Genomic DNA, 121,896 nt, shown 5'->3' on the forward strand with positions numbered 1-121,896 from the left:
TTACCTATTGCAGATTCAGTCTTCCCAGCCTGGTGCAGGTCTACAATTTTGTTTCTGGTGTCCTTTGACAGCTCTTTGGTCTTGGCCATAGTGGAGTTTGGAGTGTGACTGTTTGAGGTTGTGGACAGGTGTCTTTTATACTGATAACAAGTTCAAACAGGTGCCATTAATACAGGTGGAGAACAGAGGGGCCTCTTAAAGAAGAAGTTAAAGGTCTGTGAGAGACAGAAATCTTGCTTGTTTGTAGGTGATCAAATAATTATTTTCCACCATAATTTGCAAATAAATTCATTTAAAAATCCTACAATGTGATTTTCTGGATTTTTTTCTCTCTAATTTTGTCTGTCATAGTTGAAGTGTACCTACGATGAAAATTACAGGCCTCTCTCATCTTTTTAAGTGGGAGAACTTGCACAATTGGTGGCTGACTAAATACTTTTTTGCCCCACTGTATATGGTTGCTGAGTTCCCATGGAACATGGGGAAGAGATGCTCCCGCACAAAGTTGTCTGGATTTGTTGAGGTGCGAACGGGAACCTTCTTTGCTGAGCTAACAGTGTGTCATACCATGCATAGGAGACACTGTGCTTTAGTGACCTCCTCCAAGCTGGCACATTTACACTCCACCAGCTTAACATAAACGTTAAAAAATGACAAGCATTTCTGACACTGCATGTTGATGCCGTGTTCACCATGGGGCTGCTTTAGCTGTGTGGCTGCTGCCTGAACTTGATGACAGGTTGGTTTAGCTTTGAGGCACTTGTGCAAAAGGCTCCCCAATGGAACATTGGCCCCTTCCGTACAGACAGGAAACGTCGGTGGCTTCAAGCCAGATAAAAGTGTCTGCAATATCAAACCACAATGATTTCCCATGTTGAACAATCTGTTGAACAGTCAGATAAGAAAACGTTTCATTAAACGTTTGATTCAGTGGGGTTAAAATCAAATCAAACTTTATTTAAAGTGCATGTAAAATCGCAGCACAGTTTACATTAAAACAATAAAATGAACAAAGTAAAAGCAAACAGGAAGCAGTTAAAATAGTGAATAAAATAACATAAAACACACAGGGTGCCTTAAACAATCACTGAATAAAGGCCAGGCTAAAAAGGTGAGTTTTCAAACTTTATTTAAAAGCCGCAATGATGTTTGCGCCTCTTCCCTAACAGGGTTGTCAACAGTTACCACAGCCACAAAGTTAAAATTGTCTATATTGTAAAAATGAGCTTTAAGGTTAGACATGTAGTGAAGGTTAGGGTTAGGTTTAAAATCTAAAGAGAAATTGTAGAAATAGGATTTAGCAATAATTATGACTTTGTGACCACATAGTTATGGAACAGACTGAGGGGGTTTGACAGAGAACGCTCTGCCCCCCTGCCTCAAGGTACAGTAAGCAGACTGGCTCCTTGGCACCCTCACTGGGTTGTATAGAATGAGCATGTCTGTCAGATTAGAGGGGGCAAGGCCATGCAGTGCTTTAAAAGTTAGGAGTAAGATCTTAAAATCAGACCGATACTTTACCGGCAGCCAGTGTAGTGTAGGCTTTTGCTGTTTGGGACTTTGAGCATTCTGTAACCATTCACAGTCCTGTCAAGATGGATAAATGCAGGTTAAAATTACTGAAAAAAATATGTTTTAGCTAAATGTAATTACGGGTCTGATCAATCAGCATAGTCATATTCATATGATCAGATCATTGATCATACTTCCACTGTTCTCTACTGACACAATGGAGCAGAGCACATTGTGTCCTTAGACCCACCCTTATCTCAGACCACTTCATGAAAACATGTTGATTTCACATTCAGTGTATGTTTTAGGGAGGACCCTAAAGAACACAATGTGCTCTGCTCCGCTGTGGTTACATGACACCTGACACCCACCAGCCTCCGCCCTTCAGAAGGAGGGACATGGGCTCATGGAGAGACTGCATTTTGTTGAGTGTTTTCCTGTATTGTATCAAACTTTAACGTAAGGACTACAGCCTGGCGGACAGTATTAGATGCACTAATCAGTAACCTAACTGGTTGATGACTTAAACACACATGTAAGATCCCAAATGTGCCCCACTTTTCAAGTCTTCATCATGTTCTACTCTTGTTCACCCCCACCTAGAATGTCCAATGGCTGTACTGTAAATTAAAATGAGTCAAAGACTCCTATACAACCTCTGACTTCAACAGTTTCACTGCATTAGTGACACCCATCACTGAACTCTAATCTCGAGTTGTAACCAGACAATTCTCTATAATAACATTACAGTATGCCATTTAGCAGACACTTTCATCCAAACCAACTTACAAATGACGAAAGAAGTGATGGATAAGAGTTTAAGTGTTGTAACTACAATGCAAATACAAAAGTTTCAGTTCACTTTACACAAAGTGAAATGGAAGCTTTTGACCATGGAATGAATTCCTGACTCTGATGAAGTGGGCTGTCACTGACAGTTTCAGGAATCCACATTGACCTGGTTGTTTTTTTTCTTTGTGAATGCATTTTTACATATGGGTGGTCCTGGGAATTGAACCAACAATCATGGCGTTGCAAGCGCCATGCTCTACCAACTGAGCCAAACAGGACCACACAGTTTTTGAGGAGATTACATGATGGGTCTTGTGGATTGGACAGAACTGTGTCAAGATAGAAAGAGATGCAGTAACTTGATCACTATCTGTATTACCATATGTAGGCCTTTAATTCATTCACCTGGTGTTTTCATCATCTCTTCTTAAGGTCTTTTAAAAGTAAAGATGTTGTAATCCAGATTGTTTATTTTAAAAAATTGACTTTGAGCGGTTCTGGACAGGTTCTGATCGACATTTTTGTGTACAGAACACTCTGTGGACAGCGCAACCTCAATTGCTGTACACTCCGTGAAATTGCTGGTTGTCCCCTTCAGATGCTTCCTCCACTCTCAATGGTCTCACTAGTTAATACAGCCACTAAGTCACAAGTCCAGTTATTTCCATCATTTCAAGCCCTATTCCCCCACTTTTGTAGAATAGGGAAAACAAATCGGTAACACTTCATTTTAAGTGGTCCTTATTACAGTGTAATTAAATATGCTATTACACTAACAAGTATTGTAATTAATTGTAATAACTCGTAGTTACACTGTAATAACAACATGTAACTAACTGATGGTAATTGCAGTCTAATTGCCCATTTGTAACAAGCATGGTAACAAGCATTTCTTGTTGCACCTCTGTAATTAGACTGCAATTACCACCAAGATACATGTTGTTATTACTGTGTAACTATGAGTTATTACAATTAACTACAATACTTGTTACAGTGTAATTACATATGCACACTGTAATAAGGACCCTTTAAAAGGAAGTGTTACCAAAAAAATCAAACATCAAATTTTTCACATATTTGTACTGTGTACTTGACCTTGTATCCTCAATGGTGATTACACCTCAGCAATGTATAACTCAGAAACAACAATAAATACCAGAAAGGTGATAATATAATCTTTCTGGCAGTATAAGCATTGCTAGGTATACTCTGTATACTTCCGGCCCTTCTTTGGACACTGTGTTAACAACCCTCCAGGCAAGCTTCAATGCCATACAACTCTCCTTCCGTGGCCTCCAATTGCTCTTAAATACAAGTAAAACTAAATGCATGCTCTTCAACCGATCGCTACCTGCACCTACCCGCCTGTCCAACATCACTACTCTGGACGGCTCTGACTTAGAATACGTGGACAACTACAAATTCTTAGGTGTCTGGTTAGACTGTAAACTCTCCTTCCAGACCCATATCAAACATCTCCAATGCAAAGTTAAATCTAGAATTGGCTTCCTATTTCGCAACAAAGCATCCTTCACTCATGCTGCCAAACATACCCTTGTAAAACTGACCATCCTACCAATCCTCGACTTTGGCGATGTCATTTACAAAACAGCCTCCAATACCCTACTCAACAAATTGGATGCAGTCTATCACAGTGCAATCCGTTTTGTCACCAAATCCCCATATACTACCCACCATTGCGACCTGTACGCTCTCGTTGGCTGGCCCTCGCTTCATACTCGTCGCCAAACCCACTGGCTCCATGTCATCTACAAGACCCTGCTAGGTAAAGTCCCCCCTTATCTCAGCTCGCTGGTCACCATAGCATCTCCCACCTGTAGCACACGCTCCAGCAGTTATATCTCTCTAGTCACCCCCAAAACCAATTCTTTCTTTGGCCGCCTCTCTTTCCAGTTCTCTGCTGCCAATGACTGGAACGAACTACAAAAATCTCTGAAACTGGAAACACTTATCTCCCTCACTAGCTTTAAGCACCAACTGTCAGAGCAGCTCACAGATTACTGCACCTGTACATAGCCCACCTATAATTTAGCCCAAACAACTACCTCTTTCCCAACTGTATTTAATTAATTTATTTATTTTGCTCCTTTGCACCCCATTATTTTTATTTCTACTTTGCACATTCTTCCATTGCAAAACTACCATTCCAGTGTTTTACTTGCTATATTGTATTTACCTTGCCACCATGGCCTTTTTTGCCTTTACCTCCCTTCTCACCTCATTTGCTCACATTGTATATAGACTTGTTTATACTGTATTATTGACTGTATGTTTGTTTTACTCCATGTGTAACTCTGTGTCGTTGTATCTGTCGAACTGCTTTGCTTTATCTTGGCCAGGTCGCAATTGTAAATGAGAACTTGTTCTTAACTTGCCTACCTGGTTAAATAAAGGTGAAATAAATAAAATAAACAAAGTTGTTACTTTTGTGTGTGTCTATATAGGCAGAAATCTACATTATGACTTTACATTTAACAGGCTTAGTTATTCTACTCATTGCTTTGACTTGAGAATGTGAATCAATATAAATAAATAGCCTAGAACCAGAATGTTCTTGAAAATAACACAAACAAGTCCAAGGAGACTGGAGTTGGAAAAAAAACGGAAAAAAACGGATTATGAACACAGGAGATTTTTGCAGCAATTTAGGAAATGGCTTTTTCTAGGTCAAAGGTTGAGAGCTTTATTTGCCTGGATGTTTTAGACTATTGGTACAGTAGCCTACTGCCCTCAATCATTCACTCATTTCAGTATATCAAAGTGCCACTATCTAAATTTGAACACAATCGTATATTTTCCATAAACTACAATTTCTGTCTTTTGCAGATGTTTTCTAGCAGGATGGATGGACGGAAATTATAACCAGACAATATCACAGAAATATAATTAGTTTGATTAAAGAGGAGATCACTGTAATATTATTCACAATCTATTCTCCGAGGTTATTCCAAATATAGAGCACAGAGATCTATTTCCCACTAGTTGTTTGTGTCATTTCTTGTCAACTCATGAAAACATGATGGGGGACGCACGTCTGGCCAATGGCGGACCGCTTAAGGTGGACTTTTTCAAACGCAAACATCCGAATTGCCAAACCATGAAATGCATATCAATTTGTCTCAAATGGTCCACTGTCCAATTTATCAAATGTTTGTTATGTCAGCATGTGCTGAAGTTAAAGATTACATTGATCACACTCATAATGGATCAATCTGCAATTTGTGATGTCGGCACTTCCTTAAAACTGGGCGGTCGTAAAACTACTGCGGGTACGCTGCTATATAAAGAGCCCTTCACGGATGCTGTAGATCAACAATTTTCTTCAGCACGAGGTAAATCTGAGCTCGCACTGAAAAATCCACGACCAGTTTTCTTGACCAGGTAATGATGGATTGCTTATTACGTTCATGTGAATGTAGACTGGGTTAAATAAAGGTTAAATAAAAAATGTATCCTAAAGTGAGGGTTGTTTTCCTGAGGCCTCCTTTGACTGTTTGTCGCATCGCCTGCCCTACATAGATATGACATCATTGGTTTGTCCAGTGACAGAAAATTATTTGGATTTTATGCAGGCATATTTCATCTGTTCGTACCCCACTATATACTTTAAATATGGTGTTAAGTTTTTACTTTATGTAGTGACACTAAAAAAAAAAGTATATATTTTATGGCACCTTGCCTGTTCTGTTTTCTGCTTGGTGCATGTGTGTCTCATGCCTTCACTAGAATTAAACTAGACCAATCCGGTTTAACGCACGCTAGACGACAAGCCCGCTATATCCTTATGTTTCAAAGGATGTTGTTTACTGTAACCATTTTACCGATGAACCATTGAATGAGGATGTTGGGCTACATTTTATCTCGAATTTGTGAAAATTGCTTAAATAATTGTCGACGATCAAGCCAACAATTAGCCTATTGCGCGATGGGAATGTAAACCCCTTTTGCCTCCCTGGCTCAGAGCCGATATATTAGCCTTTAAATTATGTCACAATATTAAACACAGTTATACTGTAATTACTATATTTGCCTCCCGTGTTTTGTTGTAAGATGATGCAATGTTTCATACTATTGCCATTCTATAAGACCATCGTTTGTGCTTGATACATGGTTTATTTCCTCTGCTCGGACGTTGCATGCATTAAACAATGGTTGAATGCCACGTAATCGACTGACCGATCGCTACTGACCCGTTTCCAGTACACGACACGCTGACGTCAGGGACAGATGCGCGTGACTCTAGGCTGCAGTAACAAAGCTATCTGCGCCCATTCAACAGCCTATATTTACGTTATTAATTTTAACAAAATATTTTGGGGGGCTTCTAATACCCTTACAATTATGTTTTGATTCTTGCTTTTATTAACATACGCCTTTTTTGTTGGCTTTCCACAATAAAAATTCCTCGTGTTCTGCCACTAACTTGTGCGCATCGCCCTCGTGTTTGCAAATACAAAGGGGTCTATAACATGTGGTTCGCAGACACTTAAAATAAAATACCTATCCAGGCGGTGTAAGATCTGGCAACGCCTGGGCAGAGGAACACGCTCAATGTGACACAACTGTTCCCGGCAGCAATTATACTGTTATCTTTCTTTTTCTGAAGAAAATCTCACCTTTACCAACGTCACAATGACTAAGGACACCGAGGTGGACATGAAGGACGTCGAGTTGAATGAGATGGACCAGGAGAAGCGGCCAATAACTGGCGGGGCAGGGAACGGAGATGCCGGTTCTCCCACCAGCACGGAGAAGAACGGCAGCATTAAAGTGAAAATCCCTGACGAGATTGAGACTAAATTTACCGGTCTATCCAAAGAGGAACTCCTCAGAGTTGCTGGAACACCTGCGTAAGAAACATGAAGACCTGGAATAGACTGTAGCTCAATAGAAAATATAGGTTAATGGGTGTTTTGCTATGCAACATTTAAGGTATAATATTGCAATACTAATAATCTCTCTCCTAAAGGTGGGTCCGTACGCGATGGGCCCTTCTGATTCTGTTCTGGCTGGGCTGGCTGGGGATGCTGGCTGGCGCTGTGGCCATCATTGTTCAAGCACCTCGCTGCAAAGACCTTCCTGCCATGAACTGGTGGAATTATGGACCTCTGTACCAAATTGGAGATGTGCAAGCTTTCAGCGAGTCCCAGAATCTGAAGGGTAAGAGTCACTGAAAGGGGTGACGTTGAATAACCGATTTGTGGTGAAACCCACTAGGCCACAGACAGCTTATATTAAGTAGTACTTTGAGTATATTGAACCACAGACTGGGTGGGATTACTGAGTGAAGTTCTGGGGACACTGAAATTGGGTCCGTTCGCAGTGTTGACAGGGAGTAGCAGTTCATGTGACTAGACATGATATTTTAAAATACATATGCTTTAGCACTTCCAAGTGTGTGCCATAGGAGTATTGAAGTCAGATTTATTGCAAATGAACAAGTTTCCCACTTCCGTGACTCCACTCTGGGGGATATGGTTCTACTGAACCAGCAGAATCCAGTTTCTTCCCCTGTTCCTTCGCTACACCCTCAATGACTGGTTTGGCAGGTTTCTTGTTCGAGGGTATTAGTCACGCTCTCCCTAATTCAGTAGCATGTTAATTATACATGAATAGACACTTAGTAAGCCGTTTTCTAATGTGTAACAGGTGTGGAGGAGAAGCTTGACAGTCTGAGCCAGCTGAAGGTGAAGGGACTTGTTGTTGGGCCCATCCATGTTGCCCCCGCAGACGACCCTGTCAGCCTGAACTTTGAGGAGATCTCATCTGATGCTGGCAATCTGGAACAGTTCAAAGGCCTCATTATAGCTGCGCACAAGAAGAGTGAGTATAGTGGCTACATTTATACCGCCATATAATTTGTTGCCCGCTGAAACTGATGATTTGGTTGGTCAGTTGAATTTCAGATGGACTAATTCTCTCACTCCTCCCTCTCTGACAGGCATCCATGTGATCCTGGATCTGACTCCCAACTATCTGGGAAGCGGACCATGGTTCTCTAACGTCAGTGTCACCAACGTTGCTGAGAGACTCAAGGTAAGCGTTCGGAGCATCTCGGTGAACTCATTAAATCCACTCACTCAGTCCCAACAATGTATTTGAGTGTATCTATCTAATAATATGTGAACCATCTCTTTCCAGTCTGCCCTGGTGTTCTGGCTGAACCAAGGTGTGGATGGGATCCAGCTATCTGGTGTAGAGCGCGTGGCCAGCGTGGTTCCGTCTCTTTGGGCTGACATTCGAGCCATTGTTCAGAATGGGACTGCGGAAGGAAAGAGAAGGTAAGTACATGTCCACGATTATGTACATCACTCAACTGGGCCTCTGAGTAGATTGTTATGCATGTGAGCCCCCTGGTGGTTTAGTGAAGGTATTGTTTAGGAACTTGGGCCCTCTGGTGGCGTAAACTGCACTGACTGCTGCCGAGTTGAAAGCTGATACTGGATCTTAATTGTATTACAATGGGTACATTGTGTGACTTGTGTAGATAACATTCATTGAGTAAAGGAATGCATTTTTTTTGTTTTCTTGCTCAGGATTCTGATTGGAGTGACTGCGAAGACCTCTGCTGTTGACATCTCTGAACTGCTGAACTCCACTGGGGTGGACCTACTCCTATCCGGGGCCCTCCGGTCTAAGAGCATGACCGCTACGGATCGTGCTCAGACTGTCCAACAACTGCTTTCCACCCACAACCAGACCCAGCTAGCCTGGAACATTGGGGACAGGAAGGAGGGTCACCTGGCCACACTGGTGGGCCCAGACATGGTCAACTTCAACCAGATGCTCTTGCTCACGCTGCCCGGAACGCCAGTGTTCAACTATGGGGATGAGATTGCCCTGGCTGATGAGGTGAGCGGGGGGTTTCCGTAACTAATGTATCACAAACCAAATAACAGCTTTAGCCTTGGAGAAATGAGTCCCGCTTTTTAAAAGGATATCTTGTCTTGATTTTTTATTGGTGTTAATTGTTCTATAGCAGTTTACAAAGTCCCCTAAGATGCTGTGGGATTCCCTGGAGGATGAGGAGACAAATGGAACTGCCACGGTATGTGGGATGCTAATGCATACACATTCTGTTTGTGAAAATACTTATACACTAATGCACATTACATTCCTTTGGATAAAAAAAAAACAACTGTTGGTAATGCAAGGAAATTAATGTTTAATTCTTACCACCCACAGAAGGAGAAAGAACAGAGGCTCGCCTGCCGTTCCTTCTTCAAGACACTGAGTGACCTGCGTGGGAAAGAGCGTTCCCTGCAGCATGGGGACTACATTCCCCTTTTCAATTCCACCTCTGCCCTGGCCTACCTCCGCCAGTGGGACCAGAGTGGACGCTACATCGCTGCCTTCAATTGGGGCAGTGACGTGGTGACCCTTCAGCTGGCCCACCCTGACCGGCCTGCTCAGGCTGTGGTCCAGGTGAGCACAGACGGGGTCAACCTGGCCCCTGACAGTGCTGTGGGGCTCTCTGCACTGGAGTTGGGCCCGGGACAGGCTGTCCTGCTACAGTTCCCCTACGTAGCCTAGAGAGGGGGGAGATCCCAGCACCATCTGTACGTGGGCATTGATGTTAAAGTAGTTGTCTCTCTGTGGTGAACATTTTTAAAATCACTCATGATTTTTTTTTTTAGGGCATTCTGTTACTTTTTTATTTCTGAAAAATAGTTACTGTCACACTGGTACTGGTCAAATGGTCAGAATTTTAGCTTAGAAAATAGTAACTGCTGTGAATTATGTATTCTACAATATGGTGTTGGTCTGACATACAAACTCAAATGTCCTCACCAGTCAAGCCTCAACAACAATCGGTCTATCTTGCTATTACTGAATATACATTCCAGATTGAATTGAGCATTTTAAACTGTTGTATTTTATTGGCCATTTTTTAAAGTTTATTTTGGGGGCAGCTTGGTTCGTCCCTTATTGAAATGTTGTAATTGTGTTCAAAAGTAATGCCCCGCTCTCCTTTCTCACATTTCAAGAATTATCTGATCGCTTTTGCAGCTGAGGGAAGTGTAAAACACATCAAATGTGGAGGATCTGAAACGCTTTCCTCATAATAAATTGGCATGATAAACAGGGAAATAAATACAACTGAATAAAACCTTTACGAATCTGTTTTATTTAGGCTAACAATGTTGTGTGAAAATTAGACCTTAAAGCTAACCCTCGATCCATTCTACAAAATTCAGACTTTCATCCAGGACCAGGTGCACTTGAACATCTCTAGGCATCTTTATTTATAGATACGCATGGGGAGAGCTCTGCCTCACGTGACTATTTTAACACTTATTGAGCATTTATATGGCAACCTTTGTACACTTTCAGTGTAATGGTTCTAAATTTAGCTGATTGACACAATGTGCACAAGGTCACAAAATCCTACACTACACTAGTGATGTATGGTTGCTTTTCTTAGTTTATGAACCACTTCACCTCTTGTATCACAAACCCTCATTCAGAGTTTCTAAAACACTAGCAAACTACCCCTTACTATAAATGTGGGTTCACAATGGCCTCCGAGAGACTATCCTGGATTTAAATGTTTTTATATGTACAGTATCAGTCAAGTTTGGACACATCTAGTCATTCCAGGGTTTTCCTTTATTTTCATTATTTTCTACCTTGTAGAATAATAGTGAAGACATAATGGTATCATGTGGTAACCAAAGTGTTAAATAAAAAAAGATCTGAGATTCTTCAAACTAGTCACCCTTTGCCTTGACAGCTTTGCACACTCTGCATTCTCTCAACCAGCTACACGAGGTAGTTGCATGGAATGCATTTTAATTAACGGGTGTGCTTTGTTAAGTTAATTTGTGGAATTTCTTTAATGCGTTTGAGACAATCGGTTGTGTTGTGACAAGGTAGGGGTTGTATACAGACGATAGCCTTATTTGGCAAAAGAACATGTCCATATTATGGCAAGAACAGCTCAAATAAGCAAAGAGAAACGACAGTCCATTACTTTAAGACATGAAGTTCAGTCAAACCGGGAAAATGTCAGGGACTTTGAAAGTTCCTTCAAGTGCAGTCGCAAAAACCAAGCGCTATGATGAAACTTGCTCTCATGAGGACCGCCACAGGAAAGGAAGACCCAGTATTACCTCTGCTGCAGAGGATAAGTTCATTAGTTACCAGTCTCAGAAATTGCAGCCCAAATAAATGCTTCACAGAGTTCAAGTAACAGACACATCTCAACATCAACTGTTCAGAGGAGACTGTGTGAATCAGGCCTTCATGGTTGAATTGCTGCAAAGAGAACTACTAGGACACCAATAAGAAGAGACTTGCTTGGGCCAAGAAACACGAGCAATGGACATTAGAATGGTGGAAATAAGTCCTTTGGTCTGATGAGTCCAAATTTAAAATGTTTGATTCCAACCACCGTGTCTTTGAGACACAGAGTAGGTGAACGGATGATCTCCGCATGTGTGGTTCCCACTGTAAAGCATGGAGGGGGAGGTGTTATGGTGTTGGGGTGCTTTGCTGGTGACAATGATTTATTTAGAATTAAAGGCACACTTAATCAGCATGACTACCACAGCATTTTGCAGCGATACGACATCCCATCTGGTTTGCGCTTAGTGGGATTATCATTTGTTTTTCAACAGGACAATGACCCACAACACACCTCCAGGGTTTGTAAGGGCTATTTGACTAAGAAGAAGAGTGATGGAGTGCTGCATCAGATGACCTGACCTCCACAATCACCCGACCTCAACCCAATTGAGATGGTTGGGGATGAGTTGGACCGCAGAGTGAAGGAAAAGCACCAACAAATGCCCAGCATATGTGGGAACTCCTTCAAGACTGTTGGAAAAGCATTCCAGATGAAGCTGGTTGAGAGAATACCAAGATTGTGCAAAGCTGTCATCAAGGCAAAAGGTGGCTACTTTGAATAATTTCAAATATAAACAATATTTTGATTTGTTTAACACTTTTTTGGTTACTACATGATTCCATGTGTTATTTCATAGTTTTGATGTCTTCACTATTATTCTACAATGTAGAAAATAGTCAAAATAAAGAAAAACCCTTTAGGTGTTTCCAAACTTTTGACTGCTACTGTATATATATATTCTTTTGAAGGAATGTATTATATAAGCACAACACAGATCTCATAATGGTTGTAGTTGTCATGTATGGATGAGTGATGGAAATGGGGGGTGTTTAAGGGAGAATGCTTCAGAGCCTCTGTGATGACTGATGGGGATGAAAACCGAGAGCCTCGTCACTGACACCAGATCTGCTGCACACAATTTCGGCAGAGCGATGGGGACACCTTGACACTGACAGCAACAATGAGATCTTAAAAAGGGGATTATATTTCTGAGAAGGTGTCTTCGTGTCTTCTTTTTCTGCCTGTCTGATTTTCTGTGTCAGGTAGTCCTGAGGGTGCTAACTGTCAACATTCCTTCCAGGAAATCCAAAGGGGTTTCTAGCTCTGCATTTGTCTACCTCAAACTCTTCGTTTTTTCTTAATTGGGGTCAAATTAGCTCTAAATTAAGCTGGTATCGTGTGTTAATGAGTTGGACTTCAAAACCTACAAGAACAGCACGATCTTAGAATTTCTCAAATTGTTCTCTCGACATGCAATACAGGTATTCCATCTCTAAACAGGGCCCTTCTACTATAGAACAAATAATGGGCATACTGTTTGCAACATTGTTCACTTCAAAATGTGCAATTATTTGAATTCACCCAGTCCAGATGATTGCTCTGAAGAAACATTGGAACTCTGTGCAAACTACAGTCAGGTTGCGCTAAAAATAGGTTTCCAAATAGCCATGTTTGGCTTACTATGCAATATGACTAGGCTATACAGAATCGTATATGCTTCTTGAACATTATGCTGCTGATCCTAATTTGTAAATTTAGCCAAGTGTTTCTGTGGTTTTAAGATAGGAACAGCCTCTCCACTCCCTGCGAGAACTCCCTGACGCATTGCAGGTGGCTGAAACCCAATCTAGTCCCGTTTACTGGGTCAGCTGATGTGCGCCATTGCTCAGTGCGGCCCGTATAAAGTCGCTGGGTTTCTCATTCAAACATAGACATGAGCAAGTTTATGTTTCCAAAGAAAAGGGAAACAGAGATTTAGCATTATTGTGTAGTTAAAGTTTTAAAATACGAACATTGACCACGATTGGATCATTTAAACCGCCACGACTAGAAGGATAGTCCAGGTTACAGATAAATCACATTTCTGCCGCTCTGTTTTTTTTTTATTCTATTCGGCGCACGGACACCATAGTGACAGCCGAGTTGCTAGGGAGTGCAGTGTCCGGCTTGAAATCTAAACTAACGCGGAGTGATACTTACCTTGAAGCGGCAAAGAGCGCAAGGCGCGGATGACTGTGTGGAAAATTTGATTATCATATCTCCAACGCGAAATTGTTAGCAATATCAAATCAACATAGCAACATGGTAAGTTCTATTTCTGTAAATGTCCGATTAAATTAATATGTTGGATTCATAGAATTGGCTTATATGCATATGTAGCCATATCTCTAGACTAGCTAACGTTAGCTCGCAATGAGTGTTGGCTAGCTAGTTAGCTAGCACGGCAGACTTGTTGGTTACACACATGATGGCTAACGAGACATCTTCGACATCTTCGTCAATCACTCATTTAGCTAACGTTAACTAGTTTACGTCAGTTGTGTCCGACATAGGCAGCCAGTTAGCTAGCCGAGGAAACAAGCTGGTTAGCTAACCTTAATAGTCAGCTATGGCTGTTTGTCAACACTACACTTTGTTTTGTCACTGTCGTCTTTGCTCGACATTTACCTTCGATAGTAAGCTAAATATCGAATTACATGTAGTTAGTCACTAACTACCTAGTTTTGTGTAGCTAACTAGCCCAGGCCTATCCTTAAGATATTGCGCTAGCAGGACGAGGTGGCATGGCATATGCCGTTTATGGCTAGTAGTGTCTAGCTACAGTAGTTGGTGCCTTCAAAGTCAGTGTTGTGACTTTAGACCGCTAACTAACATTTACTTGTATGGTGTGGCTAATTTCAGACCGGATATCCCCAGAATCAATGTGTTGCTTTCTACCTAAGGCACTGTGCTGTCGCCTGGTCTAATATTGCACCAAATATGGACCATGGCGGTCTAATTTGACAAAACATAACGTGCTAACAAACCAGTGATACAATAATACAACTTAACCCTCCTGTTGTGTTCGTTTCATGTAAATTAATTGTGTGTTCCCGGTCCAAAATGACTGCCCCACTATAGCTGATTTATAAATACATATATTATCACCTAATGTTGTTAGATCTTTTTATCAACTTAAGGTATTGTGAACATTTACAAGTTTTGAACTTCTATTTGCTATTTATGACCTGTAGGCCTCATTTGACCTGAGCTCATACAACTTGTTTTTGAGAAAAACAATGATTATGTATTGTTTTGACTATAACAAATACTCAGATGAAACATTGTGCTATTTATCAGACTACTTTGTCAGTTTAACAAGGACTTTCTTCCTCACCAGTGTCGTGAGCAAGGCCTCAAAAGTTTATATACCAGAGCTGTGAGAAAAGTACTATATATTATTGAAAAAATGTTGCGATTTGTTTTTGAGAATGCCAACCGGTGTGGTTCCTGTGGGGGAAATACTCTATTGGGTTAATTAAGGTTCCCATGGGGGTTGCCATGGAAGCCTAGAAGGGGAGTGAGTTGTGTGTGTGCTCAAACACACATGCATGTAGGAGTTTGGGAGAGGAAGTGTCTGTCTGATGAATGAGAATGTGCCCAAACTCAATTTTATACACTAATTGTAGTCTCACCCATTCATTTCTAATGACTGGTCATTTTTGACAGGGAGCACCACAGCTGTTCAAAAGTTAAATAAAACATCCAAGATGTAATGATAATCATAAATGTGTTTTGTGTCTTCAGATGCCCTGTGTGGACAAAGTCATGGAACCTTAAGACAATCCGATTAAATTAACTACATTTTTCAGAGTTAACTTGTAAAGTGGTAGTTAGATTATTTTTGTATCCTATGACAAAATATGGGAATAAACTCTTGGGTTAGAATGTTTTGGGTGGCATTTGAAAGAAATTAGAAGATTCTTCAAGTGCAAGAAAGGGGGAATCAAATCAAGTGGTGTCATTCACAATGTGTTACTTTCAGGCAGATCAACTGACAGAGGAACAAATCGCTGGTAAGATGGCCATTTTTGCTCAAACATGACCACGGTCTTTTAAATGTTTAAGTCAATATTACACTGTTTTATTGTCACATATGTTAGATGGGTGTAGTGAAATGTTGTATTTTGGAAATGTAGACTGGAGAGTAACAATCTACATTTTCCATCCAGAGTTCAAAGAGGCGTTCTCGCTGTTTGATAAGGATGGAGATGGCACCATCACCACCAAAGAGCTGGGCACCGTGATGCGCTCACTGGGACAGAACCCCACAGAGGCAGAGCTGCAGGACATGATCAATGAGGTGGATGCTGATGGTGAGACACACTAACACAAATGCTCTCCATTTCTCTCCCACCAAATGAACACACAGGCTATACACACAATGGAGCGTTTTTTGTTAACGTTCTGATGCAATATCTGATGATTGGGATGAAAGGCCTACATTGTAAGGATCATTGTTTTCCTCCTGTGAGAATTTTGCTTTGTGATCCACAGGAAATGGAACCATTGACTTCCCCGAGTTCCTGACCATGATGGCGAGGAAGATGAAGGACACCGACAGTGAGGAGGAGATCAGAGAAGCTTTCAGAGTCTTTGACAAGGTCAGCCAAACCGGGGAATGTCAGATTTGAGACTGTTCAAATGTCTTACACTGGCCAGTCATAGCACTTAAAATATTAACCAATGCGTCCCATCAATCCCATTGGATGTCTCAAACCTCTCTGGAGTTGACCAAATTCATGATTATTTGACATTCAATATTAAGGAAATACTCAGTAATACGATCTGCATGTTAGTTAACACTAAACTAAAACTGTCTCTATTGTGTTGCAGGATGGTAACGGCTATATCAGTGCTGCAGAGCTGCGTCATGTTATGACAAACCTCGGTGAGAAACTGACAGACGAGGAGGTGGACGAGATGATCCGGGAGGCTGATATCGATGGAGATGGACAGGTCAACTACGAAGGTCGGTTTCCGCATCTTCTCTATCTAGTCTCAAACTTGTGTTAGCCAGAAAATTGCGAATCAGACAGTTGGCCATACACAAGGCATGAATTGTACAAAATGAATGCTGTCAAACCAGATTTAATCTATTCAAGAACATGCATTTTAACTTGCCTTGTTTTGTTGTCATAGCAATATTTCTGAACAGGTTGTTTCAGGTTTTATTTCTTCAGTTGGACAATGTTCTTCACACCTTTGTTATGTCAAAATGGAAGAGTGGCTGAGTCATTTGTTACAGTAAAAAGGACAATTATTTTAACCATATCCCCTTTGATCATACAGTGGGGCAAAAAAGTATTTAGTCAGCCACCAATTGTGCAAGTTCTCCCACTTAAAAAATGAGGTATGTAATGTTCATCATAGGTACACTTCAACTATGACAGAGAAAAAAATCCAGGAAATCACATTGTAGGATTTTTAATGAATTTATTTGCAAATTATGGTGGAAAATAAGTATTTTTAACAAAAAAAAAAATTAACAAAAGTTTCTCAATACTTTGTTATATACCTTTTGTTGGCAATGACAGAGGTCAAACGTTTTCTGTCTTCACAAAGTTTTCACACACTGTTGCTGGTATTTTGGCCCATTCCTCCATGCAGATCTCCTCTAGAGCAGTGATGTTTTGGGGCTGTTGCTGGGCAACACGGACTTTCAACTCCCTCCAAAGATTTTCTATGAGGTTGAGATCTGGAGACTGGCTAGGCCACTCCAGGACCTTGAAATGCTTCTTACGAAGCCACTCCTTCGTTGCCCGGGCGGTGTGTTTGGGATCATTGTCATGCTGAAAGACCCAGCCACGTTTCATCTTCAATGCCCTTGCTGATGGAAGGAGGTTTTCACTCAAAATCTCACGATACATGGCCCCATTCATTCTTTCCTTTACACGGATCAGTCGTCCTGGTCCCTTTGCAGAAAAACAGGACATGTGTCCCCTGCTTAAGCCGGTACGTCTGGCACTGCAGGATTTGAGTCCCTGGCGGCATAGTGTGTTACTGATGGTAGGCTTTGTTACTTTGGTCCCAGCTCTCTGCAGGTCATTCACTAGGTCCCCCCGTGTGGTTCTGGGATTTTTGCTCACCGTACTTGTGATCATTTTGACCCCACGGGGTGAGATCTTGCGTGGAGCCCCAGACCGAGGGAGATTATCAGTGGTCTTGTATGTCTTCCATTTCCTAATAATTGCTCCCACAGTTGATTTCTTCAAACCAAGCTGCTTACCTATTGCAGATCTACAATTTTGTTTCTGGTGTCCTTTGACAGCTCTTTGGTCTTGGCCATAGTGGAGTTTGGAGTGTGACTGTTTGAGGTTGTGGACAGGTGTCTTTTTATACTGATAACAAGTTCAAACCGGTGCCATTAATACAGGTAACGAGTGGAGGACAGAGGAGCCTCTTAAAGAAGTTGTTACAGGTCTGTGATAGCCAGAAACCTTGCTTGTTTTGTAGGTGACCAAATACTTATTTTCCACCATAAATTCAAGTGGGAGAACTTGCACAATTGGTGGCTGACTAAATACTTTTTTGCCCCACTGTATGTGTTGATCATCCTTCTGTTAGATAGGCTTTGCTCTGCCATTTCCTAGTATCAGTTTTCTGTAATTGATAACGGTTGATTTATTTTTAAGGCAACAATTGACAAATGTCAGTGCCCATGATATTGCCGTAATCAAATGTAAATGTGGAAAAGTGGCTCTGTGTGCAGACAGGGTGAACTGTTGGGACATCCTATGTTCATGAAATGTTTTAACCTTGAAAAGCATAATGAATGATACGCAGCTGGGTGCGGAAATACATTTGATCGTCACATCAAGAGATCCAAGTGTCTTACTCAGTCATGCTCTCCACCATCATTAGAGGTGTGGATAATTGAGCTGAATAACAGCACACAGCTCTGTTTTAAAAACATGGCGTTATACCACAATTCTGTGATACAAATATACAGCCCCTGAGATGGCTCCCAAATGTTTTTTTTGTTTTTTTGGTAACTTTACTGTCTCCATATGGTCAGGCCCAATCCCAGAATTCCACACATTTGGCCAAACCCAGCTGTTTGTGTTCTTGTGTCGATCACTTGTCAGCTTAGACATGTAGTATCCTACAGAATGGACAACCAATTGTAATATTTCCAATCTTATCTTTCAGAATTTGTGCAAATGATGACTGCAAAATAAAATGTGAAACCCAAAGGACCCCTTCACCAAACAAGACCAAACAGTGGGCAGCACTCTGTCAACACTCAACAAGCATTCACAACCATCCTCTTTGTTTTGCTTTGCTTTTGGTTGTTTTTCCTCCCGTCCATTTTTCTTGATACAGGCTCACCTGTTTAAGCTGTTTTCTTTGATTATTCCTCTTACACTGCTTTTTAAATGTTATGGTTTTCACCCATTTTTTTGTTGCATATACAGGTAAATCTACATATACTAATGGTATCTGAACAAGTGAACGTGATTTTTAAGCTAAAATGTATATGGAAAGAGAAGTGCATGCTTTATTTCTTTGTCACTGTTTTTGTGCTTCTCTGCTTGCATCCCTTTTATTATATGGCCTATTCTCCTGCAACTTAAGGTTGTAGATATTTATCTTTTAGAAGTGCGCAGAATAACCAGGATGGCAGTTGACAGGATTTTAACAAAACAAACCCTAATGTATTTCCATGCACATGTTTGGTGTATGTGTGTTTAACAATATTATGTTTCTTTGAAATTGTGACATTATGTAAATGTATATTTTAACATATGACCTGACTTAAATGCATGCTTACAAACTCATGATTAGTTGGCTGCAAATATGACTGTTTGGGTGTAGTAAACATAGTTGTACAAAGACCCCACTGTGCTGTATGTGTTTTGTCCAGGCATTATAAAATTGATTCAATGGTTCTTTAACATGTTTCTTTTACTAGAGCAGGTTTTTTTGTTTAGCACCACCAGTCTTGTTTGAAATGACAAACTATGCCGTTTTTATTAATCAATTAATTTGATATGTACTTTTTACTTATGGGTAAAGATTTAAGGCATAACTGTTTCAACAAGTACGGAGTGGGTCAAAAGTGACCATGGACTTGAACCCTGCTCTCAATGTCATGTACTATTAGGATATTCATTCCCCAAGCAAATGCCTGTTTAAGAAAAGACATTTCCCCCACCTGTCCTGTTTTTCAATGTCACTTGTGGAAGGGTGAATCCAAGTTTTTTGAGAGTCTGCTGGTTGTGGTTTTGTACCGAACTTGTGTGTATGTGATTGAAGTCACTGTCTGTCTTGGAGCTGCACTATGCGTCCGACCACAACATATTCAGCTCTACCACCTTTCATGTTTGCATCCATTTTCAGTTTCCCCCCCATACTTTTTTACTGTCATGAATGTTATTTTCTTTCTGTTCATGATCTTTGTTTCATTTTTGAATGCTTTGCCAGTTTAGCTGTCATGTTCTCTTTCCCCTGCCCTTTAAATTTATAAGTTGTTTTGGGAGAATGAGATTATGCATTCCATTGCTGAACTCATGTCAGTTTTTCTTGCTAATTAAACTCTTTGACCAGTGTTTCTATACAAAGACTCCAGTCTTTCATTATCCTCATATTGTGCAATGAAAGCAAGTATTTGACAATGCTATCAAGAATATGATCAGGCAGTATTTTTACCTTTTGTCGCTGTATTCTTTCAAGTTGTAACAACAATGTTTGTTTAATTACACATTTGTAGAACTTATTGTCCATGGTTACTGTACAATAAAGGGGACAATCCAACTGTCTTCCACATTTTAACCCATCTGAATCAGAGGTGCGGGTGTATCTTGTGTTATGGTCTGTACCTAGTTGAACTCTGTGTGGTTGCTGAATATCAGAAGTTGACAATGAAGACCAAACACTAGATTGCTGATGCTATGTATTGGACAATGAGAGGCTTTAAAGCCACCGGTCAGCCATATTGGCACGTAAACCTAAACTTAAGACTTACATTTAAACTTCAAATAGGGTAGGGGTGTCAAGGATCCCAGATATCAGATACTCCCTAAAATAAGCAGTCCTCCATAGATTGGTTTGTTTAGCAACAAAACCGACGTGCGCAATTATGGGGCAAAACAGCCCGGGTTGGCTTAGACTTGACAACATGTAAACTATTGTATCAATGTTTATCGTACACATACAGTTGAAGTCAGTTTGCATACACTTAGGTTGGAGTCATTAAAATGTGTTTTTCAACCACTCCACATGTCTAACAAACTATAGTTTTGGCAAGTTGGTTAGGACATCTACTTTGTGCATGACAAGTAATTTTTCCAACAATTGTTTAGTCAGATTATTTCACTTATAATTCACTGTATCACAACTCCAGTGGGTCAGAAGTGTAGATACACTAAATTGACAGTGCCTTTAAACAGCTCGGAAAATTCCAGAAAATGTCATGGCGTTAGAAGCTACTGAGAGGCTAATTGCCATAATTTGAGTCAATTGGAAGTGTACCTGTGGATGTATTTCAAGGCCTACCTTCAAATTCAGTGCCTCATTACTTGACATCATGTGAAAATCAAAAAAAATCAGCCAAGACATCAGGAAAAAAAATTGTAGACCACAAGTCTGGTTCATCCTTGGGAGCATTTTCCAAACGCCTGAAGGTACCACGTTCATCTGTAATGATGTTCACCAAATACTAATTGAGTGTACGTATACTTCTGACCCACTGGGAATGTGATGAAAGAAATAAAAGCTGAAATAAATCACTAACATTTCACATTCTTAAAATAAAGTGGTGATCCTAATTGACCTAAAACAGGGAATTTTTACTAGGATTCAATGTCAGGAATTGTGAAAAACTGAGTTTAAATGTATTTGGCTATGGTGTATGTACACTTCCGACTTCAACTGTTAATACATTGTCACAGTGAACGCTTGTCTCATACATTGTTACAGTTGATGGTTAGCAAGCTAGTGAATTTGAGCCATATTAGCATAGACATGATGTTCAAAACAAGACGGTATCAAGAACAAGATAAAACTATCTGAAATGAGCCTCGTACGATTCCCCACACGGCAGCTTCTTGTCATTGTTGCTAGCTAACTGACCATTCAGAAAAAATAATGCACGCCATCCGGCCACATTGATGTGCAGGCATAATTTGTCAGCCAACCACTCCTAGGAATTATTGGAATTCTACAGTTTTTCAATTAAATGTTTCAAGGAGAAAATGTTATATATTTTTGTATTTTTGTTGGACAGTAACAAAACTTAAAATTATACTTCAAGGAAAATGTTTACATTCTATTTTGTATGTTTAACTCACACAATGTAAAAGTATGTATTAAGGTGTCCGTCTTTAATAGAACAAATGTAGACATTAATAACTGCATTTCTTTAGCAATGGTGGGGGAATGCCAAGATGGATCTGCGGTGGCATTAAAACAGCACCCCTTGTCAGTCATCTAGTGTATATATGTAACCGATGTGAAATGGCTAGCTAGTTAGCGGTGGTGCGCGCTAATAGCGTTTCAATCGTGTGACGTCACTCGCTCTGAGACCTGAAGTAGTAGTTCCCCTTGCTCTGCAAGGGCCATGGCTTTTATGGCACGATGGGTAACGATGCTTCGTGGGTATGCTTCGTGGGTAAAAACCCAGCAGCGTTGTAGTTCTTGACACAAACCGGTGCGCTTGGCACCTACTACCACATCCAGTTCAAATGCACTTAAATATTTTGTCTTGCCCATTCACCGTCTGAATGGCAAACATACACAATCCATGCCTCAATTGCCTCAAGGCTTAAAAATCTTTCTTTAACCTGTATCCTCCCCTTCATCTACACTGTTTGAAGTGGATTAAACAAGTGACATCAATAAGGGATCATAGCCTTCACCTGGTCAGTCTGTCATGGAAAGAGCAGGTGTCCTTAATGTTTTGTACACTCAGTGTATAAATCTTCGCTGTGCACATTGATTGATGTTGGGTATGGCGAAAAGCACACAGTAAATTCCAAACATTAACCAGAAGCATATACTACAAAGCAGAATCAATAAGTTAGCCAGCTAACTTAATATATTGTGCAAAAACGTTTTATTTTTTTAGAAAGATGAGTTGAATGGGCATGGTCTAATTGACTCAACAACCAGAAACAAAGTTTAGGCAAAGACAGTCAGTGGTGGAAAAAGTATCACATTTTCATACTTGAGTAAAAGTAAAGATACCTTAATAGAAAATGACTAAAGTAAAAGTCACCCAATAAAATACTACTTGAGTAAAGGTATTTGGTTTTAAACTTACTTAAGTATCAAAAGTAAAAGTATAAATAATTTAAAATTCCTTATTTTAAGCAAACCAGATGGCACCATTTTCTTGTTTTTTACATTTAGGGGTAGCCAGGGGCTATTCTCCAACACTTGGACATCATTAACAAACGAAGCATGTGTGTTTAGTGAGTCTGCCAGATCAGAGGCAGTAGGGATAACCAGGGACGTTCAATTGATAAGTGCGTGAATTGGATCATTTGGTCCTGCTAAGCATTCAAAACGTATCAAGTACTTTTGGGTGTCAGGGAAAATGTATTGAGTAAAACGTACATTATTTTCATTAGTAATGTAGTTAAGTAAAAGTAAAAGTTGTGGACATTTTAAATAGTAAAGCAAAGTACAGATACCGAAAAAACGACTTAAGTAGTACTTTAAAGTATTTTTACCTAAGTACTTTACACCCCTGAAGACTACAGTATGAAGATAGGCAGTGTTTGCCTTGGACTGAAATAGGTGCCGGTGTTGTGCCGAAAATCTCCCCCCTGCCAGAATCCCCCCTTTGTGTTCTTCATTGCTGCGACTTGCTTGCTAGTTGAGATTTCTGCTCTTCATTCCGTTTTCAGTTTAGCCTACATTTCACTGATCTTAGTAGCAGAAATAATTTTTGTCTGAGTTTTCGGATTGGCTATTTGTTTCAAGTGTATGTGTCGGTTCTATCTTGTATGGCGCCCTGGGCGAACCCCCCCTTCAGCGTCCGCGCCCGCCCCCGTGCCGCTCCCTGCAAGATGCCGCCCTAGGCGGCTGCCCATGTCGCCCGTACCTAAATCCGCTACTGATTTTGTATTAGTAGATAAATAAATCAATTTGGCAAAATTCATCTCTCACATGTCTTATTCGACGAATATTTAGTCTTTGCGTGTCAAAAAAAAGATACACGTCAAATAAGCTTGTTGCGTTCATATTTTCTTACATAGTTGTTACACATTGATTACACTAATCACTAGTATTTCATATGTCACAACATTCATCGATACGTATGCTATGATGCTGGTGAAGTTGTCTCACGCACCCACAGTGCTGTTCATTAAAAAAAAGCTAGCTAGCTCACGGATGCAAACAATGTTCTTCCCCCAAAAGATAGCAAAACGACAATTTGTTTCAGTAGTAGCTAACTATATAGCTAGGTGTCATCATCTAAAATAACCCCCTTTTATAAAACAGCTCTCATTTGATTAATGGTTGTCGGACCCATATATGTGAAACTAGCCACAGTAGTGGACGTTGCAGTTAGCCTTCAAAATAAAGGTATGTCATTGACAGTGATGCAAATTACACTCTGGTACTCCGGATTGAATTTACGAACCTCGCCCTAAATCAAACACTGTGACGATAGGGGATTTTTATTGGAGAAGCAGTTTTATCCTATCACACTTGTAGGCGATGTTGGCTAGTTTAACTCACGTCATTGGGTCTAACGATTCTCGCGCCACACGGCGCATGTGCACGCCGTCAGGCACTCCTTCGATATAAAGTTGTTTTTGACGAAAATGAAAACGTGTCAGTTTGTCACTTTCACGAGGTTTGAGTAATAACATGGCCGACTACTTAAGACACGGCCTCGGATCTAGGTTGTGCCTTTAGATTTAGAGAAAATGAACAAATATGGAAGAACATTTCACTCTTATTGACTTCTCAAACCCAGGACTGGTCTGTTTCGCAAGCGTTCCCGGATGTCTCGCGATGTTGCGTCTATGGGTTTAGAAACTCTGGGGTTTATCTTCCGAATCAATAGCTATTTCTAGTTGTTTTATCAAAGTTAGCTGGCTAACTCATTGATAGTATACACCAAAATACATGGATATATAGATCAGGCCCACTGGATTCTCTATGGCCCCGGGTACGAGCGTATTAATAGGCGTAATCAAGATAACCAATAGCAAGGGGTGGGTGGGCGAGTAGTCTGAGTGAATCAGACGTCTCAGGTAAATAGACAGCTAGCTTGTCTTTCAAACCCCAGACTTTTTTCTGTCATCAACCGTGACTGCAAGCTAGGGTGCACAGAAAACAAACACGATCGGAGGGGGACTGTCATCTCACAGTACCCAGCTAGCTAATTACGTTGATTGAAGAAGAAAGTTATCTGCCAGCAACAGTCAATAGCGACACCCGACACTCCTGCTAACGTCAGATAGACACAGATAGTTAGCTGGGAGACTTTCAAGCCTATTCAAGCGTGCTAACGTTAGGTTTGAAGCGGTAAGGTAAGTTTGCATTAACGTTACAAGTCTTAGATAATATTTTTTTTTGAGGGGGGTTGTCACCCTTGCTTATCCCGAGGTAGTTGGTCAATATCCATCAAATCATATTACTGCAATGTCTTTGCGTGCAGGTACAGAGCAGTTAGCTATCAAACAGTTGTTTAGCTAGCTATGCCAGCTAGCTGATTTGGAGAGTTGGTTAGTGAGGTGGCTGCATCAGGAGTAAAAATGGGTATTGCAGCTGCATCTCTCCAAAATGATGGTGACATTTCAACATTTAGAATTCTCTACCACCTTTAAACGTTTGGACTCAAGCAAATAGTTACATCGATTCTCTATGTTCTGACTCTGACATAATACGTCGAACATGAGAACACTGAGATTGATTTGTTTGCTCTTTCTATCAGTGAAGAACCTTGACTTTGTTGCACTAGGTAAAGTTGCTGGAAGATTCCGTCCCTACAGTTGTGCTTGATTACAATAAGCTGCACTGGGGTCGGACAGCAATGACAGTGTAGCGTAAGACACCATGAAGCACTTGAAAGATATGGCTTGAAAAAACATACCTTAATTCAGGGATGAGAAATTAGTTGTACTCCGAATTGTCCCATTATCCCAACTGTTACACTGGGAAGATTGAACAGAAAGACTGAAATGGCACTAAATAATAAAGTGAATGACATGTCCACCTAATGCCGGACAGGACTGATTAATGACTGCTTGGTGGCTGGCAAGCTTGGTGGTAGGTAGGTTGATGTCATGGTACAGTGGACTGCACCCACTGTGATTAGTGACACATTAAAGCCATCCAAGTACCAAAATACATCTTCTTGGAGGATACAAGGTACTCCTTGAAATGAAGTAACATAGTAGTAATCTCTTGGAAATGAGAGCATAAAAGATATGGCCTATCTTAAATAAAATCACTTTAGGGCCCTCAGCAAAGCTCACCTCCGGCACCTTGATCTGAACTACTCCCCGTATGGGTGCAGGTACAGGGCACCTGCTTACTGCAAAAACAGGACTCAGACTGGTCTTCATACTGTACTGTAGGACTGGGCGATATGACAATATGTTGTGTGACGATAGAAAAACGTCTATCGTTTCATATTGTGCTCGTTTATTTCTTTGTGTCGCAAATCACACTCTTTATGGCAATATTTTTTTGTCAATTGGACAACGCTTTGCATTCTTTCACATGTACCGTGTGGAAGGAAATCTGCAACACAAACAACCATGGAAGAGAGTGATCGTGGCACGGAGACACTGAGCTCGTACCTAAAACAGGGGCAACTTCGGTTGCATGGACGTGGTTTGGATAGGAAAAGTCTGACACGGACCAGAAAACTCTCCCGCAAAATATGCCGCAGGCCGGACCCGACAACCGGCTCAAACAACACTAACCTTTTTTACCACCTACGCAAGAATCATGTGAAACAGTATGGAGAGAGTCTACGGATGATATCCAAAAAAGTACAGTTGAGTGCTCAAAACAAACCCCCCCCCCCAAACTCAGACGTTGCAAGAGGCTTTTGCCTGCGGCACACCATTTATGGCAAAGAATCACGAAGATGGAAGGAGATAACAGCTGCCGTTACAACTTACATCTGCAAAGACATGGCCCAAATTTACACGGTCGAGAAAGGAGGGTTTCAAGTTGGCACTAACATTCGACCCAAGGTACCAAATGCAAACTGATGTGTGACACGTATTAATGCCAAAATAACATGCAAAACGGCCAAGCCCCCAAATAAATAAATATATATATATATATATATATATATATATATATAGCTAAAAAAAATGTAGGCCTATATTTTGTTTGCAACTATAGTTGAAAGTGTTTTCTATTTACATTTGTAGATTTTATACATTCATATTTTATATTTTGTTACATGCTTAATTGAAAATGTGCACAGGTTCTACATAAATAAATAATCAAATATGAGAAAATACCTTTATTTGTTGAGTGTAATTCAAAATGTAATGTAAAGGCCTATTTCTTATGTGGTATTTTATATAAACTTTCTATTCATTGAATTTACAGAAAATGTGCTATATCGTGATCAGGATATGAAATGGCCTATATCGGTATATGAGATTTTGGCCATATCGCCCAGCCCTACTGTACTGTATAGCAATGTTAGGAATGTCACTGTGAATTAATTTACTGTTGTACAGTTTAAGTCGAAGTTTACGAACACCTCAGTCAAATACATTTAAACTCAGTTTTTCACAATTCCTGACATTTAATCTGAGTAAAAATTCCCTGTTTTAGGTCAGTTAGGATCACCACTTTATTTTAGGAATGTGAAATGTCAGAATAATAGTAGAGAGAATAATTTATTTCAGCTTTTATTTCTTTCATTACATTCCCAGTGGGTCAGAAGTTTACATACACTCAATTAGTGTTTGGTAGTATTGCCTTTTAAATTGTTTAACTTGGGTCAAATGTTTCAGGTAGCCTTCCACAAGCTTCCCACAATAAGTTGGGGGAATTTTGGCCCATTCCTCCTGACAGAGCGGAGTCAGGTTTGTAGGCCTCTTTGCTCATACACGCTTTTTCAGTTCTGACCACAAATTTTCTATAGGATTGAGGTCAGGGCTTTGTGATGGCCACTCCAGTACCTTGACTTTGTTGTCCTTAAGCCATTCTGCCACAACTTTGGAAGTATGCTTGGGGTTATTGTCCATTTGGAAGACCCATTTGCAACCAAACTTTAACTTCCTGAGTGATGTCTTGAGATGTTGCTCAATATATCCACATAATTGTCCTCCCTCATGATGCCATCTATTTTGTTTAGTGCACCAGTCCTTCCTGCAGCAAAGCATCCCCAAAACATGATGCTGCCACCCCAATGCTTCACAGTTGGGATGGTGTTCTTCAGCTTGCAAGCATCCCCCTTTTTCCTCCAAACATAACAATGGTCATTATGGCCAAACGGTTCTATTTTTTGTTTCATCAGACCAGAGGACATTTCTCCAAAAAGTACAATCTTTCTCCCCATGTGCAGTTGCATACCGTGGTCTGGCTTTTTTTCTGGCGGTTGTGGAGCAGTGGCTTCTTCCTTGCTTAGCGGCCTTTCAGGTTATGTCGATATAGGCCTTGTTTTACTGTGGATATAGATACTTTTGTACCTGTTTCCTCCAGCATCTTCACAAGGTCATTTGCTGCTGTTCTGGGATTGATTTGCATTTTTCACATCAATGTACGTTCATCTCTAGGAGACAGAATGCGTCTTCTTCCTGAGCGGTATGACGGCTGCGTTGTCCCATGGTGTTTATACTTGCGTACTATTGTTTGTACAGATGAACGTGGTACCTTCAAGCGTTTGGAAATTGCTCCCAAGGATGAACCAGACTTGTGGAGGTCTACAATTTTCCCATGATGTCAAGGAAAGAGGCACTGAGTTTGAAAGTAGGCCTTGAAATACATCCACAGGTACTCCAATTGACTCAAATTATGTCAATTAGCCTATCAGAAGCTTCAACAGCCATTACATCATTGTCTGGAATTTTCCAAGCTGTTTAAAGACACAGTCAACTTAGTGTATGCAAACTTCTGACCCACTGGAATTGTGATACAGTGAAATAATCTGTCTGTAAACAATTGTTGGAAAAATTACTTGTCATGCACAAAGATGTCCTAACCGACTGGCCAAAACTATAGTTTGTTAACAAGATTTGTGGAGTGGTTGAAAAACAAACAAGTTTTAATGACTCCAACCTAAGTGTATGTAAACTTCTGACTTCAACTGTGTGTGTATATATTTTTTTTGACAACTGCAAACTTCAAGGATTTGGTTTTATGGAAGTCTGTGACATCATCGGCCTCCCCCTTGCTTGAAGAACAATAGAGAACAAAATAGGAAAAGCCCAATCCCTTTTATTCTATATCATTACATACCTGGACCACCTATTGAGATGGTCCTTTTGTGAAATTAATTGGGTGTTTAAATTAGGTGAAAAGGAGATTGGAGTGCCACTTCAACAAGGCATTCTGCCTTATCAAATCAAAGTTTATTTGTCACGTGCGCCGAATACAACACTACAATACTTTAAAGTTTAATGCTTTCTTACAGGCTCTAACCAATAGTGCGGAGGAAAAAACTGTGTCGGTAAGTGAAGAAATAAAACAACAGTAAAAAGACATTTGAAAAATGAGTAGCAAGGCTATATTCAGACACCTGTTAGTCAGGCTTATTGAGGTAGTATGTACATGTAGGTATGGTTAAAGTGACTGCATGTATGATGAACAGAGTAGCAGTAGCGTAAAAAGAGGGGTTGGTGGGTGGTGGGACCCAATGCAGATAGCCTGGTTAGCCAATGTGCGGGAGCACTGGTTGGTCGGGACAATTGAGGTAGTATGTACATGAACGTATAGTTAAAGTGACTATGCATATAAGATAAACAGAGAGTAGCAGCAGCGTAAAAGAGGGGTTGGGTTGGGGGGAGGCACACAATGCAAATAGTCCGGGTAACCATTTGGTCTTATGGCTTGGGGGTAAAAACTGTTGAAGCCTTTTTGTCCTAGACTTGGCACTCCGGTACCACTTGCCATGCGGTAGTACAGAGAACAGTCTATGACTGGGGTGGCTGAGGTCTTTGACCATTTTTAGGGCCTTCCTCTGACACCGCCTGGTGTAGAGGTCCTGGATGGCAGGCAGCTTTGCTCCAGTGATGTACTGGGCCGTACGCACTACCCTCTGAAGTGCCTTGCGGTCGGAGGCCAAGCAATTGCCGTACCAGGCAGTGATGCAACCGGTCAGGATGCTCTTGATGTTGCAGCTGTAGAACCTTCTGCCTTATCCCAAGGGTTCTCAGCCATAAGCACCACTTACCGTTGGGACCATGTGAACTACAATCCCAACGCACTGTTTTAACGCTTATGAACTTCAATCATCGCTTGCGATTACGGTTTTCGAAAGTTCCATATGTTATCTTTCATATCAGCGGAGAAAATCTTTCAAATAAAAAGGATACTCTCCTTGTAGTAGATTTGCACAGACCCATACGGCTGTGTGCTTCCAGCCGACAAACTACACTTCCGCTACACTTCCTCCCCAGTTACGCTTACACACAGGTCTTCGAGCACACTAGGTGGCTAATTTGCACGGGTGGTCACTTCTGTTTTCGATAAACAAGCACTAACATGGCGGTAAGGCCGTGTGGGATCCTCATTTTATTATTTCTTGCTGAAATGAAGAAGAAAAAACGTTCCTTATGTTAACAATATTGTACTGCAATCGATGTGTTAATGTTCAGACAGTGTCGGTGCTCTTAACAACTCCCCTGGCCAGAAAATGAATAGACGCTAAAGGTAGTGTCTATTACTAAGCAAGGCCGTCACTAGCTTCTATACCCAGAAAGTCTTAAACCCCACCCATTTCTACATTTTCTCTTCTTAAAATGTGATTTGAACCTTTAGGCACAAGTTTAGCAGTGTGGTTAACTTTACATTAAGACCAAAAACACCATTTTTGTAGTCATTTTTGACTTTGTGGCTGTGGAATCTGACTTTGTGGATATTAGAAGCCAGTAGAAGACTCCTGTTGATTCGTTCTCATATAGGCCTAGCAGTGTTCTTCGATCACTATCCTTGGATCCAATAGTGTCCAGTGCCTGGTTTCCCGATAGCCCTGGGTCTTAGGGTTATGAGTGTTTTTTTTAAACGATGCATCTTTCCTACAATTTGAAGCATCTTTTTAAAACCTTGCTTGTTTGTATCAATTGCAAAGACATTGGTAACTTTATTTGTAGTCAACTTTGTTGTGAGGTTATCGGCAGTCACCGAGACAATCTCATGGTTTATCCATGTTTAGTGTAGATGTTCCGTATATAAAGTGACATGGGAGGGCAAAAAAGCAACTAATGACGCACTTAGCTGTTCTACGAGTGGTCTGAGGCAGGCATAAGATTACTTGTGTTTTTTAAATTCTACGTTAATAAACTATGGTTTTGGGAAACGGCGCAGATTTAAAGATGCTCTTACGAAGGTTCTAACGGTGAACCTAGCCTTAAGTTTCTTTAGGGAAACTGGGCCCTGGCCAGTCCAAAGTGCAGACCAGACCCTTGGCGTGGGTCTGCAGGACCTATCTAAAGAACACTGCCGTAGTAGCCTATATTGTGCATTAGTAACCCAACCATCTATCGTGAGAATTTCTAATGGTTTCTACTTTTTTTCACCTCTTACTAACCAACTGTTGTCCCTACATTTTCAGTCTGCAAATTTGCTACATTCATGGTTACAAAAGGCATTTAGGCCTAGGTTCAAGTTACCCTTGCCAGGCTTACAGCGATACTGAGTACATGGCTGGGAAAGAGATGCTGGGTTCAAATATGGGAATCTTTACATAGCCTGTATTTGTTTCACCCTGCAGTGTATTTGCATGTACTGTCTTAAAGGAAATGATCAGCAGGAATCAGACTTAATCAGATGTTTTTCTCATTTTAGGTTGTACCATTAATTGAGGCCTATTCATATAGCTGGATCTATACAATATCTATTCACGTTTATACCATTTCAAACCACAAAGTGATCTGTCTAGTAGATGGTATCTTAATTGAACGGGAATAATTGGTCACATACACATGGTTAGCAGATGTGAGTGTGGCGGAATGCTTCTAGTTCCGACAGTGCAGTAATATCTAACAAGTAATCTAACAAATTCCCCAACAACTACCTAATATACACAAATCTAAAGGGGTGAATGAGAATATGTACATATACAGTGGGGCAAAAAAGTATTTAGTCAGCCACCAATTGTGCAAGTTCTCCCACTTAAAGTAGAGGCCTGTAATTTTCCTCATAGGTACACTTCAACTATGACTGAAAAAATGAGTTGGCATGAATTGTACAAAATGAATGCTGTCAAACCAGATTTAATCTATTCAAGAACATGCATTTTAACTTGCCTTGTTTTGTTGTCATAGCAATATTTCTGAACAGGTTGTTTCAGGTATTATTTCTTCAGTTGGACAACGTTCTTCACACCTTTGCTATGTCAAAATGGAAGAGTGGCTGAGTCATTTGTTACAGTAAAAAGGACAATTATTTTAACCATCATATCCCCTTTGATCATACAGTGGGGCAAAAAAGTATTTAGTCAGCCACCAATTGTGCAAGTTCTCCCACTTAAAAAGATGAAGCCTGTCATTTTCATCATAGATACACTTCAACTATGACAGACAAAATGAGGAGAAAAAATCCAGAAAATCACATTGTAGGATTTTTAATGAATTTATTTGCAAATGATGGTGGAAAATAAGTATTTGGTCAATAACAAAAGTTTCTCAATACTTTGTTATATACCTTTTGTTGGTAATGACAGAGGTCAAACGTTTTCTGTAAGCCTTCACAACACACTGTTGCTGGTATTTTGGCCCATTCCTCCATGCAGATCTCCTCTAGAGCAGTGATGTTTTGGGGCTGTTGCTGGGCAACACGGACTTTCAACTCCCTCCAAAGATTTTCTATGGGGTTGAGATCTGGAGACTGGCTAGGCCACTCCAGGACCTTGAAATGCTTCTTACGAAGCCACTCCTTCGTTGCCCGGGCGGTGTGTTTGGGATCATTGTCATGCTGAAAGACCCAGCCACTTTTCATCTTCAGTAGGTATGGTGTTCTTTGGATGCAACTCAAAATCTCACGATACATGGCCCCATTCATTCTTTCCTTTACACGGATCAGTCGTCCTGGTCCCTTTGCAGAAAAACAGCCCCAAAGCATGATGTTTTCACCCCCATGCTTCACAGTAGGTATGGTGTTCTTTGGATGCAACTCAGCCTTCTTTGTCCTCCAAACACGACGAGATGAGTTTTTACCAAAAAGTTATATTTTGGTTTCATCTGACCATATGACATTGTCCCAATCTTCTTCTGGGTCATCCAAATGCTCTCTAGCAAACTTCAGACGGGCCTGGACATGTACTGGCTTAAGCAGGGGGACACGTCTGGCACTGCAGGATTTGAGTCCCTGGCGGCGTAGTGTGTTACTGATGGTAGGCTTTGTTACTTTGGTCCCAGCTCTCTGCAGGTCATTCACTAGGTCCCCCCGTGTGGTTCTGTGATTTTTGCTCACCACCTTGTGATCATTTTGACCCCACGGGGTGAGATCTTGCGTGGAGCCCCAGAACGAGAATTACAGGCCTCTCATCTTTTTAAGTGGGAGAACTTGCACAATTGGTGGCTGACTAAATACTTTTTTGCCCCACTGTAAATATATGGATGAGTGATAGCCGGGACAGACAAGGTGCAGTAGATGTGATATGAGTAATGTAAGATATGTAAACATTATTAAGGTGGCATTGTTTAAAGTGACTAGTGATCCATTTATTAAAGTGTCCAGTGATTGGGTCTCAATGTGGGCAGCAGCCTTTCTGAACTGGTGATTGCTGTTTAGCAGTCTGATGACCTTAAGATAGCTGTTTCTCGGTCCCAGCTTTGATGCACCTGTGGTGACCTCGCTTTCTGGATGTGGCGGCAGGTAGCCTAGTGGTTAGAACGTTGGACTAGTAACCAAAAGATTGTAAGATGAAATCCCCGAGCTGACAAGGTAAAAATCTGTCGTTCTGCCCCTGAACAAGGCAGTTAACCAACTGTTCCTAGGCCGTCATTGAAAATAATAATTTGTTTTTAACTGACTTGCCTCGTTAAATAAATGTACAAAATAAATAGCGGGGTGAACAGGCAGTGGCTCGGGTGGTCACCCCACTATCATCCAGAAGGCGAGGTCAGCACAGGTGCATCAAAGCTGGGACCGAGAGATTGAGAAACGGCTTCAGCTACCTTGTCAAATGTCGACTTCCCGCAGCACTCTTCTCAGTAAGTCAGAGGTCATTCTTATCTGTTTAATGGTTGTCTACAACATCAACTCCTTGCACTACAATTGTCATTTTATATAACTCACCAAGTTTCCACAAGAAAAAAAGTTGTCGAACGAAGGTGTTGAGTGATTGTCAAGAGCATGTCGTATCTGGAGTAATCTGTGCCAGATGAGTTGATAAAGTTTGAGGCTTTGTGTTACTTCAATAGCGCTTCCATACCTGTATGTTTATACCTGCATGGGGGGGGGGGGGGGGGGGGGGGGGGGGTGTTTAGCCAACAACCTTGTCTTGTTACTATTGCACTCTGGTTACAGTCAGTACTTTCAACAAAAGTATCTCTTGGGTACTGCATTCCAGAATGGTTAGGATTTAGCCTAGTCTCGATGTAATAAAACTACTTTTGTGAAGATAAACATGAACAGGCTACAACTTTGTTGTTTTGTTAGTGGGCTATAGGCCTAGTAATGGATGCCACATCACTTTGTTGTTTTGTTAGTGGGCTATAGGCCTAGTAATGGATGCCTCATCACTTTGTTGTTTTGTTAGTGGGCTATAGGCCTAGTAATGGATGCCTCATCACTTTGTTGTTTTGTTAGTGGGCTATAGGCCTAGTAATGGATGCCTCATCACTTTGTTGTTTTGTTAGTGGGCTATAGGCCTAGTAATTGATGCCTCATCACTTTGTTGTTTTGTTAGTGGGCTATAGGCCTAGTAATTGATGCCACATCACTGTTGTTTTGTTAGTGGGCTATAGGCCTAGTAATTGATGCCACATCACTGTTGTTTTGTTAGTGGGCTATAGGCCTAGTAATGGATGCCTCATCACTTTGTTGTTTTGTTAGTGGGCTATAGGCCTAGTAATTGATGCCACATCACTGTTGTTTTGTTAGTGGGCTATAGGCCTAGTAATGGATGCCTCATCACTTTGTTGTTTTGTTAGTGGGCTATAGGCCTAGTAATGGATGCCTCATCACTTTGTTGTTTTGTTAGTGGGCTATAGGCCTAGTAATGGATGCCTCATCACTTTGTTGTTTTGTTAGTGGGCTATAGGCCTAGTAATTGATGCCACATCACTGTTGTTTTGTTAGTGGGCTATAGGCCTAGTAATGGATGCCTCATCACTTTGTTGTTTTGTTAGTGGGCTATAGGCCTAGTAATGGATGCCTCATCACTTTGTTGAACTGGGTTGGTGTTTATATGCATGTTAAATCTGGTTTTAAGACAATTGCCCTAACATGTTCAGTCATGTTGACTCCCCACTCTCGTATTTATTTTCTGTTGTGGAGTGGAAAAGACCAGCACAGAGATAAATGTAGGCACATTTTATTGAAAATGTAAACCAACCTTGTTCTGCCTGTTGTAGCCCATTTTCATAGTTGTCAGCAGACTGACCTTGTTGAACTATTTCTCTAATAGTGTCTTCTTTCCAGATGAGAAATGGCCTAGCCTAGTTGTCACAATGTTGACTACTCTAACTGGCACCTTGTCCAACCCTTGACTGTACACGTTTGACTCTCCAATGAGGTAATACTACATCATTGTAAATACATTTTAATTAGGTTTGACAAACCAACCTTTTTAGTTCTCTCTCTGTGTAGTATTAATAACTCATTGGTGAGTCAACCTTGTCTGGAAAGAAGACACTGTAGGTGAGAATGGAGAGACTGTTCAACAAGGTCAGTCTGCTGACGGGTGCTCCTTGGTGCCAGACTTTCTCTCCAGAGCCCTCATTAAGCCATAAAGCAAACACACCCTGTCAGCTTGAATCCAGAACACATTGAAATACATTTGCAGCCTATTCTTGCCGGGGGAAAAACTGCGCAGGAATGGTTGACAGGTGACATTAGTTGTAGGCAAAAATGTGCAAGGCTGTATTACAGTAGGCTGCCCTTTACCATGTTGCACAAGTGAGTGGACAAGAGGAATGTCATCAAGAATATAGTCTTTCATTTGGCCCACTTTCATTTGGCCCACAGACTTTATTTAGGATCACAAGTGCTGAGCTTGTTATGACTGATCAATGACAATCTTTAGCTCCTGTTAAAGCATTTGCTGTTTAGACCTGGCGTTTGGTGTTTGTATGGACTGTTATGATCCAGGACCCGGCTTTCAGATAGTGATGGAATTTAGGCTTAACAAGGGTTTTAACGATGCAATGTTCTCGCAACGGCTGAAGATGTAACATTTGTTTCCAAAGGCAACGGCCGAAGATGTAACATGTTTCTTCCCAGAACACCACGCAGAGAGAACGGTCACTAAGTGTATCGTCGGAGCATGTCGATACTGATAGGACCGAAAGAAAGGAGGTGCTGCTCTCAGATCAGCTTTCTCCGTTCAAATCTTACCGTTTACCATGAATTATTTCACAATACTGACGATGGATCCGCTCCTAAAGGGAGATTACCACCTTATGGCTGCAAATATTGAGGCAGCTTATTATACTGAGCAAAAATATAAATGCAACGTGTAAAGTGTTGGTCTCATGTTTCATGAGCTGAAATGAAAGATCCCAGATGTTTTCCATGTGCACAAAATGCTTTTCTCTAATTTTCTGCACACATTTGTTTACATCCCTGTTAGTGAGCATGCCAAGACTATTCACCTGCGGGATCATCTGAGACCAGCCACCTGAACAGCTGATGAAACTGTGGGTTTGCATAACCATAGAATTTCTTATACAAACTGTCAGAAACCGTCTCAGGGAAGCTCATCTGCGTGCTCGTCGTCCTCACCAGCGTCTTAACCTGACTGCAGTTCTGTGTCGTAACTGACTTCAGTGGGCAAATGCTCACCTACGATGACCACTGGCGCGCTGGAGAAGTGTGCTCTTAACGGATGAATCCCGGTTTCAACTGTACCTGTCATATGGCAGATGGTTTGCTGATGTCAACGTTGTCAACACAGTGCCCCGTGGTCGAGTTGGAGTTATTACACTCAGCTATGGGCAGGCATAAACTACAGACAACGAACACAATTGCATTTTATTGATGGCAATTTGAATGCACAGAGATACCGTGATGAGATCCTGAGGCCCATTGTCGTGTCATTTATCTGCCGCCATCACCTCACGTTTCAGCATCATAATGCATGACCCCCCCCCCCCCCCCCCCCCCCCCCCCCATGTCGCAAGGATCTGTACACAATTCATGGTAGATGAAAATGTTCCATGTCCTCCGTAGTCACCAGATAGATATGTCACCCATTTGAGCATGTTTGTTTTGAATGCTCTGGATCAACGTGTATGACAGCGTCTTCCATTTCCTGCCAGTATCCAGCAACTTCACACAGCCATTGAAGAGGAGTGGGACAACATTCAACATGCCACAATCAACAGCCTGATCGACTCTATGCGAAGGAGATGTGGTGCTGCTTGAGGCAAAAGGTGGTCACCGGATACTGACTGGTTTTCTGATCCACGTCCCCTACTTTTTAATTTATTTTGTAATAAAAAAAAATGAAAAGGTGTCTGTGACCAGCCAATGTATATGTGTATTCCCAGTCATGTGAACTCCATAGACTAGGGCCTAATTTATTTTAATTTCCTAATATGAACTGCAACTTTTTATATTGTTTTATTTTTGTTCAGTCTACAATGCTGACCCAATAAAAATTCATAAAATCACAGCTTTTTGGCACATCATTGCGCACGTTTTAGGCTACACATACAGTATATTGAGTCAAATTAGACCACGGTAGCCTGCACGTAGCAAAACAGAACTCAATTGTTTGAACATGAAATGTAACTTAAAATCTGTTTGAAATTGGCCTATAGCCTACGGTTTATATTTGAATGCCGCCATCTCGGTGTTCATTTGAAGCATATTATATACGTCGCTTGTTTGTATCAATTGCAAATACATTGGCAACTTTTGTGTTTGTCTTCAACTTTTGTTCAGAAGTAATCGTCGGTCACAGAGATGGATAAACCATGTGATTATCTGTTTAGCAGAAAATCTTCAGTGTATAAAGTGACGCGTGGTGGGCAAAAAAGGGTCTGACGCACTTAGCTGTTCTGAGTAGTTTAATATGGATGCGTTTGGGAAACAGCTCAGAGATTTAACGATGCTCCTACGAAGGTTCTAACGTTTTAACTTAAGCCTTAAGATGCGTTTCGGGAAACCGGGCCCTGTTGTATCGACCCTGATCAACCTCTTAGTGTTGATCAGTTGGCATGTTCATGGGAATACTTACGCAGATTTTGTATATCCTTGAATTGGATCTGTAGAACTGCTGGTCGGACCATGTAGTCTGAACTCTGTTACTGCTACTGGAGTTAAATGCGGCTTCTGTGTCAGAGGACCAGTCTCATGGTGGTTACAACAACAGGCCAACAGTTTTTGGATACTCCGAAGGGTTTTGATTGATTTGTGAGCTAGGGTCGTACGTTAGCACAGTTGGACCATTCAACAATTTTATATTTAACTTTTTAAGTTCAAGTTCAAACCTGTTCATTTCCCCTTGGCCTTTTTCTTAAGGAATCAGCTATTGCCACATTGAGCTTCTAACTACACGCTAATCAATTTCTTAGGCAAATTTTCTCTGGCTATTGCAGTCTTCCTGTGAATAATGGGAATGTTGAACGTTTCTACTTCTCTCCAGAGGTCTGTGGTCAGAGTGTTATAAATTGAGGCTGTCTCTGTCCACTCCCCACTACTCTCCTTACTGTTACTTGCACTCCTTCCAAGGCAATTCTGTCTTTTGGTGTCTTGTGCTGATTATTTTTAATCACTGTACTTTCCTGATGCCAGTGGAATGTAAACAGCTGACTAAACTGTAGAAATGGCCATCTACTCTTCCCAAATTCTTTCCAAGGTAAAGGAAGCGTTAGCTATAAATCGCTCATGATTTAGATAGTCCTGTCTGCGTCTTTTAATGCAACATTTGTTTGCTTTTACAGCCATAGGCGATCTCCTTGACAAGGTTGACATTTTTAGTGTCTTAAGTTAGACTACATACTACTGTGTATATAGGTCAGGACCTGTGTTGCATCATGCATGAGCTGTCAGTTGTTTACTCGTTCCTTCCTGTTCTGTCCACCCCCCGTCCTCGACCTGTGTAGATGCTGCTGCAGGTTGGAGGCATGCGTTCGGCCCTGGGGCTGCTGGCTGTCAGGAGGGCATGCTGCCTGTCCCGCTCCAACCACACCTCCCCTCGTACTCTGGAGTACAAGCCCATCAAAAAGGTTATGGTGGCCAACAGAGGTACAGTAACCATTCTCCCACCCTGGCCATTCTGTAGACACTGAAATCTCAGCCAAAGTCTTAGAGAGAGTTTCCTCTCACCACATAATTCAATCCCCAGCTGACTAATTCAACCGCTTGTAGGTGAGATTGCTATCCGTGTGTTTCGGGCCTGCACTGAGCTGGGGATCCGGACGGTGGCTGTCTACTCTGAACAGGACACAGGCCAGATGCACAGGCAGAAGGCAGATGAGGCTTACCTCATAGGGAAGGGCCTGCCGCCCGTGGCTGCCTACCTGGACATCCCTGACATCATCAAAGTGGCCAAGGTCTGAGATTTTAATATGCGTCTTTTCAAACTTTTCTGAACCAATTCTCACTACGTTTTGAGATCACACCTTTACGCTGTCTTGCCACAACTTTGTCGTATCATATATTTTATTCTCAGGAGAATGATGTGGATGCCATCCACCCTGGGTACGGCTTCCTGTCTGAGCGATCAGACTTTGCCCAGGCGTGTGCCGATGCTGGGGTACGCTTCATTGGCCCTTCCCCTGAAGTGGTGCGCAAGATGGGAGACAAAGTGGAGGCTCGAGCCATCGCTATCCGTGCAGGTAGGCTGGACACACTGCCATTCTCAGGACTGTCTGATGGAAGTTTGTTTCATCTGAGTTTTTTTAGGTTTTAAATCAGCAGCATCCTCAAACACAGTCTTGCTGACATTGCGTACAGTTAAGTAAAAGTTTATTTACACTCAGCTAACCTCATGATGTTTGATTTTTTTCATTTTTTTCTTCCAGGGGTCCCAGTGGTACCAGGGACAGACGGCCCCGTCACTTGCCTGTCAGAAGCCCAGGAGTTTTCCAACACCTATGGCTTTCCCATCATCTTCAAGGCTGCCTACGGCGGTGGGGGCAGGGGGATGAGGGTGGTCAAAGAGTACGAGGTGAGTAGAGATATCTGCGAGTAAGTAGGGGCTCCAATCGGAGTGTTTTTGTCTTTGTGCTGTTTGACTTGTTGATCCCCCGTCGGTCGCCGTGTGTAGGAGCTGGAGGAGAACTATCAGCGTGCGTACTCTGAGGCCCTGGCTGCGTTTGGGAACGGTGCTCTGTTCGTGGAGAAGTTTGTTGAGAGACCCAGACACATTGAAGTGCAGATCCTGGGTGAGTTTGTTCGCTCAACTGTTTTTGGGGGACATTATGATTCTGTATTTTATTAGGATTCCCACTAGCTACTACTAAAGCATCAGCTGCTCTTCCTAAGGCCCACACAAAACATGACATAATATAGAACATCCATGGACAAGAACAGCGCAAGGACAGAACTGCATACATTTGGAATAAGAATACGCGCTTGAATACATGTATGCCTTAGTTTTCCATGCGTCAAGCATTCATTATAACGGCTGTGCTGCAGCCATTCATTTTCCCATATTGTGATCCTTTACTCCTGTCACAATTGCTTTGTCCTGAGCAGGTCCTGCCATCCTAATCTCACAGCACCAGTTGTTCTGCAAACACCAGAGAGAATCTCACATCAGGAACCAGCCAAGTCCTTGATTCTTCCGTTTTGACGTCAATGCTATGCATAATCATGTGATTCATGAATGCTACTGAATGCAAGTGGAACACACGAAAATGGAAATGCAATAATCATGTTGAGTTTCACCCCCCGTTAACTCCTGCTCAGTTTCCCTGGTGTGGACAGAGCCTCATTGTATGGAGCTGCAACAGAGTTTCAGCCCAGTTATGTTCCCCTGATGTGAATGCAGCAACCCTGACCCGGATGGAGTTGCACCGCGCTCAGCCAAATCCCCCTGAAGTGAATAAAGCTGCGTTGTCATCTACAGTTACCGCCGTCAATTGGTTTCTTGGGGTAACATGTAATCTCTTGAATCATATGGAGTTGTGCCAAAGTTTCACTCCCGCTAGGTTCCATTACATGAATGCAGCAAATTTGAATTGTGTGGAGTTTCCTCCTGCTAAAGGTTCAACTTAATGGTTTCCACCTCAGCAACTTGTTTTACATTTCCATTTTCATTCCCCAGCAGCATCCAACAATATACAGGGCATTCAGAAAGTATTCAGACCCCTTGACTTTTTCCACATTTTGTCTTATTCTAAAATTGATTAAATACCCCATAATGACAATGCAAAAACAGGTTTTTAAAAATGTTTTCTAATGTATGAAATATTACATTTACATTAATATTCAGACCCTTTACTAGGTACTTTGTTGAAGAACCTTTGGCAGCGATTACATCCTCGAGTCTTCTTGGGTATGGCGCTACAAGCTTGGCACACCTGTATTTGGGGAGTTTCTCCCCTTCTCTGCAGATCCTCTCAAGCTCTGTCAGGTTGGACGGGGAGCGTCTCTGCACAGCTATTTAAGTTTCTCCAGAGATGTTTAGGTCCGGGGTCTGGCTAAGCCACTCAAGGACATTCAGAGACCTGTCCCTGAAGCCACTCCTGTGTTGTCTTGGCTTTGTGCTTAGGGTCGTTGTTCTGTTGGAAGGTGAACCTTCGCTCCAGTCTGAGGTCCTGAGCGCTCTAGAGCAGGTTTTCTGATGCTGTCACCACCATGCTTTACCATAGGGATGGTGCCAGGTTTCTCCAGACATGACACTTGGCATTCAGGCCAATGAGTTCAATCTTGGTTTCATCAGACCAGAGAATCTTGTTTCTCATGGTCTGTGAGTCCTTTTAGGTGCATTTTGGCAAACTCCAAGCGGAGTGGTTTCCGTCTGGCCACTCTACCATAAAGGCCTGATTTGGTGGAGTGCTGCAGAGATGGTTATCCTTTTGGAAGGTTCTCCCATCTCCACAGAGGAACTCTGGAGCTCTGTCAGAGTGACCTTCAGGTTCTTGGTCACCTCCCTGACCAAGGCCCTTCTCCCCTGATTGATCAGTTTGGCCGAGTCTTGGTGATTCCAAACTTCTTCCATTCAAAAATGATGGAGGCCACTGTGTTCTTGGGGACCTTCAATGCTGCAGAAATGTTTTGCTACCCTTCCTCGGATCTGTGCCTCGACACAATCCTGTCCCAGAGCTCTACAGACTATTCCTTTGACCTCATGGCTTGGTTTTTGCTCTGACATGCACTGTCAGCTGTGGGACCTTTTATATAGACAGGTGTGTGCCTTTTCAAAATCATGTCCAATCAATTCAATTTACCACAGGTGGATTCCAATCAAGTTGTAGAAACATCTCAAGGATGATCAATGGAAACAGGATGCACCTGAGCTAAATTTTGAGTCTCATAGCAAAGTGTCTGAATACTTATGTAAATAAGGTATTTCTGTTTTTTTTATTAATACATTTGTCAAAATTTCTGAACATGTTTTTACTTTGTCATAATGTGGTGTTGTGTGTAGATTGATGGGGCGGGGGGGGGGTGTATGATTTTATCCATTTTAGAATAAGGCTGTAACAACAAAGTGGGAAAAGGGAATGGGTCTGTATACTTTCCGAATGCACTGTGTGTGTGTACACACACGCGCGCACACACATACCAGTAAATTTACTTTGATCTTACTGGCCTAAATAACTTGTAGACCTACTGTCATTCCCAGGTGACAAGTATGGTAATATTATCCACCTGTATGAGAGGGACTGCTCCATCCAGAGGAGGCACCAGAAGGTGGTAGAGATGGCCCCGGCTGTACAACTGGACCCACACCTCCGGGACAGACTCACAGCTGACTCTGTCAACCTGGCCAGACAGGTACAAGATGCAACACGCCCACACACTTTGATGCATTCTTTTAATAGGTAGTATCTAGCTGAAACTTCTTCTATTCCATTAGGCAGGCTTCTTTTCAGTACTTAAAGAAACAAATAATTGAATGTTTCGAATTTTGTTACTACTGCCTTTTTGAAATGGTAGAGCTGTGTGTATTTGCAGTTTTGAATGGCATAAAAGACCATTGTTATCTGAAAGGAGTGTGGTTTTAGTTTGCAACAACACGTCTAACACCATAGGCATGACTAATTACAGTTGAGAAACTCTGAACTTGTGTTATTTTTATTCAAACATACAGTGGGTAGAACAAGTATTTGATACACTGCCGATTTTGCAGGTTTTCCTACTTACAAAGCATGTAGAGGTCTGTAATGTTTATCATAGGTACACTTCAACTGTGAGAGACATATTCTAAAACAAAAATCTAGAAAATCATGTATGATTTTTAAGTAAATAATTTGCATGACATAAGTATTTGATCACCTACCAACCAGTAAGAATTCCAGCTCTCACAGACCTGTTAGTTTTTCTTTAAGATGCCCTCCTGTTCTCCACTCATTACCTGTATAAAAGACACCTGTCCACACACTCAATCAAACAGACTCCAACCTCTCCACAATGGCCAAGACCAGAGGGCTGTGTAAGGACATCAGGGATAAAATTGTAGACCTGCACAAGGCTGGGATGGGCTACAGGACAATAGGCAAGCAGCTTGGTGAGAAGGCAACAACTGTTGGCTCAATTATTAGAAAATGGAAGAAGTTCAAGATGACGGTCAATCACCCTCGGTCTGGGGCTCCACGCAAGATCTCACCTCGTGGGGCATCAATGATCATGAGGAAGGTGAGGGATCAGCCCAGAACTACACAGCAGGACCTGGTCAATGACCTGAAGAGAGCTGGGATCACAGTCTCAAAGAAAACCATTAGTAACACACTACGCCGTCATGGATTAAAATCCTGCAAGCCAGCCTATGTCCAGGCCCGTCTGAAGTTTGCCAATGACCATCTGGATGATCCAGAGGAGGAATGGGAGAAGGTCATGTGGTCCGATGAGACAAAAATAGAGCTTTTCGGTCTAAACTCTACTCGCCGTGTTTGGATGAAGAAGGATGAGTACAACCCCAACAACACCATCCCAACCGTGAAGCATGGAGGTGGAAACATTCTTTGGGGATGCTTTTCTGCAAAGGGGACAGGACGACTGCATCGTATTGAGGGGAGGATGGATGGGGCCATGTATCGTGAGATCTTGGCCAACAACCTCCTTCCCTCAGTAAGAACATTGAAGTTGGGTCGTGGCTGGGTCTTCCAGCATGACAATGATCCGAAACACACAGCCAGGGAAACTAAGGAGTGAGAAGCACTCAAGGTCCTGAAGTGGCCTAGCCAGTCTTCAGACCTGAACCCAATAGAAAATCTTTTGAGGGAGCTTGAAGTCCATATTGCACAGCGACAGCCCCGAAACCTAAAGGATCTGGAGAAGGTCTGTATGGAGGAGTGGGCCAAAATCCCTGCTGCAGTGTGTGCAAACCTGGTCAATAACTACAGGAAACGTATGATCTCTGTAATTGCAAACAAAGGTTTCTGTACCAAATATTAAGTTCTGCTTTTCTGATGTATCAAATACTCATGTCATGCAATAAAATGCAAATGTATTACTTAAAAATCATACAATGTGATTTTCTGGATTTTTGTTTTAGATTCCTTCTCTCACAGTTGAAGTGTACCTGTGATAAAAATTACAGACCTCTGCATGCTTTGTAAGTAGGACAACCTGCAAAGTCGTCAGTATATCAAATACTTGTTCTCCCCACTGTATCTGCTCATAGGGAAACATTCTCTCTACCTCATCCTCGTCTTTATCCCACCGGCTGTTGGGCCGATTAGGTTTGAAAAAAATGTTTGTTCTTTTGTTTTTTAGAAGAAATTAAAAAAAGCCAGGGCCTTCAAAGCACAATGCGTTTTGAAGTCACTTATAAGAAACTCTGAGCCTTACCAAATAGGTGTCCTCATTCAGTGTTGTTGTTGTGCTCAGAGGGCCAGCGGAAAAGTGTGGGAGAAGGATGAAAAACCTTGAGGAAAATATTGCAGTGTAAGAACAGGATTTAGAGAGAGGAGAGAGGGAGCCGTTTAGATAAAGAAAGGTGATTAAGGCAGTGGGAATTTCACCTGCAGGTTACCAATAGGTACACTAGATGGCAGCATTTATCAACAGCCTCGAAGGGACGCCATGAGCAAGCTTGTGGGACTCCCACACTCAAAGAATATGCAGTTGCATAATTTCCTGATTGCAATCAAGCTGGCTTTTTTTTGTTTGTTATTGTGAGGTGGAAGCAATTACTTTGACATGAGAACAATTACTAGTGACTGTTGTATCCCGCTGATTCCCCATCCTGTGTGTGATAAGCTTATTAGGCGTTGTGTACACAGTAGCTGGTGTGCCTGTCATGTGTACCCTTGAGCTAGCTGTCCTGCTAGTGCTAATCTCTGCCTTGTGTACTGCTTTGTTTGCCGTCTGTTTTGGGAATGGAGAAGGGGAGGGGGGTAATTTTGGTAGTGTTTTGAGGGAGAGATCTTTTGAATGTGCTTTGTTGCCTGCAATGTTGAGCGCGTTAGTCTCTGTGTGAGGGGAAGGAGTTAGAGCACGAGAGAAAGAAATTGGGTGTGAGTGAGGGACAGAATTCATCTCCATCTGTTCAATCATATGGCAGTGAGGAATGAAGGGCTGAGATGATGAGAACATTTTGGTTTCTACTTTTAGAAAGCTGCTCTCCTAACAAAAACAACCCTGCCAGTGGTGGTTCACTGTCAGTCTGCTCCCAGACGAGCACAAGCGTTTTTGCCGCACCTGCGATAACATCTGCTAAATATGTGTATGCAACCAATAACATTTTGATTTGATTGGATTTCAGATGCGTTTTGTCCTTTTCGTATGGGTTTTCACTGGCGTCTCGCTTTTCGTGTCAAAGGGATTTGAAGTTTTAACGTTTTATTTTTATACAGATTAGTGTGCTGGAGGATATATTCTCTTCTCTCTAAAAGATGAGAACAGTACATTTTAAAGTCCAATGTTTCTCCTCCTATGTTTATCTATGGATCCCACATCTGTCAAGTCGATGACCTCTCCTGCTGTATTTGAGGAGGATAATGTTCACCCTAAAGGTGTCTGCATGCTTCAGTTCGGCTAGCGCCTAACCCGAACGAGTGCTCACAGACTCATTTTAGACCTTTTTAACTTTAAAATCAAGAAAAAAGTGACAATAGTACTGTCAATTTTGAGATGCTGTTGCCAGTATCGTTTCCTTAATTTATTTTCATTGAACTAAGATGTTTGGTGCAGTGTTTGTTTTTGAATGGAAAAAATGTGAATGAAGATTAGTCGTCTCTCGTCGAATGACAACGGACCTTATTTAAGAATCCTTACTGTTGACCATAACTGACAAAAGGGGCGTAGACTTCGGCCGAACTTCGGTGTGCCCGAACAGACTCTTCCGTTTCTTCTGGGAAGCATGCGGCCGGCCGCCTTTTATACTTTCACTAAATATCACCTTACTAATTATCAACTTCCCCAGACTCCCAAGTCTTTCATGAGAGGAAATCAGTTCCGAGAGAGAAATTGGCCAATTTTTATCCATTAACATTTAAAGCATTACCCAATTTTAATCATCTGCAGTTATTTTAGGAAACGGCAAAGAACTACTTGATTAAAAGAGGGTGGGCCAGCCTTTTATCTCCGGAGTAAGCTGTGTACCAAAATATCTGAGTGAAGCATGCTTTAAGTAGACTTAGTAAGGATTTGAGTTGGGAGAGAATTATCACTAGAATACTAAAATAAAATAAAAAATGATTACTTTATATTACAATATTGATACCCACGTGTCGGTGTGGTTCTAGTTCTCTCTTGTACATTAAATACAGACACGTATCACTTCATAGTGGTTATACAGATGTAGGCCTGTTACAGCCGCACCCCTTTAATGGACGACATCAGCAGGTTTTATGTTCTACTTAATGGACGACGACATCGGCAGGTTTTATGTTCTACTTAATGGACGACGACATCGGCAGGTTTTATGTTCTACTTAATGGACGACGACATCGGCAGGTTTTATGTTCTACTTAATGGACGACGACATCGGCAGGTTTTATGTTCTACTTAATGGACGACGACATCGGCAGGTTTTATGTTCTACTTAATGGACGACGACATCGGCAGGTTTTATGTTCTACTTAATGGACGACGACATCGGCAGGTTTTATGTTCTACTTAATGGACGACGACATCGGCAGGTTTTATGTTCTACTTAATGGACGACGACATCGGCAGGTTTTATGTTCTACTTAATGGACGACGACATCGGCAGGTTTTATGTTCTACTTTATTCCTTTTTGGTTTTGCCTTTGCTGCAATCATAAGATGAATCTCAGCATATTTTGATAAATTGGTGGACAAAAGTACTTTTACTCCAACCCCAGAAATGGGTGTCTCTCTTGTTGTGATTGTTTGTTTAGTCCTATATTTTGAATCCCAGCCCCCCGTCCCAGCAGGACGCCTTGTGTCTTTTCCTTTTTCATTGTAGATAAGAATTTGTTCTTAACTGCCTTGCCTAGTTAAATAAAGGTTCAATAAATTAAATCAGTGATGGAAATCTCTGGTCAAGGGAAGCTAGCACAGGGAGTTTTGAAAAGGTCACAAAGTAGAACAAGAATAGCTGCTAGAGAAATAAACCATTGGTGCGAAAACTATTTTATGTCTGTGGTTTCCATGGTGACAGATGCTTTACCCCAAAACCTCTTACAGGTCAGCTAGGGGGGGGTTCACAGCTTCCCTACTTCTTTGCTCTTCTTGCCAACATGCTCCTTGAATTTGATATTTTGCTTCAGCCCCCCCCCCCCCCCCCCCCCCCCCCCAACCATACACACACTCTATACAAACGACAGGCCTGTATTTTTCTTCTCAACTCGTATGTTACACACAGCAGATTGCTTAAGTTTCTGGATTATAGTGGTTGCGGGTACAGTACCTATCCTTGGTGACGGCAGCAGTGTTTCGCTCGCCCCCTCTCCGACTCCCTCCATCTTGCCGCCTCTACACCTCTGCGGAATGACATCTGTTTCCCTCCCGTTCTAATCAAACCTCTCTATCCACATGCCAGTCTCTGTAGTGATGCTGTACTGTTTAACTCCCAATACCCTGTGGTTTTCAGCAACACCTGCTTGTCCATACCTTTTCCTTATGTTTGCTGTAACAGTAGGCAGTAGATATGGGACCGTTTAAGTATACAAAGCCCATTATGAAATACAGCCTGTTCTATGCAAATTTCTGAAATTCACAGGATATTGTTTTACAGTGGAATATGGTTGCCAGCAGGTCTCCCGCTAGCAGGGTGTTTAATTGGACTGAAATTACTATGACTATTTCCTGTGGCACTCTTAACACTTATTTCCAGACATTGTTGTAATGCATACAGTGCTTGTCCCTTTTTGTCTGTTTGTGTGGTCTATGCAGTGTGTGATATAAGCTGTCTAGTTGTGAGCCTGCACCTTAACATGGGGTACTGTCTGAATGGATGAAAGGGGTGCCTGCCCTGGTTGGCAGAGATTAGTTTTTTTGGAGCGCGGGATGAATTACAAAGATAAATTGGATCAGATTTCAGTGAATTTTGGCCGTCGCAATCTCAAGCCCCCGCAGCGATGTGGAGGGAGAAATGGTCTGATAAATGATTTCCTGGGGCCTCCGTGCCTGAGCTGTAGTAGGGCTGTCATTCTTACAGACAGCTCGGACGTTCATAACTATAATCACAGCCTGGGATATCACACGCTATCTTCCTTTTGTAGCTATTAGCTGTCAGTCTTGTCGCTTCCCCATTTTATAAGATTTAGTTGTGTTCTGTAAGATATTCAGATCTACAATTTTGGTTTGTGAGTGGTTAATTCGTTATGCATCTTTTTATCAAGATCATTTAAACTTTTTGAAACCAGAACTTATAATCTCCTCAAATAGAATTCAGAATATGAGAATGTGCCTTCTACAAATAACTTACTTTGTATAGGGCTGCCCATGGAGGAAATCTGACTGTACACACTATATTGGACTATAGTGGGTTTCCGAGTGGCGCAGCGGTCTAAGGCACTCCATCTCAGTGCAAGAGGCGTCACTACAGACCCTGGTTTGATCCCGGGATGGATCACAACAAGCCGTGATCGGGAGTCCCATAGGTCGGCGCATAATTGTCCCAGTGTCGTCCGTGTTCGGGGAGGGTTTGGCAGGGTAGGCTGTTATTGTAAAATAAGAATTTGTTCTGACTTTCCTAGTTAAATAAAGGTTCATTTAAAAAAAGTAATGGAATGTGAGCAATAAAGCTCTTAAGAAAAATGGAGTACTTGAATACCCCCCTTGTATAACTGTGCCTTATTAACTGTGACATTCTTGATGTCCTCAAGTAAGTTTGAAGTAGCCTATTGTAGGTTTAAAGTAGCCTAGTAAAGGTATGTATCTATTTGGATCTGTCTGTGTGTACAGGTGGGCTATGAGAACGCTGGCACGGTGGAGTTCCTGGTGGATAAACATGGAAGGCACTACTTCATCGAGGTCAACTCCCGCCTGCAGGTGGAGCACACCGTTACCGAGCAGATCACAGAGTGAGTCACAGCTGTTACCGGGCAGATCACGGAGTCAGTCTTACAGCCGTTACCTGGCAGATCACGGAGTGAGTCACGACCGTTACCTGGCAGATCACGGGGTGAGTCACGACCGTTGCCTGGCAGATCACGGAGTGAGTCACGACCGTTACCTGGCAGATCACGGAGTGGGTCACGACCGTTACCTGGCATTACCATGTCACCTCTGACAACCTATAAGACTGTGTTCCCTGTCAAATCAAATCAGACTTTATTTGCCACATGCGCCGAGTACGACAAGTGTAGACGTAACTGTGAAAGGCTTACTTACAAGCCCTTGACCTAAAGTGCTGTTCAAGAAGAAGAAAATATTTACCAAGTAGGCTAAAATAAAAAGTAACACAATAAGAATAACAATAGCGAGGCTATATACAGGGGTCACCGGTACTGAGTCAGTGTGCAGGGGTACAGGCTATTTGAGGTAATCTGTACAGACACCTAGGTATTTGTAGTTGTTCACATATTCTTAGTCAGAACCGTCCAGAGTAGTGATGCTGGACGGGCGGGCGGGTGTGGGCCGCGATCGGGTTGAAGAGCACACATTTAGTTTTCCTTGCATTTAAGAGCAGTTGGAGGCCACGGAAGGAGAGTTGTATGGCATTGAAGCTCTTCTGGAGGTTAGTTAACACAATGTCCAAAGAAGGGCCAGAAGTATACAGAATGGTGTCTTCTGCGTAAAGGTGAATCAGAGAATCGCCAGCAGCGAGAGCGACGTCATTGATGTATACAGAGAAAAAAGTCGGACCGAGAATTTAACCCTGTGGCACCCCCATAGAGACTGCCAGATTTCCCGACAACAGGCCCTCCGATTAGACACACTGAACTCTGTCTGAGAAGTAGTTGGTGAACCAGGCGAGGCAGTCATTTTGAGAAACCAAGGCTGTTGAGTCTGCCGATAAGAATGTGGTGATTGACAGAGTCCAGCCTTGGCCAGGTCGATGAATACGGCTGCACAGTATTGTCTTTTATCGATGGCGGTTATGATACTGTTTAGGACCTTGAGCGTGGCTGAGGTGCACCAATGACCAGCTCGGAAACCAGATTGCATAGGGGAGAAGGCATGGTGGGTTTCGAGATGGTCGGTGATCTGACAAAGGCAGGGTAGGATAGATATAGGTCTGTAACAGTTTGGGTCTAGAGTGTCTCCCCCTTTTGAAAAGGGGGATGACCACGGCAGCTTTCCAGTCTTTCGGGATCTCAGGCGATATGGAAGAGAGGTTGAACAGGCTAGTAAGAGGGGTTGCAACAATTGCAGCAGATAATTTTAGAAAGAGTCCAGATTTTGCAGCTCTTTCAGAACATCAGCTATCTGGATTTGGGTGAAGGAGAAATGGGGGAGGCTTGGGCAAGTTTCTGTGGGGGGTGCAGCGCTATTGACCGGGGTAGGGGTAGCCAAGTGGAAAGCATGACCAGCCGTAGAAAAATGCTTCTTGAAATTCTCAATTATCGTGGATTTATTGGTGGTGACAGTGTTTCCTAGCCTCAGTGCAGTGGGCAGCTGGGAGGAGGTGCTCTTATTCTCCATGGACTTTACAGTGTCCCAGAACTTTTTGGAGTTTGTGTTACAGGATGCAAATTTCTGTTTGAAAAAGCTAGCCTTTGCTTTCCTAACTGCCGGTGTATATTGGTTCCTAACTTCTCTGAAAAGTGGGGGGCTATTCGATGCTAATGCAGTACGCCACAGGATGTTTTTGTGCTGGTCAAGGGCAGTTAGGTCTGGAGTGAATTAAGGGCTATATCTGTTCCAGGTTCAAAAAAAAAATGAATGGGGCATGCTTACTCTAAGATGGTGAGGAAAGCACTTTTAAAGAATAACCAGGCATCCTCTACTGATGGAATGAGGTCAATATCCTTCCAGGATACCCGGGCCAGGTTGACTAGAAAGGCCTGCTCGCTGAAGTGTTATAGGGAGCGTTTGACTGCATACCCATTACAGACGCAGGCAATGAGGCAGTGATCTCTGTGATCCTGGTTGTAAACAGCAGAGGTGTATTTAGAGGGCAGGTTGGTCAGGATAATATCTATGAGGGTGCCCGTGTTTACGGATTTGGGGTTGTACCTGGTATGTTCATTGATAATTTGTGTGAGATTGAGGGCATCTAGTTTAGATGTTAGGATGGCCAGGGTGTTACGCATGTCCCAGATTAGGTCACCTAACAGTACAGGTTCTGAAGATAGATGGGGAGGCAATCAATTCACATATGGTGTCCAGGGCACAGCTGGTGGCTGAAGGTAGTCCATAACAAGCGGCAACAGTGAGAGACTTATTTCTGGAAAGGTGGATTGTAAAAAAAAAAAAGTAGAAGATCGAATTGTTTGGGCACAGACCTGGATATGACAGTAGTATGACAGAACTCTGCAGTCTATCTTTGCAGTAGATTGCAACTCTGCCCCCTTTGGAAGTTCTATCTTGCCGGAAAATGTTATAGTTAGGGATGGAAATTTCAGGATTTTTGGTGGCCTTCCTAAGCCAGGATTCAGACACGGCTGGGACATCCGGGTTTATGGTTACAGAAATCAACAAATGAGAGCGCCTGGGGAGTGGGAGTGGAGCTAGGCGCTGCAGGGCCTGGATTAACCTCTACATCACCAGAGGAACAGAGGAGGAGTAGGATAAAGGCTATAATAACTGGTTGTCTAGTACGTTTGTAGCAGAGAGTAAGAAGAGCACGTTTCTGGCCGCGGAAGAATCGATTCAAGGTGTAATGTACAGACAAGGGTATGGTAGGATGTGAATACAGTGGAGGTAAGCCTAGGCATTGAGTGACGATGAGAGGTTTTGTCTCTAGAGACACCCTTTAAACCAGGTGAGGTCACTACATTTTTATATTATAATATATATATATATATATATATATATATACAGTGCCTTGCGAAAGTATTCGGCCCCCTTGAACTTTGTGACCTTTTGCCACATTTCAGGCTTCAAACATAAAGATATAAAACTGTATTTTTTTTGTGAAGAATCAACAACAAGTGGGACACAATCATGAAGTGGAATGACATTTATTGGATATTTCAAACTTTTTTAACAAATCAAAAACTGAAAAATTGGGCGTGCAAAATTATTCAGCCCCCTTAAGTTAATACTTTGTAGCGCCACCTTTTGCTGCGATTACAGCTGTAAGTCGCTTGGGGTATGTCTCTATCAGTTTTGCACATCGAGAGACTGACATTTTTTCCCATTCCTCCTTGCAAAACAGCTTGAGCTCAGTGAGGTTGGATGGAGAGCATTTGTGAACAGCAGTTTTCAGTTCTTTCCACAGATTCTCGATTGGATTCAGGTCTGGACTTTGACTTGGCCATTCTAACACCTGGATATGTTTATTTTTGAACCATTCCATTGTAGATTTTGCTTTATGTTTTGGATCATTGATTATCGCTTGCACAGTGCTCCTTGGGATGTTTAAAGCTTGGGAAATCTTTTTGTATCCAAATCCGGCTTTAAACTTCTTCACAACAGTATCTCGGACCTGCCTGGTGTGTTCCTTGTTCTTCATGATGCTCTCTGCGCTTTTAACGGACCTCTGAGACTATCACAGTGCAGGTGCATTTATACGGAGACTTGATTACACACAGGTGGATTGTATTTATCATCATTAGTCATTTAGGTCAACATTGGATCATTCAGAGATCCTCACTGAACTTCTGGAGAGAGTTTGCTGCACTGAAAGTAAAGGGGCTGAATAATTTTGCACGCCCAATTTTTCAGTTTTTGATTTGTTAAAAAAGTTTGAAATATCCAATAAATGTCGTTCCACTTCATGATTGTGTCCCACTTGTTGTTGATTCTTCACAAAAAAATACAGTTTTATATCTTTATGTTTGAAGCCTGAAATGTGGCAAAAGGTCGCAAAGTTCAAGGGGGCCGAATACTTTCGCAAGGCACTGTGTGTGTGTATATATATGTATATATATCTCAAATCAAATTTTATTTGTCATATATGGTAGCTGATATGGGCTAGTTGATCTGGACATTTCTGAGTTAAAAATAGCTCTAGGGTATGAAATGACTAACAAGAGGAACTGATGATGCACTACCCAATTTTGACATTGCACCTTGTGCATTGTACGATTACAACTTTCAAGAGTAAGTTTAAAGCCGGACTGCCAAAATAATGGAAACTCTTGAGGAAATGAGTGTTCCGGCGGCGCTGATGGCGTGGGGTGCATTTCCCTGGCATGGTTCAGGTCCACTGAACCCCTTAGAGGGCAAGGTAAACGGCAGTAAATACACAGCCCTTCTGATACACAGCCCATCACCTTCAACCTATGGTGACGCATTTCTATCCTGTTGGGAGTGGATGACAGTGCCCCAATCCACAGGGCACAAGTGGTCGCTGAATGGTTTGAGGAGCATGAAAACAACGTAAACCATGTGCCATGGCCGTCTCAGTCACCAGATCTCAACCCAATTGAACACTTCTGGAGATTCTGGGGCGGTGCAAGAGACGGCGTTTTTGTAGTTATTTCCGTTTTCTAGAAGCTCCGTCTGCTTGATCGTCATGGTTGACGTGGCTTTCTTCTGCTTGGGAGCTTGATTGAAGAGTTGACGAACAAAGCTTTAGCCTTGAGGATGAACAGGAACAGGAACAGGGGAGAACACTACGTCGTCAATATTATTATTCCTTATTCGATGTTGTCAGTGAGTACAAGTATCTGGGACTGATTGTCTGTTAGGTACATACATAGCTAACCACACAAATCGTGTCCTCGGTGCAATCATTGCAAAGAGTAACGCTACCCTTTTTTAGATGTTATGCTAAACTGTTTGATTCGTTGGTGCTACCTGGTATTATTTATGCTTCAGCAGTATGGGGGCACAAATTATACCTGGGTTAATGCAGTTTTTAACCATACCTGCAGATTTTACCTCGGTGTGGGTAAATGCATGCCCTATTGAAGACGATATTGTCTGGAAAACTCTATGAATCACCAGAGGCTATGCTTCTTTTTTTAAATGGAAGTGATTTTTGCAGCATGCCAAATGAATGTCAATGTAAACATGTTTTTAATGGACTTGTGGTGTTACAACTGCAAAGGAAAATGTTATATCGTGTCTAAGCTTTTTTTCAACATTGGCATGACTCAGCTCACTGATACAGGCAGTGTGTGTACTGGAAATGGCCGTGGTGCTTTTGAGTCAGCACTTTTGGAGAGCAAAACTAAAGTGGTACCAAACGGATAAACAAACCTGAAAGTAACAAGCTGCACACCCTACAGGCTTTTTGTAAATGCACTTTTGGGACAGAACCCTAGCTGTACTGTTTTATCCAAGCAATATTGAAGGTGTTTTGTAAAATGTTGATGTGGACTGGCCAGTCTTGCTATTGAGACTGGTCGATACACAAACACTCCCCTAGATAAACGTTTATGTACCCGCATGCCTTGCTTTACTGTGGGTTATACAATAAAATTAGGGATAAACATTTTTTTGTCAGAATTCCAGCCCTGATGAAAAATAATACATTGTGGAAAATGTTTTAAAGTAACAATAATGTAAATGCTTGCGCCAAATCCTGCCACAGAGACTTTTTCTTTTAGAAGTGCCCGATTGTCCTTTTATCCACTCAACTTAATTTATTTTAGTTTATGCGTGCGTACATGTGTATAGATGTAATGCATTATAGATGACTCCTTGTACTATGATTGTTTTGTGTCCATTTGAGTGGTTTTAAGACAAATAGTTGACACTTAAATACGTGTTTCTAATTGACCAGTGAAGGACTATAGGATTCCTATGCTGTGCCAACGCAAAAGGAACCCTCTAGAAGTCCTGGAATTATGACGTAAATGGACTGATGTAGCAGATCGTTTAGGACGTGATGTTCTTACCAAGTTTTCCTTCCCATATGAATCAGTCTATACTGTCTGAGTTCTACTTTCAGAGCCAGAATCCTAGTCCACGAATCATGTCGCGCAGTGCTATGTCGTTTGGAGTTCCTACATGAGACTAGAGATGATTAAAGTGCCTAATCTCACCCATCTCATGCATTCAGAGTTCAAACACTGACAATAGCCATGGGTTGTGCACTTATCAGATGCAGCCAAAGTAATCATTCAGGAGGGATGAATGCAATGCTGCGTCTTTTTTTTAAGTCTTATTTTGTGTGTGTGCACGTACACATTGACTCACGCACAGATTGATATGTATGACTTTTCTTCTGTGCACCTGGCAGAGACTTCTGTAGTCATGTGGAAGGAATGTAGGTTCATTCGTTCTAAATGTCCATCTTGTCGTATTAAATTGAATCTGTCAGACTGCAATTGGCATTCTGCTGGCGCACTGCTCTGAGTGATTGGCTCTGGATAGGCACATGACTGTAATGCGATTGAGTCTTACTCGCCAAAGGGGCATTCATGCCCTAGCCACTGGCTATGTTCTCCTCCGACTACGTGTTGAATTCTCTGATCTGTATATAGTTCTCCGGTTGGTAGGCTATTACGCCTCTGTTTTTGGCTGTCTGCCTCTGCCTGTATCATGACTTGTCATTGGTCCCAGTGATTAAGACCAATTAAGGACCCCTTCTGCCTACTGCGTGGTATTGGGAATCACTGGAAATGGCCCATGTCATCGTAATGGGTTCACTCCTTGGACTCTGCAACCTCCCGTCTCACAACATCCCTTTTTCCTCCTTTCACATGAAGACTAATGCATTTCAGTCAGTGTAGATCAAATCATTTTTGGTGCATTCACAATATCTTCTTACATTACTGTGATATAATGCCTCCTCTTGAAACGGGCTTTAGGAACAGTATCCTGCGGTATGGAGCCCACATACTTTGGGTGGAGGTCATTGTTGTGTTGTGCTTTCCCTTCTATAAATTCAGTTAAGACAGGCTTATGGCAGACCTCAATTCTCTCAGCATTTGCGCCACTCCAATTCTTCTTCCCACTCCTCTCCCTTAATTCAATTGTGTGTGTGTGTGTGTGTGTGTGTGTGTTTACAGCTCAGTGTAGGCTCTGTCACTGACCCTGTAATGGGTTTCTAATCACTGAGTTGTGGCTAGATTGCAGCTGCATATTTGTTTGTCTATTCTGCAAGAAATTAAGAATGTGAGACGGGTAGACGAGGGTAGAGAAGACTACTAAACTGGCACACAAGGATGAGGAAAGCTTGTCAATGGATTGGTGTGTTTGGGGGCTGTTTCAAAGACCTGGATCTTATTCAAATAAAAATGGGTTAAAGTGGAGAGGCTTTCAGTGGAAGGATTTTGGTTTGTTAGGAGGGAGAGGTGCAGAATTTTCCAGCACATCCACACCAGCGCTACATACACTGCCTGGCATCAGCAATTAAAGTGGAATAAGAAATCACACTGAATATATTAATCCCCCCTCATGTCTCCCTCCTCCTTCACTCCCTCTGCTTCCAGCTCATATCACATCTTTGGTTTTGTGCAATGCAGTCTCCTCTCCCTCTCCTCTGTCTCCCTCTCCCCTGTCTCCCTCTCCCCTGTCTCCCTCTTCTCTGTCCTCCTCCTCTGGTATTTTCCACCCCTTTTCTTTCATCCTGCCACCCCAAGAGAGTTTGGGACTGAAATCTAGAGTTTCAGTCTAGTGTTCTCTGGGTATAGGAGTTACATAAGAGATCAATAAAAAAAAAGCATGGATTGTCATGGATTGTGTGTGTGTGTGTATAATTATTACTATAAATTATGAAATCTAGGTGCCAGTCCTTTATTGGAAAACATTTTATCTTCAGAGAAGACCTGACTTAGCAATTATTTTTTTAATAACTTTACCAGAATAACAAGAACATAATTATTTTATACCATCAACATTTTAATGTCAATAATCAAATTATGTACAAAACATAATGATGATGAAATAGAATGAAAGATGAGATTTAAAGACCTTGACATTATGAACATTAAATGTCATACTCAATCTGCTCAAAGTGGCCGTGTGTCCTTTGGTCCGAAGTTGTTGTGCTTGTGGCGTTCTCCTTTCCTCTCCTCGGATTGTGTTCCTGGTTGCTTTGTCTTTTGACCCTTGAGTTGCAGAGGCTGTGCTCTGAAGTGACTTCTCCTTGAATGTTAGCTCTTTAAGTCTTCACCTAAACAGCTTGTACTTAGGTTCTTCAGCCCCAATTAGAAATGCAAGTAGGAGCCTGCTCTTTCCCTAACTTATCAGTTACTAGTTCTTGTCATGAAAAGCCAAGGCCCTTGCTAGGTGTGCTAAGATGGAGGTTCTTTACCTCCTTTTGAGAAGTAGCTGAGCTGCTGGGCCCAGGGCAGAGACAGATCCAGGAGAATAATTATTGAGAGGGAGAGAAACTGCGCTTCGCTTACTAAACTCGTGCAAAATGTATGACTACATTAGAGATGCATATTTCCCACAGATAACACAAAGAATTTGAAAACAAATCAAACATTGATAAATTCCCATATCTGTTAGGCAAAAGACTGCAGTGTGCTGTTAGGTTCTGAGAAAAACAGAGTAAAAACTCAAACGGATGACTAGGAAAAAGCTCAAACAGAGTTTATTCACCCACTGGGTGATACAGCTGGAAAGACAACATACAAGTCCCACAAGCACATTTTCTTTATACCTTTGAACTAGGCGGAGTCATCTTCTTGCGCGTTTAAGATGCACTGTCCTCTGTTAGGCAGAAACACACTATGTTCCTCTTATTGTCATGGCCCTGCCTAAGTCCAGGACCCGCATGGAATTTGTGTGTGTGTGAGAGGACTGTAAATCAGATTGGTCTTCGGGGTGCCCCGCTCCCAGCAGTGTCTTCTCACTTCAACAGTTGACCTTATCTCCAGTTGAGTTCCACATCCCTCATGGTTGTGGTTCCTCAGCAACTGGTCTGCCACATCAAGAACTGACACTAGACTTGCCCTTTTGCCTCCCTCCTTAAGAACATTTCATATTCCACAATAACATATTTGAACAGAATATAACTTTCCAGGTCACTCAGTAACATACATACATACATACATACATACATACATACATACATACATACATACATACATACATACATACATACATACATACAGTGTGACAAAAAAGTATTTAGTCAGCCACCAATTGTGCAAGGTCTCCCACTTAAAAAGATGAGGCCTGTAATTTTCACCATAGGTACACTTCAACTATGACAGATAAAATAAGAGAGAAATCCATAAAATCACATTGTAGGATTTTTAATGAATTTATTTGCAAATTATGGTGGAAAATAAGTATTTGGTCAATAACAAAAGTTTATCTCAATACTTTGTTACATACCCTTTGTTGGCAATGACAGAGGTCAAACGTTTTCTGTAAGTCTTCACAAGGGTTTTACACACTTGCTGGTATTTTGGCCGATTCCTCCATGCAGATCTCCTCTAGAGCAGTGATGTTTTGGGGCTGTTGCTGGGCAACACGGACTTTCAACTCCCTCCAAAGATTTTCTATGGGGTTGAGATCTGGAGACTGGCTAGGCCACTCCAGGACCTTGAAATGCTTCTTACGAAGCCACTCCTTCATTGCCCGGGCGGTGTGTTTGGGATCATTGTCATGCTGAAAGACCCAGCCACGTTTCATCTTCAATGCCCTTGCTGATGGAAGGAGGTTTTCACTCAAAATCTCACGATACATGGCCCCATTCAGTCTTTCCTTTACACGGATCAGTCGTCCTGGTCCCTTTGCAGAAAAACAGCCCCAAAGCATGATGTTTCCACCCCCATGCTTCACAGTAGGTATGGTGTTCTTTGGATGCAACTCAGAATTCTTTGTCCTCCAAACACGACGAGTTGAGTTTTTACCAAAAAGTTATATTTTGGTTTCATCTGACCATATGACATTGTCCCAATCTTCTTCTGGATCATCTAAATGCTCTCTAGCAAACTTCAGACGGGCCTGGACATGTACTGGCTTAAGCAGGGGGACACGTCTGGCATTGCAGGATTTGAGTCCCTGGCGGCGTAGTGTGTTACTGATGGTAGGCTTTGTTACTTTGGTCCCAGCTCTCTGCAGGTCATTCACTAGGTCCCCCCGTGTGGTTCTGGGAATTTTGCTCACCGTTCTTGTGATCATTTTGACCCCACGGGGTGAGATCTTGTGTGGAGCCCCAGATCGAGGATAGATTATCAGTGGTCTTGTATGTCTTCCATTTCCTAATAATTGCTCCCACAGTTGATTTCTTCAAACCAAGCTGCTTACCTATTGCAGATTCAGTCTTCCCAGCCTGGTGCAGGTCTATACTTTTGTTTCTGGTGTCCTTTGACAGCTCTTTGGTCTTGGCCATAGTGGAGTTTGGAGTGTGACTGTTTGAGGTTGTGGACAGGTGTCTTTTATACTGATAACAAGTTCAAACAGGTGCCATTAATACAGGTAACGAGTGGAGGACCTGTAACTTCTTAAAGAAAAGTTACAGGTCTGTGAGAGACAAATCTTGCTTGTTTGTAGGTGACCAAATACTTATTTTCCACCATAATTTGCAAATAAATTCACTAAAAATCCTACAATGTGATTATGTATCACAATTCCAGTGGGTCAGAAGTTTACATACACTAAGTTGACTGTGCCTTTAAACAGCGTGGGAAATTCCAGAAAATGTTATGGCTTTAGTAGCTTCTGGCTAATTGACATCATTTGAGTCAATTGGTGGTGTACCTGTGGATGTGTTTTAAGGCATACCTTCAAACTTAGTGCCTCTTTGCTTGACATCATGGGAAAATCAAAAGAAATCAGCCAAGACATCAGAAAACAAATTGTAGACCACCACAAGTCTGGTTCATCCTTGGGAGCAATTTCCAAACACCTGAAGGTACCACGCATACTATTGTTTGTACAGATAAACAAGTATAAACACCATGGAACCACGGTTTCCTAGAGATGAGCGTAGTTTGGTGTGAAAAGTGTAAATCGATCCCAGAACAACAGCCAAGGACCTTGTGAAGATGCTGGAGGAAACAGGTACAAAAGTATCTATATCCACAGTAAAACGAGTCCTATATCGACATAACCTGAAAGGCCGCTCAGCCAGGAAGAAGCCACTGCTCCATAACCACCATTTAAAAAAAGCCTGACTGCTGTTTTCAAATACACATGGGGACAAAGATCGTACTTTATGGAGAAATGTCCTCTGGTCTGATGAAACAAAAAATAGAACTGTTTGGCCGTAATGACCATCGTTATGTTTGGAGGGAAAAGGGGGAGTCTTGCAAGCCTAAGAACACCGTCCCAACTGTGAAGCACGGGGATCACAGCATCGTGTTGTGGAGGTGCTTTGCTGCAGGAGGGACTGGTGCACTTCACAAAATAGATGGCATCATGAGGGAGGACAATTATGTGGATATATTGAAACAACATCTCAAGACATCAGTCAGGAAGTTAAAGCTTGGTTGCAAATGGGTCTTCCAAATGGGCAATGACCCCAAGCATACTTCCAAAGTTGTGGCAGAATGGCTTAAGGACGACAACAGTCAAGGTATTGGAGTGGCCATCACAAAATCCTATAGAACATTTGTGGGCAGAATTGAAAAAGCGTGGAGGCCTACAAACCTGACTCAGTTACAGCAGCTCTGGCAGGAGGAGTGGGCCAAAGGTCACCCAATTTATTGTGGGAAGCTTGTGGAAGGCTACCCGAAACGTTTGACCCAAGTTAAGCTATTTAAAGGCATTGCTACTAAATACTAATACTTCAACTGTATTGATCTATCTACATACACATGCTTTGAAGATGTTAAGTAATCAGTAAGCTCTGTCTGCTAACATGAATATGTATATTTCAATCTGTACTCCAACAGTGCAATCACAGCATCAAGATGTGTGGCCCGTTGCCATGAGAAAAGGGCATCCAGTGGAGTACAAACAAACATTTGTAAATTCAACTTATTTATTTCTTCTCCTACTAGTCATACTACAACTATTTGCATATTGCTTAAACACTGTATATAGCTGATAATATAACACTTGATGTCTCTTTTTGAAACCTTTTTTGAGCGCAATATTTACTGTCAAATTCTACATTTCTTGTTTTTTTTTTTGTTTCTCACTTTTGTTTAGTTTATTTCACTTGCTTTGGCAATGTAAACATGTTCCCCATGGCAATAAAGCCTCTTTGTATTTAATTGAGAGAGGGGGAGCGCTTTTCTATTCCTGTGAGATCACATGGTTTCGCACCTAGGTGTGAAGGGCCCTTCTTTGTTTATTTACGACTAATTGTCTTGGAGGTAGAGAAAGTGGGGAGAACAGTTGGGTTAATCCAATATGACAAAACGACCCGTTGCTTCAGTTGGAAGGGATTACTGCCTCGATTTGTCATTATGTCTTACTGAGACCTTGGTAACACTGTCTAAGTCCGTGTAAATACCAAATGACAAAACAAGTCAAGAATTAAAATAAGAGGCAGAAGCTGTCCCCCCCCCCCCCCAGTGATTTTCACCAGATGATCCTGTGCCTCTTGATATCTTTGTTTTCTGTTAATCAAGTTTGAAATGCAGCCACTTACTTTTAATTTCATGTAGTAGTAAATATCTTCTTAAAATTTAAATTCTTGACTGGGCACACACGTTTAAAGCGCACTATAGAGAACGTGAACACGGCTACAAGAATGTCAGCTATTATATCAAATATGTAATGTTCCACCCACTAAATGATAGAATTTCACAATTACATGCAATTTTCTTACAATGAACACTTCCGTTTGACCTTACTTGTAGAAAAGCCCTTTAAACATATTTTTCAAAGTGCATTTTCAACATCAAATGTATTGTTTGGTGGCGAGCAATCCTGTTTTGGATCGACCGTTAACAATCGAAAGAGGTCAAGGAGTAGGTCGTTTTTGTTATGGGCTCAGTAGGCTGAGAGTGAATGAGGAACGCATGTCGTCAACCTTTTTTTTTTTCCCCGAAGTGGTTGACAAAGTCGTCTGCCGAGCGGGAGACGGTGGAGAAGTAATGGTATACATTAAGGGAAGGAAGTATGAAATGAATGTCGGTTTTCAAGCTACACAGTCGCTTATTCTCGGCCTGCCCAGTTGTTTCTGCAATTGTTTCTGTCAGTTTAGACGATATTCCGTCTCTCAAACATAAGCAGCGTCCAACCTACTCCATGGCCTGAGATTCTGTGTTTCATCGCAAAACATTTTGCCTTTGTGTGTGACTCTTCATCAAGTACTTGTCACCACCAGCCAAAATGTTTCAATCCATTGATGCAACAAAAAACTCCTGCCCAGACACTTTGTTCCTTAAAGAACATCTCTGTCCCTTCCTTTTATTGGTAAGAAAAAGTGTTCCCTCAGCCTCGAGGCACAGACATGCACACGTATATTTTAGTCATTCAGTGAGCGGTAGACAAAAGTGATATCATTGACTTGGATTTGTTGAGATTTGCCTACGAGCCATTACAAAAACATTCCTTCATGTGGCGTGGAGCTTTGAGTTTGAATTACCATTACATAGATTTTCTACCAACCTTTTTCATAATTAGAATTGCTAAATGGACAGATACTTCTGTTAACTTTAACAGCAATAGGGTTTTTAGTTTTTTGCTCTCATAGTATCGTGACGCATCAGATTTAAATTCCTCTCCATCCGTGACTGAACAGAAACCAGTTCCAGCTCCTTCTGGATTGTTGGCTGTGGTCACAGTGGAGCAAAGTGTCAGTTATCTTTCCTTACCCTGAATACCTTTTATGCGCTCTGTTCCCCTCTGAACTGAAGTCCCCGCCCCCCGCCCCCCCCTTTTCCCTCCCCATCTCTCAGGTCTATTTTTCAAGTGCACTGAAGGCGTGTCATCAACCTAACATCACATTTTAAAATGGGAATAGATATTGCTTTGTGAACTCTCATCTTCACATCAGTTGTGAATGTCACCACACTGCTTGTGTATCGTGTAGGGGAATTTCACACAAGGTATCTGAAGTTTGTCATGGGTATCAAGATAAAAAAAGATTCTGAACTGGTAACTCCTGTAGACATACCAGAGTGGGAACTTTATGCAAAACCGAGCGCATTTTCTTGTGTTTTCCTTGTCAATTCAGACAGTAAAATTCTCTCTTTCTACTCTCCCCGACCTCTTCCTGTCAGTGTGGACCTGGTTCATGCTCAGCTGCACGTGTGTGAGGGGCGTAGCCTGCCAGAGCTGGGCCTGAAGCAGGATAAGATCCGGATCAATGGCTTCGCCATCCAATGCCGGGTGACCACAGAGGACCCTGCCCGTGGCTTCCAGCCTGACACTGGACGACTTGAGGTAAGCAACAGCCCCTCCCTGCAGACTGCCACTCAGTTATAATGAGGCGCAGTCTCTCCCTCCATGTAGGGCCAGAAGGTTTTCTGACCCATGAGCCCTGACAGAACTATTTCCCAGGAAATAACCCTCCTAGCTCTACTTGTGCATGTCCATTTAGGGTTCTGTAGTTGAGTGTTTATTTAGTTAATGCTGTAGAGTTGGCGTACCGACCCTGTTCCCACAGGAGCCCTCTGGTCTGAATGATTGTTGGGGATGAGTTGCGTTTTGAAATAAATAATGGAACAAATATTGATATCTCCCGGTTGTTTGACATGTAGGCCTTGAATCAGCCCAAAATCCCTGTCTGTTCCAGCTGTAGATTGTCTGTCTAGTCTGGTCGTCTACCTGGTCTCTCTGATTCACATTAAGGAGCTGGGTTTTTTCCTAATGCATTAAGAGTTCAGCCTCAGATCTGCTCGGACTGCCCTCAGGGATCTATCTGAGCACATATATCCAGTAAATTGCCAAGCTTAAAGGAAGATACGGAAATACCGCTCCAAAACTGTCTTTTGGTATTTGATAACCACGTGCCCTTAATTCCTGAGACGATTTGCAAATTCTTAGCTCTTTCCTCAGAAAATTGGGAACGCTTGATGGTTTTTCCTTCCATGAGAAGGCAATTCTCCATAATACATATTTAAAAAAATAAAATAATAATAATAATATTATGCCATTTAGCAGACACTTTTATCCAAAGCAACTTAGACATGCGTGCATACATTTTAAGTATGGGTGCTCCGGGGAATCGAACCCACTCTTGGTGTTGCACGCCCAAGGCTCTACCAACTGAGCTACAGAGGACTATGACATCAAGTACCCAGTACAGGCAGTCTGTGTAAACAAGTTCTGCATCAAGGTGCTGAGAAATTGATACTAAGTTCTCATTCCACAGTTCTGAGAGTTAAGGATGTATCAAAAGTCATAGTCTTTGAAGTTATGAAAGTTTTCTACTTTTTCTCAACGCACCCTGTGGGATTTGGAACGGTCTCTGTCTCTGTGTCGGTCTTTTTCCTTACCTCTAATTGAAAGGCGATGTAATGCGTCCGTTGTTATTGTCCATGAGAGATGCAGCAGGTGATGGGTAGAGCATCAATATTGACAACTTGATGCATTATGGATGTGAGTAAATAGGTGTAGAGTGGAGCCAGAAGGGTGAAATGCAGAAGGAATGTTTCGGTGTTGTCCAGGGACAGGATAGTAGATGAGGTACACACTACAGATGGGTTCTCTTTCCTTCCCCCCCCTCCTCTCTCCTCCGGGTTTGTCTGAATGACAAGTGTCAACTTATTTTTTTATTCTTCTCTGCTTTCCCAGACATTACAAGAGAAGGAGAATGTTTGTGCAAAAAAAATAATGACCCCCCCCCCCCCCCCCCCCCCTCACTTGTAAGCAACGTGTGAATGTGACATCTAGTAAAGACTGGGGAAGAGGGAGGGGCGCAGGTTTAGCTCCGGACTTTCTCCTCCCGTGTTTCTTCAGAAGCTAATTTGAAGACACAATGATGAATGAGGACGCAACTCCTAATGGATGGGATTCAGATATGCAGGGCGAGTAGGAGCACCGTAATTTAGTAGGTAGGGAAAAGAAGCGTTAATACTTGTCATCGGTTCAATAGGTAATCACTGGCATTGGATCAGTTTACTTTGTTAGCTTGTCATCGGTTCAATAGGTAATCACTGGCATTGGATCAGTTTACTTTGTTAGCTTGTCAACGGTTCCTTTGAATTGTTTTGACATCAGTCGATATGTTTTTGTATTCTGTTCACTAACTGGGCAGGTGGTAAATGAGAACTGCACATGAAAACAACAGAATTACCTCTGCCTACTTTAAGCAGTCTGTCAAGGAAATGTTCAGTATCAGTGTGCCAAGAAATTGACCAGCGTCGTTATTGTGATCACTGCGCTGTCGTTGCCATCATCCTCATCATTATGGTCCTGAACAACAACCGTAGCATGATGAATGTTGAGCTGAGACATTCCAGATTGTTTGGAATGGGCGATTCCCATTCTACTGGAGAGGTGCCGGGTGGCACCAATAAACTACCTTTATATATCCGATTAGCCATTATCTAAACTCCATGCATATTCGACTCTTCGTGCAGGTATTCCCAAGGGCATGGCCAATATCATTAAGACATTTTGAATTCAGTCGGGCTTGCATCTGAGAATGCTAAACAAAAGTCAAGGTTGTACACGTTGAGTAGGAGTTTTGCTGAATTGGTCCATGAAGACTTCCATGTTTTGTTATTTGTTGGCTTTCACAGCTCTAACGGCAAATCTTTGAACCAGTGGTGCCATTTTGTTTTTATGTGGTTTTCAGATGGCCCAGGGAATAAAGGCAAAGCTGAAGATTACATTAGTATTCTGTATTAAGCTCTGTGTTGCCCCCATGTTAACAAAACTATCATTTGTGAAAGTGCCCGGATATTCCCAAGGCGAGACGACGTGAAATGGAACACATACTTGTGAATTCCGAGCAGGGAACAGGAGAACTTGCAGGCATCCTATAAACAGGCAAAGGATGTTTGTGGTGGCTAGCTTTCTAGGCTCTCTGGCGGTGTGATCTGTCTTATTGGGTAGTCTGGTTATTGTTCTCCTAGGTTTTTGTGCCAGAAAATGGCATGGTCTGCAGACTAGCTTCCACATGAAGTGACCCACTGTGGAATAAAGAATACTACTACTTTCATGTATTGTATTGTGGACTGACTAGACTAGGATGATTCATATGCTTCATGTATTCATTTAGATGCATGTTTTACGTATGCAGTTCATTTAGGACTGCGTCCCATCCCAGCCACACCCCACTCTCAGCACAGTGAGACGTCCCCAGCTCCCTCCACTGCTAAATATGTATTAGTACCTGTCCTGTTCTCTTTATCCATTAGGGGGATGAATACTTGAGCAACTGTACTGAGCAGGGCAGTTTCCAGGGAACCATTCTATATCGGTTCTGATGAGTCCTGCTCAGACTAACTTATACAGGCAGACAAATTATATTCATATTTTTAAATTCAGAAATGACCCCTGAATGACCCCCAGACAATCCTTGTCCACAGACAGGTTTTTAACTTTTCAAATGACTACCTCATCAAATTCTTGGAATAGCAGAATTGTTCTTTTAAAGGTTCACAAAGTGAGTATATTTTCTGTGCTCAAGTAACTAGTCACCACCCCCCCCCCCCAAAAAAATTGGTCAAACGAGGAAAATAAGCCATTTCAAACACTTGAATCTTGCTCAGCGTTTCTCTTCCCTGTGGTTAGTTGGGCAATCTCACCTGTAACCAAAGTATAGCCATGCTGGCTTTAATGACATGGCGACCTGGCATTAGATAGAGAAGGCAGCTCTGGACTGCAAATCTCAGCCACGTTCAATATTCCCAGAGGGGTTTCACCTATCCCGTTGTACAGTCCGTCTCTCTATTGTTCTACTGCCTCTGTTGTTCCCCACTCAGAAATGTGGGAACAGCTGACCTCAAACTACTGCATTGGGGTGAGATTTGAAATGGATGTATTTGAACATTTATGGATTTGAAAAAGGCATGTCCTCCAAGTTTGTTTGGCTGTTTCTACTGCAATATTGATACTGTCACTGAGCGAGGAGATGGATGTTTCTTGTCCCTGCTTTCTCAGTTGCCATTTGTGGCCTTCCAACCCAGTGCGTGCAAGGACTATCGTGGTGTAGGTTGGAAGGTAGGGGGAGGAGGAATTGAATCAGTCCACGACTACATTTATACAGTGTTAATGAAAGCTGAAGGGGAGGGGGGGGGGGGGGTTGAATAATTTGTATTTATAGCACTGGAGGTTGAGGGCACCTTTAATTGGGGAGGACGGGCTCTTGGTAACGGTTGGAGCGGAAATATATGGAATGGTGTCAAATACATCAAACACATGGTTTCCATGTGTTTGATGCCGTTCCATTCGCTCTGTTCCAGACATTTATTATGAGCCGTCCTCCCATCAGCAGCCTCCTGTGATTATAAAGTTTTTTATTATAGCTCATTTTAAAGAGCCGTTCACTCTCTTCTATACTGATTTGAGTTCACTTCTTCTTCATCCATTGACTTGCGGTTCATGGCCAATGGAATGAAATGTAAGGGTTTGAAATAATGCCTTACACTCACCCACTGAATTCCTGAACCCACTAAATTCCTGAATCCACTCAATTCATGCCTCTTCACGCTTGCCTCTTTTCAGTCTCTTGCTGGGGCTGACGCTTACCAAGATCTCCCATGTTTACCTTCCATTCTTTCACACTCTAGCATTTTTATTTATTATTCTACTTGATGTCGGTTTACTATTCTGTGTTGTCCTTCATCACTACTAAGTATTTCATTTTTTGCGTTGTGATGTGTTAACATGAACAAACCAGACTAGCTTGATTTTAAAAGCATGTTTAACAGACCTGTCCAATGTAATACCCTGGTTCATATTTCCTTTGAATTTAGAACCCGCTGTAGAGTAGTACCCTTTTCTGTTTCTTATGAGGTACTGTAGTACATATTAAGCCTGTATAGGCTTCCCTATTCAGACAGGCACTCGTACCAATGTTGTTCATCGATGGAGAGCCCCATCTGTTGCAGACCCTGTAAAATAACCTCTCAGAAACTAAATCTGTCCCTGCTGCCCCAAATGAAATTGAAAATGTCCCATTTGCTGATAGTTTGAAATGAATGTCATTGCGCAGCCCCCCCCCCCCCCCCCCCTCGCCCCTTGTCCTACGCCTAATAGAAACCAATTCACTGTAATTATGATGGACATTCTATTCCTCATGAAAAATGTGCCTCTGCACCACTGTATTTTATAGGTAATAAAAGTCTCCTCTTTTCATCCTCTGTTTACCCACGTTCTCCCCATTTTCGGGTGGTTTCCATTATTCATCCCTCCCCCTATCCTTGTCTACTCCGGTTTGCGTTTTCTAATTTTCAATTTTGTTTTGGTCTCCTGAAATAATTTGGTTTTCTTCCCTTATCTCCGTCCACTCTCACTTCATTTCCCTCTTTCCTTTTTTTTCACCTCCACCTCCTTCGCTCTCTCCCTCTTTCACCATCTTCCTCCTCTCTGATGCATTTTTAGTTTTAAACAAGTTTTATTTTTTTATTTTTAGGTTTCCCTCACTGCACACTTCTCCCTCTGCTTGACATTTTCTTTTCTCATGCAATTCAATTCCATCCCACTCCGCCTTTCTCTCTTCCCACCTTGGTTTGTTTTCAGACAATTGTTTTGCGCTCTCGTCTCTTCATGGTGTAATCCCTTCTGCTGTTTCTGTCCTTCTCTCTCCTGTTCAATTTGTCTTCTATCCTGATCTCCCTTATTCCCCTCTCCGAACAGTGCTTGTTGGCTCTTGATGAGTCTCTCCTACGCGTTGCCTCCCCCTAACCTTGCCCCCATCCACAACCCTGACCCCCAAACCACAGCACTACACCACCTCTGAGTGTCTCTAATGTCCAGCCTAATGTGATTGTGTGTCATATTTGCAGTGTTTCTGGATGACCCCTGACCCCGTACTGCTGCGTGTTCCAGGGATCAATGGTTCCTAACCGCCTTCCTCTCCCTGCTTCGCCACCATGTTTCCTCTGAGATCCAATCTAATTAATGGCTCATATTTGATACTGCGCTAGTCTCCCAGGCGCGCATCCCAGACTCATTAGTCTTCCTGTGTGTGTGTGTGTGTGTGTGTGTGTGTGTGTGTGTGTGTGTGTGCATTTGTTCTGTCTACTTGTTGTCTCCAACTGGGGAATGTCAGGTTGTGTATGTTTTTGCAGCATCTAGAGAGCTGCTGTCTGCGGTTTCTTTCCTGCCTAAACCTTGAATTATTAATAATGTCACTTTCAACTGCCATGTAGGTTACAAGTCTCATAAGGGGTGTCCATGGAGTGAATAGGTCTTTGTGTCTCTGTGTGTCTCTGAGCAGGACGGGGCAGGAGAGTCCTTTTCCTGATGTCTTAATTGCCTGACCGCAGCTGTGGTGCATTGCTGCAATGTCACTGGGATTTGTTGGATCCGTTAAAGTGCGTGGTGGGAGAGCAGGCTTTCCGATAGGCTTTCCGATAGGCTTTCCGATAGGAAAATGTGGCCCCGGACATTTGACTGGCAGCATTTTCATTTACCAGACATTTTGAGAAATGTACCTGACCCATGTGCACCGGGTGCGAAACCGGATTTGAGCGTCCACCCCACGGTGCTCTGAATGACAGCAATCACGTTTGGATTATGGCGTCCTTCTTACCGAATTCTGATGCGCATTTCGAAGATGTTAAAACATTCCACATTACTACAATTGTTTCTCAGCCCACAAGACGAGTAATCAACAGCAAAATCCCTAGCACTAGCACTAGCATGAATCTATTCTGTTGGTCAGCTTATTCCAAACAGACTCTGGGACAGTTGTTGGACAGTAGATCCCAAATTCATACAACCAGTAGGCCGAGGATGCATGAAAAGATGTGGCTGATGCAACAGATCAGAATGTCTAGCTTTTTAAAATATTGATCAACTATTATTTCTTCACGTTTTATAGGCACAGCAATGGAGGTCTTTATAAAAGAATTGCCTCCACATTTGGTTGTGTTTTGGCTACTTTGGAGCCAGGTTAACATGTTACATAATATGGAGTAAAATGTGCAGGTGTCTAGCAATTTAAGTAGGCCTATATGTTTTCAAAATGCCAACTCATTGCAAAGTGGTGTGATGCGCGGAAGCCTGCCTGCCGTTGCACGCAATTTGAATGGGAAGTGCGCTTCGATTACCAGTTGAGAAATAAGAGTATAAGCTCATTTAAATTATCGTTTTTTTTTAAACACGAGATTTCATTTAGAATTGTTGCGTGATGACTTGGCTTCTGAAAGCATGTTTCACTCCAGCAGCAACAGGAGCAGTAGCAGCAGCTTTTGCTCTGGCTGACAGATTTTCAGCTTAAACCAGGCTCTGTTGTCTGTATGCTGTGAGTGTGTGATAGTCGTTATGAGTCTTATTTAGGCCTAACGAAAATGCACACCCAAGTTACATTTGCACTAAATGGTGCAAATGAACCCATAAACCGATAAGCGTGACCAGTCAAATGTATTTTCATCATTGAAAGGGCTAATAAAAAAACATTATTCATGCTATTTGATAAAACAATATTCTCCCAGACAGTTGGCCGGCGTTAATTTTATTTATCAACTTTTAATGATTATTTTTGTCAAAAGCCGGCCAAAAGGACACCCTGTGTGAGAGATTTGATAAGTGTCCACATTGTATCAGCAGTTCAACTAGCCGCACTGGACATACACATTCTCAGGCAGAAGTTTAATATATTTACATTAATATTATTATTATTTTTTTTAAAGAATAATTAAAAAGCAGAAATGTCTATCAGCAAAAAACTTGTTCCCCCTAGCTTGACCGTAAAGACAGTTGTCTGGTCATATTGGGCTTCGTAGTGCAGCTGATCTTATTCCACTCCTGTGTGACGTTGGCCAGGTCGACATGTAGACATGCTGAACAAGTATACCGCGTTCCTCCGGAGGACCCTGCCTCTGTTGTAGATGTGCTCTACACAGCTGGGTAAGCTTGGGCAAACCTTCTGTTCAACTTGTCAAACTGACAACACTTTCGAAGTCATCTCTAAGTGAGGGAGGCAGTGAAGGAGGGGAGATGCTAAACACAGGTGGTGTGAAGCCTTTGTTGGACTGACAGTTGTTGTTTTTTTTTGGTCGGGTTGGATGGGTCCTAGAGGGTGTGGTGTTAGAGGCTGCAGCGTGGTACGGGTACGTGCTTGTCAACGAGGTTTTAGGCTGTGTGAATTAGTGTAGGTGTTGTGACCTACTTTTGAACGGAGGGTTGCTGTGTCTAACGATGGTGGGGGGGGGGGGGGGGGGGAGCTGGATTGGCAGGCCGCCATCTTAAGTTGTCCTGTTGCCTTGACGACAGAGGTTGAAGCGTCGCACAAGCATCCTGACTGAAACGAGCACGTTTAGACCCCCTCAAACCTCCCTCCCATGATGCCGCATGTGCTCCATGACCAGAGCGCATTAAACCTCGGATCAGTTTATTCTCCCAGACAGAGAGCGAGAGATGCAGGACATACACACTGAGTCTGGCCCGAAAGGTTTTAGTCACTGTGCTGTGGCAGCGTGATTGGACATCAACCAGTGTTACCTTGGAGCCATGAGGTGATCTCCTCTTTCTGCCATAAATACTGAATGTTGTTGTTTTTTCTGACATTGTCCATTGCTGTGTTGCTGTGGGCTTCATCCCTCCGGGTATATTTCAGTTAATAAACAGTGGTAATGACGTTTATCAGAAAATTCTCTATTCTTCAATTAGCCTACTGTTTGGAAAACAATCAAACACAATCGTAGTTCTAACTTGCTCATTTGGTTACTTTTCTATATATTAAAACCACTGGCATACAATCTATCCCGAAGTGCAAATTTGTACTAAAAAACATTATTCGGCTAAGATTGCGATATCCTATTCATATCTAATTGAGAGAATTGAAATGTGAGCGCTCCAAGATACACAGCAGCGCCAAGGGTGTGAGCAGCACACCGCGGAACACATCATCTCTCCCAGTCCTCCTCACAACACGAGGGCTGGGGCTCCAACGCTGGCAACGCAGGTGGACATGTTTAATTGTGTTGGGAGGCTGTTTGGCTGCAATTGTTCTGATTTGTGTAAGGGTCCTCCCTGCAGTGCCTCTCACACAGTGAGAATGAGGTTAACAGTGCTTTAATCCCTACGCTGGGAGGCACACGAAGGCAGAGGGATGGGAGCTTGGAGGATGAGGGGGTGACTCTTATGGAGCTAAACACGATTTTTCAGTTGCATTTTCAGTATGCCATTTTCAACCAATAAAGATATCAGCACAGCACGGTATTACCAAGCTTGAATAATTCAGTGGTTCAGTGCCAACACTATGTGTCACCCATTTAAGGGCAATATCTGCTGTTTGGAAGGCTAGCTTTTTTATCCTTGGTCTGTTCTGATATTGCACAGAGCCTAGCCCAAGACTTTAGGAACGTCCTCTCTTTTTTTTTGTGTATTTTCAATCAAACCTTTTTCATTTGGAATGTTAACTTGACTGACATTCTGTGAGCTTCTTTTTGATGAATAAAAAAAAAATAATAATCCAAAGTCTTAGACTTTTAATTGGCCCATGAAATGCAGCTTGTTTAAAGGATATCAGCTAATTTAAACATATCGCAGAGCTACAGCTGAGACTACCACTGACTAATTGAGTGAATTGACGAGCATGAAACTTGGAAAAAGGTTGAGTGTTATCAAAGGATATGAATTGCCACATTTGTAAATGTGCATGTACTTGGCACGTACTGCGTATCAACAGGGTTGCTCTTTTCCTGTCGCCTGTCCTATCTGTTGCATTGCTGCCTGCATACCCTGTAATTATCCTGTCCCCGTTCTTCAGGTGTTCCGGACTGGAGAGGGCATGGGCATCCGTCTGGACAGTGCCTCTGCGTTCCAGGGGGCCGTCATCTCCCCCCACTACGACTCCCTCCTGGTCAAAGTCATCGCCAGCGGGAATGACCTGCCTGCCGCCGCTGCCAAGATGAACCGGGCGCTGGCAGAGTTCCGTGTCCGCGGGGTCAAGGTAGGGTCATTACCCACAGCACGTCGTGTGTCCACATTAGCCTTTTTTCATTCTCCCAACTGCTCTACTCAAGTAGTAAAGCCGTGTGATGTATGAGGTGGATGGCTTCAAATCGAAATGTATCCAGTCATCAAGAATTTGCAACTTGTCATAGAACCCGAAATTGCATCTTTTGAAAGTACCCCGTTTTACCCTCACCTGAAACTGTCTGCACGTGTCATTACTGTGTTATGGTCAGGGATGCTTTTGACAGGAGATCCTTAGTAAGGGAAAAGCTACATAGTGAAAAGTGCTGAAAGTGGCAACTCTGGAGAGGAGAGTCGTGGAAAGCAGGAGCTCCATGAAAAGGATGTCAGAAGGCTAAGTGAGCAGGGAGAAGTGAACTGTGTTGAGGCCATTACGGGCCATTAAGGCCAGTCAGGTCATCTATGCCTTGATTTATGAATCTGGTTCTGATCAAAGGCATTTTAATCACTACGCTACTGCACTGCAAGGTCAAGGGAGCTCTGTTCTTTCGCTCTTCCTAGTTCCATCTAATCCAATCCACGGGCCACAGATAAAGTCAACGATGAAACATTTTCTCCACAACCTAGATTTGTTTTCTTGCAAGAAGCGCATCTTTTAAATGGCACCATTTTAAGTGGCCAATTATTTAGTAGCAAGGGGAAGTAGAAGCTAATTATACAGGGGATGGGATGGCTCATGTGTAAGCATGTGACAGAGGATGAAAGGCTAGCATATTAGAAACATTCAGGCAGGAGGAGTCTACTTTCAACTATGTATCGAAGAGGGCTTTGGTTTGGAATTGTAAAGTAGAGAATCAGAGATACAGATCAGTGGGATTTCTTTGTTTATTCGATACTAGTGTCAATAACAACATGTTCACATGAAAGCACAGTATGAAAAGGCATTAATGGCTGTCTGGATGTATTTTTGCCGGATATGTGAGAGGAGATTCGTGTACTGCCAGCCTTAGCTTTCCATGGCTCTAAATGAAACCTTTGATTGGGGAAAGTGTGTGTGATTTGAGCGAGGGTTAGAGGCAGCAGCTGCACCCTGGCACAGCTGAGCTTTTGAAGGGCATGCAGCGGGGCAACTCTCCAACGTTGATCAGTGGTGGAACTCCGGTCTCCTGACCGTGTCCGACCCCCCCCCTCCCCCAGCCTCTTCAAACCTCCGCCTCCAGCGGTGTAATCCCTTCTCTTGATTGTCCCTGTTCTGTTTCAGCTTGTCTAGTTTCCCCATCCCGAAGTTGTGTCCCTACTCCCCTCCTCTTTTTGACCTATGCTGATGCAGTGTGACAGACTTCTGCCCTGGAGTTGTGATATTTCATTGCTCTGCTATTTCCCCTATCTTCAACCCCTCTCAGCCTCTCCCTACCCCTCGCTTTCCCCAAGTTTATGCTCTCCTCTGCCTCGAAGGTGTTTTGTTGGCATGAGGATTTGCAAAGGCAGCGCTCCAAAATATCAAAAGACATTAAAGCTGCTCCAGATCATCCCCTCTCTGCTCCACAAGGGCACTAACAAGCCAACTGTCACGTGCTAACTGGGACTTTCACTTCAGGACGGGTGAACAAGTTCAAACCATGTCTGTTGCCCAATTCCCTCCCTCCATTTCTTTGCGTGTGTGATTAACTTCCCTCGCTGCGTAAGCTAAACTCTGCCCCCCCCCCCCCCCGCTATCATGCATCTCTCCTTTCCCATCTCGCCATCTCTCATGCTGTTCCTCCCAGTGGCGGAAGGCCACTCAAATCCCATCAGGCCGCAGCAGTGCCTCTTTTTTATTCATTTATTTAGCACCGACACCACCAGAGATTTAATTACCTGTTCAAATAAGAGCCAAGTCATTTCCTCACCAGCACCATTAGGTGTTAGGAAGCAGAGGACTTGCTGCCAACATCTGCCCATATTTATAAGCGCAACATGTTGTCAGGAAAAACGGTCAAACTGTGATACTACCCTAGCCCTAGGCAGCGCAGGTGGCATGTTTTACCAAATCCCCCATGATTTGATGGTGCGAGAAAAGAAATGGGGGGGAAAAATCCGTAAACATGTTGAAATCCTGTCAAAAAGTAAATCTCACAATGTCTTTGCTGGGCGTAGGAACAGACTCTGACTCTCCGAAGTTGTGCTTCAGCAAGATCTCCAGGTATTCCGGTGCTCATGTCCACTGTTCTGTTGTGCTAATAGCTTTGAGTTATACTGTAGGGATGCCGATGCCCCTTGGGAAGACGAACCAACAGTACCAACCCAATGTCCATTACATGTAGCTCTGTCTCACTTTGCAGCTGGACTATAAATTGGCTTTAAATTGAGTTTTTTGACCCCTCTCTCATCTGCAGATAGAAACCGTGCCTTTCGTGCTCTGGAAAATGACTCTCTTGGGTCCTACTCGAGGATTCCTGTGCCTACCATCAGTTTTATCTATTGTGTCCCCCTTTCTCCTACCTCCTCCCCGCCCTCCCTCTCTTGCCCTCCCCTCAGTTATGGATGTACGGTGTGTACACACACACACACACACACACACACACACACACACACACACACACACACACACGGATGAGAGCGAAGACCAGGGTCTTGAACAAGAGATGGGAGCACAGGTTATTGCCAGCTTGTGTAACTACTATGTTCCTTTACAAATAGAACCCGAAGATGTGGCTCGTGGTCCATACTAAACACTGTGTAGCGCTGGAAGAGTGGTTTTACAAGGGACTTTGCAGCCCTAATCTGCGCTAAATGGTTCCCAGAGGTGTGACTGGTGTTAGAGGGAGATATAGCGTACTGAAGCAGGGGGTGGCGAGATGGGGAGAGGAGTTGTGTGAAATTGAGATGAGTGGGAGGCTGCTTAAAGAGGAGAGGAAGATGTTGTGTGCAGGCAAGGCTCGAGACAAATTATCCCTTCATTTCTTACCTCGCTCAGGTGAACATACGTGATTTTTATTATTATGTTGTTTTTTTAGTCTATGGGATTTGAAATCGTTGCCGCACTCTGCTTCAAAGCGGGATTGTGAATTAGGGGCATTCAATAAGGATCTAAGGATTTCACAGCTGTGACACTTATTGTCATCATACCCCTCACTGTTCCTCCCCAAACAGTCTCTCTATGCAGTTTAGTGATGAGACATTTGTAGGACCAGGCTAGCAGATAAACAAGGATTTTAATGATGTATGCAGCAGTCTGTTACTGACCACTTAAACATGCATGTACATGAGTCATTTGCATGAATAATACTCAAGCCCTCCAACGCTCATTCTCTCTCCCCCTCGCGCTCTCTCTCTCTCTCTCTCTCCCTCTCTCTCCCTCCCTCTGTACCTGTCTCGCACATTTGTCTCTCGCACACAAATAGAATTGTACTGAATTGTACGGCTACATTAATTTCCCAATTTGCATCTGGTGCTGATTTCCACAGCATTTCCTTTTAGGAGGGTTGTGATTCCCTCAAGGAACCAACCACAAAACGTCCAGAATACTGTTCGAGTTCTGTCTATATATTGTGACGAAGCCTAGCTTGTCCAAATGTTTTTTATTTTATTTTTTAAAATCAAATCAAATAGAGACTGATTTTTGTGGATGAAGGTGCTTCTTTTAAGATTTTGAAATTCATATTGGTGGTTTTATGTGGAATGAGTGTCAGTCTCCCATCCACTTTCTCTCGCAAACAGACATCCACCCACACACTCGTCTCCTCTGATCATAGGGTGTGGCTGGGGTAGAGGTGCTTCAGTGTGACGGGGAGTATATATTTTAAATTCAAATGGGAGAGTTAGAATGCTGGTCTGTCCTGTTGAATTACCATGTTTTTCTGCTCAAGTCTCCAGTTGCGAATAGAAAACACCTTGGCTCCACATCTGAGATGGAAAAAGTCAACGCTGTCACTTAAAATCGTTTTCCGTCTGGCTGTCTCACAGGCAAAGCCTCGGGAAGACGTTGGGGGGGGGGGGCAGATTAGAACTTTTTGTCCGTCGATGAAAAAAATGCCGTTACCCTTAACATCGTCCCGCAGCTCAGCACGTCGTCCTCGGCAGCTCAGTCGTAATGCTCAAAGCGTGAGAAAAGTGTTTAGTTCGTCAAGGTAGGGCGGCGTAGGTGTCCAGACATGGACACTCTGAAGCCTGTTTGTGCTGCAGGTACAGTTGTGATGACAAAAAGAACCAGGCGTTCAAGGACTGACCATCAGTTATATCAAAGTCATATTTTTTACCGTGTTGAAGCCATAGTGTTTTATTTGCATGGTTTACAAACGTTGGAATTAAACTAGCTTGACTGAATCTGGTGGGGGGGGGGGGGAACGATTTCTTTGGATGAAAAAAATAAAGGTTCCCCGCACTACAGAGGGCTATATCGGTCGACTAATACAGGATTAGTGAAGTCCCCGGTGCACTAAATGTATATATATTTTTTCATTCAGATTATATTTTTTTGGGGGGGGGTTTCAGCACCCTTACTTCCCGCGGCTATGCTCACAGGTAGGGTTTTATATGCTGGGGCAGAAAACGGCTTCGATCGTAATGAAAATGACTTGGATCGTAATGACTACTTAAAATAACTGCTTTACTTTCTTATCCAGCGTATTGGAGATGTCTGAGCTACTTCCGAGATGTTGAACTCCTCCTGAACTTAACTGCACAATTGTATCTACAGCTTAGAACACTGTAGCTTTACCCAAGCTGGTCCTGTTAACTGGGAAGATGTGTTATAGTCGTTTCTAAAATAACCACCAAGATCTGCCAATCTGGGCCCGTTGTCCACAAAGTGTCTCAGATTACAAGTGCTGATCTAGGATCAGGTACCCAGCTGTCCATATAATCGTATTTATTATGAGCTAGAAGGCCAAACTGATCCTAGATCAACACTCCTACTCTGAGAGGCTTTGTGTATATGGGCCCAGATATTAACTGGACTTGTCAGCAGTACATGACATATCTGGGCTCTCCGATGTGAACAATGGTTGGTTGTAGAACCGCGGGTCAGTAGTTGCAGCACCGCTAGGCAGAGTTCACATTGTGTTTTGTGAAGAATTCTCCAATCAGCATTTTTTTTTTAATTGGCTGAAACAGGTCAGCAGTTTGCCACTGGCAAGAAAATAGGAAACGGATGCACGCACTTCTCTCACACTATCTCCTTGTCGTCTCACTTATGTGTGAATGTGTGTATCGGCCACTCAATCACACAGCTCATGCTAATTGAGCTCGACGGGGCTTTTGCGGCTATGAACGTGTACTACAGAGAAGTACATGACAGATGGCATCGATAGACGTAGCATGAACCAACTCCCTGTCGACGGCGTTATCTCCGAGCTCCCCCCCCCCCCCCCCCCCCCCCCCAGCCAGTGTCTCTACCCCCTTATTCTCCCCATCTCTCTTGCTCCCTCTCTCAGCTAAACAAACACCTCTGTGTTTGCAGATAGGCTGCTTCCTGCTCTTTGCAAACAAACACATGATAATTGACTGGCATCTGATTATCACAGTTGTCTCATGTACCAGTTTGAGAGGCCTGATTTACTCAGCGGTTTGGCATTCAAAGTCGAGACGCTGCTGTTGAGTGGTGGTTGATTTATTTACTGTAGTAATTCATTAATGGTTTAATTTATCTTGTTGAAACAAGTCTCCGGTTGTAATCCCCATGCGTTTGGGTCGTCGATATCTCACAGCTTTAGACAAGCAGACAACATTATACCTTTTTTTTTTTTTTTTTTTTCTCACAATAGTTGTCACTCCCATCTGTCCACACCATACGTGGCATTACCTCCTTCACCATGTGCTATGTTCCCTGTGCAATGCACTGTGTGCTTTGATAGTTTCTCGTCCTTTTTAAGCCAAATGGCTTTTACATCCACCTGTCCACTGTCAATTTATCCCTTTGGTCTTTTTGTTTTGTTCCTGTTTGTACCTCTGTCCTCTTCACCCTATAAAACACTCTCTTCCAGGTCTCCGATGTTGTCAGCCTCACTGGACTTAGAGGTGTTGTTGGTGTGCAGGTAGCCATGTGTGAGGGCAGGCGGGGGGTGGTCGCTCCCTGTGCTGCTCGCTGAACTGGCTGTTGAGGCACACTGGACCAGCATGCCCTGCACCGACTGGCTCCTCCTGGTCCATATCACACTCAGTCGCTTTGCATATCCGTAGCAGGTTGTCGTGGTGATCTCGCCCACGTCAAAGGAGCAGCTGCGTGTCGGCCCTAGTGACGGGCGATCTCCCCTCCTCGAGTCCTTCACGCGCTCCAACTCCTCCCCCTGGGCCTCAGAGTCTAGGCTGCATATGGAGCCCACCATTTTGTCCAAGTCTCTCTCCTTCTCCTCAGAGCGGCGCAGCTTGAGCTTGCCTGAGTGTTTCGGGGCCTTGTGAGCTCGGGGATGGGGTAAGGTCTGGGAGGTGTTGGCAGGGGAGTAGTACAGTGTCACTCTCTCACTCTCAAGGGTGAAAGGGGGGAATCCTTTCCCCCTCACGACCACCTCCAGGCCTGGCTTCTCACCCTTTCCCTCCCCACTGAGCTGATCTGAGTCAAGCTTTGGCTTGGGCAGTTTCCCAGGCTTGTTCTTGGCTTGGGGTTTGGTTTTCAACGGCAGCGGCTTAGCCTGTTGGCCAAGAATGTTGTTGGGCAGAGCCACCATCATCACGCTCCCATTTCCGTTGGTCTGAGCGTAAACATCCACTCCTTCCTTGGAGGGAAGGAAGTCGTCATGGTGATGGGCAGGGTAGTGGCCCTCGTCTCGACAGTCTCCACAGACACGGTGCCTTACCATCATCGCCACGGTAAACACCAGCAGTGTTACCACGATGACCCCCCCCACCATGACCGTCAGCGTGCCGCCCAGGAAGTGGGCCTGCAGGGATCGGCACTCTGGGAAGTCCTCCTTGGTGCTGAACTGGGTGCAGCCTAGGACCTTGGTGGTGGCCAGGGTGGACACCCCATCGTCAAAGATGGCCAGGACACACAGGCTGTAGTCTGCTCCAGACACCAGGTTCTTCAGCAGGAAAGAGCTGCTTGTAGGCGGCAGAATTCTAGCAGACAGGGAAGGGTGGGGGCGTACAAGAGAAAAGGACATTGAGCCATTTGCTGAGCAGAGAAAGAGGATATCTGAAAGCGGCTAGGAGAGGGAGATAAATCGAATGAAATGCAATAATCTACAGTACAACGCCTAAGCGCTAATGATGATAATGTGCAGCCAGCTAGAGGGAGGGAGGCGTCTGATCTGCTCCTTTGTTGTGTAAATGGCCTTAATCAATAATACTCTGCTGTAGAGGGAGAAGGGTAATGGAGACTATGAAGGATATTCAGGGTAACAGGAGGCCGACTTTACCGGAGTCTATTTCCCAAACCCCCCCCCCCCCCCTCAGAAACGTGTCATGCCAAGCAATGTCAAGCTAGTCAAGACCAAGGTGATGACACATACTCACACCCCAATTACCACCGCGCCCGTCTCCCTACTTTCAATCTCACCTGGCTGGCAGATAACATTCCTTGAGCCCTGGCTCTACCTCCGTTCCTCCACACTATCCTCAAATTATCTCTAGCTTTGGGTTACAAATCACTTTAATGCGTTTACTTGTGTACATTCAGACATTGTAATGGAAATTGGAAAGATGGGCTTTACTCGAAACATTAACTCCAAATGCGCAAGCTATTATCCCCATGGGTTTATATTCTGTGAATAACTTTTGAATTGTAAGCTCTATTGAAAACCTCTCACAGGGATGTGCTGTTCAAACCAATTAGGGACGCAGTCCCGGCGGAAGGTAAAACTTAATGTTTGCTGTCATCCCTCTTTTATTTAGCAATGAAGACGACATATGCCTTGGCATGTTCTCGGCACCGAAACGGTGTATTTGCATACTTTAACTTTGATCTCAGGTAGGCTTAACAAGCAGTTCACCTGTCCTTTTTGAGACGTCAGGGGAGTTATGAGCCGCCAAACGATTACAGCGGCAATTCCCATTTGTCCTCTTTGAGAACATGTCCGATATCCATCAGGGGAGAAGGATGAAGAGTTAAATCATCCTGGCTACTTGCTAAAGGGGTATATGAGACTGGCCTTAACCGTCGCTTCAGTCTGTCTGCGCAGCACCTCGTTATAAGGCTCCAATTTATCTGCTCTTATTTTCATTTTTCTTTCTCTCCCCTCCATTGTCCGTGGTCATACACAGATTCTCGTGCAAGGAGTGTGTTAGATTGAACAAAACGACCTGTTTCCTGATGACTTATTCCATGAACATGACAGGCTGGAGATGCAGTTCCCTAGAAAAAAGCGGCAAACGGAGAGTGCGAGAGCGAGAGCTGGAAATGACGGATTGGGAGGCTTTCTTCCTGTTTTTCATTTTCCTTCTGACAGCATTCCGTGTGTGTGTGTGCGCGTCAGTGTGTGTGCGCGTGTCAGTGTGTTTGTCGACACGATGTCCCAACAAGTCCTTGAGAATCTTTCAGTATTTTATATAAAACACTGCATCTCTATTTAGCTACCTCTCCCTACTTCCACAAACTGAAGTGAGTGGGTTCAGTGTTCCCTCGACCCAAACCCCCCATCTCCCTATTTATCTCCATTTCAGTCAGCGGAATGGGATGTGACACTGTCCTCAGATCTGCAGCTTGCGCTCTTATAAGGAGTTCATCCTCCTTTTCCCCCGAGTCTTCAGGCTCTCTCCTTCCACTGCCCCATCTCCCTTCCGTTCCCTCTATAAATACCTTGCCCTCTTTCATACTTCTTTTACAGTCCACTATGACTGCTCTCCTTTGTTTCATGTGTCAGGGATGGTGTGTCATGTTCATCACCCCTGGTCCCTGTGACTCAAGAACACCGAGAACTCTGGTAAATGTAGAACCACAGGGGCGTTTTAGAACATGACAGTGTTACAATAGAGGAGAACAAAGGGGTGTTTTTGTTTTTTTAGTGTTTTTTTTTTTTGTTTTGTTTTTTGCATCTAGCCTCATTGAAGATCTATTCGTGCTTGGCCAATTGGGAACTGGCTCTCAGGTTGTGCACAATTTGCTTTGTTACTGAGAGGAGCTTACCTGTACACCAGGGCATCATCTGCAGTGCAGTTGTACTGGATCTGGTACATCCACACCAGGTACGGCCCAGTGGCCCGGCCCAGGACCCAGCGCACCTGGGCAGAGGTGGCGGTCACCCCCAGGACCCCCACCAAACGCTCACTGGTACTGGCTTCTCCATCCCCCCTCTCTCCGCTCTCCCCCTCTCCTGTGGCGTTCTTTACCGAACCACCACCACCACCACCCTTCCCGTTCCTTCCAGACCCTCCTGTTCTCCCACTGGAAATGTCTGAGGAGCCTGGGTCTCCACGAGGGTTGGTGAGGGGCACAGTGTTGTTGCCGCGGTGAGGGAGGGGGATGATCTTGAGGTCTATCAGGGCTGTAGCCTCCCCGGCAGCGTTGATGGCGATGCAGGTGTAAGCACCGTCGTCACGCGCCCGCGTCACAAGCACGTCCAGGGTGCCATTGTAGTAGGAGTACACACGACTGGAGTTGGCCACGATGCGGTCGTCAGGGGAGATCCAGTGAATGATGGGCTCAGGGTCACCAATGGCACGGCACCTCAGCGTGGCCCTCTGGCCCTCCAGCACCCACAGCTTGTTGGAGTGGCGTGTGATGAGCGGAGGCTCACAGGTGAACTCCTCCTCTGGGATGGACCAAAAGTAGCGCCCAGCCAGGTGGACGGGGGTGGCACACGTCTCCATGTCGTCGCCGCGGATCAGCCGCCTCAGCCACAGCAGCTCACAGTTACAGTGCAGGGGGTTCCCCCCGAAGCTCAGGCTGATGACAGCGCTGTAGGGCGTGGGGCTGACCACGCCCGTCTGGGAGCGGGAGAACAAGGGGTCGGGGGGCAGCGTCTGCAGCCGGTTGGATGTCATATCCAGGCGGGCCAGCTTGTAGAGTTCGCCGAAGGAGCCCTCAGCAATCTGGTCTATGAGGTTGTGGTCCAGGTTGAGGGTGTGCAGGCTGGCCATGTTCTGGATGGCCTCCCAGGGGACCTTCCTCAGGTTGTTGTAGGACAAGTCCAGATCCTCCAGCGTCTGCAGGAAGTCATCGAAGGCCTCGGCGGAGACGTCGGTCAGCTGGTTGTTGTTGATGATGAGGTGCTGTAGGTTGGTCAGGCCGGACAGGTCTCTTGGCCCCACTATGGTCAGCCGGTTGGTGTCCAGGTGGAGTGAGCGCAGGCTCTCCAGGTCAGCAAAGGACAGGGGCCGCAGGGTGTGGATGGTGTTCCTGGACAGAGTCAGTTCTACCAGGCCTGACATGTTGGCAAAGTCCACCCTGCCCACCTCCAGGATGAAGTTATCTGCCAGACGGAGCTCCACGGTGCGCCGGTCAATGTCAGGAGGGACGAACAGCAGGCCCTTGTTGACGCAAAGCGTGCTCAGAGACTCTGAGAGATTTCGACACACACAGTGGAAGGGACAGATGGAGACCATGCCCCAGGTCTCTCCAGCAGACACGCCTGGGCCAAGTAGCGCAGGGAAGACACAGGAACCAGTCACCACGGCCAGCCAGACTACTGTCTGTGGGGTCAGAGGACAGGCAGGGGGTCTCAGGGAAGGTTTGGTCACCTTTGGCTTGAGTTTAGGAGGGGGTACTGTTCTGTCTGGGTGGACCCCTTTTAGAGAGGAGCTTTGCTTTGAAGGCTTCCAATAGTATTTTGAGTGGTGTGGCGCCAGGTATGGGTGTAGTATTTGTGAGTTGGATTTAGGCATTGTTGTGCTGGTTATTCACCTGTGGAAGTAGAAATGGGACATTGTTAGATCCCTCTGGTTCATTGTTGTTTTTATTGATCCAGTGGCGTTTAGATCTAACAGTGCATTAGAGGTATTGGATTGTGCAGATGGTATTCAGAGTTTTAGATATTGACAATCCACAAACATGGTGGTCAACACCACCTTTTATAATCTGTGTTGGTATGGTTCAGCTGCTATGTTTTGTGTAGGCCTATGTGTGTGTTTTGCAAGTGTAATTTCAGTGAGATATGAGGCCAGATTGAATATGAACCTTCCAAGCCTGGGATGTTTTCCCAGACAAGACACTGTTCAGTGGTTCTGGGATGTGGCCATGTCTACTGAATCACAATGTTCCTGGGGCCAAGTGTCCTTTTTGTTTGTTCTCACCCCCCACACTGCCTACTGTGTTGTCACGAGGGATTGCCCCATTAACCTGATGCATTACTGTATGTGATGTCGTTGTGTGACGTCGTTGTGTGTGTGTGTGTGTGTGTGTGTGTGTGTGTGTGTGTGTGTGTGTGTCTTAAGTGTGAACATTAACACCCATCTAATGAGATGGCATAATAGGGTTGAAAACCTGACCAGGAAAGGCAGGCCCTAAGTGAAGTTGAATAGTGGTTTGTGGTGCGACTGACTCTCCAGGTCATTATGTGCAAATGGACTTTGAATGGAAGCCTAGTCGCTTGAATTGTCTGAGTTACATCACAAGGCTGATGATTGTGATTAATGTGACAGTGTTGTGCTTTTCCTCGGCGGCTGCATTTCGCCAGGTTGAGAATGATTCAATTTGTGCTCGTTTGAGCCTTATGCAAGGCAGGCGTCTTCCGCTGTCACGCTCACAGTTAGTGCATGTGTTTGAGGAAGAGTAAGAGGGTGAGATGAAGGACCCACAAGGGAAATAATGGATGCAACCTATAAATACCTATTTGTGGTAGACTGTTTGTCTCTACGCGTGCCATGCATGGCGTAATGATCTACATAGACGCCTTACCGACAAATGGTGTAAGGTGGGGTTAAGGTGTGTGCAGTAATATTTTATGCTTTGATAAAAAGCCCTTGACTGGATTACCAGAAATCTGTTTATGGGGCTTCCCCTTAAACCTGTATGTCTGAGGGGGGAGAGGGATGCATGGTAACGGGGTTAATTCACCATCGAATTAGCCTAATGAGCATGACGTTATGTCCCACACCTTTTTGTCTGAGGGTTTGACTCAGTGACTGAGGCGTGCACGGGATTGGTTTGTCCCCTACAGTAGGTGGCTTGTAGAGGTGAGTGTGAATACCCTGTTCTCCCAAGCAGAATCCCTAGGGCCCCATTTTTACATAGCGTTGTTTTAAAGAAAAACAATCTGCTGGCTATAACTTGACAGTCTTTTCAATTTGCTTTAAAGCCTTGTTATACTGTTGGTTTTGCTATGTTTTCCTCTCCTGACTCCATGATTGATGACTAAATGGACCTATTACACCTTTTCTGTGTCACGTCACTGTCCCTCTGTCCACCTATCCATATTCACCTTGACTTGAGCTCAGCTCCCAAATCAACATACCTATGAGAAATTTGATGCCTGTCAGTTTCTCTGTTTAAGCAGTAAGGCATGAGAACCCGGGGATTATTGTGTGAATAACTCCTGACTATGGGCTGTTCTAAGGCCCAATGTGGAGCTGTTGCTAGGTCAGTCCATGATATACCTCCTCTGAATGATGTGCAAGGATTAGCAGAGGGACATGGGCACCGATAATGAATTTCCCGCACAATGTGCATTACAGTCTGAACAGATTGCGAGTTAGATGCGATCTCCTTATGATAAACACAGGGGTCTGTTTTACTGTGAAAACAAATTAATCTTAACTTACAGAAGTTTTGCTGCTTATGCTGTTCAGGATGCCACATCCATTGATTCGTTCTGATAACTGGAGCGTGAATCGAAATAATCCGATTGAGTTTTTCAAGCATGAGCCCGGAGGTTTTCAGAGACAACAAGCTTATGTTTTCTAGATCAACAACAGATTTGAAATGTGTGAAACATTTCATTCTGCTTCACAGCATTTATCCTCCTCTGTCTCTTATCTATTCGCTAATTGCAGTCTTCAGTCTTCTCCCAGGACGGTATCCAGTCTCTTCAGTTTACTCTGTAGTTATTGGTATTCAGACCCCTCTTCCTCTCGCTGTCCTTTGCAGAAGCAGCGAGGCTCTAGAACATCCCCAAGCCTGTGTTATCTCCGTGTTGAACAGCCTTTCGCCCTCTCAAACGTCCAAACCCCCCCTCCTCTCTAACCCCCTTTCTCCTCCTAAATGGGCAGTTCAGTTTCCCCACTGTGTGGGAAGGTTAATGATGCCTTCTCACTCCCTGGTTCCTTCCGTCAGGCTGCCTGTTTTGTGTTAGTCCTTCAGACATGCCCAGGGAAAGGAGCGGCGCTGTAGAAGTAGAAGGCTCTCAACCATAGATGTCAACGACCTATAACGATTGCATGGTTCACCTCTGTGGTCGACGCGCTTTTCCACAACTCAATCAATGGCTTGTTTTGACGTTCTTTTCCCCTGCCGTCCTGTGCTGCACTAGTCTGTGATTTGTGGATTTCGCTGCAGCGAGCCTGTGTGTGTGATCGAGAGCGAGACTGCAATGTGTGTGCTACTGAGAGAGGACAGCGGGAGGGGAGTGGGAGGGGGAGGGGGAGAGGGAGCCTGAAGCAGTCCTGGCTTTCGATAGAAGGGGGGGGGGGGGGAGATGGAATTGGAATGGCTAGGAGAAAATGCAGAAAAGGAGCGTAGGAGAAATGAATCAAAATGAAGAGGGTGTAGGAGGAGGTAAAGCCAGCAGTTTCACCTCCCCCTTACCATTTATTAGCCAAACAGTCGGGGCCACAGTAAGAGACGGCTTCATTACTGCTTGGATGAAAGCAGTCCGCGATCTATTTACACAAGCCCTTAGAAGATGCAGACTGGTCAGCTTGTTAGCATTTGGTGGTTTCCTATCTGCATTGCCTGTAGAACACTGGTCAAGTAAGAAACATTATGGAGATGCTGTACAGTAGCCTAACCAGGCTTTATGCTGAGGTTTCTGAAATGGGATATTGCAGTGATGGTACTCGTTTGTTACTATCAAGAGGCCTGTTTGTTAAACCAACAATTCTACGTTTGTCATTACATAAATGTTTGCGCTATAATTTGTTGTTCACCTTGAATTATGTTATGATGAAACCGGTTATTCTTAGATTTGTTATTTTCTTGACATGGCCAAATCACTCTAATTTGGCACACAGGAACTAGAGGTCATGAATAAATTGGTCCAAAAATAATGGCACTGATTGGCCTTTAGGCGGCACTGTTATAGGCAGTCTCATATAAACCCTCATAGCCGCTGCCCCGTTTGACCTAGAGACTTGAAACTTTCTAAGTAGGCATCTTTCCTCATGCTGAACAAATTTGCCTCAAGGACCATCAGGATAGATTTTCCTCCATCTTGGAATTTAGGGGAAATCTTTGGAACTTCTCATGAACTATTAGTCAAAATGTATGTGGGCCCATAGTACACCTCTTCGTTTGAGAAAAGCTAATGGATTGGTTAAGAGATGGCTCTTATTATTGACATATCAGGAAATCAGATTTTACATGTCCATTTTAAATCCTTTGTAAATCTACTCCACAATGGCCTATCAAGTTGAAATGTGTTTAGGGTCATCAAGACATTACCATGATGATGAATCATGTTAAGTTTGGCAGTGAGTCATCTGCTTGACGTATCCACTCACTTCCAAATGCGGTTGTGAGAGGAAGCCCAGTAGCCGGCAGTGGGAGAAGATGGAACGAGAGAGGTTTTGGTCGATATTCTGAAAATATACAGTACCAGTCAAAAGTTTGGACGCACCTACAGTGGTTCCTCCTTTAAAAGTTGCAAGCTTACACTGTGGGACTTGGGAGGTACCCAGTGTCACGGCTTCATTGCTCCAGACCACCACAAGGGGGAGTTAGAGCACACATTATGCATTTGGGTCCCAAGGTTTTTATATGACCAATCCTATCAAGTGGTTCCAATGACAAATTTGATGCGAGCCACCCATCCCTGGTGACAAAGATGGCTGACAAAACATTACGGGGGAAGCAAATGTAAGTAGTTATAACGAGTCAAGCAAAAAATTTACAATTGAGAGGAATATGTTAATGTACAGACAAATGATTGCATGTTTTTTTTGTCATGAAGTTAATTTACTAACATTGCTATTTAGCAAGTTAGCTGACTAGCTAACATTAGCCAGCTAGCTAGCTAGTGTTATGACATGAGTATGAATTTGTCATTTGTGTTTCATGTTTTAGGAACTCAGTGATGATTTGTTTCATGTTTTAGGGAAGCCAGTGATGATTGTGGGCAGACGGGCTCAGCTCCGGCTCTGATTATAAACATCTTAATTCTTGGCTAATATGTTGGCATGCATAGCCTTTTTTTAACCAATTCTGTTAGTTATTAAAATAGGAATTTTGATATTACCGTTATCAACACACTTGTCACTCCCGTTTCAACAACTCTAAATTGCTTTGGCACAGTAGGCTTAACCTCTCTAGGGTAGGGGGCAGCATTTGGAATTTTGGATGAAAAGCATGCCCAAATTAAACTACCTGCTACTCTGGCCCAGAAGATATGATATGCATATAACTGGTATATTTTGATAGAAAGCACTCTAAAGTTTCCAAAACTGTTAGAATAGTGTCTGAGTAGAACAGAACTGATTTGGCAGGTGAAAACCTGAGAAAAATCCATTCAGGAATTTTGTTTTGTTTTGTAGTTTTCTATTCGATGCCATTACAGTATCCATTGACTTAGGACTCAATTTGCAGTACCTATGCCTTACACTAGATGTCAACAGTCTTTAGAAATGGTTTCAGGCTTGTATTCTTATGAGGGAATAAGACCAGTCTGAATGAGTGGACCCTACCGTGTCGCAGAGCTTTTTCATGCACAATCCCGAGAGAGTGCATTTCTTGTTTACCTTTTATATTGACTGCGTTATTGTCCGGTTGAAATATTATAGATCATTTAGGCTAAAAACAACCTGAGGATTGAATATAAACATCGTTTGACATGTTTCTATGAACTTTACGGATACAATTTTGATTTTTTTTGTCTGCCTGTTTTGACTGCGTTTGAGCCTGTGGATTACTGAAGAAAACGCCCGAACAAAACTGAGGTTTTTGGATATAAAGAGACTTTATCGAACAAAAGGAACATTTATTGAGTAAATGAATGTCTTCTGAGTGCCACCATATGAAGATCATCAAAGGTAAGGGATTAATTTTATCTCTATTTCTGAGTTTTGTAACGCTTCTGCTTGGTTGGTTACTGTTTAATAATTTGTCAACTGGGCTATGTTCTGGGCTAGGAATGCTTTCGCCGAAAAGCATTTTATAAATCTGACACCGTGGTTGGATTAAAACCTCTTGAGGATAGGGAGACGCTAGCATCTCAACTGGCCAATTGCCAGGGGAAATGCAGAGCGCCAGATTCAAATAAAATGCTCTAAAATTCAAACTTTTATTAAATCACACGTAAGATACTCAATTAAAGCTACACTCGTTGTGAATCCAGCCAACATGTCAGATTTAAAACATGCTTTTTGGCGAAAGCATAAGAAGCTATTATCTGATAGCATGCACCCATCTGCACCAGAAGTAAACAAAAGAGCTAGCATAGCAGGCGCTACACAAAACGCTGAAATAAAATATAAATATGCATTACCTTTGACGAGCTTCTTTTGTTGGCACTCCAATATGTCCCATATGTCCTTTTGTACGAGCCCGTTTGATCCATAAAAAAAACAGCTTAGAAAAACGCATCGTCACTACAAAATATTTCAAAAGTTGCCTATAAACTTTGCCAAAATATTTCAAACTACTTTTGTAATACAACGTTAGGTATTTTTAAACGTTAATAATCGATCAAATTGTAGACGGGGCAATCTGTATTCAATACATGAACGAAAAGAAAAAAGCTCTGCTCTTCACTTCTTGTGCAACTCAGAAAAGTGTCCCCCGTTCCGAGTTGGCCTACTTCCTGATAAAACAAAGGAATAATCTCAGCCATATTCCAAAGACTGGCGACATTGTGTGGAAGCGGTAGGTAGGAACTGGAAATGGATTGCTATTAAATATCCAATGGCAAAGACAATTTAGGGAAGAGAGATGGGGAAAAAAATAAAACATTCTGAACAGTTAGTCCTCTGGGTTTTGCCTGCTACATAAGTTCTGTTATACTCACAGACATGATTCAAATAGTTTTAGAAACTGTTTTAGTGTTTTCTTTTCTTTTCTTATATTCTTGGCATGAGTAGCAGGAAGTTGAAATTGGGCACGCTATTTATCCAAAAGTGAAAATTCTGCCCCCTAGCTTTGAGGTTAACAAGAAGTTAATCTTTAAACCTATGTAAAAATAAGTTTTGTTGTCTGAATTTTTATAATGACCATTTCTGTATTTGATTTTGGCGCTCTGCAATCTCACTGGATGTTGGCCAGGTCTAGAGAGGTTAATTTTGCATAAAACTTTGAAAGACCTGTTTCATAGGACACAATCAAAGTTAACATACAGTACCATTTAGAAGTTTGGACACACCTACTCGTCCAAGGGTTTTTATTTTATTTTTTACAATTTTATACATTATAGAATAATAGGGAAGACATCAAAACTATGAAATAACACAAATGGAATCATGTAATTACCGTAAGTGTTAAACAAATAACAAATATTCAGTGGATGTAGAGGGTGCAACAGGTCAGCACCTCAGGAGTAAATGTCAGTTGGATTTTCATAGCCAATCATTCAGATTTAGAGACAGCAGGTGCGGTAGAGAGAGTCCAAAACAGCAAGTCCGCGACAAAGTAGCACATCCAGTGAACAGGTCAGGGTTCCTTAGCGGCAGGCAGAACAGTTTAAACTGGAGCAGCAGCAGCAGCATGACCAGGTGGACTGGGGACAGCAAGGAGTCATCAGGTCAGGTAGTCCAGAGGCATGGTTCTAGGGCTCAGATCCTCAGAGAGAGAGAGACAGACTGAGGTTGGAACCGAAAATCTCCAATTTGGACTCATCATACCGAAGGACAGATTTCCACCGGTCTAATGTCCATTGCTCGTGTTTCTTGGCCCAAGCAAGTCTCTTCTTCTTATTGGCGTCATTTAGTAGTGGTTTCTTTGCAGCAATTCGACCATGAAGGCCTGATCCAAGCCGTCTCCCTCTGAACAGTTGATGTTGATATGCGTCTCTTACTTGAACTCTGAAGCATTTATTTGGGCTGCAATTTCTGAGGCTGGAAACTAATGAACTTATCCTCTGCAGCAGAGGTAACTCTGGGTCTTCCTTTTCTGTGGCGGTCCTCATGAGCGCCAGATTCGTCATAGTGCTTGATGGTTTTTGCGACTGCACTTGAAGAAACTTTCAAAGTTGACTCGAATTGACTGACCTTTATGTCTTAAAGTAATGATGGACTGTCAATTCTCTTTGCTTATTTGAGCTGTTCTTGACATAATATGCAGTTGTTCTTTTACCAAATAGGGATGTCTTCTGTATACCACCCTTACCTTGACACAACACAACTGATTGGCTCAAACGCATTAAGAAGGAAAGAAATGACACAAATTAACTTTCAACAAGGCACACCTTTTAATTGAGATCATTCCAGGTGACTACCCCATGAAGCTGGTTAAGAGAATGCCAAGAGTGTGCAAAGCTGTCAAGGCAAAGGGTGACTACTTTTAAGAATCTCATATTTATTTAACATTTATTCATAGTTTTGATGTCTTCACTATTGTTCTACAATTTAGAAAATAGTAAGAATAAAGAAAAACCCTTGAATGAGTAGGGGTTCTAAAACTTTTGACCGGTAGGTGTAAAGTGACTAACAGGATAGATGGTTTTGAGAGAGAATTGTTACTGCATTCAAATGTGGCAGCACTGTACCTTTGTCACTGTTATCCTGTGAACCCCGTTCATTGCTGCTCACCGCTATTTATTATTATTAATTGTATTATTTTATTTGCTTACATTAGTGTTTTCAATAGGCCACTAGGCTGTAAATAGGCACTAAGTGCAATGGTCAGGTCAATCTGAGGAAGATGTCAGCTTGACGACGAAGCATCAGTCAGCTGTACTCATCTTGAACAATGGATGAGCTAAAATACATCTCTGCCTTTTTTTTTTTTTGATTGCTCAAACTTCTTTCTGCCTTAAATGAGTACTTTCTGAAGCTTTTCTTGGTAAGCCATTCTCCTCTTATGAAATATTCAACATTTTGATTAATTTTATATTAAAAGTCATTATACATTTTTTAACAAGTTGATCGCAATGTTCCCCAATGCGCCTTGAATGTTAACTTGTGGTCGAGGGATATCTGATTGTTCAGCAGTTTTTTGAGCGAATAAAGAAGATTGTAATACTGGCTTGTTTTCCATGCAGTGGTCTGGGGCTGTACGGTATGGCATTCGAAAGAATCGATTGCGGATGATAAAGAAGAGCACAGAGGACTACAGTAGGATTCTCAACCCAAACAGAAGGGATTAAGGTTAATACAGGTTAACACCAGCGCTATAGCTGAATCTGACAGCATGGCTTTTTACCCTGAATTTGAGGGAATGAGACAAAGGAGAGGAGGGAAGACTTAGCCCCATCTTCCTCCTCCTCCCAATGGTTCCTCTCATCCTTGTTTTTATTCTACTCTGGGCTAGTTTGCGGTTTTTAGGTGAGGGGAGTGACTCCACCTCAGCCAGACATACACTGGGGATATATATAGAGGACTTGGTACAGTGTAACACCCACCCTACAGTGAAACTGTTGTATGCATCAAACCAATGAGAGCTTGGTCATGCTGGCCTCCTGACACAAACATAATGGTTATTTAGTCTATTTATTTACTCTGGTGTATATGAAGACGTGACATGGGTCTTTCACCACAGACCTAACTCTCATTTTGACTATTGTGTATAATTTAGATGATAAATGTGTGAATCTAATCTAGCTGCAGGAAATTTGTGGAATGATTTACCTGGTGAAGCTGCAGGGGGAAATTGATTTTGCTTCAATCCAAAGTTATTCAGCCTGGACAATGGTGGATGCACGTCCCATGGCAGAGGATCTATTCTAGATCATGGACAGCAGTGCCTGGCACTCTGAACCTTACAGAACAGTACTGTCAGAGAGTGTAGAAAAAACCCACTGAGGCTGGCAATTTTCACAACACTGTCAGAACTTTTGCCAGTTGACAAATTGGGGAATATTTTTGAGGCAAACTGACCTGATTTTTTTTTTTTTTTGTGCCTTTCTCTTAATCATGAATGGCTAATTTGGAAGCGGTTTCATGGATGCGTAATTGATCACTGAGTCCAAAGAAGAGGCCTTGAAGCGTTTCCCAGATGCATTGTCCTCAAAGGGCTGTTTTTTTTTCCCTTCCCGCCCACTTGAAGCAGTCATTCTGAAAACGTAATATATATTAAACTAGGTTTGTTCTTGATGGTTTCCCAAGTTATTAACAGCAAGACTCACAAAACAGTTAGTAGAGAGCAGGGAGTGTCAGGGCACAAGCTACATCTCATATTCTTACATAACTAGAGAACAAGAACGATCCAATTTGTATGTTTTATCAACATTGAATACCAAATTTAATGAATTGCAGCATACTGTAAACATAACCATCATCCTGATGCAACCATGATGGACTAATTTTGCCCTTCTCAAAGTTTACAAACTTTATTTGGTTTTTGAACTAAAGTTTTCAAAGCAGACCTGCTCATACAGTGCATTCGGGAAAGTGTTCAGACCCCTTTATCCATGATTTGTTATGTAACAGACTTAATCTAAAATGGATGAGGTAAAAATGTTTCAATCTACACACAATACCCCATAATGACAAAGTGAATACAACAGGTTTTTAGACATTTTTGCTAATGTATTAAAAATAAACATACCTTATTTATATAGGTATTCAGACCCTTTGCTATCAGACTCAATTGAGCTCAGGTGCATCCTGTTTCCATTGATCATCCTTGATGTTTCTCCAACTTGATTGGAATCCACCATGTGGTAAATTCAATTAATTGGACATGGTTTGGAAAGGCACACACCTCTCTTTATAAGGTACCACAGTTGACAGTGCATGTCAGAGCAAACACCAAGCCATGAGGTCGAGGGAATTGTCCATAGAGCTCTGAGACAGGAATGTCGAGGCACAGATCTGGGGAAGGGTACAAAATAAATTCCGCAGCATTGAATGTCCCCAAGAACACAGTGGCCTCCATCATTCTTAAATTGAAGAAGTTTGGAACCACCTAGACTCTTCCTACAGCTGGCTACCTGGCCAAACTGAGCAATCAGGGGAGAAGTGCCTTGGTCAGGGAGGTGACAAAGAACCTGATGGATACTCTGACAGAGCTCCGGAGTTCCTGTGTGGAGATGGGATAACCTTCCAGAAGTACAACCATCTCTGCAGCACTCCACCAATCAGGCCTTTATGGTAGAGTGGCCAGACGGAAACCACTCCTCAGGCACCATAAGAACTCTGACCATGAGAAACAAGATTCCTGGTCTGATGAAACCTAGATTGAACTCTTTGGCTAGAATGCCATCCGTCACGGCTGGAAGAAACCTGGCACCATCCCTACGGTGAAGCATGGTGGTGGCAGCATCATGCTGTGGGGATGTTTTTCATTGGCAGGGACTGGGAGACTATTCAGGATCGAGGCAAAGATGAACAGAGCAAAGTACAAAGATCCTTGATGAAAACCTGCTCTAGAGCGTTCAGGACCTTAGACTGGGGGCGACAGTTCACCTTCCAACAGGACAACAACCCTAAGCACACAGCCAAGACAACACAGGAGTGGCTTCGGGACAAGTCTCGGAGTGGCTCAGCCAGAGCCCGGACTTGAACCCGATCAAACATTTCTGGGAAGACCTAAAAATAGCTATGCAGTGACGCTCCCCATCCAACTTGACAGAGCTTGAGAAGATATGCAGAGAAAAATTGGGAGAAACTCCCCAAATACAGGTGTGCCAAGCTTGTAGCGTCATACCCAAGAAGACTTGAGGCTGTAATTGCTGTCAAAGGTTCTTCAACAAAGTACTGAGTAAAGAATCTGAATACTTATGTAAATGTCATATTTCATTTATAAATATTTTTTTTTATACATTTGCGAACATTTCTAAAATCCTGTTTTTGCTTTGTCATTATGGGGCATTGTGTGTAGATTGAAGAAAGAAAAACAATTTAATCAATTTTAGAGTAAGGCTGTAACATAATGTGGAGAAAGTCAAGGGGTCTGAATACTTTCCGAATGTACTGTATACGCAGAACAAAAATAACTTAACGTGCAACAACTTCAAATATTTTACTGAGTTACAGTTCATATAAGAAAGTCTTTCAGTTGAAATAAATTAATTAGCCCCTTATCTATGGATTTCACATGACTGGGAATACAGAAATACATCTGTTGGTCACAGATACCTTTTAAAAGAAAAAGGGAGGGACGTGGATCGGAAAACAAGTCAGTATCTGGTGTGACCACCATTTTGCCTCATGCAGCGCAACACATCTTCTTCACATAGAGTTGATCAGGCTGAGGTGATGGCGGTGAATGGCACGACAATGGGCCTCCAGGATCTCGTCACGGTATCTCTGTGCATTCAAATTGCCATCGTGTTCGTTGCCCGTAGTTAATGCCTGCCCATACCATAACCCCACCGCCACCATGGGCCACTCTGTTCACAACATTGATGTAAGCAAACCACTCACCCACACGATGCCGTACACGCTATTTGCCATCTGCCCAGTGCAGTTGAAACCAGGATTCATACATGAAGAGCACACTTCTCCTGCGTGCCAGTGGCCATCGAAGGTCAATCAATCAATGTTATTTATAAAGCCCTTTTTACATCAGCTGATGTCACAAAGTGCTGTACAGAAACCCAGCCTTAAACACCAAATGGCAAACAATGCCGATGTAGAAGCGATGTGTGGCTAGCAAAAACTCCCTCAAGGCAGGAACCTAGGAAGAAACCTAGAGAGGAACCAGGCTCTGAGGGGTGAGCATTTGCCCACTGAAGTCGGTTACGACGTCAGGTCAAGACCCAGGTGAGGACGACGAATACGCAGATGAGCTTCTCTGAGACAGTTTGTGCAGAAATTCTACGGTTGTGCAAACTCCATTTCATCAGCTTTTCAGGTGGAAGGTTTCAGATCATCTCGCAGGTGAAGAAGCCAAATGTTGAGGTCCTAGGCTGGTGTGGTCTGCGGTTGTGAACCCGATTGGACATACAGCCAAATTCTCCTAAACGAAAGGCGGCTTATGGTAGAGAAATGAACATTAAATTATCTGGAATCCACTCTGGTGGACATTCCTGCAGACAGCATGCCATTTGCACGCTCACTCAACTTGCGACATCTGTGGCATTGTGTTGTGACATTTTAGAGTGGCCTTTTATTGTCCCCAGCAGAAGGTGCACCTATGTAATGGTCATGCTGTTTGATCAGTGTCTTGAAATGCACACTAACAGGGATGTAAACCAATTTGTCCACAGAATTTAAACAAGTATTTTTGTGCGTATGGTACATTTCTAGGACATTTTATTTCAGCTAATGAAACATGGGACCAACAGTTTACATGTTGTGTTTTATATTTTTGTTCACTGTACATCAGCTGGTGAGCTACGGGGGAGCAAGCGATGTGAGGGCAAACAGGCTCAGCTCCTGCTCTGATTTATAAACATCTTAATTCTTGGCTAATATGTTGGCATGCATAGCTTTTTTTTTTAACCAATTCTGTTAGTTATTAATATAGGAATTTGGATATTACCGTTATCAACACACTTGTCACTCCCGTTTAACAACTCTAAATTGCTTTGGCACAGTAGGCTTAATGTTGCATAACATTTTGAAATGTATTAATTTGAAGAAAAAATGTAAAAACATAATTCCACCTTTTGTGTGTATGTGTGTAGGCAAGTGACACATCTTAATTTAATCCATTTTAAATTCATGCTGTAACACACAACAAAATGTGGAAATAGTCAAGGGGCGTGTCCATATTATTTGATATTCTTTTTTATATCATATTATTGTCCATGACTTTCTAGTCCATGGACCATATGGTTCAAGAGAAAATAGCCTAATTTCATGGAAAAAAAGATTCTAATCAACAATGGGAATAATTTCAATTAACTCTGCAATTATCGACCTTTCACAACTGACACCTGTTTGTCACCAAAACATTTACAACCGAGACATATAAAGGATAATTCATTCTGAAACCCTCATTAAATACCGATGGTATTCACTAAGTTGATGGTTTATACACTGAGTATACAACAATGAGGAATACTTGCTTCTTACATGACATGGACTGACCAGGTGAATCAAGGCGATGGCTATGATCACTTAATGATGTCACTTGAAATGATGATGTCAAATGAAATCCACTTCAAGCAGTGTAGATGAAGGGGAGGAGACAAGTTATTTTTTAATTTTTTTTTTAAGTGAGACAATTTAAACTTGGATTGTGTATGTGTGCTGTTCAGAATGGGTTTGAGTGTCAAGAACTGCTACACTGCAGGGCTTTTCACCCTCAACTGTTTTACCCCATGTGTATCAAGAATGGTCCACCACCCAAAGGACATCCAGCCAACTTGACAAAACTGTGGGAAACATTGGAGTCAACGTGGGCCAGCATCCCTGTGGAGTCCATGCCCTGATGAATTGAGGCTGTTCTGAGGGGAAAAGGGGGATACAACTCGATATTAGGAAGGTGTTCATAATATTTTGTACACTCGGTGTAATTTAGGATAGTTTTACAGCTTTTGTTCATTCTTATTTGATTATTTTACATGTGATAAAGCCACACAGAGGGCCAGAGATAATTAAAGACACTTGAGATAATTTTTAAGTACCCAAAAGTTAAGTTACTTAAAATCCTTAAGTTACCAAAATGCAGGTAGGTTACTGGTAAACTTAGAAAGTTCCCAGTAATGTACCCTCCCTTTGCAACCCTAATTATGACCAAAGCGGCTGTTTTTTTTATTTAATTTTTTACCCATAACAGTAGGAGTAAAATATCTAAATGCTCAGCTCTTACTGTACAACCAATCTTCTACTTTGAGATGCTTTGTGGCTACAGGCCCTGTAATTAGGTCTGCTGTACAGTACGAGCGCTGGCTCTGTGTAGGCTTACTAGACTATATGCTGTTTTGAAGTGTGTAGTAGAGATTTGATTTGAGATGGTCTAAGATCTTGAGACTTGAGCAGTAGCCTATACTATCCTCATTTTATATTCTCTCGTTTCTTCGCTCTCTCTGCGTCTCGCTCTCTCTGGCTGTGGCTTCTCGCTCTGTGTACCCCAGGGCACCTGAGACAGATGTGCAGCAGGGCACAGGGGAACATGCAGTGCATATGTTGAGGATTAGCTGGGATTCTGGGATTGTTTTGCTCACTGATCACATTGTGTATTCTGCGCTGTGTGTTTTGGCCTGATAGTGCACACAGAGGATGGGACTCAGTGTGACGGTATTGAGTGTTGCAAGTCATTTTGATTTGGGACTGACCGCAGAATGACCTCACACCCCTTCAAGACCATTTGCACTTCAGCAGTGTTTTTGCATTTTCAGGCACTGCTCTCTCTCTCTCTCTCTCTCTCTCGGTCCCTGGTGTTCTGTATCATGCAGACTGTCTTGTCAACCGTTTTGTCATTTTAACATCTCTCGCCCTCCCTCTTTCCCTCTTTTTCTCTCGCTCTCCTTTTTTTCCCTGCACAGACCAACATCCCCTTCCTCCAGAACGTTCTGAGTAACGATCAGTTCCTGTACGGCACCGTTGACACCCAGTTCATAGATGAGAACCAGGAGCTCTTCAACCTCAAGCCGGTCCAGAACCGAGCCCAGAAGCTGCTGCACTACCTGGGTAAACTCACTGCAGTTACATGTATTTTTTTAGAACTCTTCTTGAACTCCATTTCAAACAATTGTTTATTTCAGAATTCTACGTTTCTTTGTGTGTGTAGATTTCTATTTGACATTTAGACATGTCAACACTTACTCAGTCATCTGAAGTGCAGCTAATGATAGTCTTGATTCATTTAACAATTAAAACTCCCCTCCCCTAGATCAAGAGGTGAGTTAGTTAGATGAATTCATGCCTGGCTGGCACTAAAGACTATTGACGGCACAGCTGTTTCTTCAAGCATCGCCTACCCATGAAGTGTGTTGTATTGTACATCAGGTTGACTATTGAACTCTGACATCATCCGTTCACACAAATGACACCTTTACTATGAGTCATTCTTTTCCTTGAAGATATGCTGTTTGTCTCCCATATAATGATATTGGTTGGTTTGAAATGCATACAACGATGACCAACTCAGAGTTTTCTGATCCCCCTCCTGCTGTCTGGTTTCAGGTCATGTGATGGTAAATGGCCCCACCACTCCCATCCCAGTGAAGGCCAAGCCCTCCTCTATCGATCCTGTGATCCCACCCATTCCTCTGGGTAAGACTCCAACCCTACATAACCTCCTATCAGCTTCCTGTAAAACATGTTTTTTTTTCTTGTAGCAGTCCATTTTTGTCTTGATTTAGTCAGTACAACATAGTGAAAGCTGTATGTATTGATGTGGATTAGGTGAGCCTCCAGTTGGGTTCCGTGAAGTCCTCTTAAGGGAGGGTCCAGAGGGCTTTGCCAAGGCGGTGCGTGCCCACAAGGGTCTGCTGCTCATGGACACCACCTTCAGAGATGCCCACCAGTCTCTCCTAGCCACACGTGTCCGCACCCACGACCTCAAACAGGTCGCCCCCTTCGTGGCCCATAACTTCAGCAATCTCTTTAGCGTGGAGAACTGGGGAGGTGAGCAACACTTGTAGCCTCTACTCCTTTATTCTCTCTCTTTCTTTCTTTCTTTCTACTATCACACTTTTCTCCATCTCAATCTGCGCTTTCTGCTTTGCTCTGGCCCGAATCTGCCACCTGCCTCTGTTTCAGTGGCATCATTTATAGACGTTATGTTTTCAAAAGTCACAGTTTCAATTTAAAGGTCAAATAGAATCAACTGCTAGGGTGAAGAGAAAATATGACACTGCCCCAGGGCCAGGTTCACATCGTTGAGCAGAGCAAGTGAGTCGACTACTGCGTCTGGGTTACTCAGGAGTGGGCTCTCCTCAAGTCTGTTTTTGAAGTTGATACGGGCAGACTGGCCGTACGTTTCTAAGTAAAGACTGAAGAAAAGTCTCCGTCTCCATCTGTAGCAAAGTGTCTTATGAAATCCATGTTTTATTTGGATAGCACTTTTTTACAAACTAAGGCCGCAGAAAATCATCTTGGCCCCCTTTGAAGCAAAACTATTGTGACAGTGTCCAAAAAAAATTGTTTGATGTTGAGGTAGCTGGACATCAGACTAGGGAGGAAGTCCATCAGTCTCTGGAGGACTAGGAAAGTTTGTCTATGCAGGGGAATCTGTCCATTTTACTGTCTGTTTTATGGACTTTCTCGTCAATGGAGTCTGTTGCTATGGCAGATATTGATCTTTCCTCTTCTGAGTAGGTGCCACTTTTGATGTGGCAATGCGTTTCCTGTGCGAGTGTCCATGGAAACGACTGCAGGAGCTGAGAGCTCTGCTGCCCAATGTGCCTTTCCAGATGCTGCTGAGAGGAGCCAACGCTGTGGGCTACACCAACTACCCCGACAACGCAGTGTTCAAGTCAGTACCTCTGCCCTGGATCAAACACCCCTACTCCAACTAGAACACACATCGTCTCAACCCCAGCCCTCACAGTTTGACGGTCATCGTCTGCATAGTATTTCTTGAAAGTATCACCCTTAAACCCAAGGGTTCTTCATTTGAAGCATGTACTTATCCACCTTTCAATGGTTCTGACCAGGTTCTGTGAGGTGGCCAAGGAGAATGGCATGGACATCTTCCGTGTTTTCGACTCTTTGAACTACCTGCCCAACCTGATGCTGGGTATGGAGGCTGCTGGGGCTGCCGGGGGGGTGGTGGAGGCCTCCATCTCCTACACAGGAGATGTGTCTGACCCCATGAGGCAGAAGTACTCTCTGGACTACTACCTGAAGTTGGCTGATGAGCTGGTCAGAGCTGGAACACACATACTGAATGTCAAGGTAGACTGGCACTGAACCTGCTCTGTCATCAAACCCAGTAATGCGGTTTATCACAATCAATTACACATTTTATTTATATTCCGCTATTTACAAATACTTGGAATCAGCAACTCGGGCATAAATAGTCTGTGTGTCATGTTGTTGACTCCTTGCTCTTTCTTTAGGACATGGCAGGGCTGCTGAAGCCTGAGTCTAGCCGAATGCTGATTGGTGCTCTGAGGGACCGTTTCCCTGACATGCCCATTCACGTCCACACCCATGACACGGCAGGCGCCGGCGTGGCCGCCATGCTGGCGTGTGCCGAGGCTGGGGCCGACATCGTAGACGTCGCTGTGGACTCCATGGCTGGGATGACATCGCAGCCCAGCATGGGAGCCATTGTCGCCTGCACCAAGGGAACCAAATTCAACACAGGTGAGCTGCCAGCCAATAGAAATATAGTGAGCTGCCAGCCAATTGAAAATATAGTGAGCTGCCAGCCAATTGAAAATATAGTGAGCTGCCAGCCAATTGGAAATATAGTGAGCTGCCAGCCAATTGGAAATATAGTGAGCTGCCAGCCAATTGGAAATATAGTGAGCTGCCAGCCAATTGGAAATATAGTGAGCTGCCAGCCAATTGGAAATATAGTGAGCTGCCAGCCAGTTGGAAATATAGTGAGCTGCCAGACATTTAGAAATAGTGAGCTGCCAGACATTTAGAAATAGTGAGCTGCCAGACATTTAGAAATAGTGAGCTGCCAGACATTTAGAAATAGTGAGCTGCCAGACATTTAGAAATAGAGTGAGCTGCTAGACATTTAGAAATAGTGAGCTGCCAGACATTTAGAAATAGAGTGAGCTGCCAGACATTTAGAAATAGAGTGAGCTGCTAGACATTTAGAAATAGAGTGAGCTGCCAGACGTTTAGAAATAGAGTGAGCTGCCAGACATTTAGAAATAGAGTGAGCTGCTAGACATTTAGAAATAGTGAGCTGCCAGACGTTTAGAAATAGAGTGAGCTGCCAGACATTTAGAAATAGAGTGAGCTGCTAGACATTTAGAAATAGAGTGAGCTGCCAGACGTTTAGAAATAGAGTGAGCTGCCAGACGTTTAGAAATAGAGTGAGCTGCCAGACATTTAGAAATAGAGTGAGCTGCTAGACATTTAGAAATAGAGTGAGCTGCCAGACATTTAGAAATAGAGTGAGCTGCCAGACATTTAGAAATAGAGTGAGCTGCCAGACATTTAGAAATAGAGTGAGCTGCCAGACATTTAGAAATAGAGTGAGCTGCTAGACATTTAGAAATAGTGAGCTGCCAGACATTTAGAAATAGAGTGAGCTGCCAGACATTTAGAAATAGAGTGAGCTGCCAGACATTTAGAAATAGTGAGCTGCCAGCCATTTAGAAATAGAGACAACTGAATTGTGCTGATGGTTAGTGTGTCGTCACTCTGCTTATCCCCTTCACCTCAGCAGTTGAGTAAAAAACAAAGACAACCTTATGACTTAGAGAATGTGAACACGTGGGAGATGATGCAGTACATGTGCAGACTAATGTAAAGCAGAGGAAAATGAAGGATGTTTGTTGTGGAGAGGGAGAGAGCAACGGGGAGCGGGAACTAGAGGAAGAGGCAGAAGGAAGATAGGCCGCACATAGCTCACCCACGACCCCGCGACCTTCAGTTAATTGAGACATTACTGCAGCAGATGAGTCTTAACCCGCTGTAATGACCTGGCCTGCAAGGCTCCGTAAAGCTCTGTCTCTGCGTGGGAACAGGAACGTGGTCAAAACCAAGTTCTCATGGCTGCAGCCATCTTTGTTGCTAGGGGAACGGCCGTGAGGCGAGATCATTGGCCCTGTGTGGCATTGTTATTTAGGAGGGAACCATTCAGCAGCAGGCTAGTGCTATCACCATGCATACACCTATGAGTCTGACGGTTACAGTGTGCTTTGATTCATGAAAGATGGAAGACCAGGTTTGAAGGGCTGTTCTTTTTCATTCCTAATGGTTTAGATGAACAAAGACTAGAAGATAATATTCTCACAATTGATGAGCATCTAATCCTTCCCACAACATCCATGAAATGGCTTAGTAACTCTTTATTTTGTACACAATGAATCAGGGTTTGATTAGCTGCTTGTAAAAACCCTTAATTAGAGCCTTATCGTAGGCCACCTGAAACAAAGTGGAGGCAAATGAAATAATGGAGTTGCTGTTTGTTTAGAATTGAACAACACTTGAGAATATAAAACTCCATCCATAATGAATTAGTCATGAGGAGAATGGAGGTAGCAGCTGCTCTGAAATGACTTGACCATGTACTGGTGTACCGTTGGGAATTCTACGCTACCTGAGCACAAGTGAGCACTTAACAGTTAGTTCGTTCTTTCTCGTTCTAATCCAGTTATCTAGTTTTTATTAAAGGGAAAATGTCCTCTTTAGAAAATGAAATGTGGCAGGACTCTGCGAGATTATTCTAAAGCCCAATCCACGCTGTGAAATTGAGTCGTTTTCAAAATGATTATAACCCAGAAATAGTTTTGTTGGATGCGAGTTGATGAAAGCGTAGACGGCCTAGAGGTGCAATTTAGCATCTTTCTTTAACTTGTTCCAATTTTCCATTTCAAAACATGTGCCTCTATGGTCTCCAGATTCTCTCATTCCGATAATTACTGTTCAAGGACACAAGGCACAACTAGATTTCGTGTTGGAGTGTGTATGTGATTGTGCTCTCGACAAGCAGTTTTAAACCGATCAGAATGCTCACATTCTGAGAAAAAGACATGTTGTATTCTTTGTTGATTTAGTTTATTCCCGTGAAGTCTACCAATCTATCTCTTGCTCTCTCTCTCTCCTGCTCCTTCTCACTGAGTAGAAGGCTGCCTAGGTAATTGAAATGTCAAGCAAATTCCGTCTTATTCCCTTCTCTCTTTTGAAATGTTGCGCTTTAGTGCAGTACAGTTTTGTCCATTTATTGTCAAATGAATTCAAAATTAATTCCAAATATGACTTTGGGTATTCATGCATGAGACAGGATGACTGTTTTCATTTGTATTTCTTCCCACTAGTATGCTCTCTTACTTGTCTAAGCTCTCTTTTGGTCTGCTACGAAAGGTCGCTGGTTCGAATACACGAGCCGACGAGGTGAAACATCTGGCAAGGCACTTAACCCCAAAGAAATGTTACTGCCTCGGTCCCATTTGTTCATATTTATTGTGTCGACTTGTTTCTTTATCCTAACTAATGGTAATTGTTTACAGAAAACCCTCAAGTGCCTCAATTAGTATTTTTCACCTTTCCTCTTTTCCGTGATCCCTTCTCATCCACATTCTCTTCCTCTTAAATTACTTCTGAGCACTTCACTTCTTTAATCTTTCTACCCATCCATCTTTCATCTGCACTGGGAGCTCCCCTCTGGCGAAGGTCCCTTGTTCTCTCCCTTGATGTGTATAGATCATCTTTAAGTCAGCTCTAGTCCTGAGGGACAGGAAATGTGGTCAATGTCACACTCTCGCTCGCTTTCTCTTTTCAATTTCCTCCTCCCATGCTGATGGATATGTGCCAACAGATGTGTATGGTTTAGGGAGTGGGAAGTTTCAGATTGATATCAAAGCTTAAAATTTACTAGGCTCTGAGATTGGTTGGAGAATTTGTGGCCTGTGTGTGTGTGTGTGTGTGTGTGTGTGTGTGTGTGTGTGTGTGTGTGTGTGTGTGTGTGTGTACGCTGGCCTGAGTGTGTGTGTGTGTGTGTGTCGGAGTTGTGTTTGTTGCCAGGTGAAGCATGGGGCTAATTGTAATTATAGCAACAGGCATTAGGATTGGTCATCAGGTTTAAATGAGAGTATTGGCAGCAGAGGGTGCATTGACTGACTGAGTGTTCCTGCTTTGGAAGCCCGTGAATGCCTAAGTGGTGAGCACCACACTGATAAGCTTTAGGGTTCTGTGGCATGCCTCCCACATACAGTAGATGAACACATCACATTTAACATACAGTGGATGTCGGAAGTTTACATACACTTAGGTTGGAGTCATTAAAACTAGTTTTTCAACCACTTCACAAATTTCTTGTTAACAAACTATAGTTTTGGCAAGTCGGTTAGGACATCTACTTTGTGCATGACACAAGTCATTTTTACAACAATTGTTTACAGACAGATTATTTCACATATAATTCACTGTATCACAATTCCAGTGGGTCAGAAGTTTACATACACAAAGTTGACTGTGCCTTTAAACAGCTTGGAAAATTCCAGAAAATGATGTCATGGCTTTAGAAGTTTCTGGCTAATTGATATCATTTGAGTCAATTGGAGGTGTACCTGTGGATGTATTTCAAGGCCTACCTTCAAACTCAGTGCCTCTTTGCTTGATCATGGGAAAATCAGCCCAAAAATAATTGTAGATCTCCACAAGTCTGGTTCATCCTTGGGAGCAATTTCCAAACGTTCATATGTACAAACAATAGTATGCAAGTATAAACACCATGGGACCACACAGCCGTCATACCGCTCAGGATGGAGATGCGTTCTGTTTCCTAGAGATAAACGTACTTTGGTGCGAAAAGTGCAAATCAATCCCAGAACAACAGCAAAGAACCTTGTGAAGATGCTGGAGGAAACCGGTACTAAAGTATCTATATCCACAGTAAAACGAGTCCTATATCGACATAACCTGAAAGGCCACTCAGCAAGGAAGAAGCCACTGCTCCAAAACCGCCATTAAAAAAAGCCAGTTTGCAACTGCACATGGGGACAAAGATCGTACTTTTTGGAGAAATGTCCTCTGGTCTGATGAAACAAAAATGGAACTGTTTGGCCATAGTGACCATCGTTATGTTAGGAAGGAAGAGGCTTGTAAGCCGAAGAAAACCATCCCAAACGTGAAGCACGGGGTGGCAGCATCATGTTCTGGGGGTCCTTTGCTGCAGGAGGGACTGGTGCACTTCACAAAATAGATGGCATCATGAATAGGGAAAATTATGTGGATATATTGAAGCAACATCTCAAGACATCAGCCAGGAAGTTAAAGCTTGGTTGCAAATGGGTCTTCCAAATGGATAATGACCCCAAGCATACTTCCAAAGTTGTGGAAAAATGGCTTAAGGACAACAAAGTCGAGGTATTGGAGTGGCCATCACAAAGCCCTGACTTCAATCCCATAGAATATTTGTGGGCAGAACTTAAAAAGTGTGTGATCTTAACTTACCTAAAACATGGGATTTTTACTAGGATTAAATGTCAGGAATTGTTTAAATGTATTTGGCTAACGTGTATGTAAACTTCCGACTTCAACTCTAGGTCCTGGATGTCAGGAAGCTTGGCCCCAGTGATGCACTGGGCCGCTACCCTGACCTTACGGTCAGATGCCGAGCGGTTTCCATACCAGGTGGTGATGCAACCGGTCAGGATGCTCTCTGCGGCAGCTGTAGAACTTTCTGAGGATCTGGGGACCCATGCCAAATTCTGAGGGGGAAAAGGTGTTGTTCCCAACTGCCTTGGTATGTTTGGACCATGATGGTGTGTTTGGACCATGATAGTTTGTTGGTGATGTGGACACCAAGGAACTTAACTCTCGACCCGCTCCACTTCAGCCCTGTCGATGTTAATTCGGGGCCTGTTCGGCCCTCCTTTACCTATAGTCCACGATCAGCTACTTTGTCTTGCTCACACTGAGAGGTTGTTGTCCTGGCACCACACTGCCAGGTCTCTGACCTCTATATAGGCTGTCTCGTTGTCGTTGATCAGGCCTTCCACTGTTGTGTCGTCAGCATACTTAATGATGGTGTTGTAGTTGTTTGACTACACAGTCGTGGGTGAACGGAGTACTGGAAGGAACTAAGTACACACAAATGAGGGGCCCCAGTGTTGAGGATCAGCGTGGCAGATGTGTTGTTGCCTACCCTTACCACCTGGGGACGGCCCGTCTGTAAGTTCAGGATCCAGTTGCAGAGGGAGGTGTTTAGTCTCAGGGTCCTTAGCTTAGTGATGAGCATTGTGGGCACTATGGTGTTAAACTCTGAGCTGTAGTCAATGTGATGAAAGAAATAAAAGCTGAAATAAAATATTCTCTCAACTATTATTCTGACATTTCACTTTCTTAAAACAAAGTGGTTATCCTAACTGACCTAAGACAGGGAATTTTTACTATGATTAAATGTCAGGAATTGTGAAAAACTGAGTTTAAATGTATTTGGCTAAGGTGTATGTAAACTTCAGACTTCAACTGTAGATAATGTTTCATTGTATTTGTGCTGACAGCATCTATAGATGCCTATTATTTTCTCTGTCCTGCCCTCTCTTTGACAGGCATATCTCTGGAGAATGTCTATGACTACAGTGAGTACTGGGAGGTTGCTCGTGGGCTCTACGCACCATTTGACTGTACAGCCACTATGAAGTCTGGCAATGCTGACGTGTATGAGAACGAGATCCCTGGAGGCCAGTACACCAACCTGCACTTCCAGGCTCACAGCATGGGCCTGGGACACAAGTTCAAGGAGGTGAAGAAGTCCTACACAGAGGCCAACAAGCTGCTGGGTGACCTCATCAAGGTGAGACAACTAGACTCCTGGTGTCCTTAACACTGGCCTCATTTTCAGTGCTAAAACTCACATTCCTCATTCACAAATTGTCTTTTCAGATTCATAATTATTGCTATTAAGGCGGATTTACAAAAGAGTTCTTCTGATTTTGAAGAGAACTTCAGAATGAATTGCCCACTCAATTTGTTCCCTCACATTCCTCCTTTCACTCTCTCTTAACTATGTGTGCGTGGGAGGGAGGCTCTACTGTCTCAAAGACAAAATAAAAAACGAAATGGGAATAAGTTTGCAGAAAGTGGAGCCATTAATCTCGCTGCAGCCTGAGGTCAGATCAACCAAGGAGCTTTGAGCAAAGCTTATCTGTTCTGTTCTCCATGCTTCTGTCTGATCTCTCCAATCAATGGCATCTTCTAGCGTTTGGTCTTGCCTTGCTGGTTTTCATTTCCTAGGGCTTAATTAAATGATCAGAGATAGTTGACTTTCTGTTCTTCTCCTCCTTCGTTTCCTTCGATGTCATATTGTCCATATCACAGGCACAGTGAGTCGGTGTCTGTTCGATAGTGGACACGCTTACTTCACTTTCATTATGCATGTTTTTTTCTCTCCTCATTCTAACCCCTTTCGTTGTCTTGTCTTTTCACTGTTCCTACAATTGGCTGCAAAAAAATGTTTTTCTCAAGCAATTTTAATCTCGGTCTCCCTTCTTGACTCTACCACACTTCTGTTCACTTCCAATTTGCACGCCAGCTTGAGGTTCCAATGGTAATACACAATAGTCTATGACTGATGGGCTGTAGCACCAGTAATGTTGTGGATAAAATCTTTCATCTCGCTCCACCTCTCTCCTCTGCCCACTCTGTGTCTGCCTGCCTGCAGGTGACCCCCTCCTCGAAGATCGTGGGCGACCTGGCCCAGTTCATGGTGCAGAACTCTCTGACGAGGGCAGAGGTGGAGGAGAGGGCTGATGAGCTCTCCTTCCCCCTCTCTGTGGTGGAGTTCCTGCAGGGCCACATTGGCATCCCACACGGAGGCTTCCCTGAACCCTTCAGGTCCAAGGTAAAACACACTTCACAAATTCCCAAGTCTAGCTTCCCTTAGGCCCAAATTCTTTTCAGCTCGCAACAACATTATTTTTAACACGCTGCTGGGATGATTCTGTATGGAGAACATGATGATTGTATGGAGAACATGTATTTTACACTGAACTTAAACATAAATGAAACATGTAAAGTGTTGGTCCCATGTTTCATGAGCTGAAATAAAAGATCCCAGAAATGTTTCAAACGCTTAGAAATCGTATTTCTCTCAAATTTTGATCACAAATTTGTTTACATCCCTGTTACTGAGCTTTTCTCCTTTGGAAAGATAATCCATCCACCTGAGGGGTGTGGCATATCAAAAAGCTGATTAAACCCCATGATCATTACACAGGTGCACCTTGTGCTGTGGACAATAAAAGGCCACTGTAAAATGTGCAGTGTCTCAACACAATGCCACAGATGTCTCAAGTTTTGAAGGAGCGTGCAATTGCCATGCTGACTGCAGAAATGTCCACTGGAGTTGTTGCCAGAGAATGTAATGTTCATTTCTATACCATAAGCCACCACCATTTTAGAAAATTTGGCAGTACGTCCAAGTGGTCTGCGGTTGTAAAGCCAGTTGTAACCACACCAGCCCGGGACCTGCTCATCCGGGCTTCTTCACCTGCGGGATCATCTGAGACCAGCCACCTGAACAGCTGATGAAACTATGGGTTTGCACAACTGAAGAATTTCTTAACAAACTGTCAGAAACCGTCTCAGGGAAGCTCATCTGCGTGCTCGTCGTCCTCACCAGTGTCTTGACCTGACTGCAGTTCTGTGTCGTAACTGACTTCAGTGGGCAAATGCTCACCTACGATGACCACTGGCACGTTGGAGAAGTGTGCTCTTCACGGATGAATGATGGTTTCAACTGTACCGGCATATGGCAGATTGAGGACAGTGTGTATGGTGTTGTGTGGGTGAGCAGTTTGCTGACGTCAGTGTTCTGAACAGAGTGCCCCATGGTGGCGGTGTGGTTATGGTATGGGCAGGCATAAGCTGCGGACAACGAACACAATTGCATTTTATCGATGGCAATTTGAATGCACAGAGATACCGTGATGAGATCCTGAAGCCCATTTTTGTGCCATTTCCTCTGTCGCCATCACCTCATGTTTCAACATGATGCACAGTACCAGTCAAAAGTTTGGCCACACCTACTCATTCAAGGGTTTTTCTTTATTTTTATATTTTCTACATTGTAGAAAAATAGTGAAGACCTCAACTATGAAATGACACATGGAATCATGTGGTAACCAAAAAAGTGTTAAAAAAAAATCAAAATACAATTTAGATTCTTCAAAGTAGCCGCCCTTTGCCTTGAGGACAGCTTTGCATTCTCTCAAACAGCTTCACCTGGAATGCTTTTCCCACAGTCTTGAAGGAGTTCCCACATATGCTGAGCACTTGTTGGCTGCTTTTCCTTTAGTCTGGGGTCAACTCATCCCAAACCATCTCAATTGGGTTGAGGTTGTGTGATTTGTGGAGGCCAGGTCATATGATACAGCGCTCACTCACTCACCTTCTTGGTCAAAAACCCTTACACAGTCTGGAGGTGTGTTGGGTCATTATCATTTGTTTTTCAATAGGACAGTCTCACTAAGGGCAAACCGGATGGGATGGCGTATCGCTGCAGAATGCTGTGGTAGCCATGCTGGTTAAGTGTGCCTTGAATTCCAAATAAATCACAGACCGTGTCACCAGCTAAGCACCATCACACCTCCTCCATGCTTCACGGTGGGAACCACACATACGGAGATCAGCCGTTCACCTACTCTGCGTCTCACAAAGACACGGCGGTTCGAACCAAAAATCTCCAATTTGGAATCCTCATACCAAAGGATGGATTTCCACCGGTTTAATGTCCATTGCTTGTGTTTCTTGGCCCAAGCAAGTCTCTTCTTCTTATTGGTGTCATTAGTAGTGGTTTCTTTGCAGAAATTTGACCATGAAGGTCTGATTCACGCAGTCTCCTCTGAACAGTTGATGTTGAGATGTCTGTTACTTGAACTATGTGAAGCATTTATTTGGCCTGCAATTTCTGAGTTTGTCAACTCTAATGAACTTATCCTCTGCAGCAGAGGTAACTCAGGGTCTTCCTTTCCTGTGGCGGTCCTCATGAGAGCCAGTTTCATCATTGCGCTTGTTGGTTTTAGCAACTGTATTTGAAGAAATGTTTAAAGTTCTTGGTATGTTCCGTATTGACTGACCTTCATATCTTAAAGTAATGCTGGACTGTTGTTTCTCTTTGTTTATTTGAGCTGTTCTTGCCATAATATGAACTTGGTCTTTTACCAAATAGGGCTATCTTCTGTATACCATCCCTACCTTGTCACAACACAACTGATTGGCTCAAACGCAATAAGATGGAAAGAAATTCCACAAATTCACTTAACAAGGTACACCTGTTTTAATTGGAATGCATTCCAGGTGACTACCCCATGAAGCTGGTTGAGAGACTGCCAAGAGTGAGAGTGTGCAAAGCTGTCATCAAGACAAAGGGTTGCTACTTTAAAGAATCTCAAATATAAACAATATTTTGATTTGTTTAACACTTTTTTGGTTACTACATGATTCCATTTGTTATTTCATAGTTTTGATGTCTTCACTATTATTCTACTATGAAGAAAATAGTACAAATAAAGAAAAACCTTTGAATGAGTACGTCCAAACTTTTGATTGGTACTGTATGTTGCAAGGATCTGTAGACTTCCTGGAAGCTGAACATTTTCCAATTCCTCCATGACCTGCATTCTCACCAGACATGTCATCTGTTGAGCACGTTGGGAATGCTCTGGATTGATGTGTACGACAGCGTGTTCCTTTCCCGCCAATATCCAGCATCTTCACATAGTCATTGAAGAGGAGTGGGACAACCTTCCACAGGGCTCAATCAACAGCCTGATCAACTCTAGGCGAAGGAGATGCATGAGACAAATGGTGGTCACACCAGATACTGACTGGTTTTCTGATCCATGCCCCTACATGTTTTTTAATTGAATCTATCTGTATTTCCAGTCATGTGAAATTCATATGTTAGGGCCTAATTCATTTTTTTTTACTGAATTCCGTATATGAACTGTAACTCAATAAATCGTTGATTTTTGCATGTTGCGTTTATATTTTTGTTCAGTGTATACAGTGGGGCAAAAAAGTATTTAGTCAGCCACCAATTGTGCAAGTTCTCCCACTTAAAAAGATGAGGCCTGTAATTTTCATCATAGGTACACTTCAACTATGACAGACAAAATGAGGGGAAAAAATCCAGAAAATCACATTGTAGGATTTTTAATAATGAATTTATTTGCCAATTATGGTGGAAAATACGTATTTGGTCACCTACAAACAAGCAAGATTTCTGGCTCTCACAGACCTGCAACTTCTTCTTTAAGATGCTCCTCTGTCCTCTACTCGTTACCTGTATTTTTGGCACCTGTTTGAACTTGTTATCAGTATCAAAGACACTTGTCCACAACCTCAAACAGTCACACTCCAAACTCCACTATGGCCAAGACCAAAGAGCTGTCAAAGGACACCAGAAACAAAAGTGTAGACCTGCACCAGGCTGGGAAGACTGAATCTGCAATAGGTAAGCAGCTTGGTTTGAAGAAATCAACTGTGGGAGCAATTATTAGGAAATGGAAGACATACAAGACCACTGATAATCTATCCTCGATCTGGGGCTCCACACAAGATCTCACCCCGTGGGGTCAAAATGATCACAAGAACGGTGAGCAAAAATCCCAGAACCACACGGGGGGACCTAGTGAATGACCTGCAGAGAGCTGGGACCAAAGTAACAAAGCCTACCATCAGTAACGCAGTACGCCGCCAGGGACTCAAATCCTGCAGTGCCAGACGTGTCCCCCTGCTTAAACCAGTACATGTCCAGGCCCATCTGACGTTTGCTAGAGAGCATTTGGATGATCCAGAAGAAGATTGGGACAATGTCATATGGTCAGATGAAAAACTCAACTCGTTGTGTTTGGAGGACAAAGAATGCTGAGTTGCATCCAAAGAACACCATACCTACTGTGAAGCATGGGGGTGGAAACATCATGCTTTTGGGCTGTTTTTCTGCAAAGGGACCAGGACGACTGATCCGTGTAAAGGAAAGAATGAATGGGGCCATTTATCGTGAGATTTTGAGTGAAAACCTCCTTCCATCAGCAAGGGCATTGAAGATGAAACGTGGCTGGGTCTTTCAGCATGACAATGATCCCAAACACACCGCCGGGCAACGAATGAGTGGCTTTGTAAGAAGCATTTCAAGGTCCTGGAGTGGCTTAGTCAGTCTCCAGATCTCAACCCCATAGAAAACCCATAGAAAATCTTTGGAAGGAGTTGAAAGTCCGTGTTGCCCAGCAACAGCCCCAAAACATCACTGCTCTAGAGGAGATCTGCATGGAGGAATGGGCCAAAATACCAGCAACAGTGTGTGAAATCCTTGTGAAGACTTACAGAAAACGTTTGACCTCTGTCATTGCCAACAAAGGGTATATAACAAAGTATTGAGAAACTTTTGTTATTGACCAAATACTTATTTTCCACCATAATTTGCAAATAAAATCATTAAAAATCCTACAATGTCATTTTCTGGATTTATTTTTTCTCATTTTGTCTGTCATAGTTGAAGTGTACCTATGTTGAAAATTACAGGCCTCATCTTTTTAAGTGGAAGAACTTGCACAAATACTTTTTTTGCCCCACCTTATCTGCCTTTTCACAGCCAACCATAATCGCAGGATTTGTACTCCCACAGACAGTATTAAAGATTATTAGGTTTGGTACTCTATGGATTTAACATTAAGAGTACATTTATTATGTTCCACTTACATTACAGTAGGTATTTTTATAGAGCTCAGAAAATGTTGGTTTTATAACCCACTACGACAGGATCCCATTAAGTCATATAAATACTTTGTTTTAAAAGTTTGCCTATTTTTGTCCCTCTACTGTCCTTGGAGATCTCGCACCATTTCATCTGTTTGAAATTTGAATACATATGATTTATTTCCCATCTCTAAGAATCTCCACAATTACCCAGAAACATTTCCCCTGAAGATCAGTTGTTTTCTACGATCAAATGTGTCCCTCATATCACCAGGGTACAATGCAGTTCCCCCTCTTGTTTGTTCCCACCCCATCGAACGCATGGTTGCTCTTGTGTAATTTATTTTGCAGATCAGTTCAAACTTAAAAAGGCCACCTGCTTATGTATAACATCATGTATAACAAAGGAATGGAACAGCCATTATGTTGCAGCTATTTCTCATTTCCGACAGATGCCTAGCATTATCTATGTTAATTATTACAAATCAAAGTATTTTGTGAATTGTTTCCGAATACAACAAGTATTACCGTGAAATGCTTACTTACGAGCCCTTAACAATAATGCAGTTCAAGAAGTAGAGTTCAGAAAATATTTACCAAATGAACTAAAGTGAAAAAATAAAATAAAAATGAGCACAAGAAAATTACGTAACAATAACAAGGCTCTATACAGGGGGTACCAAGTCAATGTGTGGGGGTACAGGTTAGTCAAGGTAATTTGTACATGTAGGTAGAGGTAAAGTGACTATGCATAGATATTAAACAGCGAGTAACCGCAGTGTAAATACAAAGGGTGGCCATTTGATTAATTGTTCAGCAGTCTTAGGGCTAGGGGGTAGAAGATGTTAAGGAGCCTTTTGGTCCTAGATGCTCCGGTACCGCTTGCCGTGTGGTAGAAGAGAGAACATTCTATGACTTGGGTGACTGGAGTCTTTGACAATAGTTTGGGGCCTTCCTCTGACACCACCTAGTATATACAGTTGAAGTCAGAAGTTTACATAGGTAGGTAGGAGTCATTAAAACTAGTTTTTCAACTACTCCACAAATTTCTTGCTAACAAACTATAGTTTTGGCAAGTCTGTTAGGACATCTACTTTGTGCAAGACACAAGTAATTTTTCCAACAATTGTTTACAGACAGATTATTTAACTTATAATTCACTATCACAATTCCAGTGGGTCAGAAGTTTACATACTAAGTTGACTGTGCCTTTAAACAGCATGGAAAATTCCAGAAAATGATGTCATGGCTTTAGAAGCTTCTGGATAATTGACATCATTTGAGTCAATTGGAGGTGTACCTGTGGATGTATTTCAAGGCCTACCTTCAAACTCAGTGCCTCTTTGCTTGACATCTTGGGAAAATCAAAAGAAATCAGCTAAGACCTCAGAAAATAAATTGTCTGGTTCACCCTTGGGACCAATTTCCAAATGCCTGATGCTACCACGTTCATCTGTACAAACAATAGTACCCAAGTATAATCACCATGGGACCACGCAGCCATCATACTGCTCAGGAAGGAGACACGTTCTGTCACCTAGAGATGAACGTACTTTGGTGCGAAAATCAATCCCAGAACAACAGCAAAAGACCTTGTGGAGATGCTGGAGGAAACGGGTACAAAGTATCTATATCCACAGTAAAACAAGTCCTATATCGACACTCAGCAAGGAGGAAGCCACTGCTCCATAACCGCCAGAAAAAAGCCAGACTACAGTTTGCAGCTGTACATGGGGACAAAGATCATACTTTTTGGAGAAATGTCCTCTGGTCTGATGAAACAAAATTAGAACTGTTTGGCCATAATGGCCATCGTTATGTTTGGAGGAAAAAGGGGGAGGCTTGCAAGCCAAAGAACACCATCCCAAACATGAAACACGGGAGTGGCAGCATCATGTTGTGGGGGTGCTTTGCTGCAGGAGGGACTGGTGCACTTCACAAAATAATGGCATCATGAGGTAGGAGAATTGTGGATATATTGAAGCAACCTCTCAAGACATCAGTTAAAGCTTGGTTGCAAATGGGTCTTCCAAATGGACAATGGCCCCAAGCATACTTCCAAAGTTGTGGCAAAATGGCTTAAGGACAACACAGCCCTGACCTCAATCCTATAGAACATTTGTGGGCAGAACTGAAAAAGCATGTGCGAGCAAGGGGACCTACTACTCTGAGCTGTAGTCAATGATCAGCATTCTCAGATAGGTGTTCCTTATTTCCAAGTGGGAAAGGGCAGTGTGGAGTGCAATAGAGATTCCATCATCTGTGGATCTGTTGGGACGGTATGCAAGTTGGAGTGGGTCTAGGGTTTACGGCATGATGGTTTTGATGTGAGCCATGACCAGCCTTTCACAGCACTTCATGGCTACAGACGTGAGTGCTACGGAGTGGTAATCATTTATGCAGGTTACCTTTGCTTTCCTGGGCACAGGGACTATGGTGGTCTGTTTGAAACATGTAGGTATTACAGACTCTGTCAGGGAGAGGTTGAAAATGTCAGTGAAGTCACAACAGTTGGTCCGCGAATGCTTTGAGTGCACATCCTGGTAATCCGTCTGGGCCCGCGGCTTTGTGAGTGTTGACCTGTTTTAAAGGTCTTGCTCACATTGGCTACGGAGAGCGTGACCACACAGTCGTCCGGAACAGCTGGTGCTTTCATGCATGCTTCAGTGTTGCTTGCCTCGCAGCAAGCGTAAAAGTCATTTAGCTCGTCTGGTAGACTCGCGTAACTGGGTAGCTGGCATCTGGGTTTCCCTTTGTAGTCTGTAATATTTTTCAAGCTCTGCCACATCGGGCGTGCATCAGCTGGTGTAGTAGGATTCCATCTTCGTCCTGTTTTTATGCTATACCTGTTTGTTGGTTCATCTGAGGACCTATAAGAAATTACTCTAAGCGTCCGGATTTAGTCTTCCGCTCCTTGAAAGCGGCAGCTCTAGCCTATAGTGGTTGCCTGTAATCCATGGCTTCTGGTTGGGAAATGTACGTATGGTTACTATGGGTACGACATCGTCGGTGCACTTTTTGAGTAAGCCGGTGACTGCTGGTGGTATTCTCCTCAATGCCATTGGATGAATTCCGGGATCATATTCCATATGTGCTAGCAAAACAGTCCTGTAGCATCCGCATCATCTGACCACTTCCGTGTTGAGCGAGTCACTGGTACTTCCTGCTATAGTTTTTGCTTGTAAGCAGGATTCAGGAGGATAGAATTATGGTCCGATTTGCCAAATGGAGGATGAGGGAGAGCTTTCTACGCCTCTGTATGTGGAGTAAAGGTTGTCTCGGGTTTATTTTCCTCTGGTTGCACATGTGACATGCTGGTAGAAATTAGGTAAAAACAGATTTAAGTTTCCCTGCATTAAAGTCCCCGGCCACTAGGAGCGCTGCTTCTGGATGAGCATTTTCTTGTTTGCTTACGGCCTTATTGAGCTCGTTGAGTGCCGTCTTAGTGCCAGCATCGGTTTGTGGTGGTAAATAGTCGGCTACGAATAATATAGAACTCTCTTGGTGGATAGTGTGGTATACAGCTTATCATGAGGTATTCTACCTCAGGCGAGCAATACATTGAGACTTCTTTAATATTAGACATGGCACACCAGGAGTTATTGACAAATAGACACACACCTCCCCCTCGTTTTACCAGACGTAGCTGCAATGTCCTGCCGATGCACAGAGAAGCCAGCCAGCTCTGTTATCCATGTCGTCAGTTCAGCCACGTCTCTGAAACATAAGGTATTACTTTTTAATGTCCCATTGGTAGGATAGTCTTAATCGTAGATTGTCCAGTTTGTTTTTCAATGATTGCACGTTGCCTAATAAGGAGGGAAGTGGTGGTTTACCTACTCGTCAGCGAATTCTTACAAGGAACCTCGCCCTCCTCCCCCTTTATCCTCCATCTTTTCTTCACGCTGATGACTGGGATGTGGGCCTTGTCTTGACAAAGCAGTATTGTATATGCTTTGCCTCGGACTCATTAAAGAAAAAATCTTCATTCAGTTTGAGGTGAGTAATCGCTGTTCTGATGTCCAGAAGCTATTTTCGGTCATAAGAGACGGTAGCAGCAACATTATGTACAAAATGAGTTACAAACAATGCGAAAAAACAAACAAAATAACACAGTTGGTTAGGAGCCCGTGAAACGTCAGTCCTCCCGTCCGGCGCCATTATATCCACTCATGTTTGCTTGTAATGTTCAAACACTGCGTTATATTTTCATGGGCTTGCTTTGATCTGAAAAAGCTAAACCGGTCTAAACTGTTTCTTATAATTATAATAACTCTGACTCCCTGTCATTCTAGCTCCCTTTGGCCTGTTAGTGGCTGACTTCTAACCTCTGCCCCCAGGTGCTGAAGAATATGCCACGGGTGGAGGGCCGCCCTGGTGCCTCTCTGCCCTCCATGGACTTCCAGGCCCTAGAGAAACAGCTGCGAGAGACACACGGAGATGACATTACTCCCGAGGATGTGATGTCAGCAGCCATGTACCCCAAGGTGTTCCAGGAGTTCAAGGAGTTCACCCATCAGTTTGGCCCCGTGGACTGCCTCAACACACGCCTGTTCCTCGATGGACCCAAGATTGCTGAGGAGTTCGAGGTCACTCTCACCATTTGTTTTCATTCATATTCTTCAAGTGGATGTGAAGTGTGATTAATTTGAAATGAACTTACTGATTGCAATATATTTGCCACTGTTCTGTTTTCCTCTGATCACACTTTCTGTTTGTCCCTGTGTCTGTCAGGTGGAGTTGGAGCGAGGGAAGACCCTCCACATCAAAGCCCTGGCCCTGGGAGACCTCAACAAGGCTGGCCAGAGGGAGGTGTTCTTTGAGCTGAATGGAGCGCTCAGATCTGTCCTGGTCAAGGATACAGTGGCCATGAAGGTGCAGTACATACATTCACATTAGCTCTCAACACAATGTTGCATTCAATTCTTAAAACGCGTAACAAGTTCAATCTATTCCCGCAAAATAGTTGCATATCATATCCACACCAATATCTCAATAGACACGTGGTGCTCCTGCAAACTCACCAAGTGTACTCTCCCACCCACCCAGGAGATGCACTTCCACCCCAAGGCGCTGAAGGACGTGCGTGGCCAGGTGGGGGCGCCCATGCCTGGGAAGGTGGTGGAGGTGAAGGTGAAGCAGGGCCAGATGGTGGAGAAGGGCCAGCCTCTGTGTGTGCTCAGCGCCATGAAGATGGAGACAGTGGTCAACTCTCCACTCTCCGGCACCGTGGTCAAGATTTACGTCAATGCCGACAGCAGCCTGGAGGGAGACGACCTCATCCTGGAGATCACCGAGTAGGACAGGAAAGACCACCAGCAGGAGCCATTAACCATAGCACAACCTTAGCACAACCTTAGCGCTTCAAGTCACACATGCTAAAGTACAAGTCCAACTGTAGAAAAGACAGATATATTTTTTAAATTCTGTAAAATATATATATAGTATGATTGTAATCAATTAACATTTAGTTTGTTTTCTTGTTGGAGAGCTTCCTATGATGTTTGCACTTGTGTGATATATGTGGTAATCCACTCACTTTAGAAACCGAAAAGTACAATCATTACCCATTAATCTTGACTAATCTGTAAGATTTCGTATTAACGTCAATGAACGTCATTCTCGAACGCGTTCAGGAAGAGTGAAATTGCTGAGGCTATGCGTATGAAAAAATGATTTCATTAATAAGTAGAAAGCAATTGATAAGCAGTTGACAATTCAGGTAATTAATGCAATGTAAAATCTTGACTTACCATGTTTTAAATTCCACAGAACATTTTGGGCCATCCCTGTACGAGCATCACCCAGCCTGATTTTGATCATTTGATATGTTTAAATATAAAAATGAAAGTTAATGTAAATGTGATAATATAGATGTTCAACCATAACAAGTGTTCTTTCCAGCCTCCATCTCACTACGTTGACTGAGTAAAGATGTTTTAAGCATCTACTTTCAATACATGTGTTCACTCATTGCGTTACTATCACACATTTTTCCCAACCCGTTTTAAAATTAAACAAGCTTTTACTGTAAAATTCCTTATTGAAGCATAAGTGACTCAGTTGACCAAAACTGTTCTTTTTCGATATGGAACCTAAAATACCATTATTTTGACCAATTGCTTTGCTATGTACATGAATGCAAATATTCTTGATATTGATATTTTGTCAACTCGCTGTGAATTCTAAACATAGAAATTAATCATACTCAATTGGACATATTTAGTTCTGGTACTCATTGGGACAGACTGGACTCTGGTTAGATTTACAGGTTGTAGGGGGTAGTTTTCATGTGCTCTATCTGTGATAGTAGATTACTAAGGGGTTTGTTGTTGTTTTTTTCGCCCATCTGTCCGCCCTCTCCCTCCCCCAATTGTAAACCTGAAAACTATGACAAAATAATTGGGGCCAATTTTTTATTTTTTTTTATTTTTTTGTGTGGAGAGTAAATGGTAGGCTATATTTTAATGTTACTGCTGTGTATGGCATGACCTTACAGTACATGCTGGGCAATTCCTGAGTGCTCTTGACGGATGTTAAATGTTTACAGATTCTCATTCTGTCACAACTGTCATGGTAATCACTTAGTGTGACCGTTCACATCTGTGGTGAGTGTGTTGATGACCATGAACATTGGTTATGTAATGCAGTATTTGCAGTGCAAAGGGAATTGTGAAATGTTATTGATTTAAGATCTTTTTTTTGACGCGTAAAAGATCTGCTAAGGCATGAGTAAAATAAAAAAAAGTACTAATTTTCTTGTCTCTTAGACTTGTTTCATAAAACCGTTGTTGTATCAAACCATTAATCCAATGTTTCTTAGACTCTTATAACGCCTGTATGTGAAACATAAGACTTAAGCCTACTAATACAACAATTTATCCTGGAAACCTACTAGCGACATGCATCAAATATTTTCTAAGGGAAATATATATACAGTGCCTTGGGAAAGTATTCGGCCCCCTTGAACTTTGCGACCTTTTGCCACATTTCAGGCTGCAAACATAAAGATATAAAACTGTATTTTTTTGTGAAGAATCAACAGCAAGTGGGACACAATCATGAAGTGTAACGACATTTATTGGATATTTAAAACTTTTTTAACAAATCAAAAACTGAAAAATTGGGCGTGCAAAATTATTCAGCCCCCTTAAGTTAATACTTTGTAGCGCCACCTTTTGCTGCGATTACAGCTGTAAGTCGCTTGGGGTATGTGTCTATCAGTTTTGCACATCGAGAGACTGAATTTTTTTCCCATTCCTCCTTGCAAAACAGCTCGAGCTCAGTGAGGTTGGATGGAGAGCATTTGTGAACAGCAGTTTTCAGTCCTTTCCACAGATTCTCGATTGGATTCAGGTCTGGACTTTGACTTGGCCATTCTAACACCTGGATATGTTTATTTTTGAACCATCCCATTGTAGATTTTGCTTTATGTGTTGGATCATTGTCTTGTTGGAAGACAAATCTCCGTCCCAGTCTCAGGTCTTTTGCAGACTCCATCAGGTTTTCTTCCAGAATGGTCCTGTATTTGGCTCCATCCATCTTCCCATCAATTTTAACCATCTTCCCTGTCCCTGCTGAAGAAAAGCAGGCCCAAACCATGATGCTGCCACCACCATGTTTGACAGTGGGGATGGTGTGTTCAGCTGTGTTGCTTTTACGCCAAACATAACGTTTTGCATTGTTGCCAAAAAGTTCAATTTTGGTTTCATCTGACCAGAGCACCTTCTTCCACATGTTTGTTGTGTCTCCCAGGTGGCTTGTGGCAAACTTTAAACGACACTTTTTATGGATATCTTTAAGAAATGGCTTTCTTCTTGCCACTCTTCCATAAAGGCCAGATTTGTGGGACTTGTGTCCCACTTGTTGTTGATTCTTCACAAAAAAATACAGTTTTATATCTTTATGTTTGAAGCCTGAAATGTGGCAAAAGGTTGCAAAGTTCAAGGGGGCCGAATACTTTCGCAAGGCACTGTATATATAAGAAAAACAAATATTAGTGAGCTTTATACGCAGATGTACAGGTAACTGACCAAATACGGAGACACTAACATAGTGTCTTAATAGGGTGTTGGGCCACCATGAGCCAGAACAGCTTTAATGTGCCTTGGTATACATTCTACACGTTTCTGGAACTCTTTTGGAAGAATGCGACACCATTCTTCCATGGTGAAAATGCCATCATTTGGTGTTTTGTTGATGGTGGTGGAAAACGCTGTCTCAGGCACTGTTGCGGTATCTCCCAGAAGTGTTCAATTGGGTTGAGATCTGGTGACTGAGACGGCCATGGCACATGGTTTACGTTGTTTTCATGCTCCTCAAACCGTTCAGTCACCAGTGGATTCACCCTATGTGTCATAGCCATGGTAGCCAAAATA

The 121,896-nt window shown here is 42.9% G+C and overlaps 4 protein-coding genes across 8 annotated transcripts; 3 read left to right on the forward strand and 1 right to left on the reverse strand.

Annotated features, from left to right (window-relative positions):
* Window positions 1-5,580: 5,580 nt before the first annotated feature.
* On the forward strand, window positions 5,581-10,441 carry LOC110533969 (4F2 cell-surface antigen heavy chain). 2 transcript variants are annotated; one of them, XM_021618564.2, is made up of 9 exons: window positions 5,581-5,706; window positions 6,932-7,175; window positions 7,295-7,485; window positions 7,975-8,148; window positions 8,267-8,361; window positions 8,467-8,606; window positions 8,862-9,177; window positions 9,305-9,373; window positions 9,511-10,441. In XM_021618564.2, exons 2-9 carry the CDS (start codon window positions 6,958-6,960, stop codon window positions 9,856-9,858), a joined length of 1,551 nt encoding a protein of 516 aa, XP_021474239.1. In that variant the 5' UTR covers window positions 5,581-5,706; window positions 6,932-6,957; the 3' UTR covers window positions 9,859-10,441. The 2 variants fall into 2 exon arrangements, with proteins under 2 accessions (XP_021474239.1, XP_021474240.1); XM_021618565.2 differs by having other exon boundaries at window positions 9,308-9,373.
* A 2,935-nt stretch (window positions 10,442-13,376) lies between these two features.
* LOC110533970 (calmodulin-1) lies at window positions 13,377-20,279 on the forward strand. Of its 2 annotated transcripts, none has more exons than XM_021618566.2 (6): window positions 13,377-13,759; window positions 15,480-15,510; window positions 15,667-15,810; window positions 15,992-16,098; window positions 16,331-16,466; window positions 18,647-20,279. In XM_021618566.2, exons 1-6 carry the CDS (start codon window positions 13,757-13,759, stop codon window positions 18,673-18,675), a joined length of 450 nt encoding a protein of 149 aa, XP_021474241.1. In that variant the 5' UTR covers window positions 13,377-13,756; the 3' UTR covers window positions 18,676-20,279. The 2 variants fall into 2 exon arrangements, with proteins under 2 accessions (XP_021474241.1, XP_036846275.1); XM_036990380.1 differs by having other exon boundaries at window positions 13,378-13,751.
* Window positions 20,280-24,314: 4,035 nt separating this feature from the next.
* Window positions 24,315-120,275, forward strand: LOC110533971 (pyruvate carboxylase, mitochondrial). Of its 3 annotated transcripts, XM_036990382.1 has the most exons (22): window positions 24,315-24,984; window positions 29,064-29,099; window positions 38,866-39,007; window positions 39,131-39,315; window positions 39,435-39,600; window positions 39,787-39,932; window positions 40,032-40,149; window positions 42,558-42,709; window positions 49,253-49,371; window positions 63,433-63,595; window positions 73,044-73,226; window positions 98,722-98,866; window positions 99,362-99,451; window positions 99,584-99,805; window positions 100,499-100,655; window positions 100,837-101,077; window positions 101,242-101,491; window positions 107,368-107,612; window positions 108,480-108,659; window positions 117,859-118,107; window positions 118,253-118,393; window positions 118,568-120,275. In XM_036990382.1, exons 3-22 carry the CDS (start codon window positions 38,866-38,868, stop codon window positions 118,817-118,819), a joined length of 3,546 nt encoding a protein of 1,181 aa, XP_036846277.1. In that variant the 5' UTR covers window positions 24,315-24,984; window positions 29,064-29,099; the 3' UTR covers window positions 118,820-120,275. The 3 variants fall into 3 exon arrangements, with proteins under 3 accessions (XP_036846277.1, XP_036846278.1, XP_036846276.1); XM_036990383.1 differs by lacking the exon at window positions 29,064-29,099 and having other exon boundaries at window positions 24,315-24,979; XM_036990381.1 differs by lacking the exon at window positions 29,064-29,099 and having other exon boundaries at window positions 24,316-24,984.
* On the reverse strand, window positions 78,870-86,584 carry LOC110533972 (leucine-rich repeat and fibronectin type-III domain-containing protein 4). The gene is made up of 3 exons (XM_021618568.2): window positions 85,805-86,584; window positions 82,233-83,948; window positions 78,870-80,227 (listed from the first exon to the last, which is right to left on the reverse strand). The coding sequence occupies exons 2-3, from the start codon at window positions 83,927-83,929 to the stop codon at window positions 79,135-79,137; spliced, it is 2,790 nt and encodes a 929-aa protein (XP_021474243.2). The 5' UTR covers window positions 83,930-83,948; window positions 85,805-86,584; the 3' UTR covers window positions 78,870-79,134.
* Window positions 120,276-121,896: the final 1,621 nt, after the last annotated feature.

The sequence above is a fragment of the Oncorhynchus mykiss genome, chromosome 10, assembly GCF_013265735.2.
Source record: "Oncorhynchus mykiss isolate Arlee chromosome 10, USDA_OmykA_1.1, whole genome shotgun sequence".
NCBI lineage: Eukaryota > Metazoa > Chordata > Actinopteri > Salmoniformes > Salmonidae > Oncorhynchus > Oncorhynchus mykiss.

Bases quoted from the DNA above. Each gene is read 5' to 3' on its own strand.
- LOC110533972 (XM_021618568.2), bottom strand. From the start codon at position 83,929: ATGCCTAAATCCAACTCACAAATACTACACCCATACCTGGCGCCACAC. The intron at 80,228-82,232 runs GTAAGCTCCTCT...CCTGTCTGCTAG, and splicing joins GATGATGCCCTGGTGTACAG to AATTCTGCCGCCTACAAGCA.
- LOC110533971 (XM_036990382.1), top strand. From the start codon at position 38,866: ATGCTGCTGCAGGTTGGAGGCATGCGTTCGGCCCTGGGGCTGCTGGCT. The intron at 40,150-42,557 runs GTGAGTTTGTTC...TGTCATTCCCAG, and splicing joins CATTGAAGTGCAGATCCTGG to GTGACAAGTATGGTAATATT. The intron at 98,867-99,361 runs GTAAACTCACTG...GTCTGGTTTCAG, and splicing joins GAAGCTGCTGCACTACCTGG to GTCATGTGATGGTAAATGGC.
- LOC110533969 (XM_021618564.2), top strand. From the start codon at position 6,958: ATGACTAAGGACACCGAGGTGGACATGAAGGACGTCGAGTTGAATGAG. The intron at 8,362-8,466 runs GTAAGCGTTCGG...ATCTCTTTCCAG, and splicing joins ACGTTGCTGAGAGACTCAAG to TCTGCCCTGGTGTTCTGGCT. The intron at 9,374-9,510 runs GTATGTGGGATG...TACCACCCACAG, and splicing joins AGACAAATGGAACTGCCACG to AAGGAGAAAGAACAGAGGCT.
- LOC110533970 (XM_021618566.2), top strand. The intron at 15,511-15,666 runs GTAAGATGGCCA...TTTTCCATCCAG, and splicing joins GACAGAGGAACAAATCGCTG to AGTTCAAAGAGGCGTTCTCG. The intron at 16,467-18,646 runs GTCGGTTTCCGC...CTTATCTTTCAG, and splicing joins TGGACAGGTCAACTACGAAG to AATTTGTGCAAATGATGACT.